Source organism: Staurois parvus, unplaced genomic scaffold (genome assembly GCF_062004578.1).
Source record: "Staurois parvus isolate SC_StPar_1 unplaced genomic scaffold, SC_StPar_1.0 ptg000909l, whole genome shotgun sequence".
In the NCBI taxonomy this organism is placed as follows: Eukaryota; Metazoa; Chordata; class Amphibia; order Anura; family Ranidae; genus Staurois; species Staurois parvus.
In genome coordinates, this window is record NW_028318705.1 from 514,879 (window position 1) to 659,057 (window position 144,179).

At 44.9% G+C, this 144,179-nt stretch overlaps 2 protein-coding genes and 1 long non-coding RNA gene across 7 annotated transcripts in view; 1 reads left to right on the forward strand and 2 right to left on the reverse strand.

Annotated features, from left to right (window-relative positions):
• Positions 1 to 21,941: 21,941 nt before the first annotated feature.
• Positions 21,942 to 56,672, reverse strand: LOC149442138 (dicarboxylate carrier UCP2-like). Of its 5 annotated transcripts, none has more exons than XR_016307223.1 (8): positions 56,567 to 56,672; positions 49,838 to 50,012; positions 47,693 to 47,900; positions 45,991 to 46,188; positions 35,200 to 35,301; positions 29,752 to 29,932; positions 24,780 to 27,527; positions 21,942 to 24,576 (listed from the first exon to the last, which is right to left on the reverse strand). XR_016307223.1 is itself a non-coding variant. In XM_089656481.1 (7 exons), exons 2-7 carry the CDS (start codon positions 49,961 to 49,963, stop codon positions 27,413 to 27,415), a joined length of 930 nt encoding a protein of 309 aa, XP_089512607.1. In that variant the 5' UTR covers positions 49,964 to 50,012; positions 56,567 to 56,672; the 3' UTR covers positions 21,942 to 27,412. The 5 variants fall into 5 exon arrangements, 1 of the variants encoding a protein (XP_089512607.1); XR_016307221.1 differs by having other exon boundaries at positions 21,942 to 24,605; XR_016307222.1 differs by having other exon boundaries at positions 24,751 to 27,527.
• A 30,620-nt stretch (positions 56,673 to 87,292) lies between these two features.
• C2CD3 (C2 domain containing 3 centriole elongation regulator) overlaps positions 87,293 to 144,179 on the reverse strand; it is a 169,520-nt gene continuing 112,633 nt past the window's right edge. Inside the window, exons 25-33 of the mRNA XM_089656482.1 lie at positions 141,794 to 141,932; positions 138,958 to 139,022; positions 134,785 to 134,993; positions 128,167 to 128,267; positions 122,896 to 123,054; positions 116,231 to 116,442; positions 112,206 to 113,169; positions 109,511 to 109,616; positions 87,293 to 89,920 (exon numbers count right to left, since the gene is read on the reverse strand). Of these exons, the coding sequence (XP_089512608.1) occupies positions 89,777 to 89,920; positions 109,511 to 109,616; positions 112,206 to 113,169; positions 116,231 to 116,442; positions 122,896 to 123,054; positions 128,167 to 128,267; positions 134,785 to 134,993; positions 138,958 to 139,022; positions 141,794 to 141,932 (2,099 nt within the window). The 3' untranslated portion in view covers positions 87,293 to 89,776. The remainder of the gene's footprint in view (positions 89,921 to 109,510; positions 109,617 to 112,205; positions 113,170 to 116,230; positions 116,443 to 122,895; positions 123,055 to 128,166; positions 128,268 to 134,784; positions 134,994 to 138,957; positions 139,023 to 141,793; positions 141,933 to 144,179) is intronic.
• LOC149442140 (uncharacterized) overlaps positions 96,055 to 144,179 on the forward strand; it is a 127,257-nt gene continuing 79,132 nt past the window's right edge. Inside the window, exon 1 of the long non-coding RNA XR_016307225.1 lies at positions 96,055 to 96,163. This is a non-coding gene — a long non-coding RNA (uncharacterized LOC149442140). The remainder of the gene's footprint in view (positions 96,164 to 144,179) is intronic.

The window sequence follows — 144,179 nt, forward strand, 5'->3', positions numbered from 1 at the left end:
TGATAGGCTCTCCAAATACGTTACAATGTGACCGCACAATCTCTGTACAACCAGATGTAGATGGGGAACCTACCTGAACCATCCAATCAATCTGCATCCAACCAGGCGGGACACTAAATACGTATTGGATCTAATGGAGATTGTACAATCAAATTGTAAATGTTGGTCATATACTATGCAATCTGATTGTACAATCTCCTTCAGATCAACCACCAACTTTACAGTACCGGCCTGACTTGATACAATTAAAATGAATTGTTACATTCGTCTTCATATTAAAATGAATTGTTACATTCGTCCTCATATTAAAATGAATTGTTACATTTGTCCTCAGTATTATGAATTGTTACATTCGTCTTCATATTATAATGAATTGTTACATTCGTCCTCATATTAAAATGAATTGTTACATTTGTCCTCGTATTAAAATGAATTGTTACATTTGTCCTCGTATTAAAATGAATTGTTACATTTGTCCTCATATTAAAATGAATTGTTACATTTGTCCTCGTATTAAAATTAATTGTTTCATTCGTCTTAAAATGAATTGTTACATTCGTCTTCATATTAACATGAATTGTTACATTCGTCCTCGTATTAACATGAATTGTTACATTCGTCCTCATATTAAAATGAATTGTTACATTCGTCTTCATATTATAATGAATTGTTACATTCGTCTTCATATTAAAATGAATTGTTACATTCGTCCTCATATTAAAATGAATTGTTACATTTGTCCTCGTATTAAAATTAATTGTTTCATTCATCTTAAAATGAATTGTTACATTCGTCTTCATATTAACATGAATTGTTACATTCGTCCTCGTATTATAATGAATTGTTACATTCGTCCTCGTATTAACATGAATTGTTACATTTGTCCTCATATTATAATGAATTGTTACATTCGTCTTCATATTAAAATGAATTGTTACATTCGTCCTCATATTAAAATTAATTGTTACATTCGTCCTCATATTAACATGAATTGTTACATTCGTCTTCATATTAACATGAATTGTTACATTCATCCTCGTCTTAAAATGAATTGTTACATTCGTCTTCGTATTGAAAAGAATTGTTACATTCGTCCTCATATTAAAATGAATTGTTACATTCGTCCTCATAGTAAAATGAATTGTTACATTCGTCCTCGTATTAAAATGAATTGTTACATTCGTCCTCCTATTAAAATGAATTGTTACATTCGTCCTCGTATTAAAATGAATTGTTACATTCGTCCTCGTATTATAATGAATTGTTACATTCGTCCTCATATTAAAATTAATTGTTACAGTCGTCTTATATTACATACGTTTGGTAAACTGACCATACACAATATAATGCAAGTGTATAATTTCCGTACAATCTCTTTTAGATTTACCAAAACGATCTGCTATAAGGACAAAACTAAACAAACCTTTTATGTATTTGTATCACCATATAGTCAATAGTTGATCTGACAATCAGAATGTATAATGTATGATCACCTTAAAGGAGATCATACAGTCGAAATGTGATGTGTGTGGGGAGCTTAAAGGTGGACAAACACTATAGAAAATGATTGTACAATCTCTAACCAAAACTTTATAACCCACCGATCTGTCTAACCACTCTGTATCCAATCAGGCAGGCTCTTGCACTATATAGCTGATGGCAGATCTAAAGGACAATCTATTGTATCAGATATATCAGATTGTATAGTGTATTTGGAGCTTTGGACATTTTTTTCACAAACAATGTGGAAGCTCTTCGGATTCGGAGTAGCTGAAGCCTCAAAGCCATTTGGCAGCATCATTATGAGAGCTGATTGGCCGTGAGGTCTGTTCTGCCAATGAGCTGTGGGAGAAGGGGGATATCTTCATGTAAGGTGTAGTTTGTACCATTTGGCCAGCAGAGAGCGGTGTGACACACATTATTTTTTTAAAAACTTTATTGGAAATGTGACATAATGACACTTCATTCGTGTCTTCGCACAACAGCGCACAGTGCAGTGCCATGCGGTGTCATCCAGCGCTGCATCAAACATCCCGTCAGCATTGTGAACAGTGCGCCTAGAAAACAACTGTTTGGGGTTCGATGTGCCGTAATGCAGTTCAACGTGTTGCAGCGCAAAATATGAACATAGAAATGTAAAAATAGTGAGCGCTGCAATACGTTATAACAAGGCGCCATTCACATCGCACAAACGTTATCTGCTGTGTGGTGTGTGATAAAGCCGCTGATGTGCGCTGACGCACATTGCATCAACGTATAGCGAGCGAACTTTAGGGACGTCCACACTCATTTCTAATGGGTCCCCAACACACATCCACCTCATTAAAAATGAACCTGATCCCTTTTAATACATCGTGCGTTTTGGGGTGTGGAGCCCCTTTTCATATGCCGTACATTTTGGTGCATGGACGCCCCTTATAATACATCGTGCGTTTTGGGATGTGGAGCCCCTTTTAATATGCGGTACATTTTGGAGGGCGACGCCCTTTTTAATACATTGTGCATTTTGGAGTGTGATGCCCCTTTTAATATGCCATACATTTTGGTGTGTGGTGCCCCTTTTAATACATTGTGCATTTTGGTGTGTGGTGCCCCTTTTAATATGCGGTACATTTTGGAGTGTGGTGCCCCTTTTAATATGCGGTACATTTTGGAGTGTGGTGCCCCTTTTAATATGCTGTACATTTTGGTGTGTGGTGCCCCTTTTAATACATTGTGCATTTTGGTGTGTGGCGCCCCTTTTAATATGCCGTACATTTTGGTGTGCGGCGCCCCTTTTAATATGCGAAACATTTTGGTTTGCAGCGCCCCTTTTAATATGCCGTACATTTTGGAGTGTGGTGCCCCTTTTAATATGCCGTACATTTTGGAGTGTGGTGCCCCTTTTAATATGCCGTACATTTTGGTGTGTGGTGCCCCTTTTAATACATCGTGCATTTTGGTGTTCAACACCCCTTTTAATATGCGGTACATTTTGGCGTGCAGCACCCCTTTTAATATGCGGTACATTTTGGAGTGCGGCGCCCCTTTTAATATGCCATACATTTTGGTGTGTCGTGCCCCTTCTAATATGCCATACATTTTGGTGTGCGGTGCCCCTTCTAATATGCCATACATTTTGGTGTGTCGTGCCCCTTCTAATATGCCATACATTTTGGTGTGCGGTGCCCCTTTTAATATGCCGTACATTTTGGTGTGCGGTGCCCCTTTTAATATGCCATGCATTTTTGTGTGTGAAACCCCTTTTAAGATACCATGGGATCATGGGGCCCCTGTGTCCTTGCCCACACTCAAAAAAAGCCTATAAAAAGGTACCAGGGGCATTTCATGGGGCCCCCTACTGACCCCGGGCCCTCGGGCAGTGCCCGAGTGCTCGAATGGTCAGTCCGCCCCTGGCGACACCCCTTTTAGTAAACCGTGCATTTTGGTGCATGGACGCCCCTTTTAATACATTGTGCATTTTGGTGTGCAGACGCTCATTGAGGGTTCATAGGAAATGATTAGACCAATGCAGCCTGCATCAATGCATCTGAGAATGATCCCTCAGGAAGTGTATTGCCTGCACTGCTCCTCTTCTGGAATGAACTACTTGTCTGGTTGTAATTCTACTCCAATGCGCCTTCAGAAACAAGCCAGCAGCTCCTGCCCCCCCCCCCCCCTATATATTCAGTATACACTCACCGGCCACTTTATTAGGTCCACCTGTCCAATTGCTTGGTAACACAAATTGCTAATCAGCCAATCACATGGCAGCAACTCAATGCATTTAGGCATCTAGATGTGGTGAAGACGACTTACTGAAGTTCAAACTGAGCATCAGAATGGGGAAGAAAGGGGATTAAGGTAACTTTGAACGTGGCATGGCTGTTGGTGCCAGATGGACTGGTCTGAATATTTCAAAAACTGCTGATCTACTGGGATTTTCACCCACAACCATCTCTAGGGGTTACAGAGAATGGTCCAAAAAAGAGAAATTATGCAGTGAATGGCAGTTGGGTGGACAAAAATTCCTTGTTGATAGAACCATAGAAAAGTGACAGCAGAAAAAGACCGAGTGGTCCACCGAGTCTGCACTTTTTTTTTTTCTTGTTTTGGGTTTTTTTGTGTTTTCAGTCAGAAGCTATTTACTGTTGACCGGCTCACTACCTCTGCTGGAAGTTCATTCCAAGCATCAACTACTCCTTTAGTAAAATAGTACTTTCTGGGATTAGATTTGAACTTTCCTTCGTTAGTTTAGGGTCCTGTCCTCGTGTTCTTGATTTTGGTTTCATGTTGAAAATCCTGCCCTCCTGAACCTTATTCACCCTCTTGACGTAGTTAAAGGTTTCAGTCATGTCTCCCCTCTTCCTTCTTTCCTCCAGACTGGACATAAGTTCCTGAAGTCTCTCCTGATAGGTTTTATCCTCCAGACCTTTCACCATTTTTGTTACCCGTCTCTGGACTTGTTCTATCTTATCAATATCTTTTTGTAAGTGAGATCTCCAGAACTGGACACAGAATTCTAAATGAGGTCCAACTACAGATCTATATAGAGGGATCAGGACCTCCTTCCTCCTACCGGTGACCCCTCTAGTGATATAAAGATCTATATATGGGAATCAGGACTTCCTTCCTCCTGCTGGTGACCCATCTAGTGATATAAAGATCTATATAGAGGAATCAGGATCTCCTTCCTCCTGCCGGTGACCCCTCTAGTGATATAAAGATCTATATAGAGGAATCAGGACCTCCTTCCTCCTGCTGGTGATCCCTCTAGTGATATAAAGATCTATATAGAGGAATCAGGACCTCCTTCCTCCTGCTGGTGACCCCTCTAGTGATATATAAAGATCTATATAGAGGAATCAGGACCTCCTTCCTCCTGCCGGACACCCCTCTAGTGATATAAAGATCTATATATGGGAATCAGGACATCCTTCCTCCTGATGGTGATCCCTCTAGTGATAACTAAAGATCTATATAGGGGAATCGGGACTTCCTTCCTCCTGATGGTGATCCCTCTAGTGATATAAAGATCTATATAGGGGAATCGGGACCTCCTTCCTCCTGATGGTGATCCCTCTAGTGATATAAAGATCTATATAGGGGAATCGGGACCTCCTTCCTCCTGCCGGTGACCCCTCTAGTGATATAAAGATCTATATAGAGGAATTGGGACCTCCTTCCTCCTGCCGGTGACCCCTCTAGTGATATAAAAATCTATATAGAGGAATCGGGACCTCCTTCCCCCTGCCGATGACCCCTCTAGTGATATAAAGATCTTTATAGAGAAATCGGGACCTCCTTCCTCCTGCCGGTGACCCCTCTAGTGATATAAAGATCTATATAGAGGAATCAAGACCTCCTTCCTCCTGCCGGTGACCCCTCTAGTGATATAAAGATCTATATAGAGGAATCAGGACCTCCTTCCTCTGCTGGTGAACCCTCTAGTGATATAAAGATCTATATAGAGGGATCAGGACCTCCTTCCTCCTGCCGGTGACCCCTCTAGTGACATATAGATCTATATAGGGGAATCAGGACCTCCTTCCTCCTGCCGGTGACCCCTCTAGTGATATAAAGATCTATATAGAGGAAATAAGGACCTCCTTCCTCCTGCTGGTGACCCCTCTAGTGATGAATCCTAGAATTCCATTTGCTTTCCCCACTGCCAGATGTCAGAGGTGAGAGGAGAATGGGCAGACTGGTTGGAGAAGATATAAAGGCAACAGTAACTCCAATAACCCCTCGTTACACCCAAGGTATGCATAATACCATCTCTGAACGCACAACACGTCCAACCTTGAAGCAGATGGGCTACAGCAGCAGAAGACCACACCGGGCGCCACTCCTGTCAGTTAAGAACAGGAAACGGAGGCTACAAATCACACAGGATCACCAACATTGGACAATAGAAGATTGGAAAATGTTGTCTGGTCTGATGAGTCTCAATTTCAGATGTGACATTCAGATGGTAGGGTCAGAATTTGGTGTAAACAACATGAAAGCATGGAACCATCATGGATGTGCAGCCAACAAATCTGCAACAACTGTGTGATTCTATCATGTCCATATAGACCAAAATCTATGAGGAATGTTTCCAGCATCTTGTTGAATCTATGCCATGAAGAATGAAGGCCGTTCTGAAGGCAAAAGGGGGTCCAACCCGGTACTAGCAAGGTGGACCTAATAAAGTGGCAGTTGAGTGTATATCCAACCTGAGCTGCAGTACTGGAATATGTCCAGTAGGTGTCAGGCAGGAGTTGTTGCAATGTCTGTGTATGGAAGGTGAGGAGGATCTGCAGCCTTGGCTGGGCTGGTGACCTCATAGAAGACTTCTGGGAACATTCTCAGCTTTTATCTTTGTTGTAGAAAACAGATCTACTGTGATCACATAATACAATAATAATAATAACAACTCTGTACAATGCAGGGTACAACGTGTATACAAGTGTCAGGTCCTGCTCCTGGCCCGCATTGCAGACAATGCTTCATGTATAGTGTGCCGCAGGGGCGGACTGACAACTCATGGGGCCCCCGGGCAATAGGGGATCATGGGGCCCCTGTGTCCTTGCCCAAACTCAAAAAAGCCTATGAAAAAGGTACTAGGGGCATCTCATGGGGCCCCCTACTGACCCCGGGCCCTCGGGTAGTGCCCGAGTTTCCAAATGGTCAGTCCACCCCTGGCGTGCCATCCTTCATAATGCTTCCATTGAGTGTTACTTCTAAACCGATATGTCATCTTTCACCATAAAGCACCCTGACGTCTTTTAGAAAATGCCGGTTTCCTGGCTCATGTTGGTCCTCTGACTTCAGTTCTCATCACCGACCAGGAATTCTGATTTGAAGCTAACCCATCAGGAGAGGGATACAGGTACTACGATTGCTGAACATTTTCCTGAAAATCCTTGTCACCTGGCTGTTTTGCTGACCCCCTTTGACACTCGGACACCGACCTGGCATCAGTATATACACCGTGACATCCAGAAGATCCCTTGTGGGAGTCAAAGTGATAGGAAGAAAGGGGGGCAACCAGGCAATTGGCATTTTTAGGAGAGCTCAATGATGAAAGTGTGTGTTTTACTGGCAGCATTCTTGTTCCGGGTCTTTGATTAGGGATTACCATGACAGCCAGGAAATTTACATTTCATAGGTCAACCTCTGTATTTGTCTCAGCACACTAATGTACACTGCTCAAAACAATTAAAGGAAGACTTTGTAATCAGAGTCTAGCATCAAGTTAATGAAACTCCTGGGATATTGATCTGGTCAGGTAAGTAGCAGAGGGGGTTGTTAATTAGTTTCAGCTGCTTTGGTATTAATGAAATTGCCAACAGGTGCACTAGATGGGCAACAATGAGACGACCCCCAAAACAGGAATGGTTTTACAGGTGGAGGCCACTGACATTTTTTCCCTACTCATTATTTCTGACTGTTTTTCACTAGTTTTGCATTTGGCTAGGGTCAGTGTCACTATTGGAAGAGTGAGGCCATACCGGGACCCTATAGAGGTTGTCCAACTCCTCCAGGATGGCACATCAATAGGTGCCATTGCCAGAAGGTTTGCTGTGTCTCCCAGCACAGTCTCAAGAGCATGGAGGAGATTCCAGGAGACAGGCAGTTACTCTAGGAGAGCTCCACAGGGCCGTAGAAGGTCCTTAACCCATCAGCAGGACCGGTATCTGCTCCTTTGTAGAAGGAGGAACAGGATGAGCGCTGCCAGAGCCCTACAAAATGACCTCCAGCAGGCCACTGGTGTGAATGTCTCTGACCAAACAATCAGAAACAAACTTTATGAGAGTGGCCTGAGGGCCCGACGTCCTCTAGTGGGCCCTGTGCTCACTGCCCGGCACCATAGAGCTCGATTGGCACTTGCCATTGAACACCAGAATTGGCAGGTCCACCACTGGCACCCTGTGCTTTTCACAGATGACAGCAGGATCACCCTGAGCACATGTGACAGACGTGAAAGGGTCCTGGTACCTGGTATGGGAAGCGAACTCGGTCCAAACCCAGCTCACGCAAACTGGAAGCTGTCACATGATCACATCCCCACCGGCCCTATGAGATGCTGGTGGGAGATTCCACTCCCTGCAGCTGCACCTAAGGCCCCATTCACAGAAAACGAGGGGTTTACCACGTATTTCAGAAATGCGCTGCAAACACTCATCATTAAATGTTAATGGCGCCCTAAGCACGGGTAATGGGTGCCTGGTTGCTGCACATGACAAAACGCATTGCAAATGCACCGAAAAACGCAGTAAAAAAAGTGCTCCTAAAAAAGTACAGGAGCTTCTTTGGGGCGTTTGTTGCACATAGGGCAGCCCATTCAAGTGAAAAAACATGCAAAAAAACCCACTCCTTTGGGAACGTGAGTTCCTGCTACATGGAGATGTGACTGGAGCCTAAGAATGGGATGGGGAAGTTCATGACATCATTGACCAAACATGGCCATATTGGGACCAAATAGAAAGTGATGGGAAATCTCTGTAAGTAATGTTAGAGAAATCCCCTCTAAGACAGTTGTCACTGTAACAAATGTCCCCGTTGGAAGGTTTCCTCTCCATACCTTTTCTGGTGGTAACTCCAAATTTTGGTTTCTCCCTCACATTCATCCCTGGTGATGATGGTCACATTAAGAGAGAGTGTATCTCCCAACTGTGGACAACGATGGCAAAAAATTACAGGGATCCAACCCTATCACCCCTCTATCCAAAACTAAAATAATTGTTTGGTTATAAATACACTTTGACTCCCCTAGTCGGTGGAGTGAAGGTTCGCCAATTCCCCCCCCACAACCTCCTGAGACATATCATATGTGCCAGTAGGCTGTAGGTCCATTTAGAGAACGCAGTGCATTTCACACATGCACTGTGGGGAGTTGGCTGTGAAACAGCTTCCCACAAGCAAGATGGTGGCACCGGGTACCCGAAGACTGGCAAAGAAGCAGCCTGGGCAATGATGTTGGGGGAGGAGGCCTGGCTTCCTCCACCCCAAACTCACTCATCCATGTCTTTATGGACCTTGCTTTGTGCACTGGTGTGCAGTCAGGAAGGGGCCATCCCCAAACTCTTCCCACAAAGTTGGGAGCCAGAAATTGTCCAAAATGTCTTGGTATGCTGACGCCTTTAGAGTTCCCTTCACTGGAACTAGGGGGCCAAGCCCAACCCCTGGAAGAACAACTGCACACCATAATCCCCCCTCCACCAAACTTTACACTTGGCACAATGCAGTCAGGCAAGTACTGTTCTCCTGGCAACCACCAAACCCAGACACATCCATTGGATTGCCAGACAGAGAAGCATGATTGGTCACTCCAGAGAACATGTCTCCACTGCTCTAGAGTCCAGTGGCAGCATGCTTTATACCACTGCATCCTATGCTTTGCATTGCCTTTGCTTGGCATTGCCTTTGGTGCTGTAAAGCTTGGATGTAGATGCTCAGCCATGGAAACCCATTCCATGAAGCTCTCTACACACTGTTGTTGTGCTCATCTGAAAGCCACATGAAGTTTGGAGGTCTTTAGCTATTGACTCTGCAGACAGTTGGCAACTTCTGCACACTGTGCGCTTCAGCATGCACTGACCCCACTCTGTCATGTGACGTGGCCTACCACTTGGTGGCTGAGTTGCTGTTGTCCCCAGTTGCTTCCACTTTGTTATAACACCACTAACAGTTGAGCGTGGAATATTTAGTAGCCAGGAAATGTCACGGATGGACTTCTTGCACAGGTGGCAACCTATCACGGGACCACGCTTGGAGTCACTGAGCTCCTGAGAGCGACCCATTCTTTCACCAATGTTTGTAGAAGCAGTCTGCATGCCTAGGGGCTTGATTGTATACACCTGTGTCCATGGAGGGGATTGGAACATCTGAATCCAATGATTTGGAGGACTGGACCAATACTTTTGGAAATATAGTGTATAAGTGTATTTGTGACATGTATGACCAGGGCCACTATGGACATAATAAGAATGAGACAGCTGCCCCACCAGGTCAGTGGACCCAAGAGCAAACCCCATAACAGACCTGTTGGGAAATCCAGTGGTAGTCTTTAGTAATAAGAAGTGAGCACATGAGATGTGTGCCCTGAAGTCAATGTTTAATAGAAGGGTTCTACGTGACATTTCCAATTTTGGTAACACCACAGGTGCTTCATACAAATAGAACTTTTTACTAATAGATAAAGTCATTGGTGTTTGCAGAATGATCTTTTGTAGGAATGTTCTTCCCTACCATGATGAGCTGATTTAAAAATATCTAGCCATAAGGAGGAGAAAAAACGTACCATTGTAACAAACACAAAATAAGACAGATGACCCGTCCACAAAGACCCCATTGGGGAAACCCAGAAAAACACCTTGCGTGGTCAGAAATTCATGGCCTGGGGCAGAAGGAGACTGCTGTCTATAGAAGGGAAGAAGCAAAGAGATCACACCCATGTTGTTGTTTCCATCAGCTTTTTTCAGTAACAAAACTGGTTATTCAGGGTACAGTAATGGGTGCGCCTCTGACACAACTCTATGCACTCAAGGACCCAAATGTTTTTGTCCCAGAGGCAGATTATTGTAAAAAGCGTTTCCGGCTTGCATTCAGTATTTTTGAATAAACAGAGTTGAATAAAAGGTTGTTTTTTTTTTTTATTTAGGCTTTTAACATTGTTTCATTTTTTAAACAGGTGTAAATAAATGTAAAATTATTTCTGTAGAATCAGCATGTTACAAAACGTTTTACATTCTAGAGGGAAAATCACAACATAAACAAGGAAGGACTAACACAATATCACAGACTATTGAATATGTTTTGAGGGCCTTGTTCACAAGAGCTTACAATCTAAATAGAATGAGGGTAATGAAACATGAGGAACAGTAATGGGCTGATCACATCCACTTAGCAAGCATCATGTTATATTAAAACTGCATGAACCCATCAGTGGTTGGGGACAGAAGGTGGAGCTGGCAGGAGGGAGGCTAATGACTGCAATAAGGAAAAGTCGGTAAATCTGCTTGGCGTTACCAATTACAGTGTGATGTTCTCGATAACCGTTGAACTGTAATTGTAAGCGGACAGTTTTGTAATTCACACACCCTTTCCAGCAAGATTCCTGTTAAGACATATGAACTGCAGCAGGGCCTGATTGGCTGTCAGTGATTCCCCCCCCCTCCCCCAGTCTGAGTGCTGCTGTGCAGGGGATAACAGGAGACCAGGTACTGACACTACTTGCATGCATAGGTTAATGTAATGTTGCCGTACTGAATTCATTGATATACTATTTTTTTTAATCTGCCTGGAGCACAGCTTTAAAAGCCCATCTCCGGGCTAAATTTTAGTTGCTCAAAAAGTCATGGGTCAGGCTTCAATACTCAACTACATTTCATGGCTGGCCCCGCAATACCTCGTCATAAGATGTCCTCAATCTTTCTCCCATCTGAAAGACTGAGCACATGCTGTGGGTGCAGGGTGTCATGCCTCCACCCCTGAGGAGAAATTACCATGGTGCCCTTCGTTCACAGAATAGCCTCAGTATAGACCACCCAGCCTGGGGAAAAGGAAATAAAACATAACCGACCTGAAGTTCTAGAATGCCTGTATTAGTGCTTGAAGCAGCCTTTCTCAACCTTTTTAACATGGAGGACCGCTTGAGATAGCTTTCTGGTCTCAGGTAACCCCTGATAATAATTATTATTATAATTAATTATCACACACCTACTGAGCGACATATCAGACTGGATGTCGCTCCACTTCCTTAAACTGAACCTCTCCAAAACCGAGTTTCTTGTCTTCCCCCCAGCCCGGACACCACCCCCCACTGACTTCTCCGTCACATCCAACAACGCCACCATCAAACCCGCCCCGCAGGCCAGAGTACTTGGTGTCATTCTGGACTCCAACCTATCCTTCAAGCCCCAAGTCCAATCTTTAACAAACTCGTGCAGACTCCACCTCCATAACATCGCCAAAATCCGCACGTTCCTAACCCCAGAAACCACTAAACAGCTCATCCACTCCCTCATCATATCACGACTCGACTACTGCAACTCCCTCCTCACTGGCCTTCCTCGCCGCTGGCTATCCCCGCTTCAGTCCATCCTGAATACGGCTGCCAGACTCATTCACCTTTCCAACCGCTCTGTCTCCGCCACCCCCCTCTGCCAATCCCTCCACTGGCTTCCAATTGCGCAACGGATCAAATTCAAAATCCTAACACTGACGTACAAAGCCGTCCACCACACTGCCCCGAACTACATCACTGACCTAATATCCAAGTACCGCCCAGCACGCACACTCCGCTCCTCACAAGACCTCCTCTCTAGTTCCCTGGTCTCCTCCTCCCATGTCCGCCTCCAGGACTTCTCCAGGGTGTCACCCATCCTCTGGAACTCCCTACCCCAATCCATCAGATTATCACCTACTCTCCTCTCCTTTAGGCGCTCCCTGAAAACCCATCTCTTCAGGGAAACCTACCCCACCCCCTGCTAACTTGCCAACCTCCTCCACTCTTCCTACCACTCCATCCCCCACAGCTATCTCCTCCTGTACCACCATCCCCTCCCTCCTAGATTGTAAACTCGAAAGAGCAGGGCCCTCGATCCCCTCATGTTTTGCATTGTATTGGTATTGTTCTGTCACATGTTCTGTCCCCCTTTGTAATGTACAGCGCTGAGCGAACTATTTAATAACTTTATAAATGCTGTATAATAATAATTATTATTATACGTACATATCCCAGTATGTTAGTGTGAAGGCCATTAAGAAGCTCCTCACATTTGAGGTCATTGGTAAGAATGCCCCTCTTTCAGAGAGCTAATAGGATCAATGGTGTCAATGGGAACTTATCTAAGAATTTACTCCTTGGACCTTGAAGAACATGCCCCGAAAGCTTGTCCTCAAAATTGTATGTTAGTGCAAATAAAAAAAGTATCACTGACATTACTCAATTGTTTCTTCTTGCTCGTGGAATCCCTAGCAACCTCTGGAGAAGCCCTAGTGTTCCAGGGATATCCTGGTTAAGAAGGACCGGCTTAAAGCATTAGCAATCTCTTGAAGAGACTCTTTAGAACTGAGACCCTGGTATTTCCACCTATAGGGCGTCAATACTGTCACGCAAGTTTGCCCTGGAGCAACACCAATGACCATGCTCCCTACAGGGACTACAGAGGTAGGGAAGGGACCATCAAAGCTCTATTAGATCAGACACGCATGTGCAGGGCCATTTTAATAGCATCATGGGCCCTGGGCAAAGTAATGAGCTGGTGCCCCTACCAACCTGCCTCAATTTTTGCACCTACTCTCAAGAATTACAGTATACATAGCTGATAGATTTAAACATATATTTATTAGTACTTTTAATAAATAAATGTGCCATAAATGAAAGACTAATTAACACAAAGGGCACAGTACAGAGGAGGAGGCAGGACGGCACAGTATGAGGGGATCAGGAGGGCACAGTACGGGGGGGTGAGCACAGTATGAGGGGATCAGGAGGGCACAGTACAGGGGGGGTGGGCACAGTATGAGGGGATCAGGAGGGCACAGTACAGGGGGTAGGTATAGTATGGGGGGATCAGGAGGGCACAGTACGGGGGGTGGGCACAGTATGGGGGGATCAGGAGGGCACAGTACAGGGGGTGGGTATAGTATGGGGGGATCAGGAGGGCACAGTACAGGGGGGGTGAGCACAGTATGAGGGGATCAGGAGGGCACAGTACAGGGGGTGGGTATAGTATGGGGGGGATCAGGAGGGCACAGTACAGGGGGTGGGTATAGTATGGGGGGGATCAGGAGGGCACAGTACAGGGGGTGGGTATATAATGGGAGGATCAGGAGGGCACAGTACAGGGGGGTGGGCATAGTATGGGGGGCTCAGGAGGGCACAGTATAGGGGGGTGGGCACAGTATCGGGGGATTACGAGGGCACAGTACAGGGGGGGTGCGTACAGTATGGGGGGATCAGGAGAGCACAGTACAGGGGGTGGACACAGTATGGGGGGATCAGGAGGGCACAGTACAGGGGGGGTGGGCACAGTATGGGGGGCTCAGGAGGGCACAGTACAGGGGGGGTGAGCACATTATGAGGGAATCAGGAGGCCACAGTATAGGGGGGGTGGGCACAGTATGGGGGGATCAGGAGGGCACAGTACAGGGGGTGGACATAGTATTGGGGAATCAGGAGGGCACAGTACAGGGGGGGCGGGCACAGTATGGGGGGGATCAGGAGGGCACAGTACAGGGGGGGGCACAGTGTGGGGGGAATCAGGTGGGCACAGTACAGGGGGGGTGGGCATTGTATGGGGGCTCAGGAGGACACAGTACGGGGGGGTGGGCACAGTATGGGGGGATTAGGAGGGCACAGTACAGGGGGGTGGACACAGTATACGGGGCTCAGGAGGGCACAGTACAGGGGGTGGGCACAGTATGGGAGAACCAGGAGGGCACAGTACAGGGGGGTGGGCACAGTATGGAAGATGAGGAGGGCACAGTACAGGGGGGTGGGCACAGTATGGGGGACTCAGGAGGGCACAGTATAGGGGGGGTGGACACAGTATGGGACAGGTTACGAGGGCACAGTACAGGGGGGGTGGGCACAGTATGGGGGGATCAGGAGGGCACAGTACAGGGGGGTGTGCACAGTATGGGGGGATCAGGAGGGCACAGTACAGTGGGGGGGGTGGGCACAATATGGGGGATCAGGAGGGCACAGTACAGGGGTGGTGGGCACAGTATGGGGGGATCAGGAGGGCACAATACAGGGGGGGTGGGCACAGTATGGGGGGATCAGGAGGGCACAGTACAGGGGGGGTGGGCACAGTATGAGGGGCTCAGGAGGGCACAGTACAGGGGGGTGGGCACAGTATGGGGGGATCAGGAGGGCACAATACTGAGATCAGGAGGGCACAGTACATGGGGGGTGGGCACAGTATGAAGGGCTCAGGAGGGCACAGTACAGGGGGATCAGGAGGGCACAATACTGAGATCAGGAGGGCACAGTACAGGTTCCAGAATGCTGCCCAGGACACAGCCATCCCAGGACAGCTTAGCAAAAAGCGTGACTGTCCAGGCAAATCCGGGACAGTTGTCAAGTATGATGCAATGCAAAATTATCATGGGGCCCCAATGCACCTGGAGCCCCTGCGCAATGCCAAGTGGTGCCCATGCATTAGGACAGCTCTGCGTATGTACATTATGGTCTGGCCGAGAGGATACCTCATAGTATTACAGTGGGCATATATGCACATTATGGGCTGGGCACAAGGAATCATGGGACATATAGTCCTGAAGCAGGAGGTCACATGATGCAGGAGTTTGGGCAAGTGCCCCAAGATGAAAACTGTCTGCACGTAACGAGTGATCAAATGTAAGGCCTTGGTCTACAATACTGATAAACAGACTGACAATTACTCATAGTAACATGGAGCTCATGGGGAAATACCACCGTCAGACATCTGGTAGATTGGGACTACAAGTGCCAGCATGCCCTGACATCCAGGATAGCAGTCTTCTTTAGACACACATGGTCTCATGTTGTACAATAGTCCTTGTAGACTCTACCCTATGGCACTGACAGAGTTCATGTACCATGATGAAACAATATTGATGGGGGGGGGGGGGGTATCCTCTTCCAATTCCAGTTCCTTCTCACCAGCCTGATTTATTGGTGGAGCAGGACAGCGCCTCTAGTCAGGCAGCCAATAAGACAGCTGGAAAGGACACCTGCCTCTCAGGGCCGGAATGGCGCACTATTTCGTGGCATACAGTAAACAGCTTATGTAAATCTTGCATCATCGTCCTTCTCTGGATTTAACCCCTTAGACAGCCGTCGCTGCAGGCTATAGGTCTAAGCAGGTACAATACTGTCACTTCTAGGGCCCATTTTTGCATATTTGAAGGGCCTTTAATAGACATGCGTTAACGTGCGTCATTTTGTGCATTAGCGTGCAATACAGTAAGACGGCCCACTGCAAAAAAAAATGAACTACCAATGCACCAAAATGTCCTAAAAATCAGACGAGTCACCAAATTTGTATTGCAGCGCACCACAACGCACAATGTTGTATCGTCACGCATAAGCTGCAAAGCCTATGGGCGTGGGGTGCCATTCAAAATGAATTGTACCGCAACGCAGCAATGAACGAAACCTGGGTCCTTTTTAAGAAGCCACGATCCATCCGGGAACAGTCACCCTGCCCCGATTCAACGCCATTCACTACACAGCATGTCCACGTTCAAAACCGGTTGGGAAGGGTGGTAAATGTATGCCTGATTCTAGATGCATGACTGGCAAATGCCCATCTGATTCACCGATCCGATGAATAGAAAGGTTGGTCAGGGCTGACCTGTAGAGAGCCGATGGGTAAACGACGTTGGATGTGAACGGCTACAACTAGCGACCCACTAAAAAAAAGTGATGATGGCTGGAAAGTGACTAATGGTCCCCGAAGGCCATCGTTTGCCTCTTATAAATGATTCTATCTTTAACCCCTCGCCTACCGGGCGCATTCACCCCCTTCCTGCCCAGGACATTTTTCAGCTTTCAGCGCTGTTGCACTTTGAATGACAATTGTGCGGTCATGCAACACTTTACCCATATGACAATTTTAGAATTTTTTTGGAGACAGATAGAGCTTTCTTTTGGTGGTATTTAATCACCTCTCGGTTTTTTGCTAAACAAATAAAAAAAGACTGAACATTTTGAAATTATTTTTAGTTTCTGTTATAAAATTTTGTAAATAAGTGATTTTTCTCCTTCACTGATGTACGCTAATGAGGCTGCACTGATGGCCACTGATAGTCGCACTGATGAGGAGGCACTGGTAGGTGGCACTGACAGGCATCACTGGTGGGATTGACAGGCATCACTGATGGGCACTGAAAGGCAGCACTGACTGGCACTGATAAGCGGCACTGATTGGAACTGTTAGGCGGCACTGACTGGCATCAATTGGCAGCACTGATAGGCAGCACTTACTGGCACTGATAAGCGGAACTGATTGGAACTCTTGGGCGCACTGTCGGGCATCAATAGGCGGTACTGATGGGCACTGAAAGGCAGCACTGACTGGCACTGATAGGAACTGTTAGGTGGCACTGACTGGCATCGATAGGCAGCACCTACTGGCACTGATAAGCGGCACTGATTGGAACTGTTAGGCGCACTGACTGGTGTCAATGATAGGCAGCACTTACTGGCACTGATAAGCGGAACTGATTGGAACTCTTGGGCGCACTGACGGGCATCGATAGGCGGTACTGATGGGCACTGAAAGGCAGCACTGACTGGCACTGATAGGAACTGTTAGGTGGCACTGACTGGCATCAATAGGTGGCACTGATAGGCAGCACCTACTGGCACTGATAAGCGGCACTGATTGGAACTGTTAGGCGCACTGTCGGACATCAATAGGCGGCACTGATGGGCACTGTTAGGTGACACTGAATGGCACATATAGGTGGCACTGACTGGCACTGATAAGTGGCACTGATTGGCGGCATTGATATGTGGCACTGAAAGGCAGCTCTGATGGGCACTGATATGTGACATTGATGTGCACTGGTAGGCACTGATATGTGGCATTGATGTGCATTCACACCAGTGGCCTGCTGGAGGTCATTTTGTAGGGCTCTGCCAGTGCTCATCCTGTTCCTCCTTGCACAAAGGAGCAGATACCGAACCTGCTGATGGGTTAAGGACCTTCTACTGCCCTGTCCAGCTCTCCTAGAGTAACTGCCTGTCTCCTGGAATCTCCTCCATGCTCTTGAGACTGTGCTGGGAGACACAGCAAACCTTCTGGCAATGGCAGGTATTGATGTGCCATCCTGGAGGAGTTGGACTGCCTGTGCAACCTCTGTAGGGTCCAGGTGTCCCCTCATGCTACCAGTAGTGACACTGACCCTAGCCAAATGCAAACTAGTGAAAAACCGTCAGAAAAGATTAGTAGGGAAAAAAATGTCAGTGGCCTCCACCTGTAAAACCATTCCTGTTTTGGGGGTCATCTCATTGTTGCCCATCTAGTGCACATGTTGTTAATTTCCTTAACACCAAAGCAGCTGAAACTGACTAACAACCCCCTCTGCTACTTACCTGACCAGATCAATATCCCAGGAGTTTCATTGACTTGATGCTAGACTCTGATTACAAAGTCTGCCTTTCCTTTTAGTGAACAGTGTGTGTCTTTTTCTAAGCAGACATAGGAAGGTCTACGGGAAGGTCTATAGGAAGGTCTACAGGAAGGTCTCTAGGAAGGTCTACAGAAAGGTCTGTAGGAAGGTCTACAGGATGGTCTCTATGAAGGTTTGTAGGAAGGTCTACAGGATGGTCTCTAGGAAGGTCTGTACAAAGGTCTGTAGGAAGGTCTGTAGGAAGGTCTATAGGAAGGTTTACAGGATGGTCTCTAGGAAGGTTTACAGGAAGGTCTCTAGGAAGGTCTACAGGATGGTCTCTAGGAAGGTCTGTAGGAAGGTCTATAGGAAGGTTTACAGGATGGTCTCTAGGAAGGTCTGTAGGAAGGTCTACAGGATGGTCTCTAGGAAGGTCTGTAGGAAGGTCTATAGAAAGGTTTACAGGATGGTCTCTAGGAAGGTCTGTAGGAAGGTTTGTAGGATGGTCTCTAGGAAGGTCTGTAGGAAGGTCTACAGGATGGTCTCTAGGAAGGTCTGTAGGAAGGTCTATAGAAAGGTTTACAGGATGGTCTCTAGGAAGGTCTGTAGGAAGGTTTGTAGGATGGTCTCTAGGAAGGTCTGTAGGAAGGTCTACAGGATGGTCTGTAGGATGGTCTGTAGGAAGGTCTGTAGGAAGGTCTGTAGGATGGTCTCTAGGAAGGTCTGTAGGAAGGTCTACAGGATGATCTACAGGAAGGTCTCTAGGAAGGTCTGTAGGATGGTCTGTAGGAAGGTCTATAGGAAAGTCTACAGGATGGTCTCTAGGAAGGTCTACAGGATGGTCTTTAGGAAGGTCTGTAGGAAGGTCTCTAGGAAGGTCTATAGGAAAGTCTATGCTTCTCCCTGCAGAGGTTCCAGTATATTTTAGCTGCCCTGACACAACAACGCTCCTTGTGAAGTTCAAGTGCCTAATCTCAGTCATGTGACCCAGCCCAGCTGTCTGCTGTGTGTCAGCGTTGCCCTGTATGTGCGGAGTCCGTACACAGGAACCGGTCTCATCCAGTCGTGTCTGTACTCTCGCTATAATGGGAATGCCCCGGTCACATTATGCAGCATCAGAAAAAAGCAGACTGCTAAGAACACACTCCAGGAAAACCTGAACATTTAAGTCCTGAGCTGAAAAAAAAAACATAAAGTAGGATGCCATTGCTGAAACCTTTTCTTTGAAAATGCGAGTTTGCCTGGCTGTCATGCCGATCCCTGGTGGCTCCGATGTGCTGAAAGTGGCTTCCGGCTCCTGCCTGCCTTGTCTAGCTGCGTGCCTGCCCTGAGCCAATGATGATTTCATCCGGAGGCAGCCAGGAAATCAGCATTTTCAGAAACAAGCCAGCAAGCTCCACAGACGGGTTTGCTTAGGTCTACTGTAAGGTTAAGCCTGAAGTGTAATCTGCTTAGATGTTGCCTCACTTGGTTCCCCCTCCCCCCTCATCCACAATCATTACATTTTATAATAAAAACGTTCCTTTTTTATTACATTTACGCCATCACTGGGCCTCTGTGCTTCTCTATGCAATGCCAGCAGATCATGGCTGGTGGTGGAAAGGGGTGGGGGGGAACATACATAGCTGAAGTCATCACTTTCCAAAGACATGCCGGCACCTGTCTAAATTGTCCCTAGTATGTGTATGAATGTGAGTTAGGGATCTTAGATTGTACACCCCTTGAGGGTTAGGGACTGATGTGAATGTACAATATATATGTAAAGTGCTGTGTACATTGATGGTGCTATGGAAGTACCTGAAATAAATAATAATAATTACCCCTCTGAAGAGCATCAGTCCTGGCACAAGCAGAGGGGCTGGTCCTTGGGAGGAGTTATGCAAACGCATTAGGGCCGGTTCACACTATAGAAAGGCAGTCCAGATGCGTTCCTCCATGCGCGTTTTTGGCTCAATCTGATGCGTTTCTAATGTGTTTTTGCCGCTTTCTGGTGCGTTTTTGATGCTCTCTAGTTCATTTCCCCCCCTCTTTTTGTTCAATTTAAATAGGGACATGTGCGTTCCGGTACATTTTTGATGCGTTTTACCGCGTTCCAGTACAGTTCTGTGCAGAAAAAATGTTCTACTTTTTTTTTCTGCACTGGAACTGCAAGAACCAGGGGCGGACTGACAACTCATGGGGCCCCCAGGCAATAGGGGATTATGGGGCCCCTGTGTCCTTGCCCAAACTCAAAAAAGCCTATGAAAAAGGTACCAGGGGCATCTCATGGGGCCCCCTACTGACCCCAGGCCCTCGGACAGTGCCCGAGTTTCCAAATGGTCAGTCCGCCCCTGGCAAGCACTGATGTGAGCTATGACACTGACAACCATATCACCTACTTTCTGTGCATTTTGGATGCAGAAAAAAAAGCAACTGAAACGCATGCAGTGTCAACCGGCCCTGAATGGATGGCAGGCTGGAGGAGAGGGTGTTCCTAGGCAGCAGGACTGCTGTTAGAAACAACGGGGCCCCATACAGCCAGCCTGACAGCCCCCCCCCCCAAAAAAAAAACAGTTCAGTTATGAATGAACACAGCAAGTGATAAGCAGCAATCACTCATTGTGTTTATTCAGGAAAGGAAGGGGGCTGGGAAATGTGACACTCTCAATCCTGAAGAATCTTATTGAGTGCTTGCAGGTGCTGGTGGATAGCGGAGGAGGGAAGCCAGAAGCACTGAGAGGTTGGGGGGCATAAAGGGGGACCTGGGCAGCAAGGGGAAATGTATGGCGCACAGGGAGGGTGATGGGTGCACCGGGAAGAGGGAGGGAAATTCCTGTATGGCTCCTGTATGGCTCCCTCAGCCCATATTTCAAGACACAGGAGTTCTATTATCTATGACACCAGTCCAAAGGAGGACGCTGGTTCCAGTGGAAGCTGATAACTTTCCTGCCCATCCATTAAAGAGGCCTCTACGTGGATGCTCGTTTTTATACACCAAGGGAGACAAGTGTTTGGCTACCCATTACCCAGAGGTAGGAGAGTCTGCTAAGACGGCCCAGCTCATCCATCCCATGAGGGGGACCTCTGGTTTTATTGATTATATGCGTATTGAAAGATACGCATCTGGTGAGTGCGTATTTTTACTATTTATCACCACACCACTGGAACATGAAGTCACTATCAACTCCTGTACCAATCACCTACCACGGAACTGTCACCAATTTTATTATGACATCATTTTATTAATATATTATTTTATTATTGTTTTATCCTTTTTATATTTTATTTTATCATCAGACTGGAGTTTATACCTTTTTAGTGCTGCACTTTTCTTACATATGTATCTTATGAGGTTTTATTTCGGTTACCTTTTATGTGGTATAGCTGCTACATTATTAAGCGCTCACTGATTCTATTTATTTTTAATTCTGTTTTTTCTTTTCTATTCCATTCTATTCAATGCTATTATTTTATTTTCTATACTATGATATACCAGTGCGTTTTTGGTGCGTTTTTGGTGCATTCCGGTGCATTTTACCGCATTCCAGTATAGTTCTGTGCAGAAAAAATGCAGCATGTTCTACTTTTTTTTTTTTTCTGCCCCCCGGAACACACTGGAACTGCAGGCACTGATGTGAACTATGACACTGACAACCCTATCACCTACTTCCTGTGCATTTTGGATGCAGAAAAAAATCAAATGAAACGCATGGAGTGTGAACCGGCTCTAAATGAAGAGAAGTGATACATGACAGAAGAAACAATAAATGGCAGTTAGCAGCTGCATGCAGTGTGGTGGCGGGGCAGAACGACTCGCTCGATGTTTTTAAAGCACAGTCTCAATTCCCATCCCTGTGTTTTATAGACACCATAATACAGAACGAGGAGAGGATGACGAATATCTCTTTATTGATTTCTTCACATACATCAAAAATCCATTTAAAACTTTATTTAAAAAAAAAAAACAACAGTTGTGGAATGATCTGGAAGAATCAGGAAGTACATTGAAGCCTGGCTGAACGCGTCTCATCATTACATTGTGCCAATGTTTGGTCTTTACGTTTCTGATTTGAATGCAGGGGCGGACTGACCATTTGGAAACTCGGGCCCGGGGTCAGTAGGGGGCCCCATGAGATGCCCCTGGTACCTTTTTCATAGGCTTTTTTGAGTTTGGGTAAGGACACAGGGGCCCCATGATCCCCTATTGCCTGGGGGGCCCCATGAGTTGTCAGTCCACCCCTGTTTGAATGTGCTTCCGTCATAGGAAGATCGGGCGTGTATCCGAGTGTGATGTCACCATTGCCCGCTTGTTGCCCAGGGTTTATCATGGTTGCCCACATGGTGTCCACCTCCTGTCACCATTGCTGACTACATGACTACACTCCCAGAAACTGCCTTCTCCCCGAATACCCCCCCTTCCTTAGGAGACTTAGGGCCTGAACTGCTAAAACTGGAGAGCGCACAGTCCGATGCAGGCTGGATTCACACGTGAGCGTAGTATCTTTGAGCGCTTTTTGTGCAATTTTTTTTTTTTCGCATTTCTGCACGTTTTCATACAGCTTTTTTTTAAGCATTTTAAGCTTTGGCTTTTTTTTATTAGAAAAATATCATCTGTTGAATCATTTGTTGCTAGGTTATTCAGCTTTTCCATCAGCTTTGGTTTCTTTTTTAATTTTTATTCATTTATTATCTTTTTTTTTTTTCTTTTGTTGGGGTAAGGGGTTAGAGTTAAAATGATTCTAAAGGCTTATTTTTTTTTTTTTAAAAGAAAAAACAACAGACATGTAATACTTACCTGTTGTGTGCAGTGGTTTTGCACAGAGCAGCCTGGAACCTCCTCTTCTCGGCTCTCCTGGCCCCTCCCCCCACAGCAAGCAGCTTGGTATGGGGTCACCCACTGCTCCATGTGTCCATTCACACTTGGCCCCGTCCCCTCTCTCTTCTCATTTTCTCACTGGCTGTGATTGACAGCAGGAAGGTAAAAAACCTTGAGCCTTTAGAACCACTTTAAGGTTAGGATAAGGGTTATGGGTTGATATTTTATTTATATTATATAAAATATTTTATTTATTGTCTTCTTCCTATTTATTTTTTTGTTCGGTTGTTAAAATAAACACCCTAACACTAAATAAATAAATATTCTTCTTCCTATTTATTTATTTTTTTTTAGGCTGTTAAAATAAACACCCTAACGCTAAATATATAAATATTATTCTTCTTTCCATGTATATTGATGACCGACAACCTGGCATGGATGGAGTTTCCTTCACCTCGGTCATAAGAAGTCTACATGTGATAGAACGGATATCGTCCTCTTTTCCTGACAGGTGATGGACGGCTGCCACCCGCCCTTTGCCCATTTGTATCAGTAATATCTCTCATCCAATCCGATCCGCACGCTGCACCTGAAAGGTTCATATTTAATACTGAAAATGTTTTTACAGAAATAATACATAATTGTACAGTTACATGTGCAGGAAAGTGTTCTTCATACCGCCTGCATGCATGGTATTCAGGAGAACCCGTCGCCAGCAAATGTTAGAGAACATTGTACCTAAAGCCAATCATTTTGGAGGAGGAAGGGTTGGAACCCCTGCCAGGTTTATATGGCCTCCACAACCAGTCGTGGAACCAGCCTGTGCACATTGTACTTGGGATGTTCCTCCACCACTACTTCTATCAGTCCAATTCCAGCATTCCTCGATACATTTTAAGCCCTGAGGAAGGTTGCACCCTTTGACCCATGAAATGTGTTGGACAGGGGCGGACTGACCATTTGAAAACTCGGAACAGGGGCGGACTGACCATTTGAAAACTCGGAACAGGGGCGGACTGACCATTTGGAAACTTGGGCACTGCCTGAGGGCCCGGGGTCAGTAGGGGGCCCCATGAGATGCCCCTGGTACCTTTTCATAGGCATTTTTGAGTTTGGGCAAGGACACAGGGGCCCCATGATCCCCTATTGCCCTAGGGCCCCATGAGTTGTCAGTCCGCCCCTGTTCGGGACAGATCTACTTTGATAAAACTTAGATTTGGGTACGTGTTCTCCGTCCTTGTTTGGTTCCTATCGAAATGTTCCTGCAGGACCTTCAGTGAACTGTAAACTAACTGCCTGACCTCATGCCATCCCATCCAAGCGGACTTTCATGTGGGACTCAGCAACATGAAGCTTCCTCTTTAAGGTTTTCATTGATATTTGTGTCCCTACTGGGAAGGTTCACCCTCTCTACACTTGATACTACAGGTTCACCCTCTCTACACCTGATACTACAGGTACACCCTCTCTACACTTCATACTACAGGTTCACCCTCTCTACACTTCATACTACAGGTACACCCTCTCTACACTTCATACTACAGGTACACCCTCTCTACACTTCATACTACAGGTTCACCCTCTCTACACCTGATACTACAGGTTCACCCTCTCTACACTTCATACTACAGGTTCACCCTCTCTACACTTCATACTACAGGTACACCCTCTCTACACTTCATACTACAGGTTCACCCTCTCTACACCTGACACTACAGGTTCACCCTCTCTACACCTGACACTACAGGTTCACCCTCTCTACACCTGATACTACAGGTACACCCTCTCTACACTTGATACTACAGGTTCACCCTCTCTACACCTGATACTACAGGTACACCCTCTCTACACTTGATATTACAGGTACACCCTCTCTACACCTGATACTACAGGTACACCCTCTCTACACTTCATACTACAGGTTCACCCTCTCTACACTTCATACTACAGGTTCACCCTCTCTACACCTGACACTACAGGTTCACCCTCTCTACACTTCATACTACAGGTTCACCCTCTCTACACCTGATACTACAGGTACACCCTCTCTACACTTGATACTACAGGTTCACCCTCTCTACACCTGATACTACAGGTACACCCTCTCTACACTTGATATTACAGGTACACCCTCTCTACACCTGATACTACAGGTACACCCTCTCTACACTTCATACTACAGGTTCACCCTCTCTACACTTCATACTACAGGTTCACCCTCTCTACACTTGATACTACAGGTACACCCTCTCTACACTTCATACTACAGGTTGTCTTGGAGACAAGGTACACCCTCTCTACACCTGATACTACAGGTACACCCTCTCTACACCTGATACTACAGGTTCACCCTCTCTACACTTCATACTACAGGTTCACCCTCTCTACACTTGATACTACAGGTTCACCCTCTCTACACCTGATACTACAGGTTCACCCTCTCTACACCTGATACTACAGGTACACCCTCTCTACACTTGATATTACAGGTACACCCTCTCTACACCTGATACTACAGGTACACCCTCTCTACACTTGATACTACAGGTTCACCCTCTCTACACTTGATACTACAGGTACACCCTCTCTACACTTCATACTACAGGTTGTCTTGGAGACAAGGTACACCCTCTCTACACCTGATACTACAGGTACACCCTCTCTACACTTGATACTACCGGTTCACCCTCTCTACACCTGATACTACAGGTTCACCCTCTCTACACTTCATACTACAGGTACACCCTCTCTACATTTGATACTACCGGTTCACCCTCTCTACACCTGATACTACAGGTTCACCCTCTCTACACTTCATACTACAGGTACACCCTCTCTACACTTGATACTACCGGTTCACCCTCTCTACACCTGATACTACAGGTTCACCCTCTCTACACTTCATACTACAGCTACACCCTCTCTACATTTGATACTACAGGTTCACCCTCTCTACATTTGATACTACAGGTTCACCCTCTCTACATTTGATACTACAGGTTCACCCTCTCTACACTTCATACTACAGGTACACCCTCTCTACATTTGATACTACAAGTTCACCCTCTCTACACTTGATACTACAAGTTCACCCTCTCTACACCTGACACTACAGGTTCACCCTCTCTACACTTGATACTACAAGTTCACCCTCTCTACACCTGACACTACAAGTTCACCCTCTCTACACTTGATACTACAAGTTCACCCTCTCTACACCTGACACTACAAGTTCACCCTCTCTACACCTGACACTACAGGTTCACCCTCTCTACATTTGATACTACACTCGATCTTAGCCAGAAGGCCAAGAAGAGACCACCCTCTCTATTTATCTCGAAAACCATTGCCCAAAGTAAAGGGATAACCCAAAAGTTGGAGTTGTCACCAGAACAGAAGCGGAGAGGGAATTTTCCAAAAAAGGACACCTGTTCAAATTTCCCTTATTTTGAAGAGATATCACTGGGAACTGTGCTTCCCCACATGGAAGAAAAACATATTTTAAATATATTTTTAAAATATTCTTCCCCAATATATTGACATATTTGAAAAACTACAATTTTGGCCATATTCAATATCTTTCAAAGTATATTTATATATATATTGCAAAATATATGAAAAATATTTTTAAAAATACATTTTCAAATATACTGTATGTCTTTAAAAATACATTTAATCTACATTTTTTTAATGCATTTACAAATATATGTAAAAATATATATTAAAATTATTTTTTTATATGTTAAAAAAACCTGAAGATTATATTTAAAAATAATATATTTAAAAAAATATTTTTCATCTATTTTGTAATATAAATAAAAAAAAAAATGCATTTCAACATACAGTATATATATGATTTTTCTTCAGCAAAGACTGCCAGCTGTTATGGTATACCTGTTGGTATATGAGCAGGCTCCAGAAGTACAATGCAGGAGGAAGCCTTGCTTGGACATACTTTCACATGCGGTCTTCAGTGCTCTGGACACCCCAAATCCTGTAGTGTTGCAATGAGCAAAGTTAGATATTTTCGTAAATCCCAACCCTCGAGCCTGCTGTGTGTTCCTATTGGTCAATCCCTAGGATGAATGGGCCTTACTGCTCCTTAAGAACGTTCAGAAGTTAGAAGTCAATGGACCAGCAATTGACACTTCCTGGAGAGTGTTAAAATCTGCTGAATTTGTGGTATCCAGAGTGCTGAAGACTCCGTGTAAACCTATGTCTAGGTACTACCCAGGGCCTACAATACAGCACAAAATACTCATTATCTTCACATTTTCAAACTCAGCATTGCAAAAAAAAAGTTGCACATGACACCTAATTGTCATATTCATCTTCTAAAATTCCCCTTGCACATTCACCCTGAGATGTTTCTACCTATATTAAACAGAGAAGGAGAATTCAGACTTTTCCCCATCTTGGTGGACCAAGCAAGGTAGAAGAACCTCCAACAAGAGCCTTCCCTTTGCAGGAGTGTTGTCACCCACTGACCGTGGGTCTTCTGATCACAGAATTCTGGTAAACCTCTTCAGTCCTTGACTTCAGTTAATGAAGATCTTCCCAGGAGCCATGGGCCATCATCATGGCTCTCTTCAGCTGTTCATAGCTGACAAACATGACGATGTTCCAGGAGCCGAGTCTGAGGAAAGCCGGCATGAATCTACAGAGAGAGGGCCATACATTATTCAAAATATTTTTGGATGGCATTAAGAGATACACCCCTCCCTCCTGTCCTTTAGACCTCATGGGGAATGAACTGTGGACAGTGGGTATGTTGTCAGTAGGAGCAGTCAATACAATAGGCTTGGGAGTCATTGGGAGTAAAAATGCCACAGGTTTGGAGAGAAGTATAAGTAAAAATTGGTCTAGTGCCTGTGGTTGATGGGAGAAGAAGTACAGCCCCATCACTGGTGTCAGTGGAAGAAATAGTGTCCAATTATTGGTTTCATTGGTTGGTGTCAGTGGGAGGAATAATGCCACAACTTTGGTGTCAGTGGGAGGAATAGTGCCCCACCATTGGTATCAGTGGGAGGAATAATGCCACAACTTTGGTGTCAGTGGGAGGAATAGTGCCCCACCATTGGTATCAGTGGGAGGAATAATGCCACAACTTTGGTGTCAGTGGGAGGAATAGTGCCCCACTATTGGTATGAGTGGGGGGAATAGTGCCCCAATGTTGGTATCAGTGGGAGGAATAGTGTCCCATCATTGGTATCAGTGGGGGGATTAGTGCCCCATCATTGGTATCAGTGGGAGGAATAGTGCCCCATCATTGGTGTCGGTGGGGGGAATAGTGCCCCATCATTTGTATCAGTGGGGGGAATAGTGCCCCATCATTGGTATCAGTGGGAGGAATAGTGCCCCACCATTGGTATCAGTGGGAGGAATAGTGCCCCATCATTGGTATCAGTGGGAGGAATAGTGTCCCATCATTGGTATCAGTGGGAGGAATAGTGCCCCATCATTGGTGTAAGTGGGAGGAATAGTGCCCCATCATTGGTATCAGTGGGAGGAATAGTGCCCCATCATTGGTATCAGTGGGAGGAATAGTGCCCCATCATTTGTATCGGTGGGGGGAATAGTGCCCCATCATTGGTGTCGGTGGGGGGAATAGTGCCCCATCATTGGTGTCGGTGGGAGGAATAGTGCCCCATCATTGGTATCGGTGGGAGGAATTGTGCCCCATCATTGGTATCGGTGGGAGGAATAGTGCCCCATCATTGGTGTCAGTGGGGGGAATAGTGCCCCATCATTTGTATCGGTGGGAGGAATAGTGCCCCATCATTGGTATCGGTGGGGGGGATAGTGCCCCATCATTGGTGTTGGTGGGAGGAATAGTGCCCCATCATTGGTGTTGGTGGGGGGAATAGTGCCCCATCATTGGTGTCGGTGGGGGGAATAGTGCCCCATCATTGGTGTCGGTGGGGGGAATAGTGCCCCATCATTGGTGTCGGTGGGGGGAATAGTGCCCCATCATTGGTGTCGGTGGGAGAAATAGTGCCCCATCATTGGTGTCGGTGAGGGGAATAGTGCCCCATCATTGGTGTCGGTGGGGGAAATAGTGCCTCATCATTGGTATCGGTGGGAGGAATAGTTCCCCATCATTGGTATCGGTGGGAGGAATAGTGCCCCATCATTGGTATCGGTGGGGGGAATAGTGCCCCATCATTTGTATCAGTGGGAGGAATAGCGCCCCATCATTGGTATCAGTGGGAGGAATAGCGCCCCATCATTGGTATCAGTGGGAGGAATAGCGCCCCATCATTGCTAACAGTGGGAGGAATAGCTCCCCATCATTGGTGTCAGTGGGAGGAATAGCGCCCCATCATTGGTGTCAGTGGGAGGAATAGCGCCCCATCATTGGTGTCAGTGGGAGAAATAGCGCCCCATCATTGGTGTCAGTGGGGAGAATAGTGCCCCATCATTGGTATCAGTGGGAGGAATAGTGTCCCATCATTGGTGTCAGTGGGAGGAATAGTGCCCCATCATTGGTATCAGTGGGAGGAATAGTGCCCCATCATTGGTATCAGTGGGAGGAATAGTGCCCCATCATTGGTGTCAGTGGGAGGAATAGTGCCCCATCATTGGTATCAGTGGGAGGAATAGTGCCCCATCATTGGTGTCAGTGGGAGGAATAGTGCCCCATCATTGGTGTCAGTGGGAGGAATAGTGCCCCATCATTGCTTTCAGTGGGAGAAATAGTGACCCTTTATTGGTGTCAATGGAAGGAATAGTGCCCCATCATTGGTGTCAGTGGAAAGAATAGTGGAAAGAAGGCAGGAGAAGGCAGGAAAAGACAGGCCAGATCTCTGACTTTGAGCCTAAAATCACTGAGAGCCTCAGATCTGAGGGAGGATACTCGGAAATTGTGATGTTAGGCTTACCCCTTGTAAAATGCAGCTCTGCCTTCCCTTATCACCATGGTGAATGCACAGTCTATGGCATTCTTGTATTGGCCGGCCGTAGAGTTCATGTAACGTGTTTTCACTACATCCACAGGAGATGCCACCACCGTTGTGCAGAAGCCAGCGCCAAATGCAGCCACAAAATGACATGGTAGGTTATCTGGAAGATACAAAATTGGCCTCGTTGGGTTTGGGACGAGTAAGATTGTTTAACATTTTATCAGTTTTTTTCCCTATCATTGATGGATATAATGAGCCTTTTTTGTCTTTTCAGAGTCCCATGATGATATATGATCATTTTCACAACACATTAGCTGGGGCTGTTGCCCAGTACCGAAGGTCATGAAGGACATCATTCTCCAGGGTGGTGTATTATGTAATTTTGGGTGTAGTCAGAACGGGAACTGTTTGTATAGGTGAAGGAGGTCGACTGTACAGAGACGTTCAAGCCAAACTCTCAACCTAGCCAATTTTTTTTTTTTTTTTTTTAATTCTAGCAAGAAAGAGTTCCAATAACTTTAGGGTTTTTATTCCCATCTGTAACCCTATGTTGGAGATTGTCCCTCACTTCCTGCTCCTGTGACACCTGTATGAGGGGTGCAGTTGTAACCCGACAAAAACAATAAAACATTACCACAACCCTTCCTTGCTCTACTAAATGTAGTATGAAGCATTTATACAGATGAAACATGGATGCTTTCAGTTCCTTCCTTAGGCGATCCGATCCGATCTCCAAATTAAATCTCTTAAATGTCAAGTGGGGCGCCTAGCATACAACTTGTGTTGGTGCAACAATGTGGAGCCCCATTAACCACTTAAAGTCCGGACACTTTCACCCCCTTCCAGTCCAGGCCAATTTTCAGCTTTCAGTACTGTCGCACTTTGAATAACAGTTGTGCGGTCATGCAACACTGTACTCATATGACTTTTTTAGCATTTTTTTGAGACAGATAAAACTTTATTTTGGTGGTATTTATTCACCACTGGGATTTTTATTTTTTTTGCTATATAAATGAAAAAGTCCAAAAATTAAAAAAAAAAGTGTTTTTCTTATAAAATTTTGCAAATAAATAATCTTTCTTCATAAAGCTCGGCCAAAATGTATTCAGTTATCTTTTTAGTAAAAAAAAAATAACCCAAATTAGTTTATAACTAAAAATTATAATTTTTCTGAATTTTTTTTACATTTTTATTTTTTTTTATATATTATTATTTATGGGGTTTTTTTAACATACTGTCACCCTAGCAGTACAGTGTCAACACAGTGACACTGTACTACTTGTGGGGGGTGATGAAGATTTTTTTTTTTACATAAAGGCTGTAAAAGCAATCATTTCTCCTCTCTGGCTGCATTCTTGCAGCCATTGAGAAATACTGGGTGAGCTGTGATTGGTCACAGCTTGTCACATGGTACAAGGCTGTTGTGAATAGCCTTGTACCATGTGATTTCTGTGATCATTCACAGATTTCACAAGTAGTAAGCAATGATGTCAGAAGTGACATCTTGCTTACACCTATTCATGTGATCATTGATTGGCCAATCAGTGATCACATGATTGGGACCTCACACAGAGGTCCTGTACAGCGATCGGGGTTCGCGGTGAAGCGGGCACAATTCGGCAGGTGCCGTTTATGAACGGCAACCTGCCCCTGCACTGCTACCGTCCAGCCGTTTATATACAGCGACCGGACGGGAAGTGGTTAAGATCATTCAGCCCATTGGCATCATGGGTGAGAGTCCCACCAACACATGGAAGACAATGGATTGTTTCTTTTTGTTGTCTGGACTTCACCAGCAGGGATGATGCAATCTGGTGCAAGCTCACCATGAGCGCCACATTGGGGGGAGAACTAGAACCAGGGGCGGACTGACCATTTGGAAACTCGGGCGCTGCCTGAAGGCCCGGGGTCAGTAGGGGGCCCCATGAGATGCCCCTGGTACCTTTTTCATAGGCTTTTTTGAGTTTGGGCAAGGACACAGGGGCCCCATGATCCCCTATTGCCCAGAGGCCCCATGAGTTGTCAGTCCGCCCCTGACTAGGACTACTCTCAGATTGGGGGGATAGGACTTGTAGCACCCCTCATCTGCCAGAAACACAGTTCTACTCTCTGCATGGGCATAGCTCTCTCTCTACACATGTTAAATACTTCCATAACCTGTTTAAGCATGTGCTGTCGTCACCCCGTATGACTGAATGTCCCTTCTGTACAGTGGTTACCCTTTGGAAAGGAGCCTTGTGTGGACTCTTACCACTCTGTACCAATGGTGGACAACTCTTAATCAAGGGTTTGTGCTCAGGGATGAGCTGCGAGTGTAGTCAGCAGATAGAGTGGGCTGGAAACAGGGGCGGACTGACAACTCATGAGGCCCCTGGGCAATAGAGAATCATGGGGCCCCTGTGTCCTTGTCCAAACTCAAAAAAGCCTATAAAAAAGGTACCAGGGGCATCTCATGGGGCCCCCTACTGACCCCGGGCCCTCGAGCAGTGCCTGAGTTTCCAAATGGTCAGTCCGCCCCTGGCTGGAAAGAAGGCCCAGGTGCTGGACATCCCAGGGTGAGCCTGGCCCATGGTGTCACACGAGAGCGATGTCTTGGCATTCCACAAGGAACCCTAGGCATCCCATAGAATAAAACTTTGGTGTTCCACAAGGATCACCCAAGCCAAGTATCAAGGAGTTAATGCTACGCTACACCTTGTCCCGCTACACTACCTTTGCACTGATATGAACGTTCACAGACAGGCAATTATAATGGGTGTTTCACTATCAATAAATCATTTATTACCATTTAATGATCGGTTTATGCAATCTCCTGTTATTTGCTAGAAGAACATGTTCTGACCCTCAAAGTGAACTTTGCACGATCTAGACAAGCCATGTGTTCTCTGTGGTCGAAGAGACCCTTAACTAGCACCATACAACCTTCCTCTCTATTCCTTGGTGGTGCCATAGTGGTTGGTAAGAACTAGGCATAAGCAAAACTGTGAGCTTCCATTTCTCTGAAATTTTGGTGAAATTCGTGTGATTTCGGTCAAAACCTCACCATTTTGGTGAAATGCATTGGAAAGTCAATGGGGAAGCAGATTTAAAGCAGATTTTAAAGCATATCCAAACCCAAGAACTAAAGTTTCATATGACAATGGCAGTCTTTATACCTCCTCTACAGGTTTTCTATAACACATATTTGTCCATCTGCCCTGGCTGATATATGAAGAATTGACCCTCAGTGTGGCCTATCCTTTTATCTCAGCAGTTGTTCTGCAGGAATGTTCAGTACATTGCCTGGTATACAGACACTAAGTTGAGCTTTTTTTTTAAAGTATATCTAACCCAAGAACAAAAATGTAGCATGTTGTAGCTTACCAGTCTTAAATGTTGTGACTGCATTAGTTTTCTTTTGCTCTTTAATTTTATCACTTGATGATCCTTCCAGTAATACGCTTCCTTACCGTGGGTGACAATGCTCACTCACCCTTCTGTATTAATGGAGGAACAGTGCTGTTATCAGGGGCGGACTGACAACTCATGGGGCCCCCAGGCAGTAGGGGATCATGGGGTCCCTGCAGGGGCGGACTGACAACTCATGGGGCCCCCAGGCAGTAGGGGATCATGGGGTCCCTGCATGGGCGGACTGACAACTCATGGGGCCCCCAGGCAGTAGGAGATCATGAGGCCCCTGCAGGGGCGGACTGACAACTCATGGGGCCCCCGGGCAATAGGGGATCATGGGGCCCCTGTGTCCTTGCCCACACTCAAAAAAGCCTATAAAAAAGGTACCAGGGGCATTTCATGGGGCCCCCTACTGCCCCTGGGCCCTCAGGCAGTGCCCGAGTGCTCGAATGGTCAGTGCGCCCCTGGGCCCCTGTGTCCTTGCCCAAACTCAAAAAAGCCTATGAAAAAGGTACCGGGGCATCTCATGGGGCCCCCTACTGACCCCGGGCACTTGGGCAGTGCCTGAGTTTCCGAATGGTCAGTCCGCCACTGGTTGTTAACTAAGGACAGGACCACAGATCACCTCCCGACCTTTCTTCTCCATAACATGGGGGGAGAGGTGTTCTGCAGTGCACATGAAGAGCTGGAAACGATGTAACTGATAAAACAGTCAGCACCGGCAGAGCACAGGAAGATCACTAGTTTTCAGGCAGGATCAACAAGTATTTGCTCCCATTGAACAGATATATCAAAACTCTTTCATAGTTGGTCTGGCTGAAAAAAGACAAAAATCCATCCAGTTCAACCATTATAAAAAAAAAAAAAAAAGTTATAATCCTACACCCACAGTTGATCCAGAGGAAGGCAAAAAAAACCAAGCAAAGCATGATCCAATTTGCTCCTGCAGGGGAAAAATATCCTTCCTGATCCCCGAGAGGCAATTGGATATTCCCTGGATCAACTTTACCTATAAATGTTATATCCAGTTATATTCTGTGTATCCAAGAAAGAATCCAGGACTTTTTTGAAGCAATCCACTGAGCTGGCCAGAACCAACTCTTGAGGGAGTCTATTCCACATTCTCACAGCTCTCACTGTGAAGAAACCTTTCCGTGTTTGGAGATTAAATCTCTTTCCCTCCAGACGTAAAGAGTGCCCCCTTGTCCTCTGTGATGACCTCAGGGTGAATAACTCTACACCGAGTTCACTATATGAAGCACTGAGTGCCGCCTTAATTATACCCGTCAATTATACATTAGCCAGACCAGAATCAAACAAATAAAGGAGATTGCATGTAATATAGGGAGCAATGGGCTTAAAAAAGGGCCCTGAGTGTTTTGGAAGTCCAACTATACTGGACCTATTCTTGTGCCAAAAAAATTTCCTTATCAGCTTTATTATTATACTATTGTTTTCTTACTGAAGGAAAAAAGTAGACATTAAAAAAAAAAAAAAAAAAAAAAAAAGAAATTATAAAATATATACATATATATATAAAAAAATATATATATATACTTTACTGTGTATATATATATATATATATATATATATATATTAATGTATATAGTATATATAAAATAATGTATGTAATTAAATAGAAAAATAAATATAAAGTGACAGTACACACAAAAAAAAGATCAAAAAACACAAAAAGGGGAAAAAAAGGACACATTAAAAGAACACTAAAGAAATACGACTAAATTACCCAATGTAAACCCTCTTAAAAAAAAGAAATATTATTTTTTTTAAGCAAACGTTGCCCAAACAGCTGAGTGACTGAAACTGAGAGTTAACACCTAAGTGTAATTTATCAAACAGCGATATTGCTATTTAGGCAGATAAATCAATTTTACCAAATTAATTTCTGCTCAGCCTGGGTAAGCAAAGAAAAAGAAAATAGTGCATACACTTATCATACAAGTAATTCTGTGTTCCCCCAGAAATAGGACAGCCCTTGGCAGCTGCCCAGTTTGCCGGTATGGGATTCCTTCTCACCTGTCATCAGTTGGTGGTTTAGGATGGCTTCCTTGATGAGGTCGTAGGTCACCAGCTCTGCGCAGTTTACGATGGCGTTCCGGATGATATTAGGCAGGGTCCCTATGTAGGAAGGAACATGAGGATCAGTCATGTTTTTTTTTACATAAGAATAAACATTGTAAGTGAGCTTTATTTTTTATACTGCATATATTTGTGTGTTTATGTGCTGTTATTACTTTTATTATTACTTTATTTGTTACCCGGTGACCAAATTAGATTGGACCCATTGTCATAATAAGGTCTGCCTATCCCCTTTCCAACATCACCTCCATGAAATTCATAAATGCTCACAAAAATACTTGCCATGGCATTCCCCCAGTGACCAAATTAGATTGGACCCATGGTCATAATAAGGTCTGCCTATCACCTTTCAACTTCCCCTCCATGAAACTCATATATGGCCACAAAAATACTTGCCATGGCATTCCCCAGTGACCAAATTAGATTGGACCCATGGTCATAATAAGGTCTGCCTATCCCCTTTCAACTTCATCCTCATGAAACTCATAAATGACCACAAAAATACTTGCCATGGCATTCCCCAGTGACCAAATTAGATTGGACCTATTGTCATAATAAGGTCTGCCTATCCCCTTTCCAACTTCACCCCCCCCCATGAAACTCATAAATGGCCACAAAATACTTGCCATGGCATTCCCCAGTGGTTGGTCACATGACAAAAAGGCATCACTTTTGGTGAAGAGGAAGATCGCAATTCATAATGGTTGGGTTGGTCATGTGACCGGACACTGTGGGATTCCAGGGCAGCAGTTTCTCCAGCAGTAAGTATGCTTTGGAAATAAAATAAGAACAGCAGGAGGCTAAGAGTATAAAGGGTATCTGCCTACATTACATGAATGTGGTCCATGGAACCAAACAATTCGCCAAGAAAAGAGAAGAGGTTATTTTGGACAAGATGTCCACCAAAAAAGTGGTTACTTTGTGGACCAATGTGGTATACCTAACTGTGATCATTCATAGAATTAGAGTTTATCGGATACAAAATTGAATAGTTATAAAAATTACATCAAACAACCACATCCGTCACCTCACCCCAGACAACGTTGTCTGTCCCCCTTTACAACTGACGTCAGAGTACGGCCATATATCAAAGAGTATAAATCGTTGGGTAGTGACTAGTAAATGAATTGCTAATCCAGGTATCACTCACATCCCTATGTATTCACCCTAATATACTGTATGCCAAGGTGGGAATATTTCTCAAAGGCTCTAGGATGTGATCATTGAAATGCTGGGCAGTCCGTAGCACAGACGAGGAATGGTGATAGCTGGAAAACCCATATATAATGCAGCCAAAAAGATGCACGCCAGGCTATATAGAGTCCAATAGGTTGGATCCCTGGATATTGACAATCTTTTCAAAAATGTATATAATTGTGTGTAGCTGCATATAGGTGCTCATGAACAAACCATAAGTCTCTTGACTACCAGACAGATATAATTATAAGTACAGTAAGTATGCTTGGGTTCTTGCTTCCATTTATGCCAGTGGTCTCCAAACTGTGGCCCAGGGGCCGGATGTGGCCCTTTGCTTGCTTTTATCTTGCTCCCGGAGCACTATTCCTCTGACTGACACCAATGATGGGGCACTATTCCTCCCACTAATACCAATGATGGGGCACTGTTCGTCCCACTGACACCAAAGATGGGACATTATTCGTCCCACTGATACCAATGATGGGACACTATTCCTCCTACTGATACCAATGATGGGGCACTATTCCTCCTACTGATACCAATGATGGAGCACTATTCCTCCCACTGACACCAATGATGGGTCACTATTCCTCCCACTGATACCAATGATGGAGCACTATTCCTCCTACTGATACCAATGATGGGGCACTATTCCTCCCACTGATACCAATGATGGGGCACTATTCCTCCCACTGATACCAATGATGGGGCACTATTCCTCCCACTGATACCAATGATGGGGCACTATTCCTCCCGCTGATACCAATGATGGGGCACTATTCCTCCCACTGATACCAATGATGGGGCACTATTCCTCCCACTGATAACAATGATGGGGAACTATTCCCCCCACTGATACCAATGATGGGGCACTATTCCTCCCACTAATACCAATGATGGGGCACTATTCCCCCCACTGATAACAATGATGGGGAACTATTCCCCCCACTGATACCAATGATGGGGCACTATTCCTCCCACTGACACCAATGATGGGGCACTATTCCTCCCACTGAGAACAATGATGGGGAACTATTCCCCCCACTGACACCAAAGATGGGACATTATTCGTCCCACTGATACCAATGATGGGGCACTATTCCTCCCACTGATAACAATGATGGGGAACTATTCCTCCCACTGACACCAATGATGGGGCACTATTCCTCCCACTGATAACAATGATGGGGGATTATTCCTCCCACTGACACCAATGATGGGGCACTATTCCTCCCACTGATACCAATGATGGGGCACTATTCCTCCCACTGATAACAATGATGGGGAACTATTCCCCCCACTGATACCAATGATGGGGCACTATTCCTCCCACTAATACCAATGATGGGGCACTATTCCCCCCACTGATAACAATGATGGGGAACTATTCCCCCCACTGATACCAATGATGGGGCACTATTCCTCCCACTGACACCAATGATGGGGCACTATTCCTCCCACTGAGAACAATGATGGGGAACTATTCCCCCCACTGACACCAAAGATGGGACATTATTCGTCCCACTGATACCAATGATGGGGCACTATTCCTCCCACTGATAACAATGATGGGGAACTATTCCTCCCACTGACACCAATGATGGGGCACTATTCCTCCCACTGATAACAATGATGGGGGATTATTCCTCCCACTGACACCAATGATGGGGCACTATTCCTCCCACTGATAACAATGATGGGGGATTATTCCTTCCACTGACAACAATGATGGGGCTCTATTTCTCCCACTGATAACAATGATGGGGGATTATTCCTCCCACTGACACCAATGATGGGGCACTATTTCTCCCACTGACACCAATCATGGGGCACTATTCCTCCCACTGATACCAATGGTGGGGCACTATTCCTCCCACTGATACCAATGATGGGGCACTATTCCCCCACTGACACCAATGATGGGGCACTATTCCTTCCACTGACAACAATGATGGGGCACTATTCCTTCCACTGACACCAATGATGGGGCACTATTCCTTCCACTGATACCAATGATGAGGCACTATTCCTCCCACTGATAACAATGATGGGGAACTATTCCTCCCACTGACACCAATGATGGGGCACTATTCCTCCCACTGATAACAATGATGGGGGATTATTCCTCCCACTGACACCAATGATGGGGCACTATTCCTCCCACTGATAACAATGATGGGGGATTATTCCTTCCACTGACAACAATGATGGGGCTCTATTTCTCCCACTGATAACAATGATGGGGGATTATTCCTCCCACTGACACCAATGATGGGGCACTATTTCTCCCACTGACACCAATGATGGGGCACTATTCCTCCCACTGATACCAATGGTGGGGCACTATTCCTCCCACTGATACCAATGATGGGGCACTATTCCCCCACTGACACCAATGATGGGGCACTATTCCTTCCACTGACAACAATGATGGGGCACTATTCCTTCCACTGACACCAATGATGGGGCACTATTCCCCCACTGACACCAATGATGGGGCACTATTCCTTCCACTGACAACAATGATGGGGCACTATTCCTTCCACTGACACCAATGATGGGGCACTATTCCTCCCACTGATACCAATGATGGGCCCTCTTCCTCCCACTGATACCAATGATGGGGCACTATTCCTCCCACTGATACCAATGATGGGCCCTCTTCCTCCCACTGATACCAATGATGGGGCACTATTCCTCCCACTAATACCAATGATGGGGCACTATTCCCCCCACTGATAACAATGATGGGGAACTATTCCCCCCACTGATACCAATGATGGGGCACTATTCCTCCCACTGACACCAATGATGGGGCACTATTCCTCCCACTGAGAACAATGATGGGGAACTATTCCCCCCACTGACACCAAAGATGGGACATTATTCGTCCCACTGATACCAATGATGGGGCACTATTCCTCCCACTGATAACAATGATGGGGAACTATTCCTCCCACTGACACCAATGATGGGGCACTATTCCTCCCACTGATAACAATGATGGGGAATTATTCCTCCCACTGACACCAATGATGGGGCACTATTCCTCCCACTGATAACAATGATGGGGGATTATTCCTTCCACTGACAACAATGATGGGGCTCTATTTCTCCCACTGATAACAATGATGGGGGATTATTCCTCCCACTGACACCAATGATGGGGCACTATTTCTCCCACTGACACCAATGATGGGGCACTATTCCTCCCACTGATACCAATGATGGGGCACTATTCCCCCACTGACACCAATGATGGGGCACTATTCCTTCCACTGACAACAATGATGGGGCACTATTCCTTCCACTGACACCAATGATGGGGCACTATTCCTTCCACTGATACCAATGATGAGGCACTATTCCTCCCACTGATACCAATGATGGGCCCTCTTCCTCCCACTGATACCAATGATGGGGCACTATTCCTTCCACTGATACCAATGATGGGGCACTATTCCTTCCACTGATACCAATGATGGGGCACTATTCCCCCCACTGACACCAATGATGGGGCACTATTCTTCCCACTGATACAATGATGGGGAACTATTCCTTCCATTGACACCAATGATGGGGCACTATTCCTCCCCCTGATACCAATGATGGGACACTATTCCTCCCACTGATACCAATGATGGGGCACTATTCTTCCCACTGATACAATGATGGGGAACTATTCCTTCCATTGACACCAATGATGGGGCACTATTCCTCCCCCTGATACCAATGATGGGACACTATTCCCCCCACTGACACCAATGATGGGGCACTATTCTTCCCACTGATACAATGATGGGGAACTATTCCTTCCATTGACACCAATGATGGGGCACTATTCCTCCCCCTGATACCAATGATGGGGCACTATTCCTCCCACTGATACCAATGATGGGACACTATTCCTCCCACTGATAACAATGATGGGGCACTATTCCTCCCACTGACACCAATGATGGGGCACTATTCCTCCCACTGATACCAATGGTGGGTCACTATTCTTCCCACTGACACCAATGATGGGGCACTATTCCTCCCACTGATAACAATGATGGGGGATTATTCCTCCCACTGACACCAATGATGGGGCACTATTCCTCCCACTGATAACAATGATGGGGGATTATTCCTTCCACTGACAACAATGATGGGGCTCTATTTCTCCCACTGATAACAATGATGGGGGATTATTCCTCCCACTGACACCAATGATGGGGCACTATTCCTCCCACTGATAACAATGATGGGGGATTATTCCTCCCACTGACACCAATGATGGGGCACTATTCCTCCCACTGATAACAATGATGGGGGATTATTCCTTCCACTGACAACAATGATGGGGCTCTATTTCTCCCACTGATAACAATTATGGGGGATTATTCCTCCCACTGACACCAATGATGGGGCACTATTTCTCCCACTGACACCAATGATGGGGCACTATTCCTCCCACTGATACCAATGGTGGGGCACTATTCCTCCCACTGATACCAATGATGGGGCACTATTCCCCCACTGACAACAATGATGGGGCACTATTCCTTCCACTGACAACAATGATGGGGCACTATTCCTCCCACTGATACCAATGATGGGGCACTATTCCCCCCAGTGACACCAATGATGGGGCACTATTCCTCCCACTGATACCAATGATGGGGCACTATTCCCCCCAGTGACACCAATGATGGGGCACTATTCCTCCCACTGATACCAATGATGGGGCACTATTCCTTCCACTGACACCAATGGTGGGTCACTATTCTTCCCACTGACACCAATGATGGGGCACTAATCCTCCTACTGACACTAACAATGGGGCTTTACTGTTCCCATTAATGCCAATGATGAGGCATCGAAGCAAGGGCATTTTCTCATTACACTGGCCACGGTCCGGCTCCCTCAAAATCTGAAGGACAGTAAACTGGCCCTTTGTTTAGAAAGTTCGGAGACTCCTGATTTATGCATTCAAAGCTGATGTCCAGACCAACAGCTAAATACAGAATTGAAATCCATGTACACAAACCAATTTAACTATAACTGTGTTCAGCCAGTCTTGTGATCCAGGTGTCCCTGCACAACCAGGGTCAGTAATCTCACATATTTTCTGCTGTAGTTATAGCAAGCTTGGTTACACAGCCATACTTATTGGACCATAAAGGAGAAGCAGTGGACTAATGAGGTCCTCACTCTGCTACTTCCTCAAGTCAACATTTTTAAACTGTTGAATGACAGCATGCTCGCAATGCAATAGACCTGCTTGGTTAACCCAACCTTTCCCAGTCCGGGTGGCTATCAAGACTTATCAGTATTTTTTTTTTGGATAGTGTAGGAAATGGTTAAAAGCCATGTCAAGTTTCTTTAGTCATCTGTGTCCCATTGTGGTGATTTCCCTTTACTTCCTGTCCTGAGCACACATCCGGAAGTGCAAGGAAATCTGTTCAAACTGAGGGAAATCCTTTCTTTGACAGTTTTCACCAGAGCAAGTGTTCCCATTGGAAGGTTTCCCCCTCTATTCCTGGTGACAGCTCAATATTTTGCATGATCTCTCACTTTAAGCTTTAGTGAAAATGGTTACCAAAGTAAATAAAGAGGGTCAATCTCTCTAACAGGGAGTCAGACGGCAATAAAAATGTGACATTGGTTCTAATGGTTCTAGACTCCATCCAAAAAAAAAATAGGCTTTAGATGCACTTTAAGTAGATTAACCCATGGCGAGCACTGGATGTGCTACACACTCCCAAAAAAATGTAAATGAAGTACACTGGACATGTGTAGTACACCCTATCCTTCTGTGTCTGCTGCTGCAACGCTCTCACCCTTGCTAGCAATTCAACGCTGTCAAAATTACAGCTGGGAGTTGCTGTGTAAATACAGCAGCTGTTAGGCTAGGTTCACCCCTAAATGGGTGCAGGACTGTGTGTAAATTGCATGCATTCCGGCACCAGCAGAAGAAACGCAGCGGTGGCATTACTCGTAATGACACTCCCACGCATTCGAAACTGCGATACGTTCTCCTATGTGTGGAAACACAGAGCACCGTTGCAGTTTTAAAAAAGGTGCAGGGAACATTTGCCTGCGTTTCCCGCAGGTACAGCAGGCCGTTCAAATGAATGAGATGATGTGCTCAGGCAAACATGGCCGCAGAGAGACCGTATAGTATAGTTACATAGTTAGTCTGGCTGAAAAAAGACAAAAATCCATCCAGTTCAACTATTAAAAAAAAAAAAAAAGTTATAATCCTATACCCACAGTTGATCCAGAGGAAGGCAAAAACATCCAGCAAAGCATGATCCAATTTGCTTCTGCTGGGAAAAAAATCCTTCCTGATCCCCCGATAGGCAATCAGATATTCCCTGGATCAACTTTACCTATAAATGTTATATCCAGTTATATTCTGTGTATCTAAGAAAGAATCCAGGACTTTCCTACAGCAATCCACTGAGCTGGCCAGAACCAACTCTTGAGGGAGTCTATTCCACATTTTCACAGCTCTCACTGTGAAGAAACCTTTCTGTGTTTGAAGATTACATTTCTTTTCCTCCAGACATAGAGAGCCCCCTTGTCCTCTGTGATGACCTCAGGGGGAATAGCTCTACACCGAGTTCACTATATGAACCACTGATGTATTATACATGGAGATCATATCCCCCCCTTATGTATTATACATGGAGATCATATCCCCCCTTATGTATTATACATGGAGATCATATCCCCCTTATGTATTATACATGGAGATCATATCCCCCTTATGTATTATACATGATGATCATATCCCCCCTTATGTATTATACATGGAGATCATATCCCCCCTTATGTATTATACATGGAGATCATATCCCCCCCCTTATGTATTATACATGGAGATCATATCCCCCCTTATGTATTATACATGGAGATCATATCCCCCCTTATGTATTATACATGGAGATCATATCCCCCCCTTATGTATTATACATGGAGATCATATCCCCCCCTTATGTATTATACATGGAGATCATATCCCCCCCTTATGTATTATACATGGAGATCATATCCCCCCTTATGTATTATACGTGGTGATCATATCCCCCCTTATGTATTATACGTGGTGATCATATCCCCCCTTATGTATTATACGTGGAGATCATATCCCCCTTATGTATTATACGTGGAGATCATATCCCCCTTATGTATTATACGTGGAGATCATATCCCCCCTTATGTATTATACATGGAGATCATATCCCCCCTTATGTATTATACATGGTGATCATATCCCCCCTTATGTATTATACATGGAGATCATATCCCCCCTTATGTATTATACATGGAGATCATATCCCCCTTATGTATTATACATGGAGATCATATCCCCCTTATGTATTATACATGGAGATCATATCCCCCTTATGTATTATACATGGAGATCATATCCCCCTTATGTATTATACATGGAGATCTTATCCCCCCTTATGTATTATACATGGAGATCATATCCCCCTCATGTATTATACATGGAGATCATATCCCCCCTTATATATTATACATGGAGATCATATCCCCCCTTATGTATTATACATGGTGATCATATCCCCCCCTTATGTATTATACATGGAGATCATATCCCCCCTTATGTATTATACATGGAGATCATATCCCCCTTATGTATTATACATGGTGATCATATCCCCCCTTATGTATTATACATGGAGATCATATCCCCCCTTATGCATTATACATGGTGATCATATCCCCCTTATGTATTATACATGGTGATCATATCCCCCCCTTATGTATTATACATGGAGATCATATCCCCCCTTATGCATTATACATGGTGATCATATCCCCCTTATGTATTATACATGGAGATCATATCCCCCCTTATGTATTATACATGGAGATCATATCCCCCTTATGTATTATACATGGAGATCTTATCCCCCCTTATGTATTATACATGGAGATCATATCCCCCTCATGTATTATACATGGAGATCATATCCCCCCTTATATATTATACATGGAGATCATATCCCCCCTTATGTATTATACATGGTGATCATATCCCCCCCTTATGTATTATACATGGAGATCATATCCCCCCTTATGTATTATACATGGAGATCATATCCCCCTTATGTATTATACATGGTGATCATATCCCCCCTTATGTATTATACATGGAGATCATATCCCCCCTTATGCATTATACATGGTGATCATATCCCCCTTATGTATTATACATGGTGATCATATCCCCCCCTTATGTATTATACATGGAGATCATATCCCCCCTTATGCATTATACATGGTGATCATATCCCCCTTATGTATTATACATGGAGATCATATCCCCCTTATGTATTATACATGGAGATCATATCCCCCCTTATGTATTATACATGGAGATCATATCCCCCTTATGTATTATACATGGTGATCATATCCCCCCCTTATGTATTATACATGGAGATCATATCCCCCCTTATGTATTATACATGGAGATCATATCCCCCCTTATGTATTATACATGGTGATCATATCCCCCCCTTATGTATTATAGATGGAGATCATATCCCTCCCTTATGTATTATACATGGAGATCATATCCCCCCTTATGTATTATACATGGAGATCATATCCCCCCTTATGTATTATACATGGTGATCATATCCCCCCTTATGTATTATACATGGAGATCACACCCCCCCTTATGTATTATACATGGAGATCATATCCCCCCTTATGTATTATACATGGAGATCACACCCCCCCTTATGTATTATACATGGAGATCATATCCCCCCTTGATCTCCTCTTCTCAAGAGAGAAAAAATTCTGTTTGTCTAATCTTTCCTCATAGCTGAGCTCCTCCATGCCTCTTATCAGTTTGGTTGCCCTTCTTTGCACTTTCTCCAGTTCCCCAATGTTCTTTTTATGAATCTGTGCCCAATGCACATAAATTCGTATAAATGTGAGCCTAAGATAATAGCTGCTCCTGTTAAAAAAAATGGAATCTGACAAAGTGTTTGTAAACATCGTTCAGGTGAATAATAGAGGGTTACAAAGTAACAGCATTATTTTTGTATCTACTTCATTTCATTCATCTGCATATCAAAGTGATGAGATTCAATCTGATATTCTGACTACTAGGATGTCAATTAAAGGAACTAGACAAGTTAAAAAAAAAAAGCTTGCTCCTATTTAACCCCTTATCAACCCTTCATTTAGCTTAGTCAGCCCTAAATCACTCCTTCTCTCCCTTCTCCCCATAACTATTATTTTCCTGCTGATTTTTTTTCTGTTTTTGTAGTTCTTAATATTTAAACTTTTATTCCATTTGTTTGTTAATTTGTTTAGTTTTGCACAAAAAGTGAGAATGAAATGGTTAAGCGATATAAATCATAATTTGAATGAAAGCTTATGGGATAATTATTTGTAAATTAATGTGGCCACTTCTTATCATATTCTTAGTCTTTCTTTATATCTCATTTTACTATAGCGCAGATGTCTTGTCTGTTCAGTGATGTGTGCTGCTACCTTTCCAGAGTCCTCGCACCCCCTCCTGCTTAGCGATGGTCTTGTAGGCGTCCATTGTCCCATTGTAGCGCCTGCTACCATCTATGACTTTGATGTGTGCTTGGAACCTCACTTTAACCACATCTGTCGGCTGAGCGCAGGTGACCGCCAGTGCACCTGTGGTGGATCCCGCCAGGAGTCGACAACCCACACCAGAATCTGGTAGAAGAGATTGGATGATGTTCTGTTAATTGCCTTTCAAGTACATGCCAACCGTTTTAGTGGCAACGAGATTTGACCCTTTAAAATGGACCTATTCTCACCCCTCTCCCCAAACCCCATAATCCTGCCCACTCTGATCCACAAGAATCACAAAAGTTAACATCTTGAAATACGTAAGTTTTGGTTTAGAGACAAATTCTCTGGGGTCCCATCACAGATTGTCCATTACCACCTTCTAGGCCAGACGTTCTCAGCCAGGGTTCCTCAAGAGTTTGCGGAGTGTTCCTTGAGCATTTAGTGATTTCTGTTTCTCGGATAAGTAACCAATGACACCAATCATCTTTATAGCTATCTCTAAGGGGGGAACTTCCCTCTTCCCTGAGACCAGAAAGTTATTTTAAAGGTTCCTCCATGTTAATAAGGTATCGAGAAACATTAGTCTAGGAATTTTTTGATCTTTGCCAGTCAGAACTCATATTTTCTGTTTTAGCAGAGATCATGCCTTGGCTTGAGGTCATGTAACTGGTGTGGGATCCCAAAGCAATATTCAAGATGTTCAGGGGGTGAGATGTGCAGGGAAACATGGGGTGATCAATAAACAATAGATCTGGTTTAAATCAAGTTAGAAACATAATACTTCGAAGGAATAAGGAATGGATGATAGATGTTGGTTCTTCCATTTATGAAGGTATTAGTGTGTTTTGAGTTTATAATTAAACTGGACTATGGTCCTTTGTGCTTTCATGATGTTTGCCTGTTACAATGACAACTAGGAGATTAGGATGTAGGAGAGTTAGGTCTGACAGAGAAGCTGTTATTCAGAACCTCAGCACACCATTGTGACACCCAACTCTCACCCAGCAGCCTCTCTATCTCAAACTGGCCATGGCAACATATCTCACCAAAATCGGTGGGGCTTAAGGGTGTGTGGGAGTGGCTTACCAATTTAGTGTAGAATTATTTAAATAAAGCTTTCATAATATACACTTCGACCTTAATAACTGAAAAATCCAGGGCCATGCTAACCTTACCTACCCATCCTGTTTATTATACAAGGGTAGTGTAAGAAAATGTCTAAGCGTTCCTAAGAACAATGGGCCACGAATAAAGAGAGCATGCTTAAGGATAGCATCCATGTTACCCATAGCAACCAATTTTTAACATCTGTAATATGATTGGTTAACACATAGGCACCTCCCTCTAGACATCATTTTTATATTGTAAAGCACTAAGAAAACTGTTGGCGCTATATAAATCCTGTATAATAATAATAATAATTTTTCATAGGCAAGGCCTACAATTTCCACCCAAAGCTGTAGGCTGCTTATGTTGTATTGCCGATAGTAACCAATCATATTCTCTCTTTTGTTCTTCCATACTGCACTGGAAACATAACACAGAGCAGCTAATTGGTTGCTGTGGGCAAGTGTTCTTGTCTTTCTTTTCCTCATACTCTTGTAAATATGAAGCCTGATGACATTAGCATAGAAGTGGAGCTCACTTTCAGAATGGCGGCAGTAGAACTGCTTTACCGAGTCATACATCCCAATGCGGATAGAAGCGAAGGTCATTTGTCGCTGCAGACCAGCCACCAGGCCATTGTAGAGACTGCTAGGACCTTCCATTTTTACTATGGTGGTGATAGTGCCCATCACGCCCTTGTAGTGTGCCACCCGGTTGCTGGGCTCGGCCAAACATTCTCCTTGTATCTGCAGATGGGAATACAATTCATATAGACATTATATGGAGGGCCTAATAATAACTGCTCCTCCCCTTATTACCCAACTGTGTGCTCAAATTGTATGTTTGGTTAATCTTAAAGCCTATCATCTAAAGCAGGGGTCTCCAAACTTTCTAAACAAAGGGCCGGTTTACTGGACATTAGGGGGGGCTAGACTGTGGCCATTGGGAGTAGAAATTGTCCTGTCATCAGTGGGAGTAAACAACGAATCTTTGGTATTGGGGGGGGGGGGGAATAGTGCCCTGCCATTGGTTTCAGTTGGAGGAATAGTGCCCGATCGATGGTGTCAGTGGGAGAAATAGTGCCTGATCATTGGTGTCAGTGGGAGGAATAGTGCCTTATCATTGGTGTCAGTTGGAGGAATAATGCCCCATTATTGGTGTCAGTTGGAGGAATAGTACCTGATCATTGATGTCAGTTGGAGGAATAGTACCTGATCATTGATGTCAGTTGGAGGAATAGTGCCCCATCATTGCTGTTAGTTGAAGAAAAGTGAGCGATCAGTGGTGTCAGTGGGAGGAATAGTGCCTCATCATTAGTGTCATTTGAGAGAATAATTCCCCATCATTGGTGTCAGTTTGAGTAATAGTGTCCCATCATTGATGTCAATGAGAGAAATAGTGCCCCATTTATGACAATAGCAGTAATTATACCCCATTGTTGGTGTCAGTGGAAGGAATAGTGTCTTGTATCAATGGGAGGAAAAATGCCCCACGGGCCAACAAAAGGCAAGTAAAGGGCTGCATCCAACCCCTGGGCCGTAGTTTGGAGATCACTGATCTAAAGTGTAAAGCACAGACTGTCCAGAAACTCATTTGATGCTTTAGCTGGACACTAATACCAATTCTGTGAGCGACAATGTGATGTCCAGCTTTTGGAAAGTTTCCAAATTTGGTATTAGAGCCATGTGGCCATATTGATGGCTTTTTGCTTGAAGCACTATACTAAAAGAGCTAGAACTATGTTCTGATTGGATATGCTGCTCCATAAACGATGCCCTTGACCATCCAATTTAGCAGGCATTTCAAGCTTGTGTTCCTGGGTCTCTAAACAGCTGGGTCTGGGAACTAGGAACATGCACAGATTCACATTCCTAGTTCTCACCTGAAATGTTAACCTGCTCATGGCACGGGACATTGTGCTTGAGAATAATGTAATTATGTAAAGTAACCCAATTTGGCCAAAGATCCTGTGCTGTTGGTGGATGGGGACAAGCCCACCAAGTGTTATCAAGAGTCTAGTAGTTTTGTGTGCCCGGGGTCAGTAGGGGGCCCCATGAGATGCCCCTGGTACCTTTTTCATAGGCTTTTTTGAGTTTGGGCAAGGACACAGGGGCCCCATGATTCCCTATTGCCCGGGGGCATCATGAGTTGTCAGTCCGCCCCTGCTGCAATAGCATTAGTATAGGCCAGTCCACCCAAAAGTGATTATATATGGAGCCTGGTGGGCTATGCCAGCCCCTGGTTTCTTGTATGTCTTGGATACCCCAAGAAGGAAACCTTCTTGCATAATGTCTGACTCTATTCTTGTCAACCTGGAGCTTTTGATGTTTCTGCCCACCTTTGTGTGTTCATATTTTCCATAATATAAAAATTCCAGCCCCTCACACATCAGATGTGAAGATCCTGGACTCAATGCAGAGATCCTATGATCTCACCAATAGAGTCCCCATGAAACAGAGGCTACCAAAGACTTTTAGGTAAACTGGTTTCAGAGAATAGAAAGATCCCTCAGGGACTTTAGAGTCCCCATTGTCCCTACCAATGTCACCTGGACACCGCAGGACCAGTTTATGGTGGAAGTCAATAAATCCACCAGGGTGTTTTTGGATTGTGGGAGGAAACCAGATCACCTGGAACAAACCAGTGCGAACAATGTTAGTGGGAACTTCCCGTCATGCCGTACCTGCAGTCTGACTTTGGCAGTGTCTAGGGGGAAGGTGACCAAATCTGCTATACAGGCCGCTGTGCCAGCACCAACAAACTTCACCGTGAGGGTAGGAGGAAGCTCAGAAGGTTTCAGTCCAACCATGTTGTATTGACTCTCTGGTTAAGAAAGACGTCACTTCTTAATGGGTCACCTAAAAACATAACATGTAATAAAGGTCGTATTAAAGATAGGACAAGGAAAGTCAGCCAATGAACTAACTTTCTAGAAAGTGTTACAGTAGGAAAGTCAGACGGTGCACCCAATCTATCTTAACCTGAGCTTGATATCATTAGAGCTAGATTTCAGGATGCTCACATATGTGCTTGTGGGTGTCACTGTAGTCTTCATACTCACATGGCTCAGCAACTGGTGTTCCCAGATCTCCGGCAGTATGTTGATGCCATGCAGTGGACCAACCTGCTGCATTATAGCTATACTTGGATTAAAAAAAATAATAAAAACAGATCTCTGGGATCCCAATTATCAGGATACCCATTTCTAAGACTCCATCTGCCAATGTATACATTTCTGGGAACCCTACTATCTATTTATTGATCTTTGAGACCTTCACTATCAGTGTATGAAATTCTGGGACCTTCACTATTGGTATACTGATTTCTGACACCCCTCTTTGTCTGTGTAGTGATTTCTGGAACCTTCACTACCCTCAGTATACCAATTTCTAGGACCTCAACTGTCATTGTATTATTTACTGGGACCCCCGCTATCTGTGTTCTGATTTCTAACTTTATTATCAGTACCAATTTATGGAAGCCCCACTAAAAGGATACTAACTTCTAGGACCCCAAACGTATGTGTACTGATTTTCTGGGACCCCCAATGTCAGTGTACTGATGTATGGGAACCTCACTGTCAGTGGACCAATTTCTGGGACCCCAAATATCAGTGTACTAATTTCTGGAACCCCTATGATCTTTGTGCTGATTTATGGAACCTTCACTATCAGTATACCAATTTATAGGACCCAAACTATGTCAATTACTGGGGGCCCCCACAATCTGTGTACAGATTTCTGGGACCCTACTATTAGCATACCTATTTCTGGTAACTCCACTATAAGCATACATATTTCTAGAAGTACTGTCTGTGTATTGATTTCTGGGATGCCACTATGTGTTCTGATTTATGAGAACCTCATTCATTGTATCAGTTTCTTTGACCCCAACTATCAGTGTATTGATTATTGGGACTTCCACTATCTGTGTACCAATGTTTGAGACCCCATTATCACTGTATTGATTTCTGGGACCCCACTATCAGTGTACTGATTCCAGGGCTCCCAACAGTCAGAGTTGCTTTGTTCTGAGACAACATAAAATGTGATTCTCAGAAGAATCCCACTGAATGAATATAATTTCAATTGATTATTGAACCTTCAAGGTTGTCCTGTGGGACCCCTGAAATTATACCTTCATAGTCTAGTTTCCTTATCTAATCTCAGTGAGGGATAATGTGAGAGCAGGCAGGATTTGGGTGAAGGGTCAGACTTGTTGACTTAATATAATGTATGGCAAGAGCTGTGTAATGTGACCACCCTTCAGGTATGCTGACCACTGACGAACGGGGTGAGGCACCAGGAACAAGAAATTAGATCCACCACCATTATCATGCCAAGTCAGTGCTCGGAGTCACGTCCTGTCCTGACCCTGCCAACCACATGGGCACCACTGAACTGCTTAGCGTCACTCATTCTATTAAAGGGTCTTTAATCTGAGCGTTTGGAGGATGCCAGAGAATAAAATCACCTAGTTGGGACAAAGTCCTTTAACACCCAAGGAGAAAAGTTACCCTCCTTCCCCCATGAGCTGTGAGCTTCTACAGCAAAATACATTGCAGGTTCTGCCCTTTTTGTGCCCCTCTCCTGCTGTAGCACCCAAGGTGAATGCCTCTGCTACCTACCTCTTGGCCCAGCCTGCGCCCAGTAGATTATTTATTTATTACAGGTACTTATATAGCGCTGTCAATTTACGCAGCGCTTTACATACAGTTGAAACTCAAAAAATTTGAATATCGTGCAAAATTCATTTATTTCAGTAATGCAACTTAAAAGGTGAAACTAATATATGAGATAGACTCATTACATGCAAAGCAAGATAGTTCAAGCCGTGATTTGTCATCATTGTGATGATTATGGCTTACAGCTCATGAAAACCCCAAATCCACAATCTCAGAAAATGAGAATATTGTGAAAAGGTGCAATATTCTAGGCTCAAAGTGTCCCACTCTAATCAGCTAATTAAGCCATAACACCTGCAAAGGGTTCCTGAGCCTTTAAATGGTCTCAGTCTGGTTCAGTAGGAATCACAATCATGGGAAAGACTGCTGACCTGACAGTTGTGCAGAAAACCATCATTGACACCCTCCGTAAGGAGGGAAAGCCTCAAAAGGGAATTGCAAAAGAAGTTGGATGTTCCCAAAATGCTGTATCAAAGCACATTAATAGAAAGTTATGTGGAAGGGAAAAGTGTGGAAGAAATAGGTGGACAAGCAGCAGGGATGACCACAGCCTGGAGAGGATTGTCAGGAAAAGGCCATTCAAAAGTGTTGGGGACTTTCACAAGGAGTGGACTGAGGCTGAAGTCAGTGCATCAAGAGCCACCACACACAGACGTATCCTGGACATGGGCTTCAAATTCCTCTTGTCAAGCCGCTCCTGAACAACGAACAAAGTCAGTGGTCTGTTGCTCAGTGGTCCAAAGTCCTCTTTTCTGATGAGAACAACTTTTGCATCTCATTTGGATTTAGGTCAGGCGAGGGTGGGGGCCATTCAATGGCATCAATTCTTTCATCCTCCAGGAACTGCCTGCATACTATCACCACATGAGGCCGGGCATTGTTGTGTACCAGCTGGAACCCAGGACCCACTGCACCAGGAGGAACCCAGGACCCACTGCACCAGTGTAGGGTCTGACAATGGCTCCAAGGATTTCATCCTGATACCTAATGGCAGTCAGGGTGCCATTGTCTAGCCTGTAGAGGTCTGTGCGTCCCTCCATGGATATGCCTCCCCAGACCATCACTGATCCACCACCACAACGGTCATGCTGAACGATGTTACAGGCACCATAACGTTCTCCAAGACTTCTCCAGACCTTTTCATGTCTGTCACATGTGCTCAGGGTGAACCTGCTCTCATCTGTGAAAAGCACAGGGCGCCAGTGGCGGACCTGCCAATTCTGGTGTTCAATGGCAAATGACAACTGAGCTCTATGGTGCCGGGCAGTGAGCACAGGGCCCACTAGAGGACGTCGGGCCCTCAGGCCACCTCCATGTTTCTGATTGTTTGGTTAGAGACATTCACACCAGTGACCTGCTGGAGGTCATTTTGTAGGGCTCTGGCAGTGCTCATCCAGTTCCTCCTTGCACAAAGGAGCAGATACCAGTCAGGTACCTGTCTCCTGGAATCTCCTCCATGCTCTTGAGACTGCACTGGGAGACACAGAAAACCTTCTGGCAATGGCACGTATTGATGTGCCATCCTGGAGGAGTTGGACTGCCTGTGCAACCTCTGTAGGGTCCAGGTATCACCTCATACTACCAGTAATGACACTGACCCTAGCCAAATGCAAACTAGTGAAAAAAACAGTCAGAAAAGATGAGAAGGGAAAAAAATGTCAGTGGCCTCCACCTGTAAAACCATTCCTGTTTTGGGGGTTGTTTCACTGTTGCCCATGTAGTGCACCTGTTGTTAATTACATTAACACCAAGGCAGCTGAAACTGATTAACAACCCCCTCTGCTACTTACCTGACCAGATCAATTTCCCAGGAGTTTAAAGTGACTTGATGCTAGACTCCGATTAAAAAGTGTTCCTTTAATTTTTTTTGAGAAGTGTATATATACAGTATATATATATCTATATATCGTTATAGATATCTATATATATATACATATATATGTGTGTGTATATATATATATATATATATATATATATATATATATGTGTGTGTGTGTGTGTGTGTCTGTGTGTATTAGTGCTGGAAACTGTGTCATTCGTCATGTAAATATCCGTCTAGAACAACATGTGGCTTTTACATAAACACAATTTGCCTCGTACACAAATGATCCATATCCAGCACCTTTCTAATAATATCACCAGGCAGCCTCATGCAAAGCAGCTCCATCTATCATACAGCTGAACACTCCATAAGGCCTACAACCAATGGGCAGGGTGCAGTCATGCTCAGTGATGCTCACTTCCTGTTCTGGTGACCACACAGGAAGTGAGGGAAAATCTTCCAAACGGTGACACAGAAAGCAGTTAAAACCTGCCCGAGGTTCCATCTGTCCGAACTATCCAACACATAGAAAAAAAAAAATACTTGGCCACTTCTTATATATTTAATACAGTTCTGATGGCAAATGAAAGCAACTTATTATATTACAATATACATTTGATTACATTTTACAATCTATTACATCATATATTGATATACAGTATTACAATACAGTATTACATTGTATATGATATAATCCACTCTATGACACGATCTATGCCTGTCACACCTACATCTATTATTCTCAGTTATTTATTCTGCACATGCAGTATTTTGCCTTCTTGGTCCCTTCCGTTCCCTTCATGAACATTATTACATAATATCACATTCTGTTCTGTATTTAGCTCATTCTAATCCCACAGCACGCTGACTGAGGTACAAACATTGCCAAACCTTCCGCCATCGCAGAACAATGACCGATATGACACATAAGATGACGCACTGCTTTCTTGTATGCCTTTTTCAAGGTTCTCTGATGTCATGATTTCTTTAGGAGGAATTCAAGAGAACACGGACACGCAGAGGTTCGCATATATGATAAAGTAACATGGGTTGTGAGGCTGCAATTTCCAATTCTCCTAGGGGGTCGCCATACACGTTACAATCTGACCGTACAATCAACTTTAGATTTACCAAAATTAGGTAATATGAGGACCTCCAAACCTATTCAATCACTCTGTACCTAATCAGGGAGGTCCGTGTACTACACAGTGGAATGCAGATAGCCCCAAGGGGCCGGGGAATGCAGATACCAAGGGGCATCTATACCAAGGGGCAGAGGAATGGAGTTAGCCCCCAGAGAATTAATAACAAAGGGATGAGAAATGGAGATAGCCCCCAATAGCCCCCAGGGCATCTATACCAAGGGGCAGAGAAATGCAGATAGCCCCCAGGGTATTTATACCAAGGGGCCGGGGAATGCAGATAGCCCCCAGGGTATTTATACCAAGAGGCCGGGGAATGCAGATAGCCCCCAGAGAATTAATACCAAGGGGCCGGGGAATGCAGATAGCCCCCAGGGTATTTATACCAAGGGGCCGGGGAATGCAGATAGCCCCCAGAGAATTAATACCAAGGGGCCAAGGAATGGAGATAGCCCCGGGGCATTTATACCAAGAGACAGGGGAATGCAGATAGCCCCTGGAGAATTAATACCAAGGGGTTGAGGAATGGCAATAGCCCTGGGACATTTATATCTAGGGGCTGAGGAATGCAGATATCCCCAGGGTATCTACACCAAGGGGCTGAGGAATGCAGACATCCCCAGGGTATCTACACCAAGGGGCTGAGGAATGCAGACATCCCCAGGGTATCTATACCAAGGGGCTGAGGAATGCAGACATCCCCAGGGTATCTATACCAAGGGGCTGAGGAATGCAGACATCCCCAGGGTATCTATACCAAGGGGCTGAGGAATGCAGACATCCCCAGGATATCTATACCAAGGGGCTGAGGAATGCAGACATCCCCAGGGTATCTATACCAAGAAGCTGAGGAATGCAGACATCCCCAGGGTATCTACACCAAGGGGCTGAGGAATGCAGATATCCCCAGGGTATCTATACCAAGGGGCTGAGGAATGCAGACATCCATAGGGTATCTACACCAAGGGGCTGAGGAATGCAGATAGCCCCGGGGCATTTATACCAAGGGGCTAGGGAATGTACACAGACTTGGGGTATCTATACCAAGGGGACAGGAAATGCAGATAGCCCGGGAGCATCTTTCCCGAGGGGCCAGGGAATGCAGATAGGCCAGGGCATTAATACCAGGGGGCCAGGGGATACGAATAGCCCTAGAGCATCTATATCAAGAGGCCAGGGAATGCAGATAGCCAGGGGCATCTATATCAAGAGGCCAGGGAATGCAGATAGCCAGGGGCATCTATATCAAGAGGCCAGGGAATGCAGATAGCCCGGGGCATCTATATTAAGGGGCCAGGGAATGCAGATAGCACGGGGCATTTATACCAAGGGGCCAGGGAATGCAGATAGCCAGGGGCATCTATATCAAGAGGCCAGGGAATGCAGATAGCCAGGGGCATCTATATCAAGAGGCCAGGGAATGCAGATAGCCCGGGGCATCTATATTAAGGGGCCAGGGAATGCAGATAGCACGGGCATTTATACCAAGGGGCCAGGGAATGCAGATAGCCAGGGGCATCTATATCAAGAGGCCAGGGAATGCAGATAGCCAGGGGCATCTATATCAAGAGGCCAGGGAATGCAGATAGCCCGGGGCATCTATATTAAGGGGCCAGGGAATGCAGATAGCACGGGCATTTATACCAATGAGCCGGAGAATGCAGATAATTCCAGGGCATGTATAGCAAGGGGCTGGGGAATGCAGAATCAGCAGTGAATGTTTGGTGAATGTTGGATATAAACATCCCTAGGTATTAGACTGACCTGTGGTGCTGATTCCTCGACCCCCCTATGTATCCTCGTAGGTATAATTCCAAGATGAGGGCTCCATCCAGTGCTGACGGACAGCGGCGGCCCCTCAGTATTTATACCCTGATCACAGCACCCTGATCTGGTTACAGAAAACACGGGTCATCTGACAGGCTGAGAACTCCTTTCACATGTCAGTAGTGTACATCTCCCGGAAAGAGGCAGCAGGCAGAGAACAGGCCACCCTCACTGTGACCCCACTGGTGTAAAATGGGGTCAGCTCTGACACAATGAAGAAGGTCACACCTGGGGGGGTCCTGCTCTCTCTGGGTTTGGGGCAGGTTCCATTATCACACAAAGGTCTAAAGGGATAAGCAAAACCTGGGACTTTCACTTATTTACACAAATTTTTGTCAAAATTGGGAACATTTCGATGAGACACATTGCAGTCAAGAGGGGAGTGAGGTGGCTATAAATGGAAGGTGAAGAATCTACTTTAATCTCCTCCTCTGCCAGCACCCACTGAGGTTCTCCTGCATCTCCAGGAAGAATGGGACCACAGAAAACTGCTGTAAATTTTATAACATAAGAAACATAAACTGTGCCACACGTGTGAGATATCACCACGAATGTCAGAGTGATAGGGCCATCATTGATGGTTAACTCTAAACTGGTGACCTGTAAAGACTTTCAAAGCATTGCCTATGGAGACCTTTGATAACGTAATTTTTTGCATTTTCACTGGAGCATGTGATTTTAAGGATCGCATTTTTGGTAAACTATATTGTCAAAGGTATTGGCCCAGCCCTCCATATCATGTGATTCAGGTGTTCCAATCACCTCCATGGCCACAGGTGTATACAATCAAGCCCCTAGGCATGCAGACTGTTTCTACAAGCATTTGTGAAAGAATAGGTCGCTCCCAGGAGCTCAGTGACTCCAAGCGTGGTCCTGTGATAGGTTGTCACCTGTGCAATAATTCCATCCGTGACATTTCCTGGCTACTAAATATTCCACGCTCAACTGTTAGTGGGATTATAACAAAGTGGAAGCAACTGGGAACAACAGCAACTCAGCCACCAAGTGGTAGGCCACGTCACATGACAGAGCGGGGTCAGCGCATGCTGAAGCGCACAGTGCGCAGAAGTCACCAACTGTCTGCAGAGTCAATAGCTAAAGACCTCCAAACTTGGTGTGGCCTTCAGATTAGCACAACAACAGTGTGTAGAGAGCTTCATGGAATGGGTTTCCATGGCCAAGCAGCTGCATCCAAGCCTTACATCACCAAGTGCAATGCAAAGCATCAGATGCAGTGGTGTAAAGCACGCCGCCACTGGACTCTAGAGTAGTGGAGACTTGTTCTCTGGAGTGACCAATCACGCTTCTCTGTCTGGCAATCCGATGGGCGTGTCTGGGTTTGGCGGGGCCCCCTAGTTCCAGGGAAGGGAACTCTTAAGGCATCAGCATATCAAGACATTTTGGACAATTTCATGCTGCCAACTTTGTGGGAAGAGTTTGGGGATGGCCCCTTCCTGTACCAACATGACTGCGCACCAGTGCACAAAGCAAGGTCCATAAAGACATGGAGGAGCCAGTTTGGGGTGGAGGAACCTGACTGGCCTGCACAGAGTCCTGACCTCAACCCCATAGAACACCTTTGGGATGAATTATAGCGGGGACTGCAAGCCAGGCCTCCTCCCCCGATATCAGTGCCTGACCTGACAAATGTGCTTCTGGAAGAATGGTCCAACATTCCCATAGACACCTCCTAAACCTTGTGGACGGCCTTCCCAGAAGAGTTGAAGCTGTAATAGCTGCAAAGGGCGGGGCCAACTCAATATTGAACCCTATGGACTAAGACTGGGGGGCATTTCCCCTTCTTCAGGGCCAGTGATATTTATCAACGGAGACAGAGAAGCGGAAGTCAAAACAGTCATAAAAATACTCCCAACGCGTTTTGGGCACCAAAAACAATTCCCCTGTATCAGGGCCAGTGATATTTATCAACAGAGACAGAGAAGCAAAAATGTCAAAACAGTCCTAAAAATAAACCAACGCATTTCGGGATCCAAAAACATTTCCCATTCTTCAGGGCCACACAGGGAAGCGGATGTCAGATCAGTCCAAGGCTCACTACTGGAATGAACAGGTTTGGGAATCCCGATGTCTATGTGAGATATCTCAGAATATAATACTCGGTTTAGTAGGCGATGATGTGACGCAGAGTGATTCTCACCATACCCCGTTTTTGACACGTTCCAGTGCGTCTTTTATGTAGTTCATTTTCCCCCTCTTTTTCTTCAACTCAAATAGGGACATGTGCGTTCCAGTGTGTTTTTGGTGCGTTCCAGTGCGTTTTTGATGCATTTTACCGCGTTCCATTACAGTTCTGTGCAGAAAAAACTTTTTTTTTGCAACCGGAACTCACTGGAACTGCAAGCACTGATGTGAACGATGACATTGACAACCATATCACCTACTTTCTGTGCGATTTGGATGCAGAAAAAAAGCAACTGAAATGCATGCAGTGTGAACTGGCCCTGAATGTTTCAGCTGTCAGTGGGGTTGCCCGCTGACAGCTGAATGTAGAATGAATTGAGGCATTGCCCAGCAATTAAAGAATTAAAAAAAAAAAAAAAAAAGACGTGTGGGGTCCCCCCCATCCATGCCAAGCCCTTCAGGTCTGGTATGGATTTTGACGGGAACCCTCAAGCCAAAAAGTTTTTAAAAATGGCATGGGGGTCCCCGCAAAATCCATACCAGACCCTTATCTGAGCATACAGCCCAGCAGGTCCGGAAAGGGGGGGGACAAGTGAACGCCCCCCCCCGCGTTCTGAGCTATACTAGGCCACATGTCCTCAACATAGGGGGGCTCTTTGGGGCACGGGGGGATCCCCCCAAATCCATACCAGACCCTTATACGTGCATGCAGTCCGGCAGGTCAGGAAAGGGGGGGGGGAGACAAGCGCGTGCCCCCCATCATCCTGAACTATACTAGGCCACATGCCCTCAACATTGGTGGGGGTTCTTTGGGGTACAGGGGGCTCCCCCCCAAATCCCTACTGGACCCTTGTCCGAGCATGCAGCCCGGCAGGTCAGGAAAGGGGGGGACAAGAGAGTGCCCCCCCATCCTGAACTATACTAGGCCACATGCCCTCAACATTGGTGGGTTCTTTGGGGCACATGGTGTCCCCCCAAATCCATACCAGACCTTTATCCGAGCATGCAGCCCGGCAGGTAAGGAAGGGGGGGCAAGCGAGTGCCCCCCCTCGTCCTGAATTATACTAGGCTACATGCCCTCAACATGGGGGGGTTCTTTGAGGCACAGGGGGCTCCCCCCTAAATCCATACCAGACCCTTATCCAAGCATGCAGCCTGGCAGGCCAGGAAAGGGGGGGGGGGACAAGCGAGTGCCCCCCCTCGTCCTGAACTATACTAGGCCACATGCCCTCAACATGGGGGGGTTCTTTGGGGCACAGGGGGCTCCACCCCAAAGAACAAGGGCTTCTTCCCCACAATCATGGCTGGTTGCTGTTGGGGTCTGTGGGCAAGGGGCTTTAACAAAGGTCCCCCAGATCCCACCCCTGCCAATGTGAATTAGTATGGAGTACATGGTACCACTACCCATTAAAAAAAAAAAATAAGTGTAGTAAGAAATGACAGGAGAAACTTTTAAAAATGTCCCTCGAAGTAGATCCAACGTCAATCACGATGCTTGCCGCCACCACCGACCCAAAAAAACCGCTCCATTATTGACGCTGGCCTCCGCCGTCTGACAGCTGCGCCAGGATGACAGTTCTTAAATACTGTGATGACGTCACAAGCACCTTGTGACGTCACCAAGCACTATGATTGGCCAAAGCATTGCACCTGGCCTGTGGTCAGGTGCATTACTTTGGCCAATCACAATGCACTGTCAGGATGCAGTGCATTGTGGGGCGCAGCAGGCGAAAGCCTGTTTGTGTGTTCACCGAAACAAAAGAACAACCGATGTTCGAGTCAAACTAAATTTCACTAGTGCTGACCGGTCCCTGGAAGCTGTTCCCCTCAATGGTCTCCAACCAGTCTTGACGCCGCCCCTCTCACTGATATCATGTACAATGCAGGACCGGCATTGTGTGTGATGTTGCAGGAGTTCCGACCCACATTCTGGCAGGGGAAAGTTGAAAGAATAGACTGCTGGCTGCTCGGGGACATGGAGTAAGTGCAACGCGTTTCGCGGGGCTCAGCAATCTCCTCCTTCTTCAAGGCTCCAATATTGAATGTATGAATGAAGACTCAAAAATGGCCACCAAAATGCATTCTTTGAAGGGTGAACGTGAGAAGTGCCTAGGCGACATGTAGCAGATTTGGGACCTTCTAACTACATGCAATGTCTGAGTCCTGAAGAAGGAGATCTTTGAACCCCCAAACACTTTGAATATTTTAGCCAACCAACCAGTATTCAGAGATTTCTGGAGTCTTATTTTCTTGGTCATCAGACTTTCTATTTCCTGGATTTTAAACTTTGGGTCTCGTAGTTGGGGGGGGGGGGTCTGTTTTGTGCTGGCCTCACTGGAGCATCGCATTCCGAAGGAGGGTGATGGACCTTCCTCAACCCATCGAAGATCCAATACCTCCTTCATACATGGTCCAGGGTTTTACTGCTGTCTATCCCGCTAATGAGATTCACCCTATTTGTCTGGTGACCACTGCTGCCGGGACTGAACATGACGGAGAATCCAGAATGTTGAGTTGTCACCAGAACATTGACGGAAATCCTTCCAGTTCCAATGTCATCTGTCTGAGAGGGGATTTGGAGAGATTTTCTCTCACTTCCTGGACAGGACGTAAAGAGAAATCTCCCCAGTTGGGACCAAGCTCTCAAACCAAATAAAAATAGGACTCTGTGCTCCTGTTGGGGTCTCATTTATTTATTTCAGGTACTTATATAGTGCTGTCAATTTATGTAATGCTTTACATATATATTGTACATTCACATCAGTCCCTAACCCTCAAGGGGTGTACAATCTAAGGTCCCTAACTCACAGTCATACATACACATACTAGGGCCAATTTAGACAGGAGCCAATTAACCTACCAGCATGTCTTTGGAGTGTAGGAGGAAACCGGAGTACCAGGAGGAAACCCACGCAGGCACAGGGAGAACATACAAACTCCAGGCAGGTGGTGCCATGGTTGGGATTTGAACCAACAACCCTAGTACTGCCAGGCGGAAGTTCTAACCATTTAGTCATTGTGCTGCCCTACTAATGCTCCTGTAAAGTGCACGCTGTCACACAGTGCGGTTTGTGAAATTGAATAATGAACTAGAATATTCAAAAAAGTAGACATAAAAAAATTCAATGAAAAAAGTTTTCCACTTCCTGTAAAAGGGTGACAACACTTCGTTCTGCAGAGAAATCACACGGCAGCGTTGTCACCTTTGTGGACAGGGCAGTCTTACACAGATGTGTAGTTCCAAAGGGACTTTAGTATAAGATGAACAAACTGACCATAGACTTTACAATCTGATTGTACAATCTCCGTCAAGATGGCTAAGCAGTGACCTCCATGAATACCTGTGTTTTTTCTTTCTTTGCCGAGTGGAAATTTCGAACAGAACTGATGCGGTTGCGGCTCCATTGACTTCAATGAGTGAGTTTGATAGGCGCTGAGGCCCGTCAGCTCTGCAAGCTGCATTACCTTCACATCGGCATGTGTATGGTCCCCTCCAGCGGTATGCTACGTTTAAAGCCCCCGTCCACATCACATAGCGGGAACAAGCGTTCCTGCTCGTTTTTTTTTCTGTGTGCGATTTTAACGCGATTCAGCGGTCATGCATAGGACAGCTCATTCACTTCAATGGGCTGCCCTATGCATGCCTGTCGCCCAAAGTAAACTGCTTGTTGGGCGTGATTTTTAATTGCGCTGTTGCCGTGGGTTACTGTCCCGTGAAAATTGCAGCAGAATCACACAGTGATTGAGGTATCACTGAGAATATTGGCACCCAAGCACATGTTGCGTGTTTTGAATTGCAGGTAGAATTGTAGGCGACTCTTTCCAAATTGCAATATGAACACAGCGTACCCACGTTTTTTTCCCATAGACTTCTATTAGATTGGGTGTTTTTGGTGCGTTTTCTGAAAGCACTCCAAAAGTCCTGCATGCTGCATCTTTGGTGGGCTTTCAGTAAATTGAAGTCTATGGAAAACTGCGGGTAACTCACATGAAAATCGCAGGTGCACCTGTCAGCTCAGTCGCCTCTTTTTACCACCCCCTTCTCGCCTGTTTGAAAGAGGCCTTAGGCCCAGTTCACATCTTGCGATTTGGGATCTCGGGTAGAATTACCGCCCTTTTCCCGCAGTTGTGCAGATAGGCATTATTCTTTAATGGCACCCCAAATGCGATGCAATTCTGCCGCAACCATCTCGCAACATGATCGCATAAGCCAATATTGACTGGTATTTGGAACTGTTCATAATTCCCTCTGCCTTGACTAAGGCCCCAGTTCCAGCTGAAGAAAAACAGCCCCAAAGCATGTTGCTGCCACCACCATGCTTCACGGTGGGTATGGTGTTCTTTTGCTGATGTGCAGTGTTGTTTTTGCACCAAACATATTTTTTGGAATTATGGCCAAAACGTTCAACCTTGGTTTTATCAGACCTGAACACATTTTCCCACATGCATTTGGGAGACGTCAGATGTGTTTTTGCAAAATGTAGCCAGGCTTGGATGTTTTTCTTCATAAGAAAAGGCTTCCGTCTTGCCGCTCTACCCCATAGCCCAGACATATGAAGAATTCGGGAGATTGCTGTCACATGTACCACACTGCCAATGCGTGCCAGATATTCCTGCAGCTCCTTTCATGTTGCTGTAGGCCTCTTGGCAGCCTTCCAGACCAGTTTTCTTCTCGTCTTTTCATCCATTTTGGAGGGACATCCAGTTCTTGGTAATATCACTGTTGCACCATATTTTCTCCACTTGATGATGACTGTCTTCACCATGTTCCCTGGTATATCTAATGCCTTGGAAATTCTTTTGTACCCTTCTCCTGACTGATACCTTTTAACAATGAAATCCCTCTGATGCTTTGGAAGCTCTCTGTAGACCATGTCTTTTGCTGTAGGATGCAACTAAGAAAATGTCAGGAAAGACCTACTAGAACAGCTGACCTTTATTTGGGGTTAATCAGAGGCACTTTAAATGATGGCAGGTGTGTACTGACTCCTATTTAACATGATTTTGAATGTGATTGCTTAATTCTGAACACAGCTACATCCCCAGTTATAAGAGGGTGTGCACACTTATGCAACCACATTATTTTAGTTTTTTATGTTTACTTCCCCCCCTAAAAGATTTCAGTTGTACAGTTTATAGGTCACATTAAAGGTGGAAAAAGCTCTGAAATTATTTATCTTTGTCTCATTTTTTTTTTTACATCACAGAAACCTGACATTTTAACAGGGGTGTGTAGACTTTTTATGTCCGCTGTACTAAAGAGTGCCGTTACACACAGTTACCTTGGCACAAGATTTGTAATAATGTTTTTCTAAGAGATAGAATGTAGACGATCGCCCTGGGATTTCATTATCAGTTATCATTGTTGATGAATACCATCCCTCCAGAAGTGTCTCCTCCATACCTTCTCACGCGTTTTTCCCTGGAGAGCCCCTGCGAGCCATGAAAACACAGGAGGTGCCTCTGTAATAGAATTTTAGGTCTGTGGCCCTTGACATCACCAAAGGGCCACACATAATATTCAGTGAATGTGATGCTAAAGAAAGCTGTCAGTTCTGCCTCCAAGTTTTAAATTGTATCTAAACCCAAGAATAAAAACAGATAGTATTACATCGTACCCATCCTTAGATGCAGTATCTGCATTAGTTTTTATTTTTCAGGCTTTTTTCCTTTATTTTCACCTGATGATCCAGCCGTTAACACACTTTCTGTCCTGGAGTGACAACTGTACTGAGCAGCGTTGTCACCCAAGGACAGGGAGTGTGTCAGGACTACATAAGACTCCTCTCTCTTCTTCATAATGGGGGAGGAAGTGTTTTGTAGTCCACATAGAAAGCAGGGAACATTGCTAGCTGACAACAGTCCATATTATGAGCTTGGTTTGGAAAAGATTGAGTTTTAGGAAGTGGTATGAGATTCGTACTGATGTGTCAGTAATTCAGTAATGCGAGGTGTAGTGAGATAGATCTGGGCATCATCAGCATAGAAATAGTATTGGAAACTATGGGAGATTATCAACTGACCCATGGAGGAGGTATAGATAGAGAATAAATGGGGCCTGAGAACAGATCCTTGGGGGGCCCTTTGGAAAGAGGAAGAGGAGAGAAGGAGGTAGAGAACAGAAGGGGCCCAAGGACAGAACTGTGGGAGACCCCTGTGGAAAAAGGAAGAAGAGATAAGGAGATAGAGAATAGAAGAGGCTCGAGGACAAAACCTTGGGGGACCCCTATGGGAAAAGAAAGAGAAGAGGAGGAGGTAGAGATATGAAGGGGCCCAAGGACAGAGCCTTGTGGTACTCCTAAGGAAAGAGGAATAGGAGACAGAATAGAAGGAGCCTTAGGACAGAACCTTGAGGGAACCCTGTGTAAAGAGGAAGAGGAGAGAAGGAGGTAGGAGATAGAAGGGGCTTGAGGAATGAACCTTAAGGTCCTCTATGGAAAGAGAAATAAGAGACAGGGAATAGAAGGGGCCCAAGGACAGAACCTTGGAGGTCCCCTGTGGAAAGAGGAAAAGGAGGGAAGGAGGCAGGGAATAGAAGGGGCTTGAGGAATGAACCTTGGGGTCCCCTATGGAAAGAGGAATAAGAGACAGGGAATAGAAAGGGCTCAAAGACAGCACCTTGGAGGTCCCCTGTGGAAAGAGGAAGAGGAGAGAAGGAGGTAGGGAATAGAATGGACTCGAGCACAGAACCTTTGGGGTACCCTATGGAAAGAGGAATAGGCGACAAAGAATAGAAGTGGCCTGAGGACAGAACCTTGGGGGTCCTCTATGGAAAGAGGAAGAGGAGATAGAGAATAGAAGGGGACCATGGTCAAAACCTTGGGGGACCCTTATGGAAAGGAGAAGAGGAGGAGGTAGATATTTGAAGGGGCCCAAGGACAGAGCCTTGGGGTATGCTTTAGGAAAGAGGAATAGGAGACAGAGAATAGAAGGAGCCTTAGGACAGAACCTTGTCCCCTGTGTAAAGAGGAAGAGGAGAGAGTGAGGTAGGGAATAGATGGGGCTTGAGGAATGAACCTTGGGGGTCCCCTATTGAAAGAAGAATAAAAGACAGGGAATAGAAGGGGCTTAAGGACAGAACCTTGGAGGTCCCCAGTGGAAAGAGGAAGAGGATAGAAGGACGTAGGGACTAGAATGGACTCGAGGAAAGAACCTTGGGGGTCCCCTATGAAAAGAGGAATAGGAGACAGAGAATAGAAGGGGCCTGAGGACAGAACCTTGGGGGTCCTGTATGGAAGGAGGAAGAAGAGATAAGGAGATAGAGAATAGAAGCGGACCGAGGTCAAAACCTTTTGGGACCCCTATGGAAAGAAGAAGAAAAGAGGAGGGGGTAGAGAATAGAAGGGGCCCGAGGACAGAACCTTGGAGGGACCCCTATGGAAAGAGTAATAGGAGACAGAGGATAGATGAGTCTGAGGACAGAACCTTGGGGGACCCTTATGGAAAGAGGAAGAGGAGAGAAGGAGGTAGGGAATAGAAGGGGCTCAAAGACAGAACCTTGGGGAACCCTATGGAAAGAGAATGTTGAGAGGAGGGTGTGAAGTTGTAGGTGACACTGAAGTTGCAGTGAGAAAGGTAGATGAAGAACTAGGAAAGAGCAGAGTTATGAAGGTCAAGAGCATTGAATTTTTGAGGCAGATGGTCATCTCAATCAAAGGCAGCAGAAAAGTCGAAGAGTATGGGTACGGAGCAGTGAACATTGGTTTTAGCAGATAGTAAGATGTTAGTAAGTTTTAGCAGGGAAGTTCCTGGGGAGTGTTTTAGGTGGAAATCAGATTGTAAGTGGTGGAGAAGGTAGTTATCAGTGGTGGTGGTGGTGGCTCGGACAGTTGTAGTTGTAGTCTAGGTGTCTTAGGAGTTCAGAGGTAAATTGAAGCAAGGAGATGGTCTTGGGTTGTGAAGACTAGCGGGGTCCAGTGAGGTCTCTTTTTAGTATGGTGGTGACCAATGTTGTGAGGAAGGGGAGATGTCATTAGAGAGGAAGAGTTTGAAGATGAGAGTTGGAGACCGTAGAAGAAGAAGAGGGTGAGCAGAGGAGATGTGAGGGAATGGTGTCCATGGGGAGGTGGTGTGGGATCAGAGTCTGTAAAATGTTTAGTACCGTAACCTTCTCTGTAGTAACAGGAACAAAGTATTGAATGTGATGGTAGACATGGCATGTTAGGTGGGGGGAATACCGTAGCTGAACTGTGAGATCTAAGCACAAATTTCATCAGTCTTGGTTTTGACAATCTCCTGGGCAAAGAGTAAGATAGTTGGTGGAGGAGGTGGAGAATGGTGACCATGGATGATGCCTGGACAGAAATGGTGCTGTTGTTCTGGGGAGAAAAGCAGAACTGTGAGAGGTAATAAATACCTGGAAGGGTTACACTGATACATTACTCAACAAGCTGCACGTAACATAAAGGTACATCTAATGATATCTCCACATTACCGGTGTCATTCAGTAGTTCTGATGAGTACTGCGCCCTGGGAGGACAGGTGTGTGTGAGGGGCAGGGAGGGTCCTCCGCTGCTTGTGTCATGTCAGAGGACAGGGAATAACACGTTCTGGTGTGGTAACAGGGTAAGCATGGCTTTTTCCATGAGCTGAAAGAAATTCCTGAGGGCCCGCCGGTGTTCCTAGCAGCGCCCAGGACACCGGGTTCAGATACTTCCTAAAGACAAGCCCAGTCTTCTCATTCAATAAAAGTAAGGAGGGGATATTGGTGTCCTCTGATGCCCTGTGTAGGTACGGAGTTCACAATAGATTAACTGAAGGCAGAGGATCAGGATGACAGGCAGACGGCTAGCCTTTCAGAGAGAGGTCAGCTATAATAGCCTCCAGATTTCTCCCATTAAATGTCATATACTCCAGCTGACCAGTCACTAGATGTGGTGGCTGCATTTGTTTGTCTTTATTCATTCTTTTCATTGTTCTTTGAGTGTTGTCACCTTAGGACATGTAGTGTGTTAAGACTGCACAATATTTCCCCGTTACTGAGATGAAAAGAGGGGGAGATTATATAATCCTAACACTCTTCCTGTCCTAAAGTGACAACGCTTTTCCTCCATAGATACAGTTTAAGTAGCGTTGTCACCCTAGGACAGGACATGTGTTTAAACTGCAGAACATTTCCACTCTCTGTTAATAAGATGAGAAGAGTTGGAGGTGTTCTGTAATCCTAACACATTTCCTGTCCTAGAGTGACAACACTGTTCCTCCTTAGAGACAGTACAATGAGTGGTGTCACCTTAGGACAGGAAGTGTGTTACGACTGCAGAACATTTCCATCCTCTGTTATCGGGGTGGCAAGGGGGGAAATGTTCTGAAGTTCTAACACACTTCCAGTCCGAAGGTGACAACACAATTCCTCCATTGATACAGTGCAATGTGCGTTGTCACCCTAGGACAGGAAGTGTGTTACTGGTAGGATCAACTAAAAACTACCAGTAAGGACTGGTAACCTGCAATATATTACATTTAAGTTCTTGGGTATAGCTACACTTTTGGGCATGTGTCCACCATTTTATAAAGAGTTATCTCTCTGTCGTAATTTTAGGATGATTTTATGTTGGATGTTGCTCAGCGGAGTTTATTGTCTGGTCTGTCTCTGTGCCGGACCAGCCATCTCCCTCCATATGGAACCTATTGCATTCCAGAGCTGCGGCACATGTGGGTTCCATGAAACGCGGAGGGGCGGCAGTGACTCAGCAAGTGTAGTAGTAATTTTGACTGGCCTGCACAGCCAATCAGAAGCTATGCCAGAGTAGGTGTGTCCCCTCCCCTTCCGATAGGGGCCACATGGCGCGTTTAGGGCCCGCTTACAAAAACATGTTTACTGATTACCTCTGCCGTTAGGTGTTAATGCTGCCATAGATGTCAAAAAGTCAGCTCTTCGGCATTGCGTCTAGTGTGATAATATATTATATAATAAACATTATAATATAGAATATCAGCGAGATTTATTATAAATCACAACTGCAACTACTTGACCCCACAACATTTTTACTTGTTAACGCCAACAGAAAATTCCCTTTTTTAAAAAGTAACTTTATTAATGTGGACGTGGAATCAGATGTACTTTTACATGTTAGGTAATGTGTCCCTGTACACCTCCAGATATTAATTACCCCTCACAGATCACAGGACTCCCCCTGACAAGGCATTCGTCTGCTTTCCTCTCCAGGACAGCACAGTCTTTGTTCCAGGGTCACCATCTACCTCCTGGGCTTAGATGTGATCTCAGAGATGACAGTCGTACAATCAGGACCGGCAACAGCCTGTCAAAGTGCGACTTGCTACTTAGTTACAATGTTGCAGTCTGATCATTTGGAGAGAGGAGACTAAGGAAATGCTTCCTCCTGGCTGCAGCAGACATCACCGATTAAAGCCTGAGGACAGAATTTGAATAATAAAAGGAAGAGCTTTGTGCAAAATTATATTATTGTTGTATATTGTAACATTTTAGTAGTAGAGCCAGAAACCACCAATTGAAAGCCACCCTTAAAGTGATCCTGATGCCATGGAGCCATCTTCTCTTCCTATGTCATTGGGAGTGAGCTGTCTTCTCTTACTTATTTGAGGCATGAAGGTGCAGGAATTGGGGTGATCTGAGGTGCGAAGATGCAGGGATCAAGGCAGGGGTGGACTGACAACTCATGGGGCCCCCAGGGAATAGGGGATCATGGGGCCCCTGTGTTCTTGCCCAAACTAAAAAAAAGCCTATGAAAAAGGTACCAAGGGCATCTCATGGGGCCCCTACTGACCCCGGGCCCTCGGGCAGTGCCCGCGTTTCCACATGGTCAGTCCTCCCCTGGATCAAGGTGATATGAGGAGTGAAGTTGCTGGGATCAAGGTGATCTGAGGAGTGAAGGTACAGGAATTGGAGTGATCTGAGAAGTGAAGGTGTACGAATCGGGGAGATCTGAGATGTGAAGGTGCAGGAATTGGGGAGATCTGAGGTGTGAAGGGGCAGACGTCGGGGAGATACGAGGTGTGAAGGTGTAGGAATTGGGGAGATACGAGGTGTGAAGGGGCAGGAATAAGAAGGATATGAGGTGTGAAGGTGCAGGAATTGGGGAAATCTGAGCTGAGAAGGTGCACGAATTGGGGTGATCTGAGGTGTGAAGGTGCAGGGATCAAGGTGATCTGAGGTGTGAAGGTGCAGGATCAAAAATAATCTGAGGGGTGAAAATGCAGGAATTTGAAATGATCTCTGTGAAGGTACAGGAAGCAGGGTGATATGAGGAATGAAGGTGTGGGAATTGGGGAGATCTGAGATATGAAGGTATAGGAATTGGGGAGATCTGAGATGTGAATGTGTAGGAATTGGAGTGATCTGAGGAGTGAAGGTGCAGGATCAAAAATAATCTGAGGGGTGAAAGTGCAAGAATTTGGAATGATCTGAGGTGTGAAAGTACAGGAAGCGGGGTAATCTGAGGAGTGAAGGTGGGGGAATTGGCATGATCTGAGGTGTGAAGGTGCAGGAATTAAGGGGATCTGAGGTGTGAAGGTGCAGGAATTAGGGGGATCTGAGGTGTGAAGGTGCAGGAATTAGGGGGATCTGAGGTGTGAAGGTGCAGGAATTGGGGGGATCTGAGGTGTGAAGGTGCAGGAATTAGGGGGATCTGAGGAGTGAAGGTGCAGGATCAAAAATAATCCGAGGGGTGAAAGTGCAGGAATTTGGAATGATCTGAGGCGTGAAGATGTACGAATTGGGGTGATTTGAGATATAAAGGTGCAGGAATTGGTGTGATCTGATGAGTGAAGGTGCAGGAATTGGGGTGATCTGAGGAGTGAAAATGTACAAATTGGGGTGATCTGAGATATTAAGGTGCAGGAACTGGGGTGATCTGAAGAGTGAAGGTGCAGGATTGGAAATAATCTGAGGGGTGAAAGTGCAAACATTTGGAATGAACTGAGGGGTAAAAGGGCAGGAATTGAGAAAATTTGAGGTGTGAAGGTGCAGGAATTGGAGATATCTGAGATGTGATGGGGCAGGAATCGGGGAGATCTGAAGTGCGGAGGGGCAGAAATCAGGGAGATCTGAGGTGCGAAGGTGCAGGAATGGGGGAGATCTGAGGTGCGAAGGGGCAGGAATCGGGAAGATCTGAGGTGCGAAGGGGCAGGAATCGGGAAGATCTGGAGGTGCGAAGGGGCAGAATCGGGGAGATCTGGAGGTGCAAAGGGGCAGAATCGGGGAGATCTGAGGTGCAAAGGGGCAGAATCGGGGAGATCTGAGATGCAAAGGGGCAGAATCGGGGAAATCTGAGGTGCAAAGGGGCAGGAATCAGGGTGGTCTGATGTGTGAAGGGGCAGGAATTGGTAGATCTGATGTGTGAAGGGGCAGGAATCAGGGTGGTCTGATGTGTGAAGGGGCAGGAATCGGGGAGATCTAAGGTGTGAAGGAGCAGGAAATGGGGATGATCTGAAGAAGACTACAGAGCTCTATTATTCACTAGCATGCCAATTTTCTAACCATTCTTTAAGACTAAAGAAGAAAAAGGTTTGCCTTTACTGTACATACTGTATACTGAGAACTATGGCAAAGCCCTTTGGTCAGGCCATAGGCATGAACTCGGTGAATAAACCAACCAAAATAGGAGAGGCCAGACCATCAAGGGAGCAGGATGATGATTGTCTGACTGTAGGCCACCAAGCTGCGAAAGGCATCACACGAACAAACATGGCTTCTATGCCTCACTCATAAAAAAAAGAAAAAAAACCTTTCTAAAGCTAGACTGGTCAGTATCCCTGACCGAAGGATGGTTGTGTTGAATCTGTTAGCACACCAAAATGTCAAGGTCTGTGTTGCAGCACTGAGGTCCTGGATTCGGTGCTCTTCTCCAACAGGGACTGATGTGAATGGTTCACTGTAAAGTGGAGTAAATATTGTTTTTGAGTATTTGCAGGAGGTTTCCTCACAGCCTGCTCTGTAGAAAGGCCATGTTTGCTACAATGGCATGACAAAACGGCTGAATTATCTCAGAAAACTGTCATAACAAGAGATCGTTCTGACCGCTGAGAATGTCGGTTGTCCTCAGGCAATTTCTGATCCTTGTGAAAACTTCACTTTGTACCTTCCTCCATCAAAACCTTGAGGCTGTTCCTCAATCACACAGCAACAAGCGAACACAGCCACACCTAGTGGATATTTTTGGTTTTTAAAAACAATAAAGGTAAGCATGTAACTGCGCTAAAGAGATAGTCCATTCCATTTCATACAGTCATAGCCAAAAATATTGGCACCCCTACATTTCTGTCACATAATGCACCACTTCGCCCAGAGAATTGTAGCAATTACAAATGTTTCGGCATTCTCATGTTTATTTCCTTTGTTTGTATTGGTACTGTATGTCACAAAAAGGTGAAGAAACAAAAAGCCAAATCTGACACATTCCACAGAAAACCCCAAAAATGGACTGGACAAAGTTATTGGCACCTTCTCAAAATTGTAAGAAATAATTGCATTCCAAGTTTGTGATGTTCCTGTCATTTGTAATTACACTCACCTGTATCAATTAACAGATCTTACTGTTCCTGTGTCCACTGTGCGCAACATTGTCAAAACATTTACAGCCCATGGCGCTGTAGCTAATCTCCCTGGATGTGGAAGAGAGAAAAACTTGATTAAAGATTGCAACGAAGGATTGTTTGAATGGTGGATAAAGAACCTCGATCAACTTCCAGACAAATTCAAACTGACCTCCAGGCACAGGGTGCAACTGTGTCAGCTCACACTATACGTCACCATCTGAATGAAAAGGGTCCCTATGGTAGGAGACCCAGGAGGACCCCACTGCTGACACAGAAACATAAAAATGCCAGATTGGAGTTTGCCAAAATTTACCTGAGGAAGCCAAAATCCTTTTGGGAGAATGTGCTGTGGACAGACGGAACTAAATTCCAGCTTTTTGGTAAAGCCCATCATTGTACTGTTTTCAGAAAAAGGAATGAGGCCTTTAAAGAAAATAATACAGTCCCTACAGTCACATATGGTGGTGGTGGTGGTGGGGGGGGGGGGGGGGGTCACTGATGTTTTGGGGTTGCTTTGCTGCTTCAGGCACTGGATGTCTTTACCGTGTGCATGGCATTATGAAATCTGAAGTCTACCAAAGAATGTGGGGCCCAGTGCCAGAAAGTTGGGACTCCGTCAGAGGTCATGGGTCTTACAGCAGGACAATGACCCAAAGCACACGTTAACAAGCCCCCAGAAATAGTTTCAGACAAAGCACTGGAGAGTACTGAACTGGACAGCAATGGGTCCAGATCTCAATCCCATAGAGCTTCTGTGGAGAGATCTCAAAACAGCCGTTGGGAAAAGGAACCCTTCCAATCTGAGAGACCTGGAGCAGTTGGTGAAAGAACAGTGGTCCAAAATTCCAGTAGAGAGGTGGAAGAAACTCATTGATGGTTACAGGAAGCCATTGATTTCAGTTATTATTTCCAAAGGGTGTGCTACCAATTGTTAAATGGTGCCAATAATTTTGTCCAGTCCATTTTTGGGGTTTTGCGTGGAATGTGTCAGATTTGACTTTTTGTTTCTCCACCTTTTTATGTCATATCAATACAAACAAAAGATATAAAAATATCTTGTTCACTTTAATCTGTCAGTGAACTGACAGCTGATAAGTCATAGGTTGTTAAGACTTGGTGGCCAGCTTGCCGGCCTGTTCCTTAATCAGCTAAACTTAATTTAATATTTGGTAGCACACCCCTTGGAAATAATAACTGAAATCAATGGCTTCCTGTAACCATCAATGAGTTTCTTCCACCTCTCTACTGGAATTTTGGACCACTGTTCTTTCACCAACTGCTCCAGATCCCCTCATGTTTTGCATTGTATTGGTATTGTTCTGTCACATGTTCTGTCCCCTTTGTAATGTACAGCGCTGAGCGAACCATTGGCGCTTTATAAATACTGTATAATAATAATAAACATGAGAATGCCGAAACGTTTGTAATTGCAACAATTTTCTGGGGGAAGTGGTGCATTATGTGACAGAAATGCAGGGGTGCCAATATTTTTGGCCATGACTGTATAACCAATGTTTATATAAGGATTGAGAAGATTTTTTACTGTGCTTCTGGGTGAAACTTCACTCTTCTCTTCCTTGGTCCTGTGGTGGCAGCCTTCTCCTTTGTAGTAGTAGGTTCATGTTAGAGCTACTGTATGTGGGTAATGTTCTTCTCTTGCTAGGTATGGCAATTTTTACATAGGACCAATGTACTGTAACTATGCATGTACCATGCCTATAGAATCCCTCCAAAACAGCCTCTCAACCTTTTTAATACAGAGGAACCCTTGAAACAAGTTTCATGTCTCGGGAACCCCAGTTAAATAATTACATCTCTAGCTCATGACACATTTGCATAGGCAGCAAGTTGCACAAATAATACACAAAAGAATGCAGTGTATCTAGCATAGTTGTCACCCAGAGCAGATTTTTAACACTCCCTTGCTCTAGAAGAACAAAAATGTTTCAGTAAAAATCATGAAATGGAACAAATGATAACAAAGGCCAGAAAAGAAACACCAACGGTTATAATTTTATTGCCCCGGACATTGGTGGTCAGTGGAAAAGTGCCTTCTTAGGCTCCACGCACAATAGGAGCAGAAGAAAAAAAAACTCTGGAAAAATGCTGTATTAAAAATGCTCAATATGAGCATTTTTCTGTGCAGCGGTTTTCCCTTTTGGGTGCTAGCATTTGACAGTTTAGCTGATTAAGGAGCAGGCCGGCAAGCTGGCCACCAAGTCTTTTAACAACCTATGACTTATCAGATGTCAGTTCACTGACAGATTAAAGTAAACAAGAGAATGGGTGGCAATTAAAATTTGAACAATTAAAATTAAATAAAAAAACAGCAAGTGACACCCCCCCCCCCCCCCCACACTTAAAATCCATACCAGGACCTTCGGGTCTGGTATGGATTTTAAGTGCAACCCTACGCCAAAAGTAAAAAAAAAAACCTCATGGGGTCCTCCCCCCCCCCCCCAATCCATACTAGACCCTTTGGGGGGACCCCCACATTGTCGCTCAAATTTTCATTGCAGACAGCTGCTGAGTCATCCCTTGGTAACGTTGCGGCCCGCTCTTTGACAACCAGCTATTCACTAAAAAAAACAAAATTGGAAACCAGCACTTACCAGCGTTTAGGAGTGTTCAGCAATTTTTCTTCAAGCATTTTTTTCTGCTCCTAGAAGCTGAAGCTTGAAAAACGCTTCTATTGGAAAATCATAGCGAAATGAACATTTAAGACCACCATCCTTGAAGCCGCGTACAAAGTCCTCGTGCGGTGGTACTGGGTCGCGACTAGACTCGCCCATGCTTATCCCGGCAATAGTGATGGATGTTTTAGGGGGGTGTGGTCAACATGGGGATGTCCTACATACATGGTGGTCTTGCCCACGTCTGTTCAGTTTCTGATCCAGGGTCTTTGGCCTACTACAGACATTATTCCATGTGACTGTCCATACAGATGCCCAGTTAGCCCTTTTAGATTGCCCCATATGGGGCCTTTTCACATATCAGAAATTGAAATTGACCTTAAAATTTGTATCTCTTTATCTCAGCTAAATGCACCATTGCCCACGCCTGGAAGTCTCCGTCTATCACTTTCCAGAGGGTGAAGGCCCACATGGCCGCTTTGATGGTCAATAAGCAGATTTCTACTATATTGAAGGATTCTCATACAACATTCTTGAAACTTTGGGAACCATGGATAGCCTACACCTTTCCGTCCCTGTCCCCGACTAGTTGTCGACTTTAACCCTAGCTCGTATGGGTCCCATGTTCGTGGTACTTGCCCCTTTCTAGGGCTTCTCTCTCCTTTCTCTCTCCCTCTCTTTTGCCCTCCTTCCTCTTTCTTCCTTCATCTCTTTCCTGTTATGAAGTTTATGGTGACGGATCGCTGTTCTCTTGGGCACGATGCGGTGGTGTCTGTGTTAATTGCCTGTCTACCGGGTCCTTCCTGGCCCTGGTGATGGTTCTTTGTTTTGGTATTCACCTATTTACATGCTTCACTGTATTTGTCTGCTCGATGTCGCCCCTGCATGGGCATACCTTGACTTGTTATACCCTTAAAAATGTTAATAAAAATACTGACACAGAAAACCGATTCTAGCCTACAATAGTATGCATGGATACATAGGATAACACTGTTTGCTTCTAAGGGCAGAAAAGAAAATGCTCAAAAGTAGCTGCTAGAAGTTTAAAAATAAGTGCATGGATCCTCATACTTGGAGAAGTGGTCCCATACATTGGTGGCCAATGGGAGAACCCCTTATATTAATGATCAGTGAGAGGACACTCTTACATTGTTGATCAGTGGGGAAAACTGCCTCCACCCCTTATACAGAGAGTGGTTCCTGGGAGTTAAAAATTCTTCATTGCCCAAGGGTCCCCTAGCAATATCGAGAGCAGCCTTTCTCAACCTTAACACGGAGGAACCCTTGAAATAATTTTTTTAGCAGGGGTTCCATGAATAAAAAAGTTTTTATATTTACAGCTCACAATACATTATTGTGATGGTCAATAGGAAGAATGCTTCTAATATTTGTGGTCATTAGAAGAATCCCCCATTAGAGAAATAAAAAAACTTGGTGTCGGGGGTTAGTCATCTGAGAAGCACAAATCTATTCTTGCTCAAGGAACCCCTAGCAACCTCTGGAGGAACTCGAAGGTTCCATGGAATCCTGGTTTAGGAACCCTGACCTAGAAGCTAGCTGGAAATCCCTTTAGCAAACATGGCTATACTCCAGTGATCTCCATTTGTTTCTAGGCTGGCACAGTGGAGAGCATCACCACCTCACCACTCCACCTTGTCCAATCAGAGAATGTTTTACATTCATTGAGAAAATACAAAGTATTCTCTGAAGGGAGCCCGTGCCAAGCGGCCTGACTCCTGTTTTCAGAATGCAGTAGGGCAGCCAGTCAGCATGGGACCCAAAAGCTAGTGCAGATCAATGGAGTAGTGGTGTACTACCAATGTCTACTCCAGTGATTTCCAGCTTCTAGAGAGATCCCACAGGTATGGCATATACGGAGCTATATTGTCCAAGCTGGACCAGTGTAACTATGTAAAAAATTGCCATACCTGGAATCTCTTTTAGGGCTGGTTCACACCATGCCCACATCTAAATCCCACAGGAATGCACTGTGCTTTCCTCTGCGTTTCACATGTGATTCTGTGCGGTGCAATTTCAGCCCATTCAAAATGAATGGGCTGAAAACGCACCCCACCAAAAGTAGTGCATGCACTACTTTTAAAACGCACTGCAACTGGCTCACACGGTACAAAAGTAGCATGCTATCCGGTGCAGGTAAACGCGCAGAGTTTGGAGTGGCAATTACTTTTTGACACCCACTGCAGATCACAAATGTAGTGCGATTTGCATGCGGTTTGAATCATACAGTGCGTTTCTGTGCAATTCAGATGCAGGCATGGGTGTGACCTGGCCCTTAACCACACCCTTACCGCGCTATAGCTGAATGACGACTACAGCACGGTTGTCCAATTCTAGGAGGGCGACATATGACGTCCTCCCTGAATGCGCCCTCCCGCGCGCCTGGAGATCTCCATGGTCACTGTGTCCTATGGACCCAGATGATCACAAGATGAGGTAAATGGCCAATCACAGTGGCCTGTTACCACGTGATCAGCTGTGTCCAATGACACAGCAGATCACCGAGTAAATACAGTTGCCGGTTATCAGCAGCACTTTCCTTACGCTGTCACAACATGAGGAAAGTACTGGCGATAACCGGCAGCCATCACAGAGCTGATCGGCACTGATAACCAGTGCCCTGACGTGCCACCAGTCAATGAAGTCAGTCAGCGTCGCCAGTCAGTGTCTCCCATCAGTGCCCATCATTGCTGCATATCAGTGCAGCATTATCAGTGCCTCCTCATCAATACCCACCAGTGCCGTCTCATCAGTGCAGCCTATCCATGCAACCACATCAGTGCTGCCTATCAGTGCAGCCTCATCAATGCACATCAGTGAAGGAGAAAAATTACCTGTTTGCAAAATTTTTATAATAGAAACAAAGAAAAACTTTTTTTTTCAAATTTTTTGCTCTTTTTTTGTTTATAGTGCAAAAAATAAAACACCCAACGGCGATTAAATAACATCAAAAGAAAGCTCTATTTGTGTGAAAAAAAGTTATAAAAATTTGAGATGGGTACAGTGTTGCATGACCGTGCAATTGTCATTCAAAGTGCGAGAACGCTGAAATCTGAAAAGTGGCCTGGGTACGAAGGGGGTAAAAGGGCCCAGAATTGAAGTAGTTAAAAGGCTGAACTGGGGGATAAGCAAACATGTTGTCACTTGAATCTTAGTGTGCTTTGCAGATTTCTTGTGTACAAGAGATTGTAATACTTTGGCCTACAGCGACTGCCTGGCACCCTCATCTGCACTTCCACATTCACTTCCACATTCACACAGGTCACCGCAATGACAGCTGTGTGTATAGGACGGGTGATGCTGAATCTGTAGATTTCTTGATGGGTCAGTGGCAGGGGCGGACTGACAACTCATGGGGCCCACGGGCAATAGGGGATCATGGGGCCCCTGTGTCCTTGCCCACACCCAAAAAAAGCCTATGAAAAAGCCAATGAAAGGTACCAGGAGGCATCTCATGGGGCCCCCTACTGACCCCGGGCCCTCGGCAGTGCCCGAGTGCTCGAATGGTCAGTCCGCCCCTGGTCGGTGGAAACCAGAATTCCATTATCACAGTCATTTCACCCAAAATGACATAACTGAGCACACTGGAGAGGATGTGATTGCTTAGATTTCTTGCCTCATTTTCTCAGATGAGACCTGATTGGTTCAAATTAGTGACAACTCCTATTTTTCTTTATTGCAGTTTTTGTTTTAAATAAATACCTATAGTCTGTCCGCACATTTGATGTTTTTCCTGCTCATACAGTACAGCCTGAATGTGAACAATGTCTTCCAAGGATGCTTACAGTTCGAAGTACACAGAATTTTCCCATGACATCAGACGGACGTATTGAATTAGCAGGTGCCAGCTCCATTAATGGTGGAGCTCCAGAGCACAGTGTCCTGATAGGGTCACGCTGGAGGGTGTGATGTTTCTGGGATAAAAGGTCAGGTCTGGGTATGGCATCACATGTATCTGGAACACCGACTGCTAGATGCTATGTCCACTGCTTGCTGCTGCTATTTAATAACAACAAGCTGCATAGGAAGTAACCAAGACACCCAACTCATCATCAACCACAGAAAGTGAAATGGATAAAGCCAGTAAAGCAGTTTAGTCATCCTATTTATATGGCCATTTCAACCTTTTAAGCTGAACAAAATAAAAAAATAACTAAAAAAGTAACAAAGTCCACTTCATGAAAAGTTGAAACTTTGACTGATTGCCATGCACTCCAAGATGACTGATCTGAGCGATGCAAAGTTTAGAAAATTGTTAGAGCCGGCTTTTCATGGAATATGGGGTGGGTGTCACACAAGGTCCCCAGGTTCATAGTGCCCCGGTGCCCAACCTGCAGCCTGACGGCAACATGTGGCCCTTTGGTATATGATGGGCAGCACAGTGGCTTAATGGTTAGCACTTCCATCTGGCAGTACTGGTTGGTTTGAATCCCAGCCACGGCACCACCTGCCTGGAGTTTGCATGTTCTCCCTGTGCCTGCGTGGGTTTCTTCCGGGTACTCCGGTTTCCTCCCACAGTCGAAAGACATGTTGGGAGGTTAATTGGCTCCTGTCTAAATTGTCCCTAGTATGTGTATGAATGAATGCAAGTTAGGGACCTTAGATTGTACACCCCTTGAGGCTTAGGGACTGATGTGAATTATATATATATACATACACACACACACACACATACATACATATATATACACACACACACACACACACATATATATATATATAGAGTTGTGTTCAAAATAATAGCAGTGTGTTGAAAAAAGTGAATAAAGCTGAAAATCCTTCTAATAGCTTTTATTTCCATCCACACAAATGCATTGGGAACACGACACATTCTATTCCAAATCACAACATGAAGAAAAATACATCAAATTTGTGTTGTTCCTCTAAAAGAAAATGGAAGAAAAGTGAATATTAGACGGTTCAAAAAAAATCGCAGTGTTTGTATTCTTCTTTACGAACTCAAACATTTACTATATAAACTGAAATGTTTGAAGATTTTGCTTTCCTTTGAATGACTTCATGAATATTTGGTTGTAGTCGCACTGTTTCTGAGAACTGCTGTACATCTGTGTTGCATGGAGTCACCCAACTTCTGGCCCCTGTGATCAGGTATTCCAGCCCAGGATGATTGGACTACATTCCACAGTTCTTCTCTATTTCTTGGTTTTGCCTCAGAAACTGCATTTTTGATGTCACCCCACAAGTTTTCTATTGGATTAAGATCCGGGGATTGGGCTGGCCACTCCATACCGTCCATCTTGTTGGTCTGGAACCAAGATGTTGCACGATTACTGGTGTGTTTGGGGTCGTTGTCTTGTTGGAACACCCATTTCAAGGGCATTTCCTCTTCAGCATAAGGCAGCATGACCTCTTCAAGTATTCTGATGTATTCAAACTGATCCATGATCCCTGGTATGCGATAAATAGGCCCAACACCGTAGTATGAGAAACATCCCCATATCATGATGCTTGCACCACCATGCTTCACTGTCTTCACAGTGTACTGTGGCTTGAATTCAGTGTTTGGGGGTCGTCTGACAAACTGTCTCCGCCCACTAGACCCAAAAAGAACAATCTTACTTTCATCCGTCCACAAAATGTTGCGCCATTTCTCTTTAGACCAGTCAATGTGCTCTTTGGCAAAATTGTAACCTCTTCAGCACATGTCTTTTTCCCAACAGTGGGACTTTGCGGGGGCTTCTTGCAGATAGCTTGGCTTCACATAGGCGTCTTCTAATTGTAACAGTACTCACAGGGAACTTTACACCTTCTTTCATCTTCCTGGAGCTGATTGTTGGCTGAGTCCGCGCCATTTTGGCTATTCTTCTATCCATTCCAATGGTAGTTTTTCGCTTTCTTCCACGTCTTTCAGGTTTTGGTTGCCATTTTAAAGCAGTTGCCATCATTTTAGCTGAGCAGCCGATCATTTTCTGCACTTCTTTATATGTTTTCCCCTCTTCAATCAAGTTTTTAATCAAGGTACGCTGTTCTTCTGAACAATGTCTGGAACGACCCATTTTCCTCAGAATTTCAGAGAGGAATGCACTGTAACCAGCATGTACAACATTTGCTGCCTTCCTTCCTTAAATAAGGGCAATAATTGCCACCTGTTTTTCAACGAATGAATGACCTCACTAATAGAACTCCACACTGCTATTATTTTGAACATGCCCCTTTCAATTAGTGATTCAATGACACAGAATCAGCAGCATGCATGTCATGACTGTTGGGTCTGTTGGATTTCTATTACTCTACCACACCTGCTAGTAAATTATTTGCCATGTAGAGATATCATTTCTACCAAAAACAGTGATTGATCCGGTTAGTGATGTCTGACTGCTATTATTTTGAACACACCTGTAAATAAATGATGTGTGGCCCTTGGACCTCAGCTGTCTGTAGGGGGAACATTGATTCAGGTAATAATATTGACCTCTACCAGCCTCATGTAACATGTTCCCAGTTTCATATGGTCTTCTACAGCATATTCCCAGTCAATAATGTAAGATGTCCACACACTCTGACCCTCATTTCCTCTATCAGGTGTGCAGTCCCTGACAGTCCTCTCAAGCATTCCATCTACTGAATATTATGTGCAGCCCTTTGATGATGTCAAAGCATTTGAGGCCCATTGAGCTCGTACGTTGATAACCACTGCCATAGTGTATATGAAGAATGAGAGCACCACAATACTGAGCAGGATATGAAGGGAGATAGCCAACACGTCTCAGGGACTAAAAACTCCCCCTTCATCGGGGCTTTCAGCAGATGGTTGATATAAAGATGTGCTGAACTAAACCCACAGAAGAGACAGGAGCTGATCGGACGCTACTGCAGCAGCAACTGACCAAAGTAGGGAAGGCAATAAGTAATAAAGGGCTAGTTCATCTCTGCAGAAAAAATAAAATGGTAAACTAACACCCTACTAACCCCCCACCCCCAGTCCCCGCAGTACTTGCCTTCATGGGTGATTAGCGGTCAGTGCCCATGAGGCTGATGTTGCAGTCCAGGGATTTGAAATCCAAGCCCTTCTTCCTGCAGGACTTCCGGGATGGGCCAGAGTGATTCTCTGTTGAACAGCAGAAATGCAGCGCTTCTACCTCCCCAGACATCCTCCACAGCTGGAATTACCAGTGCTCAGAAGAGGATTGCTAAAAGCTGCCAACACACCATAGATATGGAAAGAGATGACATCACGGTAAATCACAGTAAAGCTTAAAATGTACTGAAGAATGGTGCATACAGCCCAGAGAGTCAACGCGTTTCAGCTTCAGTCATGTTAGTCATGATTGAGGCTGTTTGTCACGGTGTAAGGTCAGGTTCAAAGACCAGTTGCTATAGCAGTAAAGGGCTTACCTGGAACCAGCAGGATAGGTACACCAGCGGATCCCCCTGGGAATGACGCAGGCTCACCTGAGGTGCGGGGTCTAAGTATTAACCGGTATTCACCAGAGCTCCTAATGGTGGAGATGGATTGGGCTGCGTGTTAATACCAGGTCGCAGATCTCAGGATCACCCCACCAGGGAATGAGCAGACTGGGAACCAATAGCGGATCAACAGGTTAGGGATCAGACGAAAGCAGAGTCGGTCACAAGCCAAGGGTCGGTCACAAATGGTAGCAGATCAATCGTAGTACGTTAGGATGAGACAAAATCATGGTCAGGAACAAGCCAAAGATCAGTAGCGGAGGAGCAGACAGCAGCAGGAACAGTAGCAGGATATTGGCTGGAAAGGCACAATAATCTGGCAAGGAGGAAGTCCAAGGACATGGCTTATATAGGAAGTTCATGGGAGGAGCAAGGAGTTCAAGGTTCAAGAGCAAACAAGGCACAAGGCAGGATTATCCAATAGAAGAGGCAGAGTGTTGTCCAGCATCCTAGGTAGCTCAGTGAGAAGAGTTACTGCCTGACACAGTAGAAGTCCCAGGTTCAAGTCCAGGCCCTGACACTGTTTGAAGCTGAAACACATTGCCTTTCTGTGCTTTAAACATCGTTCTTTGTGACGGGAGTGACTTTTGGGGTGGGGGGACCCCTGTTGTTCCTCTTATGTGTAGCCCACCCTGGGATGCATGTGTTCCCCTATTATCTACTGCCACCTGGTGTATCCAATTGTTCTTTTGTGTGTCTTGTTGGTGGGGGGGGGTGTTTCCTGCAGCCCTTCCCCCTGATGGGAGGGCCTGGTGATGTGTTTCCTGTTCCTGGTTGTATTTCCCCACCCTGTGTATATATCTTGTGTTTGTGTTAAAATAAAGCAGTTCTACTTCCTGTCTTGAGAGTCTGGTGCTGTCTATTTCCTGCATGATCAGCGGTGGGGTCCGTGGATCTGTGTTCGGACGGGGAAGCGAGAGTATAACGGAAATACCCTAGCGCAGTCCGGGTCCAGTTCTGTTACATTCTTCAATAAATTCCAAGCTATACAGTGATTGATCCTGGTGCCAGCTCTTTCTGTACTGTGATGAACAGCAGAGATGCAGCGCTTCTACCTCCCAAGATATCCTCCACAGCAGGAATTACGGGTGCTCAGGTTGCTAAAAGCTGCCAACACATCGTAGATATGGAAAAAGACGGCACCACAGTAAATCTCAGTAAAGCTTAGAATTTATTGAAGAATGTGTATACAGTACAGCCCAGAAAGTCAACGTGTTTCAGCTTCAAACAGTTGTGTTAGTCATGATTAAGGCTGTTTGAAGCTGAAACGTGTTGACCAACTGTGCTGTATACACCATTCTTCAATAAATTCCAAGCCATACTGTGATTTACCGTCGTGCCAGCTTTTTTTTTTTTTTTTAATTTAAATATTTATTAATTTTTCAGATAAACAAGTTATACAAACAGTCATTAAAACCTTAGCATATTATCAAAACATTTATCCTTTCTTCCCTCCCCCCCCCTCCCCATATACCACCCATCCCTAACCCCTTCTGCTCTGCATTTTCCTGTTCATTTCTGGAGATCGTAATCCCTATAAAAGAACAAAATATGTTTCCATATTGTTCTAAGTTAATCCCCCATAACCTCTAAGGCCAGCCTTGACTTTTTGAATTCCTCCCATTTGTTCCATCTTGTATGGTGACTCTCCATCTTATCTTCATTCAAATGATAAAGTTCCTCCAATTTACATATTTGATCCACTCTATCCACCCAGTCTTTTTTTTTTCGGCACTTCCTGTCTCCTCTAATACTTGGGTATCAGTCCCTTTGCTGCATTCAAATAGTACAATAAACCAGATTCTTTGTATTTTTTAACGGAAAGCTTAGTACTATGAAAAAGGCAAATCTCTGGGTCTACTAGAATATCAACCTCTGTCATTTTCTGAATCAAGCTTACTATTTCCCCCAATACTCTTGTATTTTAGAACACTCCCACCATATGTGATACATTGTGCCTCTACCCAGTGGTGTATTTAGATTTTATTCTGCCCTAGGCAACATAAGAATTGCCCCCCCCCCCCCGCAGAAAGAGCCTGACATTGACCAGAACACCCAAGCCTTCCACTACCACTGCCCCCCATACACCAGCCACCATCCCCCATGCTGAGAGAGAGAGACACACTCACCTTCACAGCTACGGAGATCCCAAAGAACAAGAGTCGGGCTCTGCATACACCGTCATGAAACCCTCAGCATCTCTTGGAACCCACCAGGTCCCCATGCCGCATGTGTCCCTTCTTCAGTCCCTTCCTCCAAGGGGCAGTGCTGCCCCCCCCCGAAAGATGCCGCCCTAGGCTAATGCCTTGTGGTAAATACACCCCTGCCTCTACCTCCACGCCAACATAAAGGTGAATTATCTCCACTCAATCTGTGTGCCACACTTAGTGTGATATACCATCTTGCCAAACACTTCTAATTCATTTCTACCTCCAGCATATTTATATTTCCGTGGATGTGCCAGCTCTTTCCGTATCTACAGATTCTCTGTCACCAATCTGAATTGCTCTGATCTGCCCCAGAAGTACTGCAGAAAGAAGAGGGAGAGAAGCGGAGACTTAAAATACCCCCGGACTGCCACACTGGTTGTCAACTGACTGACAGCTCAACACTCACGGAAGGGAAGTATAGCAGGGACTGGTAGTGGTGGTGGTGGTGTTGGTAGTGGTGGTGGTGGTGTTGGTAGTGGTGGTGGTGGTGGTAGTGGTGGGTGTAAGGTGCTCATACACCTTTTCCTTTTTTCTTAAAAGGTGAGCTTACACTTTAAGGGAAATTAAAAATCAAGGAAATGGTGAAAATTATCCATCACAATTTTTTGTGTGATTGGTCAGATCTAGTAGCCCCCTAAGGGCGGCTTCAAAGTGTCCCATTGCGCTTTTGCTAAAAGCTTAGCTAACCTGCGGTTTTTGTGCAGATTAGCTGCTCTTTCCCATGGACTTTTATGAGGTCCCGCCATTTTGGTGAGGTTTCAGAAAGCGCACCAAAGATGCAGCATTCATGAGTTTTGTTGTGTTTTCTGAAACCACACCAAAACCGCAGGTCCTCATAGAAGTCTACAGAACAGTGCAGCTAACTTGCACGAAAACTGTGGGTTAGCTGCACTGTTGCTAAAGGGGACAGTGTGAAGCCACCCTGAAGCTAAGTTTCCACCTCTTTGGAACATAACTTGCAGGATATCACTTTTCAGAGTTGTTTACAGGTAATAGGTCACCTCTTCAGTGCCTGTTTTAGCCCTGTGAAGGCCACACCACCACGCCAGGCGATGCACTCTGAAATGGGTCACGTTTGGCCGTGGTACAGGGGGTATAATTTTTACCATGGAGCAAAGCATCACGGCCACGGCATTTGTATAATCCTGTCTGGCTGCCTTTGCAGCTTAAGGGGGTGGTCAGCGTGGGGGTCAGTAAAAACGTGCCCCAATTTTTATTGGCTCCAAATCACGTAAATGAGCCCTATCTGGAATATGTTTGCTGCAGTTTGCTCTGTGCACTGTGTATCAAACAATTGCCTTGCATTTTTTTTCCCCCATAAAAAATTTTCACTTTTTATCCATCCTTGTAGTAAATCTCACTGTTGCTGATCTCCTCCAGACTCTTTCAGCCACTTTCTGTCTGCATGCATTCACTCCAGCATCAGCTGTGTATTATTGCCTTGGACCGGCTTCCTGATCATGTCAATGCGTTTACTATGGTCCTCAGATGCCAACACTGACCAGCGTTGTCCAAAAATAGAAAAATATCTTTATTGAGATACAAACAGAGTACAGAAGATTAAAAACCTGGTTTATTTCAGCCTTACCCAGCCATAGTCATAACCACAACTGAAAAAAGTTAAATCATTTTTCTACCTTTTTCAGATATTTAAAGGATAAGTTCCCCTTTGGGGACATGTTCCATCCATTTATAGGGCGGAACATGCAACATGATCCCGCTTCTGGAGCCGCTGCCCGCTCCTGGAGCTGCTGTATCTAGTGACAGCTAGTTGGGGATCTTCGCCCCAGCTAGTTGTCACTATTAAAAAAAAAAAAAAAAAAATGCTCCGCCCACACGGATGTGTCATTCATTCACAGAATTCTCTGAATTGGAAACTACAAGTACGGACAGCCTTTGCGGCTGTCGGCTTGCAGTTCTCAATGAACTACCACAGTGCTGTTGAGTACTGTAGTAGATCATTGTCTCTCTTCCTATCTGTGTGTATCTGCCTGCCAGTACGAGGTGCGAGCACACAGATACACTGACAAGTCTGCAGGAGCCTGAGATTGCACCGGCTGATTGTGGGTGCAATGCTTTGCAGGCTCCTAGCAAAAAAAAAAAAAATGAAAACTAATAATTTGACATTTTGTACCTGCAAAAAGATGCGCATTTATTTTTTTATTTAAAAGGTAAACTTATCCTGTAAAGCGGAGTTCCACTCACACTGTCAAAAAATAAAAGTCAGCAGCTACAAAAACTGTAGCTGCTTACTTTTAAAAAACAGCCACTTACCTGTCCCTCGGTCCCACGGTGTGTCCCCCGCAGCCGTTTCACCGGCCGTCCTGTATTCCAGGAGGCTGTCATCTTCGGTGTGGGCACCCGTCTGACAGCTTGCGGCTTCACAGCCGGGTACTCACTGCGCATGCGTGAGTAGCGCTGCGTTTCATGAATGGTCCTGTAGTCTTCTGGGACCTGTCACGTGTCCCAAAAGACTGCAGGGAGGGCACCTTCCCGCTTCCGATCGTCTAGGTGATCGGACCGGAAGTGGGAGCGGATACCTGTCAAATGCGGGTACCCGCTCCCCTGCCCCCCAAAGGTGCCAATCCTTAATGGGGAGCGGGGGAGCAGTTCTTAAAGCGGAACTTCCCCTTTTGGGTGGAGCTCCGCTTTAAGATCCCTGTCTACAAACAGCTAAAACCAATTCAATTAAAAAAAAAACAAACAACAAAAAATTATTATTGTACACAAACATTTTATTAAAAAATTTTCTGAAAATAAGTTACACAGTTTTCATAAAATAGTGCAGAAACATATAAAAATAATTTAGCTAGAATGTTATTTAAATACTTATCATACAGATATTAAGAACACATAATATACAATATCACACAGTGCAGGTCCAAGAAGATCATAATAAGCCAGCTTATTGAATATAGCCGTACATAGACCAATCAGTCTGCCAAAGTCAGACCACTAGAGGATGCATCTGACACCGGGGGACCACACACTGGACAAGGCTCCTTCGCTTATTGCATAGTATACGTGATGAGATAATCGGACGACTTATCATTCGTTTTTTGTTGCATGCTAGTCTCATATAAAAAATGAAGAGGTTGCTAAAGTTATGAAAATTCTCATACAACAGAATATAACTTCAGAAGTGATGTAATCTTTCATTTCTGAGCATGCATGGTCTTGGCCTCTTTTTTTCGGACAAATACTGTGCTGATTAAACAAAAATCGTTCACTTTGTTATCGTACAAGAAACATTCTCGGGCTTTTTCCTTCGGATATTGTCGCTTGAACTGTTGTGATCGGCTGTGCAAAGTGTGTATTAACGATCAGATTATCTTACGATCCGTCCGATTTTTGTCATCTGATTTTCTAATCGTGTTTACAGAGCATTACTGAACAGGTCTGAAACAAGGTCAAGATCTGCAAATAAAGGTGTCCAGTGGACCTCAAAGTTTTGGTTCAATTTAAACAATTAGGGAGCCCTTAGTGGGAGTGGAAATGGTGGTCCAGGCTGTTGGAAGTTGGAGACTCAGAAATGTTGGTAGGTTAATTAGCTTCTATCCAACATTGACCCTAGTATGTGTATGTATGAATGTGAGTTAGGGACCTTAGATTGTACGCCCCTTGAGGTTTAGGGACTGATGTGAAAGTACAATATATATGTAAAGCGCTAAGTAAATTGATGGCGCTATATGTTGCTGTAAAAATGTTGTGTTTTCAGGTCAGGTGGCCCAAACTCTGAATCAGGTCAAAGGTGGCACCAGGCCACATGCCCAAATGCGACAGCAGGTCATGTGGGTCAAATGCAGAACCAGGTTGTGTGCCCCAAACATGGCATCAGATCATGTGCCCTGCACAGGGGCGGATTGATAACTCATGGGGCCCCTGGGCAATAGGGGATCATGGGGCCCCTGTGACCTTGCCCAAAAAACTCAAAAAAGCCTATGAAAAAGGTACCAGGGGCATCTCATGGTGCCCCCTACTGACGCTGGGCCCTCGGGCAGTGCCCGAGTTTCCAAATGGTTAGTGCGCCCCTGGCCCTGCAGCAGTTTGCCACTAATCTCAGCACTGTATTCGCTGACTAACAGAAGGATCTGCTGATGTTGGCTTCCCCAGTGCACATGGGGCTGTGCTGTGAGATCACATGACCCAGACCTGAAAACCGCCAGGATCTCATCATGGTAGACTGCTTAGTTTATGTTCCATCTAATAACTTTACCTACATAAGGTCTGCTTCCCAGGTAGGCTGAAAGGACAGAAATATTGGAGTACCTAGTTGTGACTTTGTTTTTAAAAGGTGCAGGGACCTAACACTGGTTTGCTATCTAGTGATGCCACTGATTTGGAACAAGCATGCATCCAATGAAGCTGATTTTCCATCCTACATATGGCTTCAGATTGGTGACTCACTAGCGTAGTGAAGGCAGAACTAGGATGGTCAACAATTTAGGCTAGGTTCACATATGTGTGGGTGGTGCGGCTGTGGAACCTGCACAAAATACCTGCAGCTGCACCACCCGCACAGAGCAATGCGGGACCTGCAGACGATGCAATTAATTCTAATGGCACGCCACCCGCACTAGAAATCGCAACCCTACTGGGAACCTCGGTTCCTGTGCGGCCTGCAGTTTCCAAAGAAGTGCAGGGACTTCTTCCCTGCGTGTCCCAGGGCACAAGAGTCCATTCAAATTCAAAACATGGCCCGCAAGGCCGCAGATATGTGAACCAGGGGTTATATCTGTTTTGGGTAGATGTAGGCAAGGCAACACACAGCGCATCCCACTGGTTTCAGATATCAAACAGGGACTCCAAAAGATTTGCTCCATGGAAATTATGGTTTCTGCTTTCCAATCTGACCGTTGTGAAGTTAAGCAACAGTCTCACTCCTCTTCCTAAATTATTTTTAACGTCTGACTCGTCATCCTGGGGCTTCCAATACCAACACAGCCTGCTTTCTCTTCTTCTGAGAACGCTAGTTGCTTGGCTGTCATGCTGCCTCTATTACTTCAATACTTTGTCAGTGACAAGGACTTCCAATCTTCTCCTTCATTCCCAAATTGCATACTTGTTCTGATTGTGTCAGGATAACAGCCAGGTATGTAGCATTCTCAGAAGGCGCTCAGGCACTCCAACGCCTCTTATGACAGGTTTACATAATGATCCAGTGTGGGGTGTCATGGCAGAGGACAGACAAAGACACTCTACTTGTTGGAGAACTGTGCAGCAAATATCCTTGCGATACGCTTGGCCTCTTTCTCTGGCAATTCGTCAGGGTTTATTTTGGGTGTTTGACGCGTTCGCCGGCGAAAAGGGATTCCTTTAGCGATCGGCGTCTCACCATCTCTCTGAAAAACAAATTCACATGTATGTTTTTATATTACTGAGGTGTTTGCATGAGTCTTTGGATGAAACTGGACTTTGCTTTAAAACTGAACTCCAGACAAACAGCTAAATATACTGATAAAATACATATATGGGGAATAGCACAGTTGGCCTAAGTCAGAGGAACAAGTGAAATACATTTCAGGTCTAGGGGAAACCCTGCTAAAACATTCACTGGGGGTCAGTGGGAAGAATGTCCCTTACATTGGTGGTCAGTGGGACGAATGCCCCTTGCATTGGTGATCAGTGGGAGGAATGCCCCTTACATTGGTGGTCAGTGGGAGGAATGCCCCTTGCATTGGTGGTCAGTGGGAAGATTGCTCCTTACATTGGTGGTCAGTGGGAAGATTGCCCCTTACATTGGTGGTCAGTGGGAAGATTGCCCCTTACATTGGTGGTCAGTGGGAAGATTGCCCCTTACATTGGTGGTCAGTGAGAAGAATGCTCCTTACATTGGTGATCAGTGGGAAGAATGCTCCTTACATTGGTGGTCAGTGAGGAGAATGCTCCTTACATTGGTGATCAGTGGGAAGAATGCTCCTTACATTGGTGGTCAATGAGAAGAATGTCCCTTACATTGGTGGTCAATGAGAAGAATGTCCCTTACATTGGTGGTCAGTGGGAAGAATGGTCCTTACATTGGTGATCAGTGGGAAGAATGCTCCTTACATTGGTGATCAGTGGGAAGAATGCTCCTTACATTGGTGATCAGTGAGAAGAATGGTCCTTACATTGGTGATCAGTGTGAAGAATGTCTCTTACATTGGTGGTCAGTGAGAAGAATGGTCCTTACATTGGTGATCAGTGTGAAGAATGTCTCTTACATTGGTGGTCAGTGTGAAGAATGGTCCTTACATTGGTGGTCAGTGTGAAGAATGGTCCTTACATTGGTGATCAGTGGGAAGAATGCTCCTTACATTGGTGATCAGTGGGAAGAATGTCTCTTACATTGGTTGTCAGTGGCAACAATGCTCCTTACATTGGTGGTCAATGAGAAGAATGTCCCTTACATTGGTGGTCAGTGGGAAGAATGCTCCTTACATTGGTGATCAGTGCGAAGAATGCTCCTTACATTGGTCAGTGGGAAGAATGCCCCTTACATTGGTGGTCAGTGAGAAGAACAACCCTTACAATGAAGGTCAGTGGAAAGAATGCTCCTTACATTGGTGGTCAGTGTGAAGAATGGTCCTTACATTGGTGATCAGTGAAAAGAATGCTCCTTACATTAGTGTTCAGTGGGAAGAGTGCCCTTGAAGAGTGGCAATGGCCTCAGAAATATGCAGCCACCATCAAATGTGAGATAAATCAGCCACAGCTCAAGGAACCCCTGGCAACCCACAGAGGAACTCTGGAGTTTCTTGGGACCCTGGTTGACAATGGCTCACCTAAGCTGTCATTTCATAATGGTGGATGGACCTGTAGACAGTTGGGATCATGACAGTCAGACTATACAAATGGGGAGATTTCTCTGTGCCTACTGCAGTCCTTTTAAGTCTTAGTCAAAAGGAATGGGTGGCCTAAACTGCCTCCTTTTCCTAGGGTCCCATTTTTCCTTAATCCATCTTTAATTCTCAACACAACCAAGGGAAGAGTGTGCACCTTATATGTGCTGCATTCACCAGCCAGCTCCAAGTACAAACATCTTGCATACGGTCATTTCTAGTGAGACATCTATCTATTGGTAACATAGCAAACAACTGAACAGTTCAAGATAAGGAAAGCAGTGTCACAGCTACCTAGAGAGGAGACTTGGCCATAGCTGGAGCCACCGGCTGACCTTTACCCCAGTTATAGCTGTGAGAGCGGAGAGGACGGTAACACATGGAATCACACTCTACAAACCTATAATACCATCAGCTGTATTTAGAAGATTGCGTTATGAGAGGGATTTTTTTTAGCCATGTTATATTCAGCTCTTATTGATTCTCATTTCAGAAAATATTACAATATATGGATGTTACAGCTGTCCACCTTCCCCTGTGCTGTCTCCCTCCTAAGTTTGTTGGAAGTGTATCCCTCATTACACCCAAAGCCCCTAAACCTGATCCTCCCCTCGCCTGCTCTCACCATCACATCTCCATGTTTAAAGCACCCCAACCTTGCCTATTCTGGAATGGGCACGCTTTTGCTACTGTTCTATGATTACGTGGCTGAGACAATGGCTAGAACGGACTCACGACCCCATTCATTACAGGATATGGCTGGCATACACATCCATTGCCTATGTCACTTGGGCAGCAATTTAGATCAGTGGTGGCTACAGCCCAAAGATTTCATGCCATGTTAAGGTCACCGTGACACAATAAAACAAAGGTGGAAGAGTATGCGCTGAGCCTCTCAAAATCAGTACATTTCTAGCACGGCAGGAAAATGTTCTAAGAGGATATTTTCACGGATCCTAAAAGGGGGCATCCGGAGGGCTTTTTAAACCCATTTCTCTGTAAGAAGCGGAGATTAGGGGTGGGGGGAGTTAAAGGGTCCAGTACAAACGACTGGATAATATTACAAGTTTCTCTGTAGGAGGGGTAGATGAAGGGGTTAAAGGCTTGGTAAAGATTGCTGGATATCATACCAGTCCTTCTGTAAGGCCCTATACAGAGCACTAGTCAATATCATACCAGTCCCTTTGTAGGAAGAGGTGGTGGAAGGGTTAAAGCTTCAGTACAAATTGCCCGATAATACACCAGTTCCACTATAACACGGGTGTCAAACTGGCGGCCCTCCAGCTGTTGCCAAACTACAAGTCCCATGAGGCATTGCAAAAGTGACAGTTACAAGCATGACTTCCAAATGTATGTGGGCATGATGGGACTTGTAGTTTCGCAACAGCTGGAGGGCTGCCAGTTTAACACCCCTGCACTATAAGAAGAGGTAACAAAGGGGTTAAAGGCTCAGTACAGATTGCCTCTACTTACAAAGGGACTGACATATTATCCAGCAATTTAATGGTTAAAGGCTCTGTACAGAGGACCAGATGATACTACACCAATTTCTCTATAAGAAGAGGTGATGCAAAGGGTTAAAAGGCCTCATACAGAGGGCCAGATGACATTATATTGACCCCTCTGTAGGAAAAGGTGACAAAAGGGTTAAAAGGGCCTGTACAGATTGCCAGATGAAATCAGTCCAGTTCCTCTGTAGGTAACGAAGGGGTTAAAGGCCCTGTATAGATTGCTGGAGGACATCATACCAGTCACTCTGTAGAAGCAGTGATGAAAGGGTTCAAGGCTCCGTACAGACTGACTGATGATATCTAAGCAGTCCCTCTATAAGTAATGAAGGGGTTAAAGGCTCAGTACAGGTTGCTGGGTGCTATTGTAGCCGTCACTCTATAGGAAAAGGTGATGAAGGGGTTAAAGGCCGGTCACAGCCGGAGTTGAGTAATCTGGATGGGGCTCCAAGGCTGCCAACTGGCTGAATTGGTAGCAGCACATTTTCCAGCGTCAGCCAGAACCAGCAGCTTCCAGATCAGCAACTCCCTTGAACTGTGTACACACTGATGGAGGATCCGCTGACATGTCATGGCCATAATATACACGAGACAGCATACAATGTATAGTAAAGGATACATAATACAAGAGAGAGGGAAAACATGTATCAACCACCCAACAGTAAGGATCAGGTGCAGGCCAATTCACTGCTAGTGCACTACACTGACCCCCAGCCCAGCACTAAAGAGGACCTGTTCTACGGGTAATGTATGGTGGTTCTGTACATAATTTATATATACACACACACACACACATTTACATACACACACACACAAACAGTATATATTATGAAATAATACATGAAATATTGCAAATGAACACTATGGAATCCATCGATTAAGGAGAGTAGATATCACACTGCAGACTGAATTTCAAAGCCCATTCATAAAATGTAGTCCATGGTGTAGAGCCTGTGGACCATCAGCTTGTTACAACTTTAGATAGACCGCTATTGGTTTTTTTTTTGGTCTTCCTCTGGATCAACTATGAGTATAGGACTGTGTGCGGCGAGCAGGGCCAAACCGCATAGTGCGCGGCGAGCAGGGCCAAGCCGGATAGTGCGCGGCGAGCGCGGCCAAGCCGCATAGTGCGCGGCGAGCGCGGCCAAGCCGGATAGTGCGCGGCGAGCGCGGCCAAGCCGCGTAGTGCGCGGCGAGCGCGGCCACGCCGCGTAGTGCGCGGCGAGCGCGGCCACGCCGCGTAGTGCGCGGCGAGCGCGGCCACGCCGCGTAGTGCGCGGCGAGCGCGGCCACGCCGCGTAGTGCGCGGCGAGCGCGGCCACGCCGCCTAGTGCGCGGCGAGCCCGGCCACGCCGCATAGTGCGCGGCGAGCCCGGCCACGCCGCATAGTGCGCGGCGAGCCCGGCCACGCCGCATAGTGCGCGGCGAGCGCGGCCAAGCCGCATAGTGCGCGGCGAGCGCGGCCAAGCCGCATAGTGCGCGGCGAGCGCGGCCAACCCGCATAGTGCGCGGCGAGCGCGGCCAACCCGCATAGTGCGCGGCGAGCGCGGCCAACCCGCATAGTGCGCGGCGAGCGCGGCCAACCCGCATAGTGCGCGGCGAGCGCGGCCAACCCGCATAGTGCGCGGCGAGCGCGGCCAACCCGCATAGTGCCCGGCGAGCACGGCCAAACCGGATAGTGCGCGGCGAGCACGGCCAAACCGGATAGTGCGCGGCGAGCACGGCCAAACCGGATAGTGCGCGGCGAGCAGGGCCAAACTGGATAGTGCGCGCCGTGCACGGCCCAACTGGACAGTGCGCGGCGAGCATAGCCGAATTGGTTAGGCAGGCCACAGATTAAGCAATTTTCTTTTCTGCAACCTGGGTTGCAGGAAAGAAAACCACTCAATTTCCCCATCAACACTGCCTGGGAATTCTTCCTGCAGTGCTATTGTGTTCTGCCAGTGGAGGGGGGGGGGGGGGGGGTGCAGGAAGCCGTCCCTGGCTATAGTGCTGGCAATAATCATGTGCTAGAAATGCGACATGCCGGTTGTACCCAAGTCAATTGATAGATCAACATGGGTACAATCAGCTTGCCCATACATGGATCGAATCTCGGCCGGTTCCTGCTGAACTGACCAAGATTTGAACCATCCAATGGCCTGCTTTAGTGTATGACATGGATGATGAAATCAGTTAGAATTTTTTTTGCTCAGCCCATAGACTGAACGACAAATATCTAACAGTGTATGGCTAGTTTTAACACATTAGCATTCACTACTGTAGTCAAGTGTGTCTTAGTCATCTGCTAACGTAACATTCACCTAAAGCAATTTTTAATGTGACTTTCACATTTTTACATACTTCCTGTTCAATACATTTACACATACAATACATACAGAGTGTGATTAGCTCTCAGCATACATAGGATATGAATGGAGTTTGTATCATCAGCCATGGCACTAGTCACATGACTGGGCACCAGAAGGCAAAAAATCAGTTTAACTTTCTGGATAGACGAAGGTTGCCGTTCACAATAAAGTGATATGAATCTATCAGAATGGGTCAGGTTCAGGGGCGGACTGACAACTCATGGGGCCACCGGGCAATAGGGGATCATGGGGCCCGTGTCCTTACCCAAATTCAAAAAAGCCTATAATAAAAAGGTACCAGGGGGATCTCATGGGGCCCCCTACTGACCCTGGGCCCTCGGGCAGTGCCCGAGTTCCCAATTGGTCAGTCCACCCCTGGTCAGGTTAGGAGCTCTGCATGCCAATGCTGGATGCTGAGGGTTGATTGCAGGGTGGAAGGAGTTAATCATGAGTAAGGACGCAGGGCGCAGTAGTTGCTTTTTGTCTGGCGTCTCCTTTCTGCAGAGCCGGTTCTCACACACAAAAGATGAAGATGAAAACATGTTTATCACAGGACACCGGAGGAAAAACCTTCCCAGCCACCTCCACCGTCCCTGACCCGAGCTCTTCACTGCTGCTTCTCACTCACACCCCGCATGCCTGCCATGCCAGCCCTCCAAACGTCAGCCATGTTTACTGCATTCCAGGCCTGAGAAACCAGCCGCTGCTGGATGAGGTTCTGCTAGATGAGGTCCGTGGAAACAGACACCTGTTACGGGGGGAATCACAGGGGGGGGCTAGCAGCACACATGGGAGAGAATAGATCAGCATACATCATCACCAGCACTGCCTGGACTATAGGCTTACCCATAAGGCCCCATGTACACGGGACACTTCTGAACAATGGAAACTGACTGCTGGAAAACGTAGGTTAAAAAAAAGTCTGTTTATGACGCGTTTATGTGCGTTTGTGTTTAGAAGCACTTTTTTAAAGATAAGCACAGGAGAACCTCCCAAATGCCCAGAATGCACTGAAAAGTGGTAAATTATTAACTATTTCAGACTGTTTCAGAGAAATACAGAGAGTAGAAGCAGAGACAGCAGTATGTGTTGAGATTAGTTGGGTGTGAGTTGCTCATTAACATTTCTTTTGTTTTCAAGGGTGGGAAAGGTGTCTGGTGGAGGGAGTCATTAAGGTCACCTGGCAGGGGGTCTTCATGAGGAATTTGAGGTGTGAATGGTCATTAACATATCTTTTGTTTCCAAGGGTGGGAGAGGTCTGAGGTGTGAATGGTCATTAACATATCTTTTGTTTCCATGCCTGGGAGAGGTCTCAGGTGTGAATTGGTCATTACAATGTGTGACAAGCTTGGTAGGAACATCCTGTGTTCAGTGTTTTGTCCATTTGAGTACCTTGAAAACGCTTTGCATGCATTTTTCATGATAAAAAAAGGCTCTGGACAGCATCAGAAACTGGAAGAATAAGGCTCCATATACACGGGACACTTCTGAACAATGGCAACTGACTGCTGGAAAACGTAGGTTAAAAAACGTCTGTTTAGCCACGTTTGCATAACGTGTTTATGTGCGTTTCTTTTGTTTCCAAGGGTGGGAAAGGTGTCTGGTGGAGGGAGTTATTAAGGCCACCTGGCAGGGGGTCTTCATGAGGAATTTGAGGTGTGAATGGTCATTAACATATCTTTTGTTTCCAAGGGTGGGAGAGGTCTGAGGTGTGAATTGGTCATTCAATGTGTGACAAGCTTGGTAGGAACATCCTGTGTTCAGTGTTTTATCCATCTGCGTACCTTGATAACGCTTTGCATGCATTTTTCATGATGAAAAAAAGGCTCAGGACAGCATAGGGAACTGGAAGAGTTAAAAAAATTTCCAAACGCAAACGTTTATAAACGCGCTTTGCCGCGTTTAGGCACATTTACAAGCGTTTTGTGTTTGAAGCACTGATAAAATTGACTGCTGAACGCAAGTTTTCTGTGTTCAAAAAAGCGGCTGTGAACGCAAATGCCTGTAAACGACTGTAAACGACGATGTGTACATGGATACATAGGAGAACATTAGGGAGAGTTCAGGGGCTGCTGAAAAAAACGCGGAACAGATCCTAAACGTGAGTTTATCAGCTGCAGTGTACATGAGCCCTGAAGGTCAGCAGGCACAGTGTCCCCTCCTCACACCTGATTTAAACCCCTAATTGCTGTACTTCCATGTCACAATCGTGTGCATTGCACAGCAACATACCGCCTCCTCACCACCTGTCAAATGCACTGGGATCGCTTTGCAGAGGAGCGGCACCTACTGCACCTGTGAATGAGCCCTTAGTTGTAATCAGCAGTGGCACCCTAAGGGTTTGTTCACATGTAAATTTGGGGGGTGGTAGAACCCTGCGGATGAATCACGCTTTTACTGCTCCCCAATCCCTACCCCCTTTAGCTGCTGAGGCAACAGCCAAAGGTTATTATTATACAGGATTTATATAGTACCAACAGTTTGCTCAGCGCTTTACAATATAACAGGAGACAATACAGCAACAATACAGTTCAATACAAGAGGGATAGGAGGGCCTGATCCTGGGAGCTTACAATCTAAGAGAATTACACCCCTTTGCTTTTGGTGGGTGCTACCTTCTGTCAAATGAGACCCATTCAAGTAAATGGGCCAGTCTGCAAGTCCCCTGCAACTGCATGATTCTGCGGGGTCCAATGGCCTAAAGAAGGTGGTGAGAAAGCAACACAATGGTGCCTGCTGTAAACTAGTTTGCTGTACTGCACAAGGTTGCAAGGCAATTGCAGAGCGGATCATTCACTTCAATGGGTCATGCTTGGCAGGTGCTGCACCCACCAACCATGACAGGGCATAAAAGCCGGCACTACAGAGGAGACATCAACGTATGCGGCTCTGGCTCCCTACTACAGCTCCAACTTTACAGGTAGTTCCTCTGCATTGCACTGTTTAATGCGCTGGGATGACGTGTCAGCAAGCCCAGACCGAGATCTACCAGTCACCTGGTCAAAACCTACTGGTAGATCACGATCTACTGGTTGCGACCCCCGCTTTAAATCCTGGGCTGAATTTCTTTGTAATCTCACAGTGGGCAATACTCATCATTAAGAGCTGTCCCCCACCATACTCGATTTTCACCACAAGATGTCATTAATTATCCACGTTGGATGACACCCAGAGCTTCAGCAGGGAAGACTGAGGATAGGCTGTGCATGCAGGGTGTCACTGACTCGTCCACTAAAGGCGCCACCATGGCACGCTGCATTTACTGTATGGAGTAAATATAGTATGGACAGTGTTAAAATACATGATGATATCGCTAATGCTCTTTGCATCATTGTGGACCGCCAACCGCTGGGTGAAGACTGTAAAGGAAGAGGACCTTGGGTGCCACACAACAGGCCTTAAAACTTTGGAGGAGTATGTGATGTTTTATTTTGTTTTCACACTGACCATTTCCAAAGTGTGAGCGATGGGGCCAAGCCTGGATTTGGATGTTAAAGTGGTTGTAAACCTCCGGCATAAACTATGAACAAAGCATATCCATCTGTAGTGTGCACTTGCCTGATACCAGAGCACTAAGTGTAATTTCTGTCTGCTGCTTCATTCCTCTGCTATCTGTAGGAGTCACTCCTGGCACGTTTTCCTGACACCAGGAGAAAAATGGTAACAGGGGAGTCACTGATGTAACTACAGCTTCCTGTCTGCTGCTTTTCAGAGCTGAGAGATCCTGTGTAAATTCTGAATTTTGAATGGATGTAGGGGAAAGATGGTCGTAGATAAACCGGTACAACTTTTGTATAGGGATTGGTTTCATCTGTGTATAAGTAAGGGTTTACAACCACTTTAACCACTTGTTGCCCAGCCTATTGTCAAATGACGGCCGGGCGAAAACCTCGTCCATCCGGGAGGGCGTCATATGACCTTCTTCCCGGATCACGCTTTGTGCATGTCCACAGGGCAGCACTGTGCCAAGATCTATCACCGGGCGTGTACTTCGGACACAGTCGATGACAGATCTGTGTACCGGCCCTGTTGCCAGTACCATGTCACCTGCTGTGACCAATCACAGCAGGTCACATGACAGTTGTATACAATAGATGGCTTCCTTTCATGCCATCCATTGTATACAAGTGTGTCTAACTGTGAATGGACACAGTGATCACATGCACAGGCTGGGCCAATCACAGCCCATCTGTGTCATGTGATTAGCCGTGGCCAATCAAAGCTAATCACAACAAAAAAACCCTGAATGAATCGATTTCATTCAGTTAAATGCTTGCTTATAACAAAGAAATTCTTTAATATCAGCAATCAAATTGTGTAAAAAAAAAAAATACTGATCACTTTCCCAAAGTAGTACAATGTTACTATGGTAACATTATACTACTTTGTCCATAGTGTAATATGAAACAAAAAATCTTTAAAAAAAAGAGAAAAAGATGTAATAAAAAAAAAAATCTATTTTTTTTCCCCTACTGTCACCAGTCAGTGTCCCTGATCACCGCCACACCAGTTGTATGCTGACGCTGTACTGCACTGGTGACAGTATGTAAAAAAAAAAAAAAAATTGTGAAAATAATTTTTTTAATGTCTTTATTTTCTGAAAAATTATGGCAAAAAAATTACAACTTCAAAAAACTCGCCATGCCTGTTATGAAGTAGGTCGGACTGTCTACTCTGCAAAAAGGGGTCATTTGGGGGATATCTGTACTGTTCTGACATTTGGGGGATATCTGTATTGTCCTGACATTTGGGGGATATCTGTACTGTTCTGACATTTGGGGGATATCTGTACTGTTCTGACATTTGGGGGATATCTGTACTGTTCTGACATTTGGGGGATATCTGTACTGTTCTGACATTTGGGGGATATCTGTACTGTCCTGACATTTGGGGGATATCTGTACTGTTCTGACATTTGGGGGATATCTGTACCGTCCTGACATTTGGGGGATATCTGTACCGTCCTGACATTTGGGGGATATCTGTACTGTTCTGACATTTGGGGGATATCTGTACTGTTCTGACATTTGGGGGATATCTGTACTGTTCTGACATTTGGGGGATATCTGTACTGTTCTGACATTCCTGGAATTCTAAGAAATTAGATTGGCCGTCAGTACTTCAGGATTGATCAATTTTCAGATCTATACCATAGTTTGTGAACTCTATAACTTTCCTACAAACTAAATAATACATCCTAATTTGGGTTATTTTCACCAAAGACATGTAGCAGAATACATCTCGGCCTAAATTTATGAAGAACAATTATTTATTTGCAAACTTTTATAACAGAAACAAAGAAAACGTTTTTTTTTCAACATTTTCAGTCTTTTTTTTGTTAATTTAGCAAAGTATAAAAACCCCGGCGGTGATTAAATACCACCAAAAGAAAGCTCTAGTTGTGTGAAGAAAATGATACATTTTTAGTTTGGGTACAATGTTGCATGACCGCACAATTGTCATTCAAAGTGTGAGAGCGCTGAAACCTGAAAAATGGCCTGGGCAGGAAGGGGGTAAAAGTACCCGGTATGGAAGTGGGTAAGTACCTAACTGCAGCTTACAATACTTTATCCCAGAAGAAGGGTAAAAAAAAAATAAAGTGTTTAGGAGTATCAGCAGCAAAATAGTAAGTGAAGTACCTGGGGTGGAACTGAAATTTTAATCCTTAAATCGGGGGCGGACTGACCATTTGGAAACTTGGGCACTGCCCGAGGGCCCGGGGTCAGTAGGGGGCCACATGAGATGCCCCTGGTACCTTTTTCATAGGCTTTTTTGAGTTTGGGCAAGGACACAGGGGCCCCATGATCCCCTATTGCCCGGGGACCCCATGAGTTGTCAGTCCGCCCCTGCCTTAAACTGGTCAAGGGCTGAAAATAATAGGCCAGATGGATGCACAGAGCCGCCAACACAGCAGTCCGCCATGCCTGGACTAGTGTAATAGTGGCTGTACTGTAAGAGCCTCCGCTACAACAAAGCAGATAAATATAGATTGCCACCGAAATGAACACAGGAGCTGCTTGTCTACAGAGTAAGAAAATCTATACACAATTATCGGCATATTTTACGTAAAGTCCCCCAAACACTGAACCCATTGACACCAAATACTAAAGCCATTTCCTGATGCCCCATCCATGGGATTTCATTTTCCACAACATTCTAGTCATTTCAGCCAATAGGATCTCACTATTTATCCTTTCTTCAGCTGTCGCAAATGAGAGACCTTTACAGAGGCCAAGACTGCCACCTAGCGGAGGAAGAAGAAAATCACAGGGATGTGCATATAGGAGATTGGGGGAGCTCTGGTACTGACTGGTTGCAGCATGGGGGGCTCACACTGGCTGCATTTTTATCCCAGGTTAGTGATTCCCTAGGACGTGAATCCAGAATTCAGGAGACCACCAAAGATCATGTGCCACTAAAAAGTCAGCAGTGACAGCTCCTGAAATTCTACTTTCACAGATCCACAAGAACTGTACAAGAATCTGAGTACATGCAAGTGGGGCATATTAAGCTGAAGGACGGGTATGACTTTTAAAAATGTAAGTGCAAATCTCACACCTCAACAATCCCTGTGTAAGCAGGAAACCACTGTAGTAGTCACCACTACTACAGTGATAGCAGTAGTCTTCATGGTCCTATTCCAAGTGGCTGCCTTTCTGCACAGTAACCACAGGGGGTGAATCACTCAGCATGGCTGCCATTCACAGAACATCTTGTATTTTTTCCTAAACCAAACCAATATAACTATGCAATGAAATCACACCTGAACCTCCGCTTTAAAGTGTTACTAAACCCCGGACCCTGCATTCACTATATCTGGTCTCCCAGGACCCCGCATTCACTATATCTGGTCTCCCAGGACCCTGCATTCACTATATCTGATCTCCCCGGACCCTGCATTCACTATATCTGGTCTACCCGGACCCCGCATTCACTATATCTGGTCTCCCAGGACCCTGCATTCACTATATCTGGTCTCCCAGGACCCCACATTCACTATATCTGGTCTCCCAGGACCCCGCATTCACTATATCCGGTCTCCCCGGACCCCGCATTCACTATATCCGGTCTCCCCGGACCCCGCATTCACTATATCTGGTCTCCCCGGACCCTGCATTCACTATATCTGGTCTCCCCGGACCCCGCATTCACTATATCTGGTCTCCCCGGACCCTGCATTCACTATATCTGGTCTCCACGGACCCTGCATTCACTATATCTGGTCTCCCCGGACTCTGCATTCACTATATCTGATCTCCCAGGACCCTGCATTCACTATATCTGGTCTCCCCGGACTCTGCATTCACTATATCTGATCTCCCAGGACCCTGTATTCACTATATCTGGTCTACCCAGACCCTGCATTCACTATATCTGGTCTACCCAGACCCCGCATTCACTATATCTGGTCTCCCAAGACCCTGCATTCACTATACCTGGTGTTCCCGGACCCCGCATTCACTATATTTGGTCTCCCAGGACTCTGCATTCACTATATCTGATCTCCCAGGACCCCGCATTCACTATATCTGGTCTCCCAGGACCCCACATTCACTATATCTGGTCTCCCAGGACCCCGCATTCACTATATCTGGTCTCCCATGACCCCGCATTCACTATATCTGGTCTCCCATGACCCCGCATTCACTATATCTGGTCTCCCATGACCCTGCATTCACTAAATCCGGTCTCCCATGACCCTGCATTCACTAAATCCGGTCTCCCAGGACCCCACATTCTCTATATCTGATCTCCCAGGAGCCCGCATTCACTATATCTGATCTCCCAGGACCCTGCATTCACTATATCTGGTCTCCCAGGACCCCGCATTCACTATATCTGGTATCCCAGGACCCCGCATTCACTATATCTGGTCTCCCCGGACCCCGCATTCACTATATCTGGTCTCCCCGGACCCCGCATTCTCTATATCTGGTCTCCCAGGACCCCGCATTCTCTATATCTGGTCTCCCAGGACCCCGCATTCTCTATATCTGATCTCCCAGGACCCCGCATTCACTATATCTGATCTCCCCGGACCCTGCATTCTCTATATCTGGTCTCCCCGGACCCCGCATTCACTATATCTGGTCTCCCAGGACCCTGCATTCACTATATCTGGTCTCCCAGGACCCCACATTCTCTATATCTGATCTCCCAGGACCCCACATTCACTATATCTGATCTCCCCGGACCCTGCATTCTCTATATCTGGTCTCCCCGGACCCCGCATTCACTATATCTGGTCTCCCAGGACCCCGCATTCTCTGTATCTGGTCTTCCAGGACCCCGCATTCTCTGTATCTGGTCTCCCAGGACCCTGCATTCTCTATATCTGGTCTCCCACAGTACAAAGATCATGGAAAAACAATTATTTTAGTAAGTATAGACTGCTAAATACCTTTCCTCATCAGCAGTATTTAGCAATCTTGTGACTTCTATCAGTGTAAGGCTGAGCACTGGTTAATCTTGCAGGAGGAATTTTCATTCTCCTCAGACTGTCCTATGAGGCTGTATGACCCCTGACTCTCAGTCTGGAAAGTGCTTGCTGATTGTTGGCCCTGTGCTCATCACATGCGCCCCCCCCACCACCCCAAGAAAATGCTATCGAGCAATACACACAAAACAGAGCATGTGCAGACTTGCCTTGCCACTGCTGCTCTGTACTATCAGCAGATGGATTGGGGACAGTAGAAGATGGGGAAGATCAGAGAAGACAGGATCAAACAGCCTTTTTACACAATGCAGAGGATTAACCCCTTAGGTTCCACAGTGAGTATAACAAGCACGCGTTACTGCATATACAGACTGATTGTACTGTTGTGGGCTTAGAAACACTCTAAGTGTTGCTGTGCCCATCACTTTAAAGCGGTATTAAACCTCAAATAAAAAATATAATATATTGCAGCTTACCAATCATTAGATGTGGCAGCTGCATTCATTTTCTTTGGCTTTTTTTCCCCTCTGTTTTCACCAGTTGATCTGGCCATTAACACACCTCCTGTATTACAGTGGCCCCACTCTGGATAAAGGAACACAGCGGGGGCACAGCAGACGGCAGCAATGTCAGTCTGGGGGAGGGGGGTTAGTTTTAAACATTAGCAGATTTAGATTCACTAACAATTTGAAGCCAAACTCCAGCTCACACTTTATAAGCAGTTACAGCAAATATTTGTTTTCCTTTTGGGATAAAGGATTTACGTGAATAAATAAAACCTGATCATTTTATACACCCGACTGTTAAATGGTTTGCCTCATATATGTAAGCAGATACATTCTGCTGGAGAGCTTGTGCTTTTGAAAAACAACAGACTTGCTGTGCAGATCACCAGATGAAAATAGAAGAAAGCCTAACGGCCAGTTCACACCACAAAAACACACTCAAGATGCATTCCAGATACGTTTGTGCTTACAGTTCACACCACACTCCATTCTGGTGCAGTTTTAATGCAGTTTGCTATGTTCCAGTACGGTTCTGTGCAAAAAAAAATGTAGCATGTTCTACTTTATTTTTCTGCACCGGAAACTGACTGGAACTGACTGCACTGGTGTGAACGAGGGCCATTGGAATACATGGAAAACAGTGTGCATGCAGAACAAAAATGCACTGGACTGCATCTTGTGTGAACTAGCCCTTAACCTCTTGCCGCCCTGCCACTGTATATATACGTGTGCAGGGCGGCACTGGGGCGCAAAACCACGTTTTAAACCGGGTTTCACACTCCCGACTTTTTCGCCGGAAAGAGGGCGCGCGCGCTCTCACCGACCCTCGGATGACACCATTTGATCCCGGAGGGATCAATCATTCAATTTCAGCCAGTGATGTCTGGCTGAAATCAGATGATCGGTCCCTGTCCTGTGTTGACATTTACACAGGACAGGATATGATGTCAATTCTTCTCTGCCTGGGCACATTCCGTCCCACAGAGGGAAGAAGACACAGTAAAAGTGAGTAAAACACTACACATTTACAGTTAGAACACACCTAGGACACATTTAACCCCCTGATCGCCCCCCCCCAGTTAACCCTTTTACTGCCCTGTCACCAGTGTCACTGATCAGTGAATCGATTTTTACGGATCACTGTATCAGTGTCGCTGGCGACTTCCGATAGTGTTAGCGCCCCTCCCAGATAGCGCCAGTTTGCCCACCAGTACATCAGTAATCCCGTTTAACCCCTTAATCCCCCCCCCCCCCAGTTAACCCCTTCACTGCCCTGTCACCAGTGTCACTGATCAGTGAACCGATTTTTACTGATCACTGTATCAGTGTCGCTGGCGACTTCCGATAGTGTTAGCGCCCCTCCCAGATAGCGCCAGTTTGCCCGCCAGTACCCCAGTAATCCCATTTAACCCCTTGATCGCCCCCCATCCCCCCCCAGTTAACCCCTTCACTGCCCTGTCACCAGTGTCACTGATCAGTGAACCGATTTTTACTGATCACTGTATCAGTGTCGCTGGCGACTTCCGATAGTGTTAGGGACCCTCCGAGATAGCGCCAGTTTGCCCGCCAGTACCCCAGTAATCCCATTTAACCCCTTGATCGTCCCCCCCAGTTAATCCCTTCACTGCCCTGTCACCAGTGTCATTGATTACAGTGAACAGATTTTTACTGATCACTGTATTAGTGTCACTGGTGACTTCCGATAGTGTTAGCGCCCCCTCCTATATAGCGCCAGTTTGCCCGCTAATGCAAGGGATTTTTTTTACCAAAAACATGTAGCAGAATACATTTTGGCTTAAATTTATGACTAACTTTGAGTTTACGATATATTTTTTATACCTGAAAGTAGAAAATATTGTTTTTTTTTCAAAATTTGTGTTTTTTTTTGTTTATAGCGCAAAAAATAAAAAGCGCACAGGTGATAAAATACCACCAAAAGAAAGCTCTATTTGTGTGAAAAAAAGGACGTAAGTTTCGTTTGGGTACAGCATTGCATGACCGCGCAATTATCATTTGAATTAGTGCAGCACCAAACAGCAAAAAAAGGCCTGGTCATTAAGGGGGGTAAATCCTCAGGAGCTCAAGTGGTTAAAAAAGAAAACTAATGCAGCCATCACATCTATGAATTTGTACGCTGCAATATAATAAATGTATGCTTTTGGGTTTAATACTGCTTTAAGCTGATCTTAAGGACTAAGAAAAAAAAAAGAAAAAAAAAAGACAAACAGAGCGCAGTTCCCTTTAAATGGAGTCTTTTTTAAGATCTAAGATATGTACAATGCATTATTGGCTCAAAATCCAGTTGTAATTGTAAAACAAAAACGAGGCCCATAGTCAGGCTGTTTAAAACATTGATGTGAAAGTGGAAAACCCAAATACTCCTGCGCTTAGGGATGGACTCTGTCATAGGGATCACACAACGAATGTCTTGGAACATGCACACCTTGCTGCCCTCAAAGAACCAGGGAGTCCAAAAGTACTAATAGAGAAAAACAAAACAGAGGGCGCACCGGCCTTGTGCATTACCTTTAAAAGTATGTTTATTACATTTAACCTCCCTGACGGTATGATTATTTCAGATGTTTGGTGCTGAAAGCGGTACCATTATTTTGCATGGAAATATGTATTTTTTTTATTGTAGGCCTTTAATTCTTAGGAATAACTCACTGAAATCTGTCTGAACAAGAGTCTAGTAAACATCCCGGGTAGGATAAAATTTGAAACACGAAATCATAAATTATAATTGAATAAATAATCATAAAAAATAATAATATAATAATAATAAATTTAATTAAATAATATAATCAAACCAAAAACACTGAAATGTGAAATATAGCGCCAAGTTCGCACATCGCTGAGCAAAGTCGCAGAATCGTTTTCAGTGTCTGATGAGGAATTTCCCCCACGAATCATTATCACTCAATTCTGCAAGTGGTTCTGATTTACTATCGCTGTTCTCTAGCTGATCTAAAACCGCTTTTGACCTAAAAGGACACTTTTTGGACGCCATGGACGTTTCTCAGTTTCCAGGCAGAAAGAACAGACAAAATGCAGACAGGGGACAGGACAGAGCACTCGGGACAATATGTATGTGAAATGGGTTGAAACAGCAATGTTTTACTATGTAAAATTTGTTTGGAAAAAAATGACATTTTTTAAAATTTTCAAATTTTTCCGCCGCCTCCGGCGGTGCCCGTACGTCCCGATGTCACAGGGACCGGAACACAGAAGACGGATGCCGGAGGAGATGGCCGGGGACGCAGCAGGGGACACATCGTGGGAGCGAAGGACAAGGTAAGCTCTGCAGGGACTCCCTATGTAGCGCCGCTTGGTAAGCCCGAGTGTAGCTCGGGGTTACCGCTTTTGGCACTGACATTTTACCCCGAGCTACACTCGGGAATACCGCCAGGGTGGTTAAAGAAAGTATTCTACTCACAAAAGTGCATGAATATAAGCACATCATATGAGACCGCTCTATCCAATTCGCATTGCATTTCTGAAAGGTGATGAGAATGATGGACATCCAAAAAATCTGACACGTTTCAAGGACTAGCCTAGACTGAGGCTCTGAGGAAGAGGCTAGTCCTCGAAACACGTCAGCCATTTTGGATGTAAATCAATCATTCTCATCACCATTCAGAAATGCAGTGCGAATTGGACAGAGCGGTCTCATATGATGTATGAAGTATTCATGTACTTTTGTGAGTAGAACACCTTCTTTTAAATTTACTAAACCTATTTTTAAAGGTAATGCACAAGGCCGCTGCGCCCTCTGTTTTGTTTTTCTCTGTTTAAAACATTACCTGTTCAGTACCATTTTTTGTATTTCAGTGCTCCCCGCAGCAGAAAGCTCCGTGCCTTGCCTGACAGCTGAAGATAAAGGCCGCTGGGATCTGTGAGAGAGCAGCCTCTGTACAGTGAGAAAAATGGAAGACCAAGGGAAAGAGATCCCTACAGTCAAGGATTTCAATGAGGACAAACTGCAGCCTACATGAAAGCCTCAGTTTGTCCTCATTGGAATCCTTGACCGAAGGAATCTCTTTCCCTTGGTCTTCCATTTTTCTGTGTATTTATAGGTTCCAAGGACACCGCATAATTATTTATATATATTATGGCGTCATTCTGGACTCAAACCTTTCCTTCCAACCTCATGTCAAATCACTTACAAACACATGCAGGCTCCACCTTCGCAACATCGCCAAGATACGTACCTTCCTCACCCCTGACACCACTAAACTACTCGTACACTCCCTGATTATCTCACGCGACTACTGCAACTCCCTCCTCACCGGCCTACCCCAGTGCAGGCTCTCCCCGCTTCAGACCATCCTGAACTCAGCGGCTAGACTCATCCACCTCACCACCCGCTCCACCTCTGCCACCCCCCTCTGCCTATCCCTCCACTGGCTCCCTATTGCCCAACGCATCAAATTCAAACTACTCACTCTGACCTACAAAGTCGTTCACAACACTGCCCCTGACTACCTCACCAACCTGATTCCCAGGTACCACCCTACCCGTACCCTTCGCTCTTCACAGGACCTCCTTCTATCTTGCTCCCTGGTCTCCTCCTCCCACACAAGACTTCTCCAGGTCTTCCCCCATCTTCTGGAACTCACTACCCCAATCCATCAGACTGTCGCCTTCCCTCCTCACCTTCAGGCGCTCCCTGAAAACCCACCTCTTCAGGGAAGCCTACCCCACCCTCACCTAACAGCCGTTCTCCTTCATTCCTCCTACCACTCCATCCCCCTCAGCCACTTCCTCCTGTACCACTACCCCCTCCCTCCTAGATTGTAAGCTCGAAAGAGTAGGGCCCTATAACCCCTCGTGTGCTGTTTGTAGTTGCTGTACTGTTTCATGTATTGTCCCCCCCTCTATTGTACAGCGCTGAGCAAACCCTTTGGCGCTATATAAACTCGATGTAATAATAATAATAATAATAATAAGTGAGTTGGCTACGTCTATTTTGTCAATTGTGGGGCTACTCTGTTTGGAACCCCCTAGATTTTTATCTACCCTTTAGCCTAGTGCATCCTGGTTTTTTACCTTGTTACTATATGTCTCTGTACAGTGGTCTGACATGACCCTGGGAGTCATCACTACAGTGCTGCAATCAGTAGGGAACCTGAGTATAGCAGTGGTAACAGAACACAGGGGGGTATCAGAAGTGCTCCTATAGATGTAATCAATATTCATGGATCACTACTCTGCAATTTGCATCAAGTCATACATTTCCACACTTAGCAACAGGAACTATATTGGACCTGTAGTTCCTCTGTAGCAGTTGTTAGATGATGGTGACGTACCTGCTGAGCCGAGGATGATGGGATTGAAGACTGACTCAGTAACCGCATAGATGCTTCTAAGTGCTGAGGAGGTAGAAAGAAATTTGGGAGCTGAATGGGATCAGATCTGGACAGGAAAATTGTTAAGGAAAGCAAGCACAAAAAGAGACAATGTAGAGTGAAAACACTTCCAAATTTTCCTTACTCTGTAAATTCTATCACTTGGAGCTTCCTGATTACATGATTTGCGAAATGCATTGAAGCCCAGCCATTTGCCGTCATTTCCGGCTCTTCCTTGCGTCACTCCCGGTCCTTCCCTGCGTCACTTCCGGCCCTTCCTTGCGTCACTCCCGGTCCTTCCCTGCGTCACTCCCGGTCCTTCCCTGCGTCTCTCCCGGCCCTTCCTTGCGGCACTTCCGGCCCTTTCTTGCGTCACTCCCGGCCCTTCCCTGCGTCACTCCCGGCCCTTCCCTGCGTCACTCCCGGCCCTTCCCTGCGTCTCTCCCGGCCCTTCCCTGCGTCTCTCCCGGCCCTTCCCTGCGTCTCTCCCGGCCCTTCCCTGCGTCACTCCCGGCCCTTCCCTGCGTCTCTCCCGGCCCTTCCCTGCGTCTCTCCCGGCCCTTCCCTGCGTCTCTCCCGGCCCTTCCCTGCGTCTCTCCCGGCCCTTCCCTGCGTCTCTCCCGGCCCTTCCTTGCGTCACTTCCAGATGACGGATTCGATTCCTGGAACGCACGCCGACTCAGGTTGAGAGAGCGGCAGTGCGGAGCATCTGCTTCTGCCTTCTGGAGCAGATAAGGCAATGACGGGCGCAAGGCGGTTCTCTCGTTCTGGGAGGACGTCACATGATGTCCTCCCACTCTAACTGCGCGTGCATGCCCCCAGGGGGCAGCGCGGCGATCGGTGGTGGGCTGTGTCCCTGGGACACAGCGGATCACCGATCTACGGAAAGAGCCGATGACGTCGGCTCTGTCATGTGATCAGCTGTGTCCAATCACAGCTGGTCGCATGTAAATAAGGAAAAGCCGGTAATCAGAACTACTCAGAGGGGACAGGCACACTGATCAGTGCCACCTATCAATGTCCACCAATGCCACCTGTCAGTGCCAATCAATGCCACCTGCCAGTGCCCATCAGTGCCACATATCAGTGCCTACCAATGCACATCAATGCCACATAGTGCCCATCTGAGCTGCCTTTCAGTGCCACCTATCAGTGCCAGTTAGTGCCACCTATCAGTGCTGCCTATCAGTGACATATATGAGTACTGCCTTTCAGTGCCCATCAGTGATGCCTGTCAATGCCACCTACCAATGTTTCCTCATCAGTGCTGCCTATCAGTGACATATATGAGTACTGCCTTTCAGTGCCCATTAGTGATGCCTATCAGTGCCACCTATCAGTACTCATACATGTCACTGATAGGCAGCACAGATAGGTGGAACTGATGGGCACTGATGAGGAGGCACTGGTAGGTGGCATTGACAGGCATCACTGATGGGCACTGAAAGGCAGTACTCATATATGTCACTGATAGGCAGCACTGTCTTTCAGTGCACATCAGTAATGCCTGTCAATGCCACCTAGGAGTGCCTCCTCATCAGTGCCCATCAGTGCTTCCTATCAGTGCAGCCTATCAGTGGCCATCAGTGCAGCCTCATTAGCGCACATCAGTGAAGGAGAAAAATCACTTATTTACAAAATTTTATAACAGAAACTAAGAAAAAACTTTTTTTTTTCTAAATTTTCAGTTGTTTTTGGTTTGTTTAGCAAAAAATAAAAAATCCAGAGGTGATTAAATACCACCAAAAGAAAGCTCTATCGGTCTCAAAAAAATTATAACATTTTCACATGGGTACAGTGTTGCATGACCGCGCAATTGTCATTCAATGTGCGACAGCGTTGAAAGCTGAAAACTGGCCTGGGCAGGAAGGGAGTACAAGTGTCCTGCAGGCAAGGGGTTAAAGGCAGCTTTTCCTTATTTATGGGATTGAATTGGAAGGTGGCGCCCTGACATTTTTGTTTGTATTTTATTAAAAGTTACATTTCCCTTTCAATCTGCAACGCTGTCATTTTCTGTAAAACACAATGCAATATGGCAGCCTGAAGGCCTTCTGTACAAAGTGTACGGAACGCCCCCAGAAATGTCAATTCCTGTTCGTACGATAGGCTCACGGATTTTCCCAGTATGCAATAAGTCAGATTTTGAGCATCTCCTGCAACAAAAATGTCATTTTGGTGAGATACTCCCAAAGGGAAATCGTGCCTAAAGGGATGCAGACCCTGCCACTTTCCTCAGTAGAACCCTGCAGCAGCTGATTGAGAATTATAAAACCACTCCCATTCACATTCATTATGCACATGGTCACAGAAAAACAGCTATTTCTTCAGATTAACAAAAGGTAGAACTCTGCTACAATGTTTGTTAAAATGCTCACCTAGAGAAGAATGTTTTTTTTTCTTAACGAAAGTGGAGTTACTCTTTAAACAAACAATAAGCCGGGACAGATTTCATTTAAATATAGTCTAATTTCCACCAGTTGGAGAAGCTGTCAGAGGCATAAGATCTGATATTTACCATATAATGTGGGGACCTTGGTTATTAAAAACCTTTGCAGTGCTTCTTAAAGAAGTGTTGATGTTGTCTAAGAACAGAATGTGTAATGAGCACTTTGCCCCACGGTTCCCGATTGTATTTCAGCAGCAGTAGTAAGGATACAGAAGATTAAAGTGCTGGAGGGTGCTGGTTTCTTCCATGTCCGGAAGCTCCTCCACGCTCTGCACTGAAGGACTGGTGTCCCTCTGAGAAGACTCAGGATGTGAAGATGATGACTGATATCCGGACCTGTAGGCATCTCTCGCCTCTCTATCATCTTCTCTTTCCATAGCAAGGTCCTCAGACTCATCAGGTTCACTGCCACTTAATGACACCTCAGCGGGCAGTTCTGTTACTCCATGAGTAAGTTCCTCACTCCTCAGTCTGTCCTCCTCTTCATTGTCTGAGAGGTCTGGTGAACTCTGGCCCATTGAATTGATGCTTTCCGATTCTTCCAATGCATCTGGATTTTGTGTGTCTGAACCACTGCCTCCATTAATTTCAGGGAATTCATCTGCCATGTGAGAGTCGCATGATCTGGCGGTATTTGGATTACTGTCCTGATCATTGTGGAGAACCGAAGAAATCAGACAGAGCTGTTCTAGGAGATTTCCATTGGCTGAAAAGCCTTCCATAGCCACCTGCTCTGTCTGTGGATCATCTTCTGCTTCAGACACCATACTAGACCACGGGCTTGTTCTGTCTGTCAGAGTGGTGAATTCATTCAGAGTCCTTGGCTCAATGACATTTTCCTCATACTCCTCCTCACTGTCCTGCTGAATGTCATCCTCTGGCTCTTCCTCTTCATGATCCTCAACAAAGCTGCCCTGTTTCTCAGTGTAGCTTAAGAAGTCTTCTATGTTGTTCTCCTTACGTTTGGGAGATCCAGCTTCAGAGAACGGCCGTGTATCCACACGGTGAAATTCAGTCTCATTGTCTGATAATTCCTTGTGGATGATTGGCCACAAATTCTCTGATGGACGTATGCCAATGACCTCAGACCCGGATACACTTGGATGCCGATGACTGCTGCCAACATCTACTGTGCTGGGAGGAACTTCTCGAAGGATAGTCTTTTCCTGGAGGCCTAAAAGAGAAGAAAAAAATCAACAAAACATAAGTACACTACCTGCATAAAAAGAGAATATATTTTTTATTCATCAATAAATCCAAGTTCATTGGAAGATATGGAATTCCGGTGGTATAAAGAAACACTCTACCAGGGACGGACTGACAACTCATGGGGCCCCGGGCAATAGGGGATCATGGGGCCCCTGTGTCCTTGCCCAAACTCAAAAAAGCCTATGAAAAAGGTACCAGGGGCATCTCATGGGGCCCCTACCAGGGGCGGACTGACAACTCATGGGGCCCCCGGGCAATAGGGGATCATGGGGCCCCTGTGTCCTTGCCCAAACTCAAAAAAGCCTATGAAAAAGGTACCAGGGGCATCTCATGGGGCCCCCTACTGACCCCGTGCCCTCAGGCAGTGCCCGAGTTTCCAAATGGTCAGTCCAGCCCTGCACTCTACCCATTCAAGGACTGTAAAGAAAGTCTGAGAGGCCAAACCGCCAAACACCAACACAGTCACACAGGAGGAAGGGAAGAGAGACAAATATGCCTCTATGCTTAGCAATGCCAGTTCATTTTTTCTTTCCTTCTTGCAGCTGAACAGAGTGGTGGGGGAGGCATGGCCAAGGCAGAAGCTCACATTCAAACATTTGTATAATACTGCACCTTTTTTTAAAGTTCCTTTATTTGTGTTTCATATGCATATTATGGGGTCATTATACCCATGTCGTTAAAAACGGTCAGTACATGCTGTATTGTATGCTGATAATACTCACTCAGTCACTATGGGATTCATTTTCTGTGTTCTGCAAAAAACCTGGCTGATTCTGTTGTTCACTGTCACTCCCTCCTTGTGTGTCCCTGCTGTTGCTGGAGATTCAGCAGTACAGCTGTTGTCATCTACTGAGCATGCTCCAGTTGCAGCTCCCTTCTAAGTTGTTCATTTCCTCCTCTTTTTTTATCTGTGCAGCCCATGTGACTAGAGAGTCACATGTGCATGCAAACACTTTGGATAAATGACAGCCCACTCCCTCCCCAATAAACAGCTCAACAATCTAGGGGCAGGATATTACATGTTGATTGATGATGGCGTTCCACTCCTTGTCATTCTGAGTACATACTAACAGTAGAAGGGTGGGAAACAACCCGTGTCTGGCAGAACCTCCCCCTAGAATGTCCACACCATGTTTTTGCACATAGATAATGAACATTTGCATTCAAATACATATTGGTAGGACAATTTAGAACATTTCAAAATAATTATGTATTTTTCCTCTGTATTCTGAAGGCTGTTATTTTTTTCTAACATGTGATCAACAGGAAAGGACTAGACCACTCCTCCCGATAATGCTTTTCTGTAGATGTGCTGGGAAAGAGCTTGGTCAGATGACAGCTGTATATGGATTATGAAAGTTTTTTTTTTTTTAAATTAAAATAAGTGACGCCATCATCCATATACATGAAAAGAAGGGATATTGTAAATTAAAGTGGTTGTAAAGGATTTTTTTTTTAAATAACAAACATATCTATACTTACCTGCCCTGAATTGAACTGCACAGAGCACCCCGAACCTCCTATTCTGACACTCCTGGCTCCGCCCCTCCACCAGGTACCCCCAATGGGAAACAGCTTCCCATTGGGGCAGTCACAGAGGCTCGCTCCTGAGCCCTGCTGCTGCGTCCATTGACACAGACAGCGGGACACTTCCCCGCCCCCCACTCCCTCATCACTGGTTTTGATTGACAGCAGTGGGAGCCAATGGCTCCCGCTGCCTCAACAAAGCCTGTGAGACCCGGAAGTGAGGGGAAATTAGAATTGCAGATGTGCACAGCATTAGATCGATTGAGAGCTCAGGTAAGTAAAAAGGGGAATGGGGAGGTCAGGGGCCAATACCGATACCTAAACATTTTTTACCATAATGTGGACAGCACAGTGGCTAAATGGTTAGCACTTCCACCTGGCAGTACTAGGGTTGTTGGTTCGAATCCCAGCCACGGCACCACCTGCCTGGAGTTTGCATGTTCTCCCTGTGCCTGCGTGGGTTTCCTCAGGGTACTCCGGTTTCCTCCCACACTCCAAAGACATGCTGGTAGGCAAATTGGCTCCTGTCTAATTTGGCCCTAGCATGTGTATGTATGAATGTGAGTTAGGGACCTTAGATTGTACACCCCTTGAGGGTTAGGGCCTGATGTAAATATACAATATATATATATGTAAAGCGCTGTGTAAATTGATGGCGCTATATAAGTACCTGAAATAAATAAATAAAATAATGCAGGGAACTACTTTAACCAGTTGGCAACACTGTTGCACTGTGTGCAGAATTATGTATATATAGACGCGATTCTGCTTCTGCTGTGCATCCCTTAGTAAAAACACAACATACTACACAGAAAAACAGTGGCTAGGCACACAGATCACCCTTTGGTCGCCCTAGATGTTTAACCCCTTCCCAGCCAGTGTCGTTAGCATAGTAACAGTGTGCATTTTTAGCACTAATCACTGTATTAGTGTCACTGGTTCCCACAGTGTCAGTTAATGTCAGACTGTCCGCCGCAATATCGCAGTCCCGTTGATCGCCTCCATTACTAGTATAAAAATATATATATATATATATAATAATTCCAGTATATACACCATAGTTTGCACAAACCAATCAATATACCCCGATTTGCAGCAGAATACATATTGGCCTAAATTTATGAATATTAAATTTATTACATTTTCTATTTGATATGTTTTATAGCAGAAAGTAAAAAATATAGTTTTTTTTCCCCCAAAATGATTGTTTGTCTTTTTGCAGTGGTGATTAAATACCACCAAAAGAAAGCTCTATTTGTAGGGGGAAAAAAATGACATAACTTTCATTTATGTACAGCGTTGAATGACCGCACAATTGCCAAAGTAACGCAGTGCCGTATTGCAAAAAAATGGCCTAGTCAGGAAGAGCGGTAAATTTTCCAGAGGTCAGGCGGTCATACAGCGTGTGTTTAGTATCACTAGGTGTGGTTGTGGTTGAGTCTCATGGTTAGTCTGGAGTGGTTGTTATTTTATAAAATTTGTTGAATTTTGGTTCTCACCAGTGATGAGGCTGCTGACTTGTGAGACCAACAGACTGGATTTCTTCAGCAATAACTGAGCATCCGTGTCCTCATCAGAATTGGTGGAGATGGGAGGCCTCTTCTCTGCACTATGTTCTGTGGCTCCTCCACGTGGCGCGGTGCTCGAGAGGCTCCTGTACAGCTTCTGGTTAAAATACTTCTGGATATCATCCAGCTCATTAAGGTTTTTCCTAAAAAAAGAAAAAAAAGTAAAAGAAACTCATTAAAGTATGTAAAATACCAGTGAGGAAAAGCCTTTGCAATGGAACACAGTCAGGACAGACATCACAACATTTCCCATGTGTTCATTGCAAGACATTTCCCTGCATTATGGCCACAAACATCAATGCTGAACATTTTTTACCTTCATGCATTCTATGCATGAAGGTAAAAAAAAAAAAAAAAAATCTGTGTGCAGCCTCCGTTCCCAGCCCCCCTAATATTCACCTAACCACTGGCTCTCGCTGATGTCAATCACAGCCAGTGAGCCAATGAGAAGAGAGGGGGCGGGCCGAGCCACAGCTCCATGTATGAATGGACACACAGAGCAGCAGCTCAGTAGCGGGCCCCCGACAGGGGAAAGGGGCCAGGAGCACTGGTGGGGGACCCGAGAAGTGGAGGATCTGGGCTGCTCTTTACTGCACACAGCAGGTAAGTATGACATGTTTATTATTTAAAAAAAAAAAAAAAAAAACTGCCTTTAGTATCACTTTAAAGCTGAACTCTGGGATGATCAAATATGGTTTAAATACAAGAGCCATGTATATCCTTGCTTTAAATTTGTGTATTTTTTCCAGATCTGTGCAGAAACCAATGTAAAAATTCCCTCTGTGCAGGAGCTTCCTGTAATAAAGACCGGTCACTGCTGCTCTCTCTCCATGTACAGGGTGACTGGTCTGGTCTCCGCCCATCCTGTAGTTTTCTGCAGGCAGTATGTAGTGGGTGGGACTTGCTGGGCCCCTCCCACAGCTCTCATCTTTTGTTTGCATCTGGGTTTGCAAAGGCATTTGGTGCACACAAAGCCAATTTCTATCCTTTGGAGCTATGGAGGAGAATATTTAAATTAAAGTTGTTGTGCCCAGAGTTTAGCTTTATGAGAAACGTAGAATCCTAAGCTACACAGGTAAAGGAAGGAAGTTTATTTGAGAAACGTAGAATCCGTAGCTGCACAGGTAAAGGAAGGAAGTTTATTTGAGAAACGTAGAATCCGTAGCTGCACAGGTAAAGGAAGGAAGTTTATTTGAGAAACGTAGAATCCGTAGCTACACTGGTAAAGGAAGGAAGTTTGAGAAACGTAGAATCCGTATCTACAAAGGTAAATGAAGGAAGTTTATTTGAGAAACGTAGAATCCGTAGCTACACAGGTAAAGGAAGGAAGTTTATTTGAGAAACGTAGAATCCGTAGCTGCACAGGTAAAGGAAGGAAGTTTATTTGAGAAATGTAGAATCCGTATCTACAAAGGTAAATGAAGGAAGTTTATTTGAGAAATGTAGAATCCGTAGCTACACAGGTAAATGAAGGAAGTTTGAGAAACGTAGAATCCGTAGCTACACAGGTAAAGAAAGGAAGTTTATTTGAGAAACGTAGAATCCGTAGCTACACAGGTAAAGGAAGGAAGTTTAAGAAACATAGAATCCGTATCTACAAAGGTAAATGAAGGAAGTTTATTTGAGAAACGTAAAATTCTGTAGCTGCACAAGTAAAGGAAGGAAGTTTATTTGAGAAATGTAGAATCTGTAGCTGCACAGGTAAAGGAAGGAAGTTTAAGAAACATAGAATCCGTAGCTACACAGGTAAAGGAAGGAAGTTTATTTGAGAAACATAGAATCTGTAGCTACACTGGTAAATGAAGGAAGTTTATTTGCAGAGACGTGAAGTTTTAACTGACCAATTTTTTGGACAGCCGCTGAGGACATATAAAATTGTGCAATCTTGTGATCTTTCCTGAAACCGCTTTTCTAACCATCTTTTCAAATCATCCAAACTTTTCCATAAAAATGTAATAGTTTGGGGGCAGCTAAAAGTTTTTGCACTTATGTCCCCTAATAATGCCCTACAAAATCCAGTTCTCATCCAGTAATTGCAGGTAATTCTTATGGTCACCCTCTTAAAACCATATCAACCAATCACTTTACAGCTCAGCTAGTGTCTTGTTATAAAATCAGGCAAGCACAGTGGCTTAGGGGTCGGCATGTCTGCCTTGCAGAACTGGGGTCTTAAATTCAGATCTCAGTGAGAACACCATCTGCAAAGAGATTGCATGTTCTCCCCGTGTTTGTGTGCGTTTCTTCCTACACTTCAAAGACATGCTGATCGAATAAAAGGTAGGTTCACCATTAATAAAACAACACCAAATAAAACAACACCAAATGCTAAACGCCAAGATTAGCACATGGCTCTCAGGCTCCAATTCCATTCTACCCCAGATGAAAAAGAAAAAAGGAAAAAATAAAAAGTGATATTTAATGATGATATGATGAATAAAAACAAAAGGCTGAAAGTCAATACAGTGAACGGTCATAAAGACTGAAGAGTGGTAGCCCTTAAACTATACAGAGATCTCTGCCACTACTAATGTGTTGCTGCCAGTCATGGAGGAGGAACTCCACATGTATAACATCAGGGGGGAGAGAGGACAACACAACCGCCATAGTGCAGAAATCACATGTACGGCCTTTATTGAAAGAGATACTACTCACAAAGTGAGAACAGAGAATACTACTCACACAGTGAGAACAGAGAATACTACTCACACAGTGAGAACAGAGAATACTACTCACACAGTGAGAACAGAGAATACTACTCACACAGTGAGAACAGAGAATACTACTCACACAGTGAGAACAGAGAATACTACTCACACAGTGAGAACATCAGCAGACATGAACATGAAAGGGTCGGTGCCGCTTGAGCTGTAATAGCAGTGTTTACTCCATCAATGCAGATCAGGCTATTACAGCTCAAGCGGCACCGACCCTTTCATGTTCATGTCTGCTGATGTTCTCACTGTGTGAGTAGTATTCTCTGTTCTCACTTTGTGAGTAGTATTCTCGGTTCTCACTGTGTGAGTAGTATTCTCGGTTCTCACTGTGTGAGTAGTATTCTCTCTTTCAATAAAGGCACTATGGTGGTTGTGCTGTCCTGTCTTCCCTCTTAATAAAATGTTACATGTTACACCATTATTTAGGGAGTAACATGTTACTGTGCAGCATCCCCCCCCCTCACCCCCTGTGACAGCAGAAGGATGTTCTTCTCCCCACACCCACTGTCACATTTTGAAATCAGGGTGGATGTGCAGGGGCTCATCTGTGAATGAGAAAAGTCCCCTCCGCCACTGCGGCAGACGAACTTGTAGTATCAACGACCTGCGAGTACGCTGATCAGCAACCTTGCAGTTCATTCACACTGCCTACAGCTCAGGAACGGTTTTCCCTGTACAGAGTTACAGGCAAAGAACTGACACTGTGCCCGCAATCCAATGATCATGGGTGAAATACTCTGCAGGGCCCTGTCAAAAAAATAATAAATGAACATTTTTTCCTGCAAAAAGATGTGCATCATTACCTATTTATTTTTTTTCAGGAAATATGGCTTCTGTCTAAAGTGGCCCAAGTATGCGTGTACGCATGTGGGATAGGACCTTCGTTTACAAGCTTCTTGAGGGCAGGGGCTAATGTGAATGTATAGTATGTAAAAGGACTGTATAGATTGTCAGTGCTACATAAATACCTGTAATAAACAAGTCTGATGGCTGGCATCCACATTAGCACAACAGTAGTCATGTATTAAGGGCTCTTTTCTCACACTATAGTAGTCTTTAAACACACATTCGCGTACCTATAGCGGTAATGAATGTTTATTTAATTTTTAATATATTTCAGATACTTCTATAGCGCCGTCAATTTACGCAGCGCTTTACACACACACACATATATATACATATAGTACATTCACATCAGTCCCTAACCCTCAAGGGTTGTACAATCTAAGATCCTTAACTCACAGTCATACATACACATACTAGGGACAATTTAGACAGGAGCCAATTAACTTATCAGCATGTCTTTGGATCGTAGGAGGAAATCAGACCACCTGCAGGAAACCCACACAGGCACAGGAAGAACATGCAAACTCCAGGCAGGTGGTGCCGTGGATGGGATTCGAACCAACGACCCTAGTACTGGCAGGCGGAAGTGCTAACCATTTAGCCACTGTGCTGCCCCAGTGTTCTGGACTTGTTGCCAACACTCCTCAAATACCTTGCATTGTTTTTTGTTTTTTTTTCATTTACAAGGCTAAAATGGGAACTGATCACTTTTGGGGTCGCTTTGCAACCCCACCATAGGCACATTTATAGTGCCATTATGGCATGCTTGTGGTGCATTTCAATAGACGTGAATGGAGGCAGTTGCATAGAGTAAATGCGAACTCTGCGGGCAGTTATTTTTGCCTCGTTGCAATGCAATTCAATGCTAAAACTGCAATGTGTACACTTCCATCTGCTCCCTAGTTCAAAAATTCTGAGTGATGTTGATAAGCAGTTGTGAAGCAGTAAAAACACAACCCAACTAGCTCTATTTTAACACCTTTGTGAAAAAGCCCTTAAAGCATATGTAAAAATCCAACATTTTTTTATTCCTGATATGTGCCTGCTGTACCATGTACTTATATGAAAAAGTATCTTGTTCTCTTTGTATTGCTTCCTTTGTGTGAAATACCTGTGTTGCTGCCAGTCTCTCTGCTTTCATAATAAAATTAAACACACTAGCCATGAGAGCACAGCATGGTCAGTTCAGTAATGGGCAGCACAGTGGCTAAATGGTTAGCACTTCCACCTGGCAGTACTAGGGTCGTTGGTTCGAATCCCAACCACGGCACCAACTGCCTGGAGTTTGCCTGCGTGGGTTTCCTCCGGGTACTCCGGTTTCCTCCCACACTCCAAAGACATACTGGTAGGTGAATTGGATCCTGTCTAAATTGGCCCTAGTATGTGTATGTATGAATGTGAATTAGGGACCTTAGATTGTACACCCTGTAGCAAACTTGCTCATCAGAGTTGGACGTGGAGTTCCCTTTTTTTTTATTATTTAGAAGTATTCCTCAGTCCTTCATTCCCTACCCACTCCCTTCCTGAGAGGCACAGTGACAGATGGTGTGGGTCAGCCGCAGGTTAAGGCATCCTTAGTCCGGTGCCGAGCAGTCTGCGAAAGTGTAGCCTTCCTCACCTAAGTCATAAGGCCAGCTCATCAGAGCATTGGGAAGCACTGACCCCAGCACTTGTGTAGGCTCACCCATCATAAAACAAATAAGGCAGCTTCTCCCCAGAATTGAAAGAGAGTGTAACCTCCCAAAACCTAACAGTTAAAGATGACAGAATGAAATGAACATTCCTCAAGTCAGGTTTTTTCCCCTATGTTTCATGTCATGGATCATGACAGATGTTGGTTCTAATTCAGAGTTCGCCCGACTGACCCCTCCCAAAACAGTGCAGTGGCCAGTATTCAGAGCCACTCCCCTTGCAGGGGGATTTTAAAAAGACAGGCTGACAAGCCGAAAGCGAAGCTAAAGACATCTCCTGATCTTAACATCGTAACAGCAGGAGATCAAATACCCTTTCCGCTCTGCAACTTGGATCTGCTTACAAACCAAGGCGTATTGACAAGTAACTTAACCCTTTAACTTCCTTCCTATTATCTCTTTCCTGTGTTGTGGGTCTTTATCTATATATAGATATATATCTTAGTTACATCTTTTTGTAAATATTTTGTTGCACCTGTTTGACTCTTTTAGTAATAAACCTCTCTTTCTGAAAGTGTTGAACTGTTTCTAAGCGCTTACTTGCAATTCACGAATTCCTGCCTTTGAAGAGATGCTATTGTTTGTTATAATCTCTGTATAACAGGCCTGCGGACCGTGTTGTATAGATCAATATTTCAATCATTATAGTGTATATTTGATAACGGGAGTTTCCCAGTCTCCGACAAAAGTGGTGGTGGCAGTAGAGGGTTAGTTGCGTAATTAACCCGACCCAGTAACAAGCGCATTCAGGCTGCAGGCACCGATTGTAGCCCATTAGCTGGACAATCGCTGTGCAGGGTGCAGCTGGGTGTCGCCTTGTTACGCGCGTCACACCGCGGTTTTAGATCGGCCGGTCATTCGGTCACGAGTTTGGTGAGAAGGTCTGGGGTCTGACACCGCGGGCGTGACGTATTATTGTTGGTCGCGGTCGTGCGATTGTCGCAGGTTGGTGGCTGTGATCGTGCGATCGTGACACACCCCTTGAGGGTTAGGGACTGATGTGAATGTACAATATAAAGTGCTGCGTAAATTGACGGCACTATATAAGTACCTGAAATAAATAAAATAATTATGCTGGGAACTCTGCCTGCTTTCCTCCAATGATCACACTTTTACTGACACTCCCACTCCCTGCGTTTTACTGGGAAAATCAGTGTGCAGCTGTTTCTCCTCTCCTAGTTTTGCAGCTGAGAACAGAAGGAATGTGATCACTCATAAAAAAAAGGAGCAAAAAAAAAAAAAGGTATTTATGTTTTTGTATCTATACACAAATGTTTTGCCTTTCATTTCTGGGTTGTTTTACAAGGTGAGGGTTTACAATTACTTTATGGTCCCATTCGCCTACCTAAGTGCTGACAGCAGTGATGTGCGGGAAGACTGTGAAAGGACATCTAGGTGTTCTGCGCTTCGTGTGTTCTGTTCTGCCTGGTGTACCGACTCCTGGAAACGTCTCATGGTCTCTGTGTGTTCTGTATTGCCAACTGCTAGGAATGCATTTTCTCTCCTAAAAGAAAAAAAAGAAACATAGTATAAATCTGTAAAACTGAAATGAAAGACTGCATGTACTGTAGGTTGCCGTGGCTGAACTCTCCTCCTGCTATTCGTCTAGTGATCAGTTTGATCCAATGACTAATACTTTCTGAGGATCTAAGCAGCAGAGGCAAGTGAGATCCCTCCATCCACTGACAGCCTACCTACCACTGAACGCACGTGCAGGAGACCTGGGGATCCCCTCTGTGCTCCCCCCCTCTAATGAGCCCCATTGCTCATCTATGAATGCAGCCAGACCCCCCCCGCTGTGCACATGAAGCCCATCTAAGGTCCATCTGAGTACCTAGAGAAAGGATCGCCTGTCTACCCAGGATACTGCATCCACCATACCCTGTAAGGGACCTCTGGCTGGCTTGGATCGGCTTTAAACCCTGGAATCGCCCGCTGTGATATCTACCCTTCAGAGGGAGGATTACTTTTCATCTGTTCTACCCTGATCCCATTGAGAGGACATCTATACCTATATATATGTGCATTAAGATTGTGTATCTGGTGAGTGCGCAAATTGTATTACTTCCATCAGCACGAGCGCCGGAATGTCTATGAAGTAGTCACCTTCAGAGCACGATTGCCACTTTTGAAAATTTTTTGATTTTTATACTCATGAACTTTTAATAATTTTACCATAAAGGCAATTTATCAGATTTATCATTCCTAGCGCTGCACTACATTGTTATATGCTATAGTAGAACTATAGTATCACAACAGTGGTAAACAGAGGACATGATCTGACCTTACTGTGATTTTTGTTACTCTGCACACGCTTTTCAGGTCAGCAGTTTAGGAAATATTGAAGCCGAAAATAACAGGCCACTAGTATTTTTACATGCTGGTCAGCAATGGAAGGTTTGATGTTTGCTTTGAAGTAGATCTGAACTCAAAAACAAATTTTGTTATCTTATAAAACACACCTAGGAATGTTACAGAGAAATTCCTGGTATAGCTTATTGTTTTTATACATAGTTGCATCGGTTCAGCTTGGAATACATACATTGGTCCAGCTTTACTATACATAGTTCCAATGGTACAGTGTGGGACCTAGAAGCAAGTAGAGTTCAGTGAAGCAACGGTGTCTGCTTCAGTGATTTCAGCTTCCAGGGGGATTGGCCAGGTATGGCGTACACACAGTTTCATTGACCTAATCTCGACCAATGTAACAATGTAGCCATGCCAGGAATTATTCTTTAACAATGTGAAACATGCAGTGCCCTGAAATATCTACCTTTTGTCTAAATCAGGCATCTCCAAACTTTCTAAAACAACAGGCTAGTTTTTTTTCCTTCAGACTTTAGGGGGGCCAGACTGCGGAAGTAGTGGAGATTTTCCTGGGATCAGTGGGAGTAAACATCACCAGATTTGGTATTAGAGAGAGGAATAGTGACCCATCATTGGTATTATCGGGAGGAACACTGCGCCATTATTGGTGTCAATTGGAGAAACGCCGCCCCATTGTTGGCATCAGTTGGCAGAATAACGTGTTGTTTCGGTGGGAAGAAGTGTACCCCAAGAGCTGGATAAAGGCACGCAAAGGGCCACATTTGGTCCCCAAATCCGCAGTTTAGAGACCACTGGTCTCAATTACTTTTGGGGGAGAAAGAAAAAAAAAAAAAAAAAGCAGAGAAATTCATGTGCCTAGACAATCCTGTTCTGCAACCTCAAAGCCAAGACTAGAAATATAAGGACTTTTCAAGTAACCCAGAAGAACTCATACAATTTTCCTAAAAGTGAAAATAATTTTCCCTTCCAACATCTATTCACTATTAAAGTGGTTGTAAAGGCTAAAGGTTTCTTACCGTAATTAATTCTTTGCAGTAAGGTATAAGACCTTCAATGCTCAGGCCCCCCCCCCCCCCCAACTCCCCCATATACTTACCTGTGTCCAATCTTGCTCTTTTGGCTCTCTCCCCCCTCATTGGCTCAGAGACCATCACAGCTAGTGAGGAGGGAGCGGGGCTGAGCTAAAAGTGAAAACAATTTTCTCTTCCAACATCTATTCACTATTAAAGTGGTTGTAAAGGCTAAAAGTTCCTTACCATAATTAATTCTTTGCAGTAAGGTATAAGACCTTCAATGCTCAGACTCCCCCATATACTTTCCTGTGTCCAATCTTGCTCTCTTAGCTCTCTCCCTCCTCATTGGCTCAGAGACCATCACAGCTAGTGAGGAGGGAGCGGGGCTGAGCTGTGTTCTGAGTGTCGATGGACACACAAAGCCAGCTCAGAAGCAAGCCTGCATGAGTGCCCTCATAGCAAGCATCTTGCTATGGAGGAACTTGGGGGAGGAGCCAGGAGTGCCAGTGGAGGACCTGACTACAGGAGTTTCGGGGCTGCTCTGTGCAATAGTTTTGCACAGAGTACATAAGGATAACATGTTTGGTAAAATAAATAAATAAATAAAGGTTTACAAGCACTTTAAAGAGGTTACACATTTGATCCCTAGCACATACTGTACATTTATATGCTAATAAAGCCATGGAATGGAAACCTTTGAAGCATTTCATGGTTATTAAATGTTTTTTTTTAACTGATAACAGATATTACACTTGATCTTAGCCAAAAGGCTGATATACAACTGTTCGTCAGGAACACAACTGAAGCCATTTGTGGCTGTGAGATTTTCTTGGGTACAGTCACTCCAAAGTGTCTCCTGAACAACCACAGGTCTCCCGGGGTACCTCATGATATCTTTAGTAGTCCAGCCTCCACAAGCACATCAAAATATGTAAATTGTGGTTGGATACTAGACGCTCACAGCCCACCTAAACCCTAAGGGAAGAGCAGTATGCGCTTCCACCATTGTATCTTTATTATTCTAATGTTGTTGGGCCCATAGTCCTCAGATCTATACCGTATCCCAAGAAGACACTAAAGATACCGGGTTGGCTGCCAATTTCCCAGTACCAAAATGCACCAGTAAAATTCACAGTACTGTGCCTCTATATCCTGAAATATAACCCAGGCTCGGGAGGCTGACAATCTACCATGGAAGTTAGTTCAGCCATGGACTCCAATACTGTTCTCCCCTAAGGGTTTAGATAGACTGTGAGCTTCTAGTAGATATTGGAAGGAGATATCTGTACAACTGAAATACAATTATGTATTTGATGGCATATACATTTTTAACATATTTTATTAAGATATAAATAAAATAGTATTAATATTGTGTATATGGCCTTTTGAGGTACCTGAAAAGTTCTTCATTTTCAAAAATTGTTCTAGTCTTTGTATCGATGCAGTGGATGTGGTACCCTTTACTTATAAGCCTATCTCCTAGCCATCTGCTGCCTAATCGCTATATATCTGCAGTTTGAAATCTAAGGCACTGCTGCCTCTGACTGCTAGTCCACAGGATTTGGAGTGAGATTTGGTGTCATACTTTGCTGCTCACTGCTCTCCTTGCTGGAGAGGAGGCTATACCTGTAGACCTGCAGTAAAAGGATCTCCCTGCTTCCGCTTTATCAATTCTATGGATATGTACTTCCTTCACCTCTTCTGTTGCTTCTAAAATATCTCCCCATCAATTGTCAGATCACCAGTTCTCAGAAGGGCAGCTTTAATATGAAGAAGCAAAGCCTTTCTTCTTCCAAGATGGTGGCCTCCACACAGCGACACAGTGCAACTTCAACAAAAAGCCCTTTTAGAATAAATATATAGAGTTCTTTTTTTGGGAATAGTTGAGAAGGGTTAGAATCTTTTCTGGTGTTCAATGGTGTCTGGGTACTTCTTTCAACTAATTCTCACTGCGGCAAATGCTGTGCCAACTAAAACTTAATTAGTTTTCCTATGACAGATCCACAAAAACATTAGTTACGCTCTTGTTTGTGTACATACTCTTCCCCTTTCATTAGACATTTTAGAATGAACCGTGATACTGCTGGGTTTTCTAACATCCCCATCCAAAACACTATATAGGATAGACAGAGGGAACACGATCTATAAATAACTGGCAGGAAGCCCATCCGCTTTCACAATCCTCATCTCAATCTAATTGCAAGGGCAGTATGTTTTAAACATAGTGCGGGAAACAGGATGTGGGTTTCCCGCACCACATTCTGGTGTGAACTGGCACTAAGTGTTGCTGATTGACGTGCACAGGCAAGCATGCCTTGACAAGACAGGGTGAAATATCCAATTGCAAATGCAATCCTCTGAATTTGTGTAGGGTGCTGGTGAGCAACAAAAGCACTGTAAGCATTAAAGCTGAACTCCAGGTAGAATTTGTATTGCATACTTACACTGGCCCACATACAATGTAAGTATGGCTTGGATCAATGAAAGCATTCATGTTTCCTACCTGAGGGGCTGCCAGGGAAGCTGACAATCACTGTAGTAGGCGACGCTACTACAGTGAGTTCAACTGGGCTTTAAAAAGGTATTATTTTGAATCTGTTCCTTTCTGCAAATTAAAGAAAATCCATTGAGATGGATTTTGAGGGCTGTAACGGAACCAACCCCAGACTGCACTTGGGTACTTCCATTAGACTACCGATTCCCTGTCCGAACACCAACAACAGACACCACAGCAGACCATACAAGACTAGACGACACCAATCTTGAAGTAAACCAGGAGTAGACTAGTTTATTTTAACATGGATACAAGATATATACACTTAGGGGACAATCCCCCCTCCCTGCATAATGTCACAGGGCGGGGCGATCTACATTTAGTAACAAGAGACACACCAACAGACAGTCCCATCAGGAGGGAGAGCTGCCGGAAACACCCCCACCAGCCAATACACAAACACATACATCCCATAATAGTTTGTTCCCAAGCAAGACACACAATAGAACAATGGGATGCAACTACATGGCATTAAACAATCTACAACCCCCCACCCCAATATTAGGACAGATCACTCTGTACCCCTAACAGGCACAGGGTGACTTACACATAATAGGGATATGGGGAGCTGAGACAGGGTTCTCCCCACCTCTCCAAAGTGAGCTGGGTTCCATGGGCCCCCCACCCAAAGTCACTCCCGTCACAAGGGACCTTCCTCAAAATCCAAACCTGATACTGATAACAATGGGTTCATCTGCATACATCATAATGTGCTTCTTACCTTTCAGTAGGATCTATGAGACCATCTGGCTTTTCAGTTTGGTGGAGGGGGAAGCTGAATATGGGGCTGGGCTGATACAGGAAAGACGTGTGTGTTGTCACCTGGAGAAGAGAGTCAATAACAAGTCTGTAACCTGCAGTGACAGAAGCTGCAAAAGTGTAACATTTCATGACATGACATTAGTCACCTGGTTGTTACGAATATATCAAGTAGGGCTGCTTTGATCCATCAATTTGTACATACAGAAAGGCTTAAAACATTTTGGATAGAGTGTGAGATAGTTTTTTTTTTACTTTACAGATAAACACAATTAGTAAAAGTGAAAAAACTAAATATATCCCAACAAATGAAACGCACTTACCATATATTTGGTCCATTGACTATCAAAATTATTATTTTTTTCAAAACCTACCTCCTAAATCCCATATAATTTCACTATTAGCCCCTTTACTGTCAATGCTGTTTTTTCCTTTATTTTTTGCAGGCAATAAACTGCACATTTTTAGTTAACCCCCCAAACATTATGGGGTATTGGAGCACTCAGAATCTGGTGCAGCTGTGCATGGTAGCCAATCAGCTTCTAACTTGTTCAGTTAAGCTTTGGGAATAAAACCTGGAAGCGAATTGGTTTCTATGCAGATTTTGCACTCTCCAGTTTTAGTAAATAACCCCCCAAATATTTTCTGAAAGCAGAGGACATGGAAAATAAAATGATTGTTTTTGCAATGTTTTATGATATTAATATGGATGTTAGTGCAACTGTTTATCAAATCCATGTTGTCAGTGAAAAAAGAACAAACAAAAAAAACACCTATAACATCAAAGTTAATTTCAGTACACGATTTAATACCGGATTTTTTTTTAGGTACAACAATAGATGAAGTTGAGTCAAGCAAATAGAAACCAAACATGTCACACCCTAAAATTGAGTGCGCCCATGAAGCCTCGAAAAAGTATGGTACCCAAAATTATCCATAGGTGACTCCTAAATGCCTTTAAAGCTCATCAATTCAGCATTAACCTGTAAAGCATAGTCCTAGAATTTTTGCTCTCATTCTGGTATACCTAATATGTGGGGCACAATCATCATTTAATATTATGTAGCCTAAAAAAAAAAAAAAGTAAAAGTAATCGGGCAGCTTTACAACCACCTGAATCACTTGTAGTAGAAAAAACAGGCAGGTTGCAGAACAAATGGTCTCTAATCAGCCCCTCACCCAACTCATGACTATTCCAGAGCCTTTTCACCTCTCTACAGGTAAATAACATACAACAAATCCCCCCCCCCCTTCTTCTTGCCCCTGATACCATGCAAGAAGTAGGGTCAAATCTTTCCAAAGGGGGACACAGAAGGAAGTAGAATGTGATAGAGGCTCCGAACCTTTCCAGATGTGTCCAAAACAAAAAGATACGTTTTGGCTGGAATTCTACACATTAATGCACACTAGCAAGAATAATTTCATTATTATTATTATACAGGATTTATATGGCGCCAATAGTTTGCTCAGCGCTTTACAATATAACGGGAGACAATACAGCAACAATATAGTTCAATACAAGAGGGTTAGGAGGGGCTGATCCTGGGAGCTTACAATCTAGGAGGGAGGGGCTAGTGGTACAAAAGGTAGTAACTGTGGGGGGATGGACTGGTTGGAATTTCATTAAAGAAAACATGTGCATTGCCCATTTAGAGCCAGGGACAGATTAAAGGATAAGTTCACTTTTTTAACAAAAATAATAAATGCACATTTTTTTGCAGGGAAAAAAAAAAGTGCATTAATTATTTTTGTCTGCAGAAGCCTGGAAACCATTGCACCGGTGATCAGTAGATCGCTGATGCCAAGCAGGTCTCTTGCAGACCTGTCAGAATATCTGCTTGTTGTATTGGATGTACGAGCAAGCAGATATACTGACAGAAAGAATCAATGAACTACCCTTGCACTCCACTGTGCTGTGGTAGTTCATTGAGGACAAGCCGACAGCCGCTAAGGCTGTCGGGACTTGTAGTCGCTCATTCACAGAATGCTATGAATGAGTGACGTGGCCGGGCAGCTAGCGAGGGGGGAGAAGTTCCCCTGCTTGCTGTCAAAGTGGGGATCAGGGGCTGGTCAGATCGTAACATGTAATATCCTGAATATGGGTGTAACATGTAATATCCTGAATATGGGTGTAACATGTAATATCCTGAATATGGGTGTAACATGTAATATCCTGAATATGGGTGTAACATGTAATATCCTGAATATGGGTGTAACATGTAATATCCTGAATATGGGTGTAACATGTAATATCCTGAATATGGGTGTAACATGTAATATCCTGAATATGGGTGTAACATGTAATATCCTGAATATGGGTGTAACATGTAATATCCTGAATATGGGTGTAACATTTAATATCCTGAATATGGGTGTAACATGTTATGAAAGGCGAACTTATCCTTTAAGAGCAGAGTGGGGTCCTAGGCAAGGTAGCAGTTATGGCCCTTCCATCCCATTGACTGACACCGATACATTGTGCACCAGCAGAGGAGCTGGCCATTTGTATTGTCTGCACTGGTATGGCAATCGTACATAGACTTCCTACAGGTCTACAGATCTTAACCACTTGCCCTCCAGAAGATGTACCCCTCTTCCTGACCAGGCCATTGTTTGCGATACGGCGCTGTGTTACTTTAACTGACAATTGTGCTGTCACACAACACTGTACATAAACTAAATTTAAGCCATTTTTTCCCCACAAATAGAGCTTTTTTCGATGGTATTTGATCGCCTCTGTTTTTTTTGCGCTATAAACAAAAAAAAGACTGAAAATTATGAAAAAAAACCCCCCCAATATTTTTGACTTTTTGCTATAAAACATGTCCAATAAAAAAATGTTAAAAAAATTCAATTTTGTCATAATTTTAGGCCAAAGTGTATTCTGCTCCATGTCTTTGCTAAAAAAAATCCCAATAAGTGTATAGTAATTGGCTTCCGTGAAAGTTCTAGCATTTACAAATGTTGGTACATATACAGGGATTTTAATTAATTCACTTTTTATACTAGTAATGGTGGCAATCAGTGACCTATAGTGGCACTGCAGCAAGCAAACTGCCACTGGGGGGGAACTGACTAACTGCCACTGACATCTCCAGTGACACTAATACAGGGATCAGTGCTAATAAAAAGCACTGACACTGTACTGACACTGGGCAGGAAGGGTTAACATCTGGGGCGATGCAGTGCAGAGATAGAAAGCAGCACGTCCATGCTGACAGGACAGAGATGTGTTGTTTACATACAGATCTCTCAGGTTTGCCGATGATCATTGAGTCACAGGCAAAAATCGCAATCCGGGCCCTGGTGACTGAGCTCCTCAGGAGCCAATAGCAGCGCGCGCCCCCTACCTGGAAATGCAAAATCATGTGATTTTGCCCAGCGAAGCCGCCCTGTAGCAGTACATCTGCTATGCAGTGGCGGCCAAGTAGCGAATAGCTGAAGAATAAAAGGCTAACTCAGCCATTTGCAATGTTACACCTGTATTTAGAGTGTAACATCGTGCAAAGCGAGCCACCTCCCACCTCCTAAAGGTTCCCCTTTGACAGTGTTCTGCTTGCTTACAGCTGCTGTCACTTTTGAATTTTGTGATCTACAAGTCCCATCTGCCATTATGGCAGACGGACTTGTTCACCATAATTGTATTCCAAAGACAACTACAACACAATCTTAGGGCCGGTTCACACTATAGAAACGCAGTCCAGATGCGTTCCATATTCGTTTTTGCATGCGTGTTTTTCACGTGTTTTTGGCTCATTCCGATGCGTTTTTTATGCTTTCCAGTACGTTTTTTATGCATTGCAGTTAATTTTTTCCCCTCTCCTTTAATTTAAATAGGGACATGTGCGTTCCAGTGCATTTTTGGTGCATTTTGCTGCATTCTAGTGCATTTGTGATGCGTTTTACCGTGTTTCAGTATAGTTCTGTGCAGGAAAAATGCAGCATGTTCTATTTTTTTTTCAGCAACCAGAACACACTGGAATTGCAAGCACTGATGTGAAATAGGACATTGACAACCATATCACCTACTTTCTGTGCATTTTGGATGCAGAAAAAAAGCAACTGAAAACGCAAGCAGTGTGAACTGGCCCTTAGACCACTGACACATTCTCCAGCTCTTCAACTTAAAGCCCGTACTTCGGTATAGACATGGAGCTGGAGGAAGAGTCTGCAGGAGCCGGACATTGCACAAGTGATCCCAGGGGCGTCCCTAGGGTTAGTGTCATCCGGTGCGGTAACACTTGGGGACACCCCCTCCGACAATCCCCGCAGAATGGATTGAATCTGCGGATTGAGCATAATGGATCGGACTCCAATCCATTATACTCAATCCGCAGATCTGATCCATCCTGCGGGGATCATCTGCTTTCTTTACAACTTACCTTTTCTTGGAGCGGGTCCGGTGTCACCCCGTATAGGTTGTATGCTGATGATCCCTGCAGGATACGGTGTGACACCAGACCCGCTCCAAGAAAAGGTGAGTTGTAAAGAATGCCGACGATCCCCGCAGGATGGATCGGATCCATCCTGCGAGGATCGTCGGCTTGCTTTACAACTTACCTTTTTGTGGAGCGGGTCCGGTGTCACCCCGTGCAGTCGGTGTCACCTCGTGTGGACCGCACCCCCCCGCACCTGCCTCGGGACGCCACTGAATGATCCCCTGACTGTTGGTGCAATGCTTTGCAGGCTCCTAAGCAAAAAAATAAATGCATTTTTTCCTCTGCAAAGATAAGTGCATTGATTGTTTTGTTTTTTAAGCGGAACTTTACCCATATAAACTTGATAATGTTCTTTAGCAAGAAACATACAATCCACATTAATAATTCCACTACCAAAATTAGTGCGTGCTGTAAATCACCTCCAGCAATTTCTTTCCAGAGGCTGCCATTTTACTGAAGCCCAAAGTCCCTGAGCAGCAGTAAATCTTTAGGCTGTCAGCAGACCGGCCTCTACATTTTTGGCATAGTGCTGAAAAAAAGAGAGCAACAGAGCAAGTGCTGAGCAGGATGAGACCGTGTACTACTGGATTTTACACAGTATAGGCACTTATTTAACATTTTTTACATAGCTATACCTGCAAAAGGGGCCAGCCTGAAGAGATCATGTTATGTCTCTTCTACAATAACAAATACTTACCTGCCTGCTTGCAGTCTTTTAGCCCCGGTTCACATCGGGTGCGGCTTTTAAGTTGCACTACTTCAGCGCAATTTCAAAGCCACTGATCAGTGCAGCTTGCCGACATCTGGGCGACTTCATACACAGATATCAATGCAAGTCGCACATGAAATCGCACAAAATTAGTGCAGGAACCTTTTTCAAAGTCATGCAGATTTGAAGAGTTCTATAGCATTAATCAAGTGTTATTTGTCATGCGACTTTGATCTGTCAAGTCGCATGACAAGTCCCAATCGGTGTGAAAGGGGGCTTACTGAATGCACAATGACGTGTGCATTCCCTGCACACTCGGGCTGTGCCAGAATAACTGACTCCCACGTGCATGTTCAGGATTATGTCATCCCTTACCGGCCAATCAAAAGACCAAAAACCCAGTACCTGGGAAGAGCATGACCTCAGCCGGTGAGGGATGTAACAGCCGCATTGCTGGAAGGTGGATGTGAGTATTTTGCAAGTTTAGTTATGCCTTAGGCCCCATGTACACAGGACACTTCTGAATGATGGAAACTGACTGCTGGAAAACATAGGTTAAAGAAGTATGTTTAGCCGCGTTTGCATAATGTGTTTATGTGCGTTTGCGTTTAGAAGCGTTTTTTTAAAGAGAAGCACAGGAGAACCTCCCAAATACCCAGAATGCACTGAAAAGTGGTCAATTATTAACTATTTCAGACAAATACAGAGAGTAGAAGCAGAGACAGCAGTATGTGTTGAGATTAGCTTAGGTGTGAGTTGCTCATTAACATTTCTTTTGTTTCCAAGGGTGGGAAAGGTGTCTGGTGGAGGGAGTCATTAAGGTCACCTGGCAGGGGGTCTTCATGAGGAATTTGAGGTGTGAATGGTCATTAACATATCTTTTGTTTCCAAGGGTGGGAGAGGTCTGAGGTGTGAATTGGTCATTACAATGTGTGACAAGCTTGATAGGAACATCCTGTGTTCAGTGTTTTGTCCATCTGAGCACCTTGAAAACGCTCTACATGCATTTTTCATGATGAAAAAGGGCTCTGGACAGCATCGGGAACTGGAAGAGTTAAAAAAAAAAAAAAAATTGCAAACGCTTATAAACACAATTCGCCGCGCTTACAATTTTGTGTTTGAAAGGCTGATAAAATCAACTGCTGAACGCAAGCTTTCTGCGTTCAAAGAAAACAACTGTAAACTCAAATGCCTGTAAATGACTGTAAAGATGATGTGTACATGGACACATAGGAAAACATTAGGGAGAGTTCAGGGGCTGCTGAAAAAACCGCTGAACAGCTCCTGAATGTCAGTTTATCAGCTGCAGTGTACATGAGCCCTTAAAGTTTGGTAACACTGAACAGAAAACACTAAAACATGGCATTTTCCTCCCACTGATTCCAGCAACTGTTACACTGGTCAAAATAAATCACAGATATGTAGTTCCCACCTGAGATTGTACGTTTGCGGTGCAGCTTCTCGCTCGTCTCTCCTCTCTCAGATTGCCAATATTCTCCAAAGGTGTGATGGACACTTTTATCTGGCCCTGGCACTGCCCGGTGAAGTCTCCAATATTATACCAGCCACACACAGACTGGAACCCAGACAGCAGTGGAGAGAGATCTACAGAGGCGAAGCCCAGCACTCGCTCCACATCACCTGTAAAGCACGGAGGGCGATAAAGAGAGATATACATTCTCATCAGGCTCTGTGATAAAGGCCAGGGTGAAGGAAAGTTAAAAAAAACAATAATTTACTACACAATTATACTTTACAATATTAGATGCTAAATATTTACAGAGTTCCAGAGCTCAAAAAGTGAAGTATGACTATCTTATTGGAATTCATCTACAAATGTTATTTGTACCTAAGCTGTACCCTGAATAAACCAACCTGATGTCTTGAATTCCTCCCAATAATACAGTGCTTTCAGCTTCACAGCTGCATTTCTTCAATGAGAGATCATAAGGCACTGCTGCATCTGATAGCTAGTCTCACCAGATTTGGAGTGAGATTTGGTGATGCCATTACTGTCCTGCTCTCTGTTCATGCTGGAGAGGAAGCTGTACCTGAGGACCTGCAGTACAAAGATCTCCCTGATTCTGCTTCATCCAATCTATGGATCTGTGCTTCCTGGCATCTCCCCTGCTGTGTTGTGACATCATTACTACTGATGTGAAGACTGGTGAGGAAATGATCCAGCAGCAGCAGAGGTAGTGAAGCAGCTACACATGAGGACCTGCAGTGCAAGGATCTCCCTGCTTCGGTTTCATCCAGTCTATGAATCTGTTCTTCCTGCACCTCCTCTCCTGCTATGAAATCCTGCAATTCAAATCACCTCATTACTGATGAGGTTACTGTGACGGGAGTCACTTTGGGTGGGGGAACACAGCTCATTTTGGAGAGGTGGGGAGACCCCTGTCTCAGCTCCCCATATCCCTCTTATGTGTAAGTCACCCTGTGTCTGTTAGAGGTGCAGAGTGAAATGTCCTGATATTGTGTAGACATGTATAGGTGGGGGTTGTTCATTGTTTAATGCCATATGGTTTAATCCCATTGTTCTATTGTGTGTCTTGCTTGGGAGCAAACTATTATGGGATGTATGTGTTTGTGTACTGGCTTGGTGGGGGGTGTTTCTGGTAGCCCTTCCTCCTGATGGGACTGCCTGCTGATGTGTTTCTTGTTACTGGGTGTGTATTGCCCTGCCCTGTGTATATATCTTGTATCTATGTTAAAATAAAGCTGTCTATTTCCTGGTTTCATTCAAGAGTGGTGTCCGTGGTTTGTGTTCGGACAGGGAAACAGGAGTCTAACGGAAATACCCTAGTGCAGTCGGGGTCCGGTTCCGTTACAGTTACAATCAAGAAGCAGCAGAAGTGTAACAGCAAACATTCATAGAATGGATGAAGCAGAAGCAGGGGATCCTTGCATGGCAGGTCTTCAGGTACAGTTTCCTATCAAGTAAGGAGAACAGAAAGCAGTAAAGTAGTGACTTCACCTAATCTCACCGCAAATCTGGTCAGACTAGCAGTCAGAAGCAGCAGTGCTGCAGATCATCTCACACTACAGATATACAGCTATGATACTGAAGACCCAGTAGCAGGAACGCAGAGATATTTTTCAGGAGGCATTCAAGAAATAGGTAATATTTTCAGGGTACTATTCAGACGCAATTAGGCCCTTTAATATAGTAAATCTGCACTTCTCCAGTTCAGGTCTACTTAATCCACTTGCCCCCCTCCAGAGGATTTACCCCCCCCCTTCCTGACTAGGCCATTTTTTGCATTATTTTATTTGACAATTTTGCGGTCATGCAATGCTGCATCCAAATGAAATTTACATCATTTTTTTCCCCACTAATTGAGCTTTCTTTTGGTGGTATTTGATCACCTGTGTGTTTTTTAGTTAAAAAAAAAAAAAAAGACAATTTTGAGAAAACAAAAAACAATATTTTTGACCTTTTGCTATTAAACATGTACAATAAAAAAAATAAAATAAAATATAGTCATAAATTTAGGCCAAAATGTATTTTGAAACATATCTTTGCTAAAAAAAAAATCCCAATACATGTAAATTAATTGGTTTATGTGAAAGTTATAGCGTCTACAAATGGAGGTATAGATACTGGAATTTTATTTTTTTTTTTTTACTAGTAATGGTGGCGATCAGCGACTTATAGCAGGACTGAGGCGGACATTCTGACACTGGGGGGGAACTGACTTGGTGTCGCTGACATCCCCAGTGATACCAATACAGTGATCAGTGCAAAAAAAAAAAAACACCGACACTGTACTAATGACACTGGGCAGGAAGGGGTTAACATGAGCTGCAATCAAAGGGTTAACTGTGTGCTGTTTTACTATGTGTTGTTCGTTGGTGCTTCACGAGCTGACAGGGAGGAGAACTGTATTGTTTACATACAGTTCTCCTCCCAGTTGGAAATCCTCGTCAATCATTGGGCGCCGGCGAGTAATCACCAGCCGGGACCCGGTGATTGCCAGCAGTGGCAGTGAATGGCACCGCGGGTAGGGCGCTCGCGCACCCCCTACCTGGAAATGCAAAATAACGCATTTATACACGTGATTTTGCGCACCCCTGCCACCCTGTAGCAGTATATCTGCTATATGGCGGTCAGGAAGCAGTTAAAAGTTAGGGATAACTGATAACGTATATTACGTATGGCCACACAGCTTTGGCGCTTCAGCATTATACACATAATATTAGGATTGAATAAAAACATCCCAAAGCAGCGATCTCCAAACTTTCTAAACAAAGGACCAGTTTACTGTCCTTTAGACTTTAGGGGAGGGCTGGACTTTGGCCCGTTGGGGGTAGAAAATGTTCAAGCATTAGTGAGAGTAAATGTCTCAGGCTTGATGGTCAGTGAGAGTAAAAAAAAAAAATAAAAAAAAAAAATAATAATAATACATAATGCCTGTGGTCAGCAGGAGAAATAGTTCCCCATCAATGGAATGGTAAGCCAAATTATTGGTATCAATGGGAGGAATTATGCCCCACAATTGTTATCAGAGGGAGGAATTATGCCCCATCATTGGTATCAGTGGGAGGAATAGTGTCCCATCATTGGTATCAGTGTGAGGAATAGTGTCCCATCATTGGTATCAGTGGGAGGAATAGTGCCCCATCATTGGTATTAGTGGGGGAAATAGTGCCCCATCATTGGTATCAGTGGGAGGAATAGTGCCCCATCATTGGTATCAGTGGGAGGAATAGTGCCCCATCATTGGTATCAGTGGGGGAAATAGTGCCCCATCATTGGTATCAGTGGGAGGAATAGTGCCCCATCATTGGTATCAGTGGGAGGAATAGTGCCCCATCATTGGTATCAGTGGGAGGAATAGTGCCCCATCATTGGTATCAGTGGGAGGAATAGTGCCCCATCATTGGTATCAGTGGGGGAAATAGTGCCCCATCATTGGTATCAGTGGGAGGAATAGTGCTCCATCATTGGTATCAGTGGGAGGAATAGTGCCCCATCATTGGTATCAGGGGGAGGAATAGTGCCCCATCATTGGCATCAGTGGGAGGAATAGTGCCCCATCATTGGTATCAGTGGGAGGAATAGTGCCCCATCATTGGTATCAGAGGGAGGAATAGTGCCCCATCATTGGTATCAGTGGGGGGAATAGTGCCCCATCATTGGTATCAGTGGGAGGAATTATGCCCCATCATTGGTATCAGAGGGAGGAATTATGCCCCACAATTGGTATCAGAGGGAGGAGTTATGCCCCATCATTGGTATCAGAGGGAGGAGTTATGCCCCATCATTGGTATCAGAGGGAGGAATTATGCCCCACAATTGGTATCAGAGGGAGGGGTTATGCCCCATCATTGGTATCAGAGGGAGGAATTATGCCCCACAATTGGTATCAGTGGGAGGAATTATGCCCCATTGTTGTTGTCAGTGGGAAATATAATACCCCACTGTTTGTGTCAGCAGAAGGAATGTTGCTGTCAGTGGGAGGAATAGTGTCCAGCCCCAAGTGGCAGATAAAGTCATGGAAAGGGCCGCATTTGGAGAACACTGTACTAAAGGAAAGCAGCCCAGCCCGGCCCCGGTATGAATATTGGGATAGACATTGCTGCAGTATCCATTACTCACCTGACTTATGCCACACCTTGAACACCAGAGTCTGCTGGGGGTCCAGAAGAAGTTCTTTAGTCAGTCTACAGAACGAAAAAAAAAAAAAAAGGACAAACGTGATCTTTCACAGCAAGATGAAAACTTAGGCCTTGTTCATGCAGGCTTCATATTATATAAGAGCAGTATGTACAGCAAGATTTTACAAGGCATTTGCAAGGATTTCAGTTAGCTTCAAGCAGTTTTGTTAAAGTCTTTAAAACAGGGGTCCTCAAACTACAGCCCTGATACGACCCACTAAAGCCATTTATCTGGACTGCTTGGAGACTAGTGCTGCCATTCCCCACACATCGCACAACCTGTGTGCTGGGGACAGGCTTAGGAAGCAGCATTTCCTTCCAAGTCCCTATGATTTTCAAACATGGCAGGAACAGTTAATTATTCTCAAATTAATAAAATTGTTAACCAAGGCCTCTATGAAGTCTCTTAAAGCACGTTTGTTGGAGGGAAGAGTAAGGTATACACTTATACCTTTTGGGGTTGATTTACTAAAGGCAAATAGGCTGTGCACTGCAAGCGTACAAGGAAAGTGCAATTGCTCTAGATCTAAGGGCAATATACAAGGAAAATTAAAAAAAAAAAAAAAACTAAATTAGCAGAGCTTCACCTCATTTCAGAGCTTTCTTTCGGATCTAAAGCAAGTGTACTTGTAGTGCACATTATATTCACCGTATTTAGTAAGTCAACCCCAGAGTGGCCATCAGGAAGTCACATGTTGCAAAAACTCAGGTCTTTCTATCCTGATATTTCCAGCACAATGCAAGGTTCACAATGAAGCAGGGTGGACTTGATTTAAATCACGATTTAAATCACTAATGAAAAGGCTTGATTTAAATCATAATTTTAGGCAGCACAGTGGCTAAATGGTTAGCACTTCCGCCTGGCAGTACTAGGGTTGTTGGTTCGAATCCCAACCACGGCACCACCTGCCTGGAGTTTGCATGTTCTCCCTGTGTCTGCGTGGATTTCCTTTGGGTATTCCGGTTTCCTCCCACAATCCAAAGACATGCTGGTAGGCAACTGTATTCTGTCTAACTTGGCCCTAGTATGTGTATGTATGAATGCGAGTTAGGGACCTTAGATTGTACGCCCCTTGAGGGTTAGGGACTGATGTGAATGTATAATATATATGTAAAGCGCTGCGTAAATTGACGGCGCTATATAAGTACCTGAAATAAATAATAATGAGCATCTCTGTCCTGCAGCAGCTCCTCCTCTAACCCGCTGTTGACTCACCGATAGTCCCACTCGCTTTAATGGGACGGCTGGTGATGCGGCAGGGACACAACAAGGTGAGGGAAATGGTGGCAGCAGGTGAGTGGATGCCCGCTAACAATGACATGATGGATCTAAAATGACAGGTGATCTTTAAATCTAACGAATCCGACTCATTCTTGCTGCTAGTTAGAATATTTAATATTTTCAAACCAAATGAAGGTTTCCTTTTTAGAATAACAAGCTGTCAGGTTAGTAAACCAGCGATATCACAACCGATTTTAGGTTCATCACACATAGCTGGGGAACGACTCAAATTCTTTTATTTCTTTATTCTTTTATTTTATTTATGTTTTTTCTCATGGTTACTGTAAATTGTGTGAATTGCTCAATGCAGTGCATGTGATCTCAGCTTGCAGAGCTTGGATTCATTGATTGAGTTTACCGAAAATGTAAATATTGCAGAATATCCAGCCTCATGCTACATAACTACGCTCCATTTCATGCTGAACAAACTAAATTATTAATGTACCTTAAATAGAAAAAACTATCTTTAGATAGATTTTTACTCCATAAGCATTTTATGAAAAGAAATTTGATAAAAAAAAAAAATCCGATTTTAATTGAAAAAATCTGTTTAAAATTTTTTTTTTTTTTAAATCATCGATTTTTATCCACCCTGGAATGAAGTAGTGGGCCCTTTGAAGTCCAGGACGATTTCCATGCTACCCAACATGCTGCAAATGAGTGCATGGAACGAATGTGACCACAGCGTGACAGAGGAAATACTGCAAGATATGCGACAGCAACAGTGATCACATACCTCCGCTATTAAAGGACCGACACCCACCAGAAGGAGGGAGTTAATAAGTACGGTTATTTAGATTATCTTTTTTTTTTTAAATTTAAATATTTATAAATTTTACACAAGTAATACAAACATAGTCATTAAAACCTCAGCATATTATCAAAACATTTATCGTTTCATCCCTCCCTATATACCACCCATCCCCCCATCCAACCCCTAACCCCCTCTGCTTTGCATTTTCCTGTTCATTTCTGGAGATTGCAATCCCTATAAAAGAAGAACAAAATATGTTTCCATATTATTCAATTTTAATCCCCCATAACCTCTAAGGCTAGCCTTGACTTTTTGAATTCCATCTTGTATGGTGACTCTCCATCTTATCTTCATTCAAATGATAAAGTTCATTCAATTTACATATTTGATCCACCGGATCCTTTATTTTCGGCACCTCCTGTCTCCTCCAATACTTGGGTATCAGTCCCTTTGCTGCATTCAAATAGTACAATAAACCAGATTCTTTGTATTTTTTAACTGAAAGCTTAGTACTATGAAAAAGGCAAATCTCTGGGTCTACTAGAATATCAACCTCTGTCATTTTCTGAATCAAGCTTACCATTTTCCCCAAATACTCTTGTATTTTAGAACACTCCCACCATGTGATACATTGTGCCTCCACATCCACGCCAACATAGGGGTGAATTATCTCCACTCAATCATTTAGATTATCTTGAGACAAACAGAAATGAGTTGATGAAATCTTCCAAGCCTCTTTACCTTGCCTGGTGCTGGAAGTTCCATGTTGGAGAAGCCATGTTCTCTATGACTGGGGTAGTTACAGGGGTTGCACTACCAGCGACCGGAAATGACACACAGCAGCTGGGCGTGGACACTTGTCGCTCCGTCAGTGGACTTCCTGAAAGAAGATGATTGGATATTTTACAAAAAAGCAAATATGGGGGGTATCTAAATCTAGATGCAGGGTACAGGCCTCCTCAGTTTACCTGTATATTTGAAAGTTGTGAGACCTTTGACAGTAAGGAGATTTTCAGTAATGTCATATCAGCAATCCTTTCTCCAGCGGAAGTGCGGCCGCAGCAGGATCTCTAAAGAGGCTACCTTACTTGCTCCTTCTGTGTTGCTCATGTGCTGCAAAACCTTGTTCACCTACAAGTGAGATGTGACGGAGCAACATCTCCCTGTTTTGACTATTATGGGAGCAGAATTTAAGGGAGTGCTAATTTAAAAAGTGTATACAAACCAAAAATTTTATATATTGCTGTTCATCTGTCCTTAGATGCACTAGTTTTATTTTTTCAGGCTCTTTTGCCTTCATTTACACATGGTAATCGGGCAAATAACAGAATTTTTTACCTTGGGTGACAACTCTCATTCACTCCACTGTATCCATTGAGGAGCCATGGTTGGCACCCAAGCTGAACTGCAAACACGTCAGTCTTTGTTCATTTGCAGTACATGGAGGATGGGGGGGAATAGCAGTTTAGAGAAGGACAACATTGCCTTTACTTTCATGTCAACTCACAGGACGTAACAAGGACACTGTATTTATGGCAGGATCGAAGAGTGTTTTCTGTTTTTACAGATAATGTTCTTAGTCGGAAAAAAGAAAAAAAATGCAGAAACCACATTTACAGTTGCAAGAAAACAGGTGTTTTTTTTTTAAGGGCGGGACAGCTGTCAGCAACACATCCAATATCATCACACTGATTGGAGTCAAGGTTGGCTCACTCCTGGCTCCAATTAGCTCTGGGAGAAGTCATTAAGCTAGGGCCTCACATACTTTTTCCTCCCTGCACTGTGAATGTTTACATGTTATGTGCAATTAAACCATGGCAACATCTAATGTTTGTGTAGTATTATGTTCAGCAGACTGTGTTCTTCTATTGTTGTGACTTAGATGACGTTCAGAGCACATTTTATGCCCAATTCATGAAAAACTCCACGTAATCCCAAGGGGTTCACATGCTTTTTCTTGCAACTGTAAAATCAGTATTAAACCCAAAAGCAAACATTTATTATACTGCAGCTTGCCATTTCTTAGATGTTATGGAAGCATTCGTTTCCTTTTTAGGTTTTCTATTTTCAGCTGCTGATCTGGCCAATAAGTCTGTTTTTCAATAGAAAAGCTCCCTTGCAGTTACAGGGATGAGACAAACCATTTACCAATGACAGGGTGCTTACAATGATCAGCTTTTCTATTTATGTAAAACCTTTATCCCAGGAGGTGTGTTACTTGCCAGATCACCAAGGGAAAAAGCCTAAAAAAAGAAAACTAATGCAGCCAAAACATCTAATGATTGTTAAAGTGGTTCTAAAGGCTCAAGGTTTTTTTTTTACCTTCATGCATTCTATGCATGAAGCTAAAGAAAAAAAAACCTTGTGTGTAGCAGCTCCCATTAGCACTTACCTGAGACCCATCCAGATCCAGCGATGTCCATGGGAGCCTCGGTTCTCTGGAGACTCTGACTCCTGTCAACCACAGCCAGTGAGCCAATCAGGAGAGGGAGGGACAGGGCCAAGCCGCAGTTGTGTGTGTGAATGGACAAGCAGAACCGCAGCTCAGGAGCCCCTATAGCAAGCAGCTTTCTGTGGGGGCACCCGACAGGAGGGAGGGGCCAGGAGTACCGGCGGGGATCTGAGAAGAGGAAGATCTGGGCTGCGCTGTGCAAAACCACTGCAAAAAGCAGGTAAGTAGAACATGTTTGTTATTTTAAAAAAGACAAAAAAAGACTTTCGAATTTGGGGGTTAAATGCCACGTTAAGGACTGGTAAGTTGCAATATGTTATTTTTTTGTTCAGGATTTTTTGCCTTCCTCTGGATCAACTGTGGGTGTAGGATTATAACTTTTTTTTTGATGGTTGAACTGGACTTTGTCTTTTTTCAGCCAGACTAACTATGCAACTATGATTTAGTTAGGGGGGCTTTTGGCAAAAACCAAAACAAAAAACAAAAAAAAACAATAAGGACTGCAAAAAGGCACAAAGAAATCTCCCAATCTGCATTGTCTATACTGACAGGGCCTCATCAGACACCAACTGCTTACAAGTATGGATTGGCAGTTGCACAGCTTTGACCAAATGCACTATCCTCCTGATTAACTGCGGGGGACATAAAGGATGTGTCTGGGACCCTTGTACATCT

Coding starts and splice junctions, on each gene's coding strand:
- LOC149442138 (XM_089656481.1), bottom strand. CDS start 49,963: ATGGTTGGACTGAAACCTTCTGAGCTTCCTCCTACCCTCACGGTGAAG. Junction 35,302..45,990: donor GGTGCGAGGACTCTGGAAAG/GTAGCAGCACAC, acceptor CTTCCTACATAG/GGACCCTGCCTAATATCATC. Junction 29,933..35,199: donor AAACCACCAACTGATGACAG/GTGAGAAGGAAT, acceptor TGTATCTTCCAG/ATAACCTACCATGTCATTTT.